General features: G+C 37.1%; 2 protein-coding genes and 1 non-coding gene across 3 annotated transcripts; 1 reads left to right on the forward strand and 2 right to left on the reverse strand.

Moving 5' to 3' along the window:
• Positions 1-2,537: 2,537 nt before the first annotated feature.
• LOC124106187 (small ribosomal subunit protein eS27-like) lies at positions 2,538-2,869 on the reverse strand. The gene has a single exon (XM_046463760.2). The coding sequence runs from the start codon at positions 2,851-2,853 to the stop codon at positions 2,602-2,604; it is 252 nt and encodes an 83-aa protein (XP_046319716.1). The 5' UTR covers positions 2,854-2,869; the 3' UTR covers positions 2,538-2,601.
• Positions 2,870-43,473: 40,604 nt separating this feature from the next.
• Dars1 (aspartyl-tRNA synthetase 1) lies at positions 43,474-101,974 on the forward strand. Its single transcript, XM_046463758.2, has 16 exons — positions 43,474-43,694; positions 45,583-45,640; positions 48,118-48,210; positions 61,135-61,237; positions 73,171-73,273; positions 76,761-76,841; positions 78,550-78,609; positions 85,263-85,374; positions 86,472-86,606; positions 89,082-89,229; positions 93,556-93,702; positions 95,422-95,464; positions 96,697-96,777; positions 97,334-97,445; positions 97,612-97,683; positions 101,610-101,974. The coding sequence occupies exons 1-16, from the start codon at positions 43,629-43,631 to the stop codon at positions 101,699-101,701; spliced, it is 1,506 nt and encodes a 501-aa protein (XP_046319714.1). The 5' UTR covers positions 43,474-43,628; the 3' UTR covers positions 101,702-101,974.
• Trnag-ccc (transfer RNA glycine (anticodon CCC)) lies at positions 74,439-74,511 on the reverse strand. Its single transcript has one exon. It is a non-coding gene; the product is annotated as a tRNA-Gly (tRNA).
• Positions 101,975-144,179: the final 42,205 nt, after the last annotated feature.

The following is a 144,179-nucleotide window of genomic DNA, read 5'->3' on the forward strand; positions in this document are numbered from 1 at the left end:
TCTTGTTTTCAGAAAAATCCAGACGTCACCTGCCATAGTCCAGAAAAAGAAACATGGAAGAAGACAAAAATGCTAATAAGAATGCAAAGACAGGCCACACTAGAAATTGAGGTCGGGAGAAAAAGGAGGCCACATTCTTTTCCATAACTACTTTATACTCATCCTCCAGAATACAGGCATTGCCTGCTTTCTTTAAAAGTGCCAAAGTATAATCCACATCCTTTCTAGTTACATATCAAAAAGCTCACAGCCCTATTCTAATCAAAAGGTAGGGATTCCCAAGGATAGTTGAGTCTGGAAGCAGGGTTATCTAAATGACCTGATAAGCCCTTATCTGTTATCATCCTGTGATATGGAGCACATTTTTATTATGAGTTGCTGGATTACAGGAAATAAAATGAGAGGGAAAAGGCTGTATATCTTTACCTAAAGCCATATACCCTTATTTGGGAAGGAATTTAAAAGTTATAATTAAACAGAGTGACATAAAGGAGCATCAATAAGTTTCCTCCTGTCCATCACAAAGCTAACAGTTCATCCTCAGAGACCCAGTTCTCCCTGCCCCTGACACTCCAGCTATACAGGAAGTTTGATTTTTTCACATTTCAAGATTCTGTTTCCCACCCCCATTCCCTTTATCATGCTATTCCCTCAGTGGACAATAGTCTGTCCCTCATCTTCATCCCCACTCTTGTCTTCCTCTTTATTAAGATAGGATCAGGTGTCATTTTTGGAACTTCCTTTTATTCTACCCCCACCCCATTTCTGTACTTCCATAGTAATCAATTCATAACATCATCATTATTATACAGAAGACCTTTTCACATCCATTCACTTTTCCAGTAGATCTCAAAAGTTTAGTGAGCAAAATTTTCACTTGAAGAATTTGTTAAAATACTTATTGATTTGCTCTGTGCAAACTTTGATTCAGTAATTGTGAAGTAGGCCCAAGAGACTACATTTGTAAATAAAACCTTCCCTAATAATTCTTTTTTTATGATTTTTTTCAGCTTGTTTGAGGCATAATTGACACATTAAAAATTATATATATATTTAAGATGTACAATGTGGTGTTTAGATACAAGTATACCTTATATACACAAAGGAGTTTTATCCAGCCATAAAGGGCAATGAAATTATGCCAATCATAGGAAAATAGATGGAGAGACCATGATGTTAAGTGAAATAAGCCAAATTCAGAAGGTCAAGGGTCATATGTATTATCTCATATGTGGAAGTAAGAAAGGCAAAGGAGAAAGATGGGGTCGGGGTATCTTATGAAAAGCAAAGGGAAATTGATAAAGGAAGGGAACTAGGAGTAGGAGGTGGGAGGGAGGGGGAAATGCTAGGAGTGATACTAAATTAAAAAAAAAAAAGATAAAAGCCTACCAAGCACAAAGATTCACACAGTCAAGTTAATTAATATGCCTCACATAGTTACTTGTGTGTGTGTGTTTGTGTGTGTGGTGAGAAAATTTAAAATCTATTCTGAGCAAATTTCTAGAATATAATACATCATTATTAACTATAGTTACAATGTTGGACATTAGGTCTACAGACTTATTCATCTTTTAAATGAAAGTTTGTACCTTTTGTCAACATTTCCCCATTTCCCTACTTCTCTCCCCTGGCAACAACTATTCTACTTTCTGTTTCTCTAAATTAAACTTTTTAAGATTCCACATATAAGTGATATCATGCAACATTTTCCTTCTATTCCGAGGCTAGCGTTCAACCACATTGGAGAGACTGGCTTCGTCTGTATGCTGAGCCCCCTGATACTCCAAACTAGAAGCCGTCTTTAATTCACCTTTATATCCTCATTCCTAGCCAGGATCTACACAGAGAAAATCCAAGTTCAATAAAAGTCATTGAAGGGATAAGTCCTGAAACATCTTAGTAAGAGAGCAGTAAAAGAAATTAGAAGGCAGGAGTGATGGAAAATCCTTGAAGTCAAATTTCCAGTTGCTCCACAATTTACCAAGAAATTCACAATTTGCTTTCTTCACTTTGGGCATCAGCTCCCTGTACTGAGCTTCCCTCTGCCCACCATTCCTGAGGTTATACCAATTAGCTACCTAGGGGCTTCTCTATCACCTTTATACTGCATACCACACTCTTCTAGTGTTGCAGTCAGGAAAAAAAGGTGTGTTTCATGTTAAATATTTCCCTGTACTTTCTCATTGTCCATTCTTTTGTTGTTACTGTTGTTGTTAGTTGTTTTAGCTTTGAGGTATAATATACAAAAAAAAGTATACACAGTGCACTTCTTGGTTAGTTTGGACATATGCATATAGCCAGGATACCATCACCACAATCATAGTACTAAATATATCCATCTCAAAAAATCTCATTTCCTTCCTTCTTTCCTTCCTTTCTTCCTGAATAATTAACATGAGGGCTATAGGTGTAGCTCAATGGTAATCTGTTTGCCTAGAATATGCAAGAACCTGGGGTTCAATGCCCAGTACGACCATCACAAAAAAAAAAAAAACCCTTAACATGAGATCCATCCTCAACATATTTTCCTCAATATATTTTTTTAATATCCAAAATGTGTTTATTGGGATGTTTTCCCACTCATCTTGATTCAGGCTGCTCCTAGTGCTGCTTCCTCCTGAAGGAACATCCTTCTGTAAGCCTTGCTTTTCCTCCCGTAGGCTGGCAGAGGACAGTGGAGCAGCCAACACACAAAACTACTGTTTGTGCATGGCTAAAAACTGTGGTGATTTTATAGCATTCGGGGCATTTCACATCCATGAAATAGGAGTTGGGGCTCTGCACCAGGCGCTTCTTGTGTTTTCGCTTCTCCTCTTCCGGAGAGGAATGAAGGAGATCTTTCGCGAGAGGCATGTTCTCGTGGGAAGGTCGTCACCGCTGGAAAGACTCAACATATTGTAAAGTGCACAATACAGTATTGCTGTTACTATGTTGTATAGCAGATCTCTAGAACTAAATCCTTATCCATTCTTAATAATTAGTAGTGCCCAGCCTGAAATATCCTACTACTTTTACACAAATATAAAGGAAGGTCTGTATTCATACAACTAGTACAATTGGGAAAGGAATACAGATCCTGGTTTTTAAAGCAAAGTCTCAATTATGCTTTCTTTGGTATAGATGTTAGCTGGATTACAAAATAAAGGAGTATGTGTACACACATGTGGGTGTGTGGTTAAATATGAGCTAGCCAAGAATTTTCTAGTTTCCTATTAGAGCAAAATGGGTTTGATTCTTTGTCCTGATCTCTCCCATCCTGGTTCAGTGGGAACTGAGAATATTCTTCCACCCAACCCACAGGTCAAAGAGTTCTGTGTTATTGGAAAGCTATTATTTTTCCAGGCTCTGTGATGTTAATGATTTAATTATCAATATAATGATGTAGCAAGTTTGTTTGATTTTGGGAGGTCTTAGTACCATATGTCAACAAATACTAAGAAAAAACATTCCTTCAGATCTCCAACAGACACACACACACACACACACACACACCAAACTTGACCTACTTCCCTCCCTACAACAAATCTCTTTCCAAACATTCCATCAGAAAAGATTACCACTTTAAAAACTTTTTAAAAATAAACTTTCTATTTTGGAATAAGCTTAGATTTTCCAAAGAGTATAGAGAGTTCTCATTATACCTTTCATCATTTTTTCCCAGTGTCTTAATCTTACATAATCTTGGCCCATTTGTCTAAATCAGGGGATGACAAACTGCAGCAGACTGCAGATCAATCCAGTTGTCTGTTTTTGTAAGGCCTGCAAGCAAAGTATAGTAGTCCCACATTATCCACAGTTTCAGTTACTTGTGGTCAATCACTGTCCAAAAATATTAAATGGAAAATTCCAGATATAATTTGTAAATTTCATATGCAGCTGTTTTGAGTAGCACAATGAAATCTCAGGCTGTCTCATCCCCATCTCAACCAGGATGTGGATCATTCCTTTTTTCCAGAGTATCTATGATGTATATGCTACCCTCCCATTCTTGAGTTTTTAGTTAACATATCAGACTCCCTGTATGGAAGTGCTTGTGTTCAAGTAACCTTTATTTTACTCAATAATGGCCTCAAATGCATAGGTAGTAATGTTGGAAATTTTACTACCGTACATTGTTATCATTCTTTTATTTTTTATTATTATTAATCTCTTATTGTGCCTGGTTTATAAATTAAACTTTATCATAAGTATGTATGTATAGAAAAAAATCATATTATACATAGGGTTCAGTTCTGTCCATTGTTTAAGTTTTCGATGGGTAAGACTAATATGTTCATATTTCAAATAGTGGGGAGGGGGAGGCTGTAATTCAAGACACATGAAAGTTATGTCAAATTCAAAATTCAGTTTCCATAAAGTTTTATTGCAATACAATTATGCCCATTCCTTTACATATTGTCTGGTTACTCAGACACGTCAGAGAACATCTGGCCTACAAAACCTAAAATCTTTACCATCAGGTTTGCTGAGTTCTGGTCTGAACTAAGAAACGAACATTATCACATTACTATTAACCAAACTCTGAGCTTCGAATCAGTAGTTTTTCCACTAATGTCTCACGATGCAATCCAGGAACCACGAACCACGTTGCATTTAACAATTGCTTTTGTATGGTGAGCAGGTGCATGATCATCCTACTTTGGAAAATATTCCTGCCTAACAAATGAATTTCAGCTGGCCACTTGAACAGGGCTTGTTTTTTTGTTGTTTGTTTGGAGTTGTTTACGTATTTTACACAATAGGCAGACAGTTGAAAACAACATCTGGGCTAGGAACGCTGTGAACTTGAAGATGGAGGAAGAGCTATATTTGTTCGAGCATTCCACGCGCTGGGCCAAGGCAAAAGGGACCAACTCAGCCCCTTGAGAAAAGGGGGCTCCCAATGACCCTCTTGGTTCATATGGTAGGAGGCCTTCCTCGGGCCCCACGCAGTCTCTGCCCCAGCGCCCCGGTCCTTTGTTTCCTCTAACCCCACCCGAGCCTGTGAACGCCGCGGCTCCGGCTTTCACTCTACGGCGGCTGCATTCAGCCCGCTCCGCGGGCGCGGGCGGGCGCGGGCGGGCGGCGTCCGGTTGCCGGGCAACGGTCTGAAAGGCAGCTCACGTTGCCGCCAGGGCCGAGACACATCCGCACCAGCCAGTCTGCGCCGAGAGCCTGTGGCCTGATTTCTCCCCCTCCATTGTTGTAGCTCATACAAAAGGCTACACCGCTAGTGTGGTCACCTCGGCTGCGATGAATCACTCGCCAGGGCATTTTTCGGGCCGGAGCCTTTGTGGGCCGAGATGCGCCCCCTCCAGGGCACAGCTCCGGGCCTGTCACTGGCAGGCTCGGCGCCTCGCCACCCTTAGCGAGGGGTCTCCCTCCCTGCCTCCGCCCTACCCACCACCTACCGCTTTTGTTCCTTTCAGCAGGCAGCCAGGCCCTCGCTTGCCTTTTGGCCGCTCTGAGATCACTCCGGCGGCGGCGGCCCTGGGCAGTCTTCCCTCCCCACCCGCGCCTTCGCGCTCAAAGTAAGCGTCGCCTATAAAATCCCAGGCCTCTTGGGTCATCTTATCTCTTTTTCAGCCATCTTCCCCCCGCCCCGCCCCCATCCCTCTCAAAGTTTCTAAGGCCGCGGTTGCCATGGGACTCAAAAAACAACTTGAGGGCTGAAGGGAAGATTTCTATGGTGGCTGACAACCCTCCTCCCCAAACTAGAGAATGAAGACCGAGGGATGTCCTTGGGATTCTCCAACGTTCCCCCTGTCCACCAGTCTTTCGAATTACATTTAACCCACCACCCTTTACTCCACGAACCAGTTTTCAACATCGTGTTTGGATTCTGGGAAGTTCAGTGGTGAATTGGGAAAAGAAATTTTGTCATGCCTAGGAGCAAGTGTAGGTAGAAGCTGGAAGGGTCTCCCTCCAAAGGAAAACTATCCCAAGAATTTTCAAGAGTGTAAAATAGACAAAGAGCACCGTTAAATTAGCTGTTTGTTATCACATCTTATTTGCTGAGGAAGAAGTGCATGAAGGTAACAGATAATTGGCTTTTTTTATATGTGAAATGCCTGCTGTTCAGGTTCCAAAGAGTGGGCACTACTCTCAGCGCCTTCAGCAGGCCAGGAGCAAAAGCACAGGCCCTTGCCCCACATCTCAGCACTGGTTCCTGCCAACGTGGGAATCCAAGTGTACCATGCATCTGACAACATCCTGCCATCTCTCATAATTCCCATTACTGTCCCCATAAGATGCTGTTAAACCCCAGGCACAAAGTAGTAAGTAAGACCATAAGAGGGATTCAAACTGCAGTTGTAACTTAATTTTTATATAGAATTCGTATTATAGGGGTGGCAGGGAGATACCCAAAAAGTCTGTATGCTTTTCATCTGTTTTACCTCTTTCAGCTGATCTATAGCAAATTGCAGTTACCATAAATCAGTAAATCAGATGAAGTGCAAATATTTGTCTACAGATGTGGCACAAACCCTGAACCCTCAGAGCAGATGCCTACCATTGGGAAACAACTAAACACTGCTCTCTTGATGACTACTGGGATCATATCCCCATGCTAGGGAATTGGAAGTGGGTTGAAAGGAATCCTCAGAAATAAATTATGGTTTCTTCTCAAGATTATTGTTATTCCACTAAAAAAATTTCTAAATATAAATTTCACACATGGAATGATCCTAAGTATAACTATTCATAGCTAGAGTTTATCATTAATAATAATACCTAAATTTTCACAACAACCTTATGAAATTTTTTAAATTATTACTATCTCCATTTTACCTATACAAAAACAAAGAATCATTGGATACTTCTTGCTCCAGCTTTTGTACATGTAGGAGAGACAAAAGGAGAAGGAGAAGGCATTTATTAACTGCCTATAGTGTTTCAGGTGTAATTCCAGGCAAGGTAGATCATGCATACAAATGACCATACTTTAGAACTATCAGCCATGTGTAGGACAAACAGAAGGAAGAAAAGCTGTGCTCAGGAGCACCGATTAGAAGTTTGAACACATCTAGATTAAAGATAAGAGGAAGGAAACTAGGATTATAGTAGTGACTAATTTTAGTTACCTAGGAAGCTCAGGGGAGCAAAAACAAGATAATTATGTTTTGCAGAAAAAGGAAAAAGAATGTCAGGGTTATGGAGGATTCCTGAGAGATGGGGCCCCAAGTTTCAACCACAGACCTGAGGTAGCAGTTAGGTAATAAGGCCTTCAAGACGCAGATGAAGAAAGAAAAGTGATGTAAGAGGCACTTGGGAAAGAATCTTGGCCACTGATATAGTGGGGGATGTGAAATAGAAGAGTCAAAAGTGGTGGAGTCTTCAAATATGCCGAAGTTTATTATACTAAAAAGCTCTCAAGTAGGTTAAAGGAGTTAACTCAGCATCCCAAAATGCCTAACCCACTCCTGAGTAGTTTCTGACAGAAAATCTGAACCAATAAATAAATATTAAATTACTTTACATTATGTAAAACAGTGCTAGGCTCACAAAAGAAGTTAATTGAGTATTCATTGAACGACTGACTGCTTAAATAAATTGAGGAACAAAGATGTGCAAATCCTAAGCTTTCCTTCAAATCAATATGTTTTCAGTTTCTGCCCTGGTGGCTATCTGAATAAAGTGTCCAAGACATGGAGATGCATTGGGAAGGAGCAGGAGACTGGGGCTCATGTCCTATTCTGCGTATAACTCGAAGGAAGTTGTTTATACAGGGTGCAATGGCATATACCTATAATCCCAGTGATTCAGGAGGCTGAGGCAGGAGGATCACAAGTTCAAAGCCAACCTCAGCAACTTAGCAAGGCCCTAAGCAAGTTAATGAGACCCTGTCTTAAAAATAAGAAAATGAAAAGGGCAGGGGATGTGGCTCAGTAGTAAAGTGCCCTTGGGTTCAATTCCTGGTACTGGTACAAAAAAAAAAAGGTTCCCTGTACTTGGACCTTCTTGTCCATTAAGTGTAAAGGGTAGACTGAATCTTAATCATCTAAACTACAAAAATCAACATCTTACAAAAATATCTCCATCCAAAATACTTGAAGAAAAATCAATGAAGCATTTTTCACTGAGCAGAACTTGGCAATTTTCTCCCACAGTAATAGAAATGCATCATACTAAATGGTGAAGGAGATATGATATTTCTAGGCTCTTTTCCTATAAGAATACTGGCAATGTGCACAAGTTTGGTGGGACTTTCCCATCAATTTTGATTCCCGTGATTTCACACTCATGGAAATTTCTTCAGAGAAGCAGTTTCTTTGGCAACCCCATGCTCATGATCATCTTAGTATCAATAGAAGTTATGCAGACATGTCAGCAGGAGAATAGACCTCTTCTGGGCAAAGGGAAAAAGGAGCTGTCTGCTTTTATTTCCAAAAGCTAAATACAGAAGACACAAAAGATTTTTACCACACTTGTCACATATGGTAGAATAAGTTGAAGATAAAACTCAAATCTATTCCATAAAACAAAAGGCTTTGTGTGTGTTTCAAAGGCATTTTATATTGCATGATATGAAATTAGCTCCAGCTCTTTGAGCATTACATATATATTCTAAAATGAAAGTATATAGAATTCTTCCTTATACTTTCCCTCCCAGGAAAATAGAATATCATTAAAATAAAATTTAAAAAAGACTGAAGGGAAACATTGTTTGTGGTGAGCTTATAAATAATAAAGTGTCGTAAATACCAAACAGTTCCAGCAAACTGTATCAGTGGTAGTGGTCAAACTCACTCTGCTTCTCCTTAGTATTGGTTGTATTTCTAAAATCTAAATTTAGCTTTGATTCAGTATTATCTTTACATTGTGAGGTGTGGGTCAGCAGCAACATCACCTGGATGTTGATTGTAAAAATATACAATCTCCAGGCCTATCCAGAATGTGCATTCTAATGAAATCATCAAGTAACTTGAACATTACTATTGGAGAAGGCATGCTCTACTCTACGGCATACATCTAACAGAGATGATGTTTTGAAGCAGCAGTTTTCCTTTCTGGGGAAAATAATTGTAGAAATTATTTGCTATAGTGGTCAAAAGGGGGGGCTAACCTTTCCCTAATGACAAAGAACAATAAAATATAACATGCTCTTATTAGTATGAGAAAATGCCATCAGAGGCCTATAATCAGGGATGTTTATATTGGGGGCAGATTTGGAACTCCTCCATCCACATTCTCCTGGGCCAGTCTTCATGTGACCAAGCATTCACTTTTGCAAGATGGCTGAGGTTAAGAGTACAATCTGGCCACAGAAAGAAGAAAAGCTCGCTGACCCATGCTGACCTCTGACACTGACCTCATTAGCTAACCAAATGAGGTAACCACCCAAGAATATCAGAGCGCATTATATTTTGATTACACCAAAGCATAAGAAGATGCAACAAAAGATCAGTTACATAAATGGTTCTATCTTGATCATCCTTACTTATTAAACATAATATGAAGAACGCACACACAAATTATCTTCCATCTTCCAGTATTTTTTCCCATTATACCAACATATATTGAAGACAACAAAAGGTTCTTTTCTTTTATAACTCACTAGTCTTTCTCTTCAAAGTACTTAAGACAAAGTAGAATTATAAATTTATTTGGGGTTTACTATTTTATGATAACCTCTACCACTAAGTTCCCTAAAGGCAAAGATCTCCCTCTGATTTGCTGTCTATACCTAGCATTTAGCCAGATGCCTGGCACCTAGTAAGAGTTCAAGAGACAGTTGTTGAGTAATGGACTACATGAATAAATGATTGAATATTGACTCATAGCTCTAAAACCAAACCTATCTAAATTATCTTGTAATATTCAATAAAATTGTCTCTTCTGTTATGCTAGGGATTAGATAGACAAATTCTCCCTGCCTTTTAGAATCTCACGTTTTAGTAGAAAAGACAAGATTTAAAATAATACTAATTGGTAACCTCGTAGTCACTACTCCAGGCTCATTAAACATGTTAACTCATTGAGGCCAAAAGCAGAGGCAGATATTCTGAGCATCTCCATTCTGCAGATGTGAAAACTGAGATACAGAGAGGTGAAGTTAACTTGCCCAAAGCCATATGTTTAGCGTCAGGTGAACCTATATGTGAACCGAGGTCATCTGCTTTCAGAAACCATATTTTTGATAAGGCAGTTTGGTAACTTTTTTTCTAATAAGCCTTCAGGGACCTGATGCCTTGAAGAAGGATGAGAGAAGTATACACAGGATCTAGGGGAGCAGGAAAGGAACAACTGGTAACAAACCCAGTCTGTGCTTTTCAAATGACAAAAGCAAGAGCTTGCTGCTGGTGAATTCCCTGGGAAGATCTTTGTGGGGGATACAGAGAACAACACAGTGTTCCCCAAAGGGTTGCAGTCAGCCACCTGGAGTCAATCTCACCTCCTCTCAGCTTGTTTTTTGTCAGCCTTGGTAACAACAGAGATCCCAGTCCAATAAAAACATATATTAACCTTTACTGTGAGCTTGGTGCAGGAACCAGGCTCCAGCTTCAACAGTTTAATGGATTCAGAGGAAGTTGGAACAGGATATCAATGACATCCAGTTTCAGAATTTAGTACACAACAGGATAATCACTTGCCCAGGCACAATACATATGATTGTTTTCCATCTTGGTCATCCATCTATCTTTATTCTCCCTTTTTAGCCCCTCCAGGGAGGGACCTATGTCCTCCTGTCTTGCTGTACATTAAGGTCTTTCAAGTGGAATTGCTTCCTTTAATTCCTGACAGGTTGAGTGTGGTCACTAGTTCCGCTTCAAGCTTGAGTGTGTGTTTCCAGCTGAGATACCATCACAACTCACATTTCCCTTTCAGGGCTCCACAGATTACTCTAGCATGTAGTTATATTTTTTAAAAAAATTACTCTCAGTTCCTCGAAGTAGTTTAACAGAACTTAGATGTTGGGGGAAATTATGCACTCTGGCACAATTTTTAATTAACTTAATCAGACCAATTAGTTTGAAAGGAGAAGATGCCATGTAATTCATGTCTTCTTGGAGGCAGCAGTCTTTAGTTAGCTCTTTGGTCACTGAATCAATAAAGCTGGAATCTTTTTCTAAGGAATAAGTTATAAGTAAAAGAAAAACCTTCCACTAAAAAAGTTATTTATGTGGGCTTTACACTTTGCCTTTTTCAACTTTCTGCCTCTTCTTTTTGGATAGCTGTACATTCCAATGTTTTCTTATTCCTTTTATACTTAGAAGGTATCTGTGTTTTTTTATTCAAAAGAAAATCACTTTTTTTTTACTGGACACATTTATTTATATTCATTATCATTTAATAAGACAAATTGAGAATTTTCTGCCCACAGATCTTTAATAAAGAAAATTCTAAAACCAGGGGGAAAAATCACCCAAAGAATATTTAAAATACCAAACAGAAGATTGGTGTAGATGAGTTTAAAGATCAACACATTAATATGCACTTATTTACTTGTTCACAATTTTTAAAAATCAAGATAATTAAAAGACAAATCATCCAGAGTAGTAAAATGGCATAGTAACAACTTTTGGATACATAATTAACTATACAATTAAAAACAATTATAATTATTATGCATCTAAGAAAATCACTTCTTATGAGAATTCTATTTATACCTTTGGTTACTCTTCCCTCTTTTTTTCACTGGCCCCGCTCAAATTCTTTGCTTTCCCTTCTCGCTATTTGCATGGTTGATCCTGTTTTTCTCCCTCTCATAAACCTGCATGGTGCAAAATGAATAGTACAAGGGTATTTTTCTATGTGCCATTACATGTATTTGCATTCTTTTCTCTCTGTGGATATGTTATCATAGAACTTGTACACGCTCAGAAAATAACACTAATGAATTACAACTCAATATTAATAATCTCCCAATCCACATCATTTTCTTGTTTGTTTGTTTTGTTTTGTTTGTACCAGGGAAGAAAACCAGTAGCACTTAACCACCAAGCCACACACCCTGCACTTTTTATATTTTATTTAGAGACAGGATCTTGCTAAGTTGCTTAGGGCCTCACTAAGTTTCTGAGGCTGGCTTTGAACTTGTGATTCTCCTGCCATTTGCACCTGGCTCCCCATTGTTTTCAACATATACTAATTTGTAACCATATCAAGTAGAAGTAATGGTAAAATGTGACAGCTAGGACGCAGCGCTCTCTCCTTCTTGTTCAGCAGCCTTCCCTGCTGTGGCCTGGGTGAAGGCATTCACCTAAGTTAAAGCACGATGAGCAGGAATCAGCTAGGAGTGCTGTGTTTCTCTCATTTGCTCTGCGTGGCCTGTCAACAGAACCTGAGAGCTTTAAACTCGACATGAATTACTAACCACTTATCTGTGATTTCCCAGCCATGTCTACTTTCTGTGTAACTGAAATATTTTTCTGTTCCTGATTTCAGACAAGCATTACTTTCAATGTGCCACTGCCTAAGGCACACAAAAAAAATGAATATGCAAACTTAATGAAATTTGGTAGATATACAAATGCAGTCATGAAATGTTTCATTATTAACCTCATGCAGTATAGCATGATTCAAATACTTTTAATACTTGGGTAACCGCTTCCTACATTTAACATTTAACTAATCTTTGCTAATGAGAATTATCCTAATGTAACTGAAATTTCCATTACCCTCCTAATTAACAGTGCTGTTATGGTGATTCAACTCTTTAGCCCACCAAAGACATAAACAAGAATATCTGGCAATTTTACTTTCATTGTGAAATATCAATTTCATTTACATCCAAAGAAAGTATGGATGAAATAAGTGCAATTGAGTGATTGGACTGAAATGGTGTGTAGCACTGCCTAATATATCAAGTTTTCTGGTAATAGTGTTTCTAAATCCATTACCTTATTAATATAAAGTGTAACTGATGATTCGCTTTGCATGCTGTGACAATAGAAATCAAATTAGGAGCTCATTTCTTCCAGAGGATTTCTGCACTGTCACCGTTCAAAACAAAGTCTCTTTCAACAAAATGCCCACATCCGAGGAGAAATGTTGAAATATGAAGTGATTTGTAATTCTTAATAATAACTTTTGTTAAGTCCCTTTCTACCCACTAGCATCTTTCAAATCCTTAATGATCCTTATAATTAAATTACAACTCAGAATGAGAACTTTCTGGAAACATATAATGCTAGAAATATAGATTTTTGTTTAAAATCAAAGCAGTGTAATTTAAAGACAAATAGCTAAACATGATTGAAATTGAGAGTGCCTGGGCCTGAAACAGAAGTTCTTCTGATAAAGAAGCAAGTTGATGTGTGAGAGGGCAGAGAATCACACCCCATGGGACAAGGTCAAGATTAATTCACTTTCTAACTAAGACAGATGAGAATCATTGCACAGGAGCCCATGGAGATGAGGTCATGCATCAAGCCCTGATGCCTATGGATCTCAAATGCTACAAATGGCTACTGAACACTCATCAATTCCATTTCATAGGAGCAGTCTTAATGAACAAGGAGCAGGGCTCATGTCATCATATGTTCAGACTTGAGGCAGTTTCTGCCCAAGGAATAAGTAGTGTTGCATTCCTGCTAGAGATGGAGACACAAGGGAAAAGGGAAAAAGTATCCTGGCATTCATATCATAGGAAAACAAGCTGCTGTTTTGTCACCTGAAATGATAACTGTACCGCTGATGGTTTTGAATGAGGTCCTGCTGTCCTCAGAGACAAAAGAATGTCTGAGTGCAAAGTTTGGCAATTTCCTCAATCTAGACTCACCACTTCATAATTGAAAAAAAAAAAAAAAAGGTTAAGGTATGAAGTGAGTGTGAGCACTTATATGCATTCACATGTGTGCAGTCAGCATACATGCTTAATATATTGTGAGATCTCTTATTGCTAGAATAGCAAATTAGCCATACTCTTCTAGGTGCTCAGAGGAGAGAGGAAAGAGCTCATCCTCCTGCTAGCCGAGCCCTCACATAGTCAGGGAGAACTGTTAGAGGGGCATGTTAGAGGGTGATGGACCTGGTCATGCCCATCCTTGCATAGCATTTTAGTAGAGCACATCTGTTAGAATTTCTAGACTAATCCTCAAAGTCTGCTTCCCAGAAACTTAATTTAGCACATCTACCAGAAAGAAATCAGAATCTCTTGATATTACATGTTATCTACAGATCAAAGTAGTTGGTCAGGTAACAACTCTAGATCCATCTAGCAGTTTCCAAAATAGCTTGCTCTGATCCATTATCTGCAATGTTGAGAATACCATTTTTGAATTGTAAATAAGTAGTTAAAATTCAGATTAGACAGAAACTCCTTTAGGTTTCTCTTCCTGCCCATTAAAGATTTTAACTGCATTTTTCTTACATCTTTTTAATCACACTTATTGAAATTATAACAGTTCATAGCACTATGGTGCTTTCAAATTATCAGGGACGAGGTTTTCCTGAATACCTTTGATGTATGTGAAGAATCCATATGGAGGAATAAGTACCAGTTCACAAATACCAACTCAATTTTGTTTGGTTTATGCTACCTTTGATTACCTGCATTTAAGTCATAGGAGATCATCTCTGATTCAAAGCCCAGACTAAATTATGTGGGGTTTTTTTATTATTATTTTTATAATGACAGTGCTATTTTCAAACAGTCTTACAGAATGACTTATATATTAAACTTCCTAAGAATTCCTGAAAGCCAGGACACTGATATTTCAGACCAGTCTATTACCCAATTGTTTGGCATCCAAACCTTTTAGTGCCTTTTCTGCATCTCCAGGCTAGTCATCCCTCTCTTCAACAGGGATATGTTAAATAGAGTGGGGATGGGGGGGCTGGAAACAACAGGTGGGAAGGACATAAGGAAATCCATACAGATATGCCTAAAAGAGCCTGGAAAGAAAATAATAATAATAAGCAGAATGTCCATGAAAATCTTGCCCTGTGTTTGGAATACCAACTGAACAGTGTCCTAAAGAGAAGGGCTTTTTAAATATCATTTTTTTGTATATACATAAAACTACCATGTGATACTTGTAGTAGGGAAAGGCCAAATAGAAAGACAAATTTCCATATATTCTACATACTCCAATGAAAGATTCCCACTGTAACTTGTTTGCCCTGTATTTTAAACACAGGAATTTAGGACAATATAACTCCTTCCTTTCAAAACAAGCAGTTTTCCCTTCTGGCCAACATAGCATAATACAATTGTAACCCTGGCGTGCCTGATGGGCCCCATTGAGCCCACAGCCTCCCTTCCTCAGCACTCTGGGAGCTTCCTCCACACGCAGTGTGTGCTCTGAGAGTTTGCTTTGACTCTGCCTGTTTATAGCACTGAGGAGGAAGAAACAAAGCAATTGTGAAGCTTGTTAAGTGGCCGTTCATATGATATTAGAGGTGACCTTGCCACTTCCAGTTCTATTTATTCCACTTCCTTCCAAACCGGGGCAAATCCTTCCTTTCAGAGCAAGAGCACCGCTCTGTGGATACAGTCTGTGGGAACAGGGAAAAGTTCAAGCCCTCAGAGGTTATTCATTACCCAAGTCTGGAAATACAGTTTTTCCCATTCACTCACATGTCGGGTGTATAAATCACTGCTGCTTGGAAGAAGGAGAGGAACTTCTATGAAAAGCAGTTTTATTTCAGTGAGGTTTAATTTTATCACCACCCTAGGGAATCTTTAAAAAAAAATGTAAAAATTCCCACATCCCCAAAACTCCATGTACATGAAGGGATTTATACCTAAAGCCACAATAGAATCCATACTATGTAGATTCTCCAAATTAATATAAGAATTTCTCTTGTGAACTTGGCCATAGCTTGTACCTACAAATATTCATCACCCAAATGTCTAACCCTGTCAGAAAGAGACCAAAGATCACAGTTTCATATCAATGGGCTTTCATGGTGTTTTCTGTTGTAGTTTGCTGCATTCTTCAGAAAGTAAAGGCATTTCCTGAAGGACCACGGAAGCCAGCAGGCGTATAGCTAAGTATAATAGTGGATGTTGGTATGGGTTGTATCTGCTGGAGACAGAAAATGGCTTATCAAGACTTAACCTTGATTATATTGAATAATGGCTCAGCAGTTCAGCTTGGTAATTTCCTCACTGTCAGTGTCAAGGCATTTGCACCATCACATACAGAAGTACTGTTTGAATCTGGCAAAGTGTAAATCCACATGCACCATTAAAACTCTTTCAAGGGCTTAGGTTGTAGTTCAGTGGTAGAGTTCTTGCCTAGCATGTGTAGGACACTGAGTTCAATTCTCAGAACTGCATATAAATAAATAAATTAAATAAAGGTCCATCAATAACTAAAAATGATTTTTTTAAAAAACTCTTTCAAATTCTTCTTTTCTCCACCGAAAACATTTTCTTTTTATCTTTCCCCTCAGACTAACTGAATAATCCTTACTTCTTCATCTTGTGGACAAATAAGCTGCCTTTTAGACCTGCTGATTATAACAGATGTTGTTGAGACAGTGAAAGGATTAAAAAGCAATCGGAAGTGCCAACTCCTTTACAGAGGTCTTCATCAAGTCCCTTCTGAGAAGTTTTGGTGTTCCATAGTACAGTGGGGTGATTATAGCCATGATAATTATTATATGGTTTATGAAGAACTCCAAGAAAGGAACTCAAAAGTCTCTTAAGATAAAAAAAAATGCTAATCACCCTTATTGGTTCATGCTATATACATATGTTGGAATATCACACTGTACCTTATAAGTATGTACAATTATTACATTATTTTAAAATTCCAACCTACCCTATTCCACTAAAACTGGGATTGGGGGAGTTGAAGTTGGGGTAGACTGTGGTTTGGCTTACCTTTCAATCCTGGTCTCCCCTTTCAGACCCCTCCCTCTCAGTCCTGGTTTTCCCTGGGTTCATCTCCATGAATGGCTCAGATGGGAAGTTTCAACTGAGTCCTCATGCCACACAAAAATTCAAGAGCAGCTTTAATACTTGTCAAGTTCATTCCATGTCTGCAGAGAACATCTGCATTTGGCTCCAAATTTCTGCATTCACTCGGTTATTCATTTAGTCAGTAACCACATAACCAGCATGCTTTATAACTATGAGGAGATATTAATCTGAACAAGATTGTTCCCTACCCTTATGTTGTTCAAAATCTAATTGGGAAAGTAAAATACATATTCACACGATTTTAATATAAGATAAATGGCAAGAAAAAACATAGAATATAAATTTTTCTGAAGGTACAGAGAAAGGAGTAAATTCTTCTGGGTAGGTGATAAAGGAGAACATCACGGTAATATCATACAAAGTGACTTATAAAACTGGCTCTTGAAGAGCTGAGACCCCAGAGATGAAGGAAAGGCATTTTGATTGTGGGAAATGCATGGTAAACGGCAGAGAAGCAAGAAAGTACATAGGGAGAGATCAGGACACAAATAATAAGTGATCCTATTCAGCAGGAGCACAGATTATCTGAAGAGAAGGAAATGAGTGAAGGGTAGGGTTGACCTGGAGTAGAACTGACAAATTTACCTAAAATACCCAGGAAGATTTTTTTTCCAGACCATTGGGAATGGTTTCTAGGTGTAGTGGACAACCAGTGTTCCCTTCCTATTAGAATACATATTAAACCTTTTCTTGGGCATTTATTTCTTTAATCATTCTTCCAAATAATAAGCACAGCTCTGAGGAACATTTTTGTTCAAGCATTTTTGCACATATCCATACTATTTCCCTGTAAAATATTCCTAGGAGACTTCATGTACTATAGGAGATAGACAGTCCTCCAGCCCTGGCGAACCAAGGAAACACTCCCCAGGCAGAGTCCTGTTCCTCCTAACCCCCTGACACTTGGTAGTCATTTTAAATCTTTATTGATTTGATAGTCCAAAAACAATGATTGAATTGTCATTCTTACTTACTTGATTGCTAATAAGTCTAAACATTTTTATCAAATATTGGTGGCCATCTAGTCAATATATAAAATTCTCTAAATTGGATTTTATCCGAAGTGAACTAAAAAGAATGCATCAGATTCATTTTCATTTTGTTTCCTGAAATTAAATTGTAAAACTATTGATCCTGAAACTGCATCTCCAGGAAAATAGGGAAGGGTGGCCTGATTTTCCTATTGATTGCCCCTACCCTCATCTTCAGCCTTCGTTTGACTGGGAACAGCTGGCCTTTGAAAATTGGCCATGCAGTAATGCATTGTACCATAACTCCAGCTCTGCACCTTATCTTGGGCTCTTTGAACCTTGACCTACTCTTCTTTCAGCTGTTTGAAGCCTCATTAAAATTTATTCCTCTCTAAAGGCATGTATAATATTTTGCTTCAAATAGATATTTATCTTCCCCTTCAAAGATCTAAGTTTCTTTGAGAGCAACTTTATCTTATCAAGTTATCTCCTGCAATGACTAACACAATTCCTCCAGTATTTTTTAATGGAAATAAATATAAAAGTCTAAAAAGTATTTATTTCCTTTTCTTATTTTCTTTATTTTCCTTTGTTGTCTTTGGGATTTTTTATTCTTGGAAAAACTTGCCAACATGAAAATAAAATCTCAAAAACAGATATAACCCAATTCCCAATCAAGTAACAATGAATTAAATACTGACATTAATACATAAGCAATTCTCAAAGAAGATATTTCTTCCTTTCTAGAAACGCTCCCTTTCATGGGCCAGGTGTTATTGAATCATTAAATTACTTTGAATTCTAGCGGAGGTAAATAAGAACATATTTTTAAGTAGATTAAATATGTCTATTTTTTTGTTTTGATTCACAAATAAATTTGGATTTTTTTAACATATACAGAAATGTGTATTTGAGACCTCAGATTAAAGCATTTTCTAAATCATGTTGTATTTCTTCACTGAAAAGGTTCACCTCCACTGAGCACAGGCTCTCTGAAACAAAACCTTAATAGCATACTTAGCAAAGGAATAGTCACCAGCTGACTAGCTATTGATTTAATGTTCCATCATTCCATGGTTCAATCATACCTACCATGGTGAATCAGTTGAAGCATCCTCAATGAACCAATAAATGAGCAATTTCCCCCACTGAAGGAACATGTTTCATATGTGGCAGAGGCATACATAACTTATCACAAACAATGTGAGGACCAAGTGCTGCATTGATTTACCTTGGATCATCTAGCCTTCTGTTTTCAGTAATGGTTTATTCCTCTAATTGGCACTTGCCACAGACCAGCCTTTTATTTAAACATGTGGGCATGTGATCTATCTCTGCCTGAAGTCAGGGACCATTTCTTATATATACACTTAATCATTTTTCTAGGACATACATTAGGTAGTCAATATGTATTTGTCAAATGAGAATCATAAGTTAACACAGAATAGGGCCAGTGTTTGCTATATGCCTATGGTTTGCAATCCTGGATGCCGATTAGCATCATCTGGGGATCTTTGTTAAAAAGGCTCAGGCCCCTGGGGCTGGGGTTGTGGCTCAGCGGTAGAGCACTCGCATTGTACACGTGAGGGCCTAGGCTCAATTCTCAGCACCTCATAAAAATAAATAAATAAATAAATAAATAAGTATTATGTCCAACTACAACTAAAAAGAAAAAAAGGCTCAGAATGTGGATGTCTTAGAAAAACTAAATTCAACTATATTAAACTCAAAACATAAAGCAGGTTATTCTTCATGAAACAACTCTCTAGACCCTAGAGCCCCTAGTTATTCTTAGTGCTAACCTTTTGGGCACCTGACAGTAAATTTCAGCATATGTAAAATATAAAAATAAAAACATTCTGCTAAGGCCAGGCCTCAAGATGACTGCAGTTGGCATTTGATGCACACAGATACTTGGCCCAGAAGAAGGACCAGCCACAAGTCATCAGCCCCTTCTCTAAATTTTGTGGTGGCCCTTAATGCTTGGGCAAGAGACCTGTTACTCAACTTCACTTTCCACACATTGTAAAATAAAGATGGCAGGAACTGCAAACCATGGGCCCAACTTTCTAACTAGTTTTGCAGACCTTCCTAAGCAGCTAGGGTCAGAAGTAGGTGTTCCTTTGCTCTGAGACTTGGAATTGTAAATGTAGAACTGGGGAACCCTCTCATCCCATCTTCCTAAATGACTTCTTCCTCAAGTGCTCAACACATGATCTGACTCAGCCTTGGAGAGTGAGGAGAAAGAGGGTAGTGGCAGTTGGTGATGGCAAGGGGAAGTGACAAAGGGAAAACTTAAGGGTTGGTGGCAACAGCAGATGTGGTGACTGGCAGCACATGATGTGGTGAGAGGGTGATGCTGTGACTGTTACACCTCTGCTACTGGTGCCTTCTTTTCCACACCTTTATCCAGGAGCCATTCAAGAGAAAGGTAGATAGAGTCATTGGCTTAAAAGTGATCAAACACTTAACGTAACGTGAGGTTGTTAATGTTAACCTATGAACTGATTCTCCAGGATCTATCCCCATTGCTCTCTGGGTCACCATCACCAGAGGCCATAGTAATGCTACAGCCTCCTGGATCCTTACCTTAAACCTACTGAACCTAAAGGTGGGGTCCAGAAAAAGGGTAGTCCTTAAGATCTTACTATCAGAAATCTACATAAGCATAGTTTTGTTGATTTGAAATTTCAAGTTGCTTCACATTCAACATTCACAGAAAACTACAGGGCATACAAAAGTGAGTTTTAAGTTAGAGTCCCTCTCAAAGAGGTATCAGCCATAAGTAATGGTCATAGTAGCAGTAGTAATGACAAGTAAACAAATACATGTTTAACTACAACAAATTAGATGGGTTTAGAAAAGCAGCAATGAAGGCTTGTGGGTGTTCACATGAGAATGATTAAAACTCTGAGTTTAGGAAAGTCACTTGGAGGGAGGTGGCATTTCAGAGTTTTCTTTTCTTTTCTTTTTTTAGTTGTTTGTAGACCTTTATTTTATTTATTTATATGAGGTGCTGAGAATCGAACCCAGTGCCTCACACATGCCAGGCAAGTGCACTACCACTAATCTACAGCCCCCAGCCGTGCATTTCAGATTTTTTAAAACCAGAATACATGTATAATATCTGCTTAGGTTTTGTAGATACCTGAGATCATTCTTGAAAGAATGGAGAGGATTTCAACAGGTAGAGTGGGAAGGGAAAAAGCAGGATTCCAGGAGGAATGTACAGCATAGCAGTAATGTGTATCAACTAGTATTTCTGCCATCTCTGGAATTTGCTTTTGGTAAAAATCCTCAAGAGCCTGAGGTAGGACCTCAGGAAACTGGTCCTACCAATTGGCATCAGTTAACACAGAATAGGCCCAGACATTTATTGGGTCCAGTCATTTCCTTTGTAATTTTTTTTTCTGGTTCCATAATATATGTAAAATTGAGGTACCAAATTAATAGAAAAATTATTTTTAAATTATGCTGCTACACGGGAAAGAAAACAGATATCAACAGCTCATTTTGAAAGGCTTCCAAAAAATAAGGTAGAACTAAATAGGGATGGGTAGATGAGTTTAGTAAAATGTTCACAGTAAAATCCAGGAAGTGAGAATATAGATGTTCCCTGTTGATATTCTTTCAAGTGCTGTGGGGTTGAATTTTTTCATAATAAAATGGGGAAGAGGGAATATTCTGCTCCCATAGATCTTGTGACCTTGAGCAAGTTTCTACTTAGCTTGCCTGGATGTCATTTTGCTCAGATATTAAGGGGATTGAACTAGTTAATCGCCAAGGTCCCCTCTGGTTCTCAGATTCTTTCATTCACTCTTCCTGTCTGACAGGGAGCACCAGGTTGACCACCACAGAGAACAGTCATCTAACTACCATGACTTAGCTCAGCTAATAAAGGTAGTTAATCTTCCTTATAGTTGGCAGGGATGACCTGACTTGGGCCCAGACAAAGTTACACTGCTGTCTGTAGCTCCCGAGCAGGTGCTGGCAAGTCAGACCTTGAAATTTGTTTTGAAACCGACCACCTGTTACTGTGATTGTGTGGCCGTTTTCCTGGCTTATGGGATTTTACTTCAGCTGTTGTTCTCAGGCGAGAGTTTATTTCCTCTAGGAATCACCCAGTTCACTTACCCTAAACTTAGCATGTGTGTGCAGGGATCTTCCGGAGACTGAGTCAACTATGCAAATGTGAATAGTCTGTCAAAGATCCTGAAGTTGCCTGCAAACTTGAGTAACAGATTTTAAGGGGAACAGTGACAATCCTCTTTCAAAATTTTTGTCACAGATAATCATTCTTTGAATTTTTGCTTCAGAGAGAAGGAACTAAAGGATCAGATTTAAAGTTGTTCCTGACTCCATTTTTAACCTGCCAACCCAGCCTGGGGATGAGTCAGCTCTCAGCATCATGCTGAGTCAGCACTTCCCTGGCATTCAGCGCTTCCCTTGAAATTCTTGTGCCCATGAAATTTTATTGCAAGATTAAAATTTATCAGACTCAATTTTTCCCTGGTAGTCTGAATAGAATGCTTTGATTTTGGAGATAGAATGGACCTTAGTGATACACTAGTCCAACCCTTCATTTTAGAATTGAAGCAAGTGACACTTATTGACATTATTATAAAGATACTTTTTAAAGGTTTGTAAGCAAGGTCATAAACCTTGTTAAAAGCTGAGCTAGAAATCTCCTGATGTTGCAGAGTATGCTTTTATAAAAGGGAAAATAGTAAAAGAAGCTTCATGAATATCAGGTTATTTTCTTTAAAAAAAAAATTGTGGCGTTCTAGTTTACTATTACTGCCTAATAAAAATGAAGTGGCCTCCAACAACCACTTATTATTACCTGTCATGGTAATAATGGAGAATAATACTAGGCTTCTTTAGGTGGCTCTCATTTGTGCAGTTGCAGTCAGATGACTTCTTAACCCACATGTCTGGTGCCTGAACTAGAGCAGCTGGGACAGCTGGAGGCTGGCCAGATGTCTCTCCACGTGGATAGCTCCAGTTTCCTCACAACATGGTAACTGCAGGAAGATGAATTTCTTACATGGCAGCTGGGTTTCCTCCAGAGCAAATATTCCAGGTGGACACTGCAAGGCTTCTTATGACCCAACCTTGGAAGTGCAGCAGCAGCATTCCTTCTGCTACACACATACAGGACCAGCCTAGATACAAAGAACTATGTAAAATAGGCATGAATATCAGGAGGCAGGGGACATTGGGGATCATCTTTGGAAATTACCTACTACTTCATAATACCAATACTCTTTAGAGATAAAATGTTTAGCAATTTGAAAACAAAGTGTGGGCAATCATTCTAAGACCTATGATTTGTGCTTAGGGTCAGCATGATATCAGCAAAGAACATAGAGTTTGGAGTTTAAAAAAAAAAAAAAAGGCTTGAATTTAACTCCACTACCATGTACTACCTGTGAGACCTCAAGCAAGTAATTTAATTATTTGGAACCTGAGGTAGGCAATGGGTAGGTAATTGGATTAATATCTACTAACATCTACTTCAAGGTGTTATGTATTTAAATTATATAAGTAATGGGCATCATGCTCTTTGCTCATATTAGATACTCAATACGTTTTAGCTCCTCTTACCCTCAGCCATCTCTAGACTCTGGACCTCTCAATAGGTATTCTCTACATGCATGTGAATGTCTCTGATGGGCCAGGAGGTCATGATTCAAGCATTAATAAAATAGTTCCCTTCCTTCAAGGAGCTCATGCTCTAACGAGAACAAAATATGCAACCTAATGAGCATACTATTATTATAAAGGCAGACACATGCTAGTTTGGGAGCAAATAAAAGGGAAGAGTCTACTCTATACAGGAGGCCTTGGGGAAGGCTTCACAGGGAAGAGAATACCTGAGCAGAATCATAAAAAAAAAGTAGGGGCGGGGGCTGGGGTATAACTTGGTGGTAGAGCATTTGCTTAGCACACGCAAGGCCCTGGGTTCAATTCCCAGCATGGCAAAAACAAACAAATAGGAATTTGCCATATATATGAAGTGGGGAGAGGAATATCAACAGAGCAGAAGTAGCATATGCAAAGGCAAAGGAGCATACAGCGTCATTAAGAAGTGAAAGCATCTTAATCATGATGTATGACTGACAGTGAAGGTATGGTGATATCTTTCTCACAAAGAGTCCAGAATGGGGGAAATTGTTTTAAAAGGGGAAAAGAACGTCACTGAATATTTTAGGGAAAAAAAATGAAGGAAAATAATGCTTCTAAATGGGTACCATCATTGTTCCCCTTCATTATTTGAGGTGTAACAATCTTGTAAAATTTTGTATGACCCGGAGTTTTACAGGAGAGTTTATGAAATAGTTAACTGAAACACATAAAATACAGAGAAGTAGCGATGTAGGAAAATCATCAAGAAGTTGATTTAAACTCTTCACCAACCTTGGAAATGGACATTATTGTGTTCCGGTGCCTGGGGAATCTTTGTGGGTAAGAGAAACCTGTGTTAATGCCAACCAAGCTCCATTCAACATCCTACCCTCCCCACTGGCACAAAAGGACCCATCACCCAAATAAAAAGATCAACATGCAGGTGTCAGAGAAGCAGGGAGTGTTGGTGGTTTTCAATGTCGTGAGAGCCAAAACATTTAGAAACTAAAGCTCTACTAGGCAACAACAGTACTCCTTGAAGCTCTCTTCTTCTTTTGATCTGAATTTTCCACTTCTAGGAGAAAAGAGTCCTACAGGCCTTGTGAAAGTAATGGGAACTTTCACAAACCTACCATTGACAATGTAGTGTGTCTCAGAAATTTAAATGGAATTTTTTTTTTTTTTTTTTTTTTTTTTTTAGAAAGTGAAAGCAGTTGACAGTGTTGAAGCGTAGGGTGAGAAGCAAGGAAGACGGAAATGAAGTCATGGGGGCACTTTGGAATCCATCATGGCTAAGCAAAAGATGATGAGGGCTTGGGGTAGAGCCAAGAAAAGATGAAGAGTAGGGGAGGAGTAGAATGAGATGTAAGGAGTGAAATGAAAGGTCTGGTTGGCTTTGCAGAGAGAGGATGGAAAGAACCCAGAGACAATACTTAGATTTCTGGCTAAGATGATGTAGAGGATAGTATAGTCATTAGCTAATAGAGTATATCCAGGAGGAAGAATGAATGGAGTGGTGAAAGAAGGTAATTAATTGGGTTTTGGAAACACCAAGATTAAGATACCCACAGGATATCTAAAAGAAAATTGTTCTAAGTTGAATTTATGGGTCTGGAATTTGGGAGAGTCAGTTGAGTAGAGAGGGAGGACTTGGGAGTTACCTGCCAATTTGGAGTAGTCTTTTCAAAAATTAATATTTTCCAGTGACCGAGGTAAATTATTGACGTCTGTGGTTGTAATGATTGCTCAAACAGTCATAGGTTATGGATCTTAAACTCTTTTTATTTTTCTAAATTTTTCTTTTTAGTTAGAAAAGGGCAAGCAAGAACAATGATTGGGAAAGCACTGTAGGAACAAAGCAAATGGGTCAAATACTTATAATTTTCAGCAGAAAAAAAAATACATAAAAATTCCTGTATCACACACTGAGACACAAAACCTGTCAAACCTTAGTTGATGCCTGCTATGGTTTGGATCTTGAATATCCCCCAAAGACTCATGGGCTGAAGTCTTGGTCTCCAGCTTGATGCTACTGGGAAATGGTAGAAACCTTAAGATGTAGAGATTAATGGGGGGGTCTTCAGGTCTTTGGGGACTATGCCCTTAAGAGGATTGTGGGACCTTGCCAGTCATGAGGTCAGCAGTTTCCTCATCCTTTCTTTCATTTGCCAGTCATGAGGTTAGCCATTTTTTCCATCTCGTGCTCCTGACATTAATTACGGCCTCATCCCAGATCCAAAGCAACAGGAACTACCAATCATGAACTGAAACCTCCAAAACTATAAGCCCAAATAAAGCTTTGCTCTTTTTAAGTTGATTATCTCCAGTATTTGTTATAGTGACAGAAAGCTGACTACACACATTGGTCATTTAATTAATTCCAAATAATCACAACTAAACTTTATAAAAACCAGCCCATTGTCATGGAATTTGATTCTACCTAGCTTACAAAGGTAGGAAATTGGTTTAGGGTCTAATAAAGCTAACAAAATTACTGAAAGTTTGATTTAAGCATTTTCTTTAAAGATCAATATCATTTGTAGTACACCTCTCAAGGCCTTCTACAAGCACATTAGCAATAATGGATGATGAGTCCTAATCCCCATTGCATAATTTTTTGTCACAATTGGTTCAATTGGTTTTCAAACTTTTGGAAACTTTACCGTTTCCTACAGAGCTGATCATTTATATATATATATATATATATATATATATATATATATATATATATATATATATATATATATATATAAAATTTACATTTGGAGCCCCAGCCCCAGTGGATCTGGATCTGGGAGAAATCTCAGGGATTTGCAAGTTTAAAAAGCATCTCAGGTGACTCTGATAAAACTGTATGACCTTAGACAGACCAAATTATCCCTTAGGATTCAATTGCTTCATCTATAAAATTTCTCAGCACTTTTTTTGAAGTCCAGAACTACAGTGATAAATGAATAAGGGCTTTGGACTCAATAGATTCTCCATCCACATAAAATGGCAAAGCCTCAGCATTACCCAGAAGACTCATTAAAACACAGGCTGCTAACACCTATTACCAGGTTTTCATTCGAGAGGTTGTTGTGTGGCCTGAAAGTTTTCTTTCTATCCTGTTCCCAGGGGATACTAAGGCTACTGATCTGGGGACTGGGCTTTGAGAACCATCAATCTGGAGATTCAAAAACATTGGTCTTATTTAGGTCAATTAGTTGAAAGCTGTTGGGTTGGTCCGGAGGGTGCCAGATGTTGCCTTAGAATTGTCTGAGCCCAGGTTTTCATGGTTCCTGATCCCAAAACTTGGTTCATTCATCCAATAAATATATGCTGAGTATCTTCAATGTGGCAGGCATTGTTCTAGGTACTGAAAATATTACCTGAATAAAACAGACCCCAAAATGAATTAATAAAATGATTTCAGATAATAATAACTGCCATTAAAAAATTTAAAAACCAAGTAATTGGATAAAGAGGCTGAACTGATGGTGATTCTTCACAGACAATGGTCATAGAAGCCTCCTCTAAGGTTGTAGCCTTTAAGCTGAAACCACAATGAAGTGAAGGAATCAGCCATGCTGAGAGGGAGCAAGAGCATTCCAGGTAGGAGAAACAGTGAGGGCAAAGGCTTGGAGGCTGGAACAAGCAAGGTGAATGGGGCTGGAACTAGTGATTGAGAGGTAGAGTGATGTGGGATGAGGATAAAGAGGTGTGCAGGGCCAGAGAAATGCAGGGTTTTGCAGGCCTTGTGGATTATTATGAGTCAGGTCTGTACATAATGCCTGTATAGATCAGCCCTTCCCAAACTCTGGTGTGCATGCATATCACCAAGGATCCTGTTAAAAACTGATTCTGACTAAGTAGTCATACGGTAAATCCTGGGATTTTGTTTCTCACAAGCAGGAAACTGGGATTTAGGCCACACTTCAAACAGCAAGAGCCATAGAAGAAAATGTTAGGAAGAAATAGGTCCAATCCTCCTTCCATTAGAGAGAAATGTGGATACAATTTAAAAGAAATATGGGAAGATGGGGACTGAGGAAAAATCATAATGTTGGGGAATTACACCCTAAAAATTATTATTCAGGAAGATCTAGGATGTTCCCTTTTAGCTTACAGATCAAAGGATCAAAAAGACTGTCACCAAAATGAGAAAACTAAATAATAATTCTCTTGGTATTTTTTTTTTTTTTTTTTTTTTTTTTTTTTTTGGTTTTTTTTTTTTTTCTTTTTTTTTTTTTTTTTTTAATTTTTTATTGTGGGTTGTTCAAAACATTACAAATTTCTTGACATATCATATTCCACACTTTGATTCTAGTGGGTTATGAACTCCCACCTTCACCCCATACTCTTGGTAGTTTATTTAGAAGCAACTGGTATAGATTTCCAAAGAGAATTTGCTCACAGTTTAGTGCTGTCACCCCCCACCAACCTTGCTTGAGAATGTAATGTCTGTTTCTACAACCTCTCTAACCTTCTGTAGCTCCCTATGGCTATTGCCTGCCTTTGCCCCTTTAAATGTTCTCTCCAGCCCTGATTACCAATGCTGGCCCTTCTTGTGTCTTTAAATAATGGCCCAGAATTTAGATGGGGTGAAAGGGGAAACAGAGGGAGGAAGAAGAAAGCATTTCAGAGTCCTCCTCTACAGCACTGCCTGAAGTGCAACCATGAAAATACAGCGGGATCTGCTTCCCCTCCTCCATGCTTTTCTGCAGGTGGGAATGGGAACAGAGTAGTTTCATGTTAGAAACCCACATGTGTTTTCTTTTAAGGAATGATCTTCCTAGAATGCATCCCAGCACAGTCAAAAACAAAACAAAAATATTTAAAATCGGATGCCTCTTTGCGTAAACCTCTATACCACATGATGGATCCCTTGTTTGTTATCATAAGCACGTGTTTCCCCAAAATTTCCTGTTTTTTAGATGATTTGTGAATTGAAAATTTTGTCAGTGGAAGGAAAGTCACATTATTGAAGCTGTAAACAATAGAATGACTACGGCTTTAATCCTTTGAATAAGGCTTTGTTTTCCATTGACTGAAAACTTCCTCAAGGAAGGAAAGCTAGGAACATTCAGGAAGGATTTGTATTTTATTTTACAACAGCTTTGTGAGGGAGAAAATCATTTGGAAGCCATAGACTCCCTTTCCTGGTTGATGGGCATCAGAACACGCAGCCAGTGGCTGCAGACAGTGGCTCCCCACCCACCTAAGACTTCCCTACCCCACTGCCAACTTTGTTTTCTTATTGTTAGACTGACATCCACAGTCATTCATCCGGTACTGGAGTTTCACATATTCCCAGGACATGACTAGAAACAGGTGCACCTACGAGTTAAGCTATTATTCTCATAGATCAAAAATATTTCCCGGGCTGGGATTGTGGCTTAGTGGCAGAGCGCTTGCCTAGCATGTGTGAGGTACTGGGCTCAATTCTCAGCACCACGTATCAATATATAAAATAAAGGTCCATTGACAACTAAAAACCAAATTTTTTTAAATTTCCCGAATATATTGCATGAGGCTTATATTGTGTACTCCTTAATGCATGAATCATGTGGATGGATGAGATATAATAATTGCAATTGCAAAATAACCATCATCCATTAAGCTCTTAAATTACTTTAATTACACTTTCTTCTCTTACCCTTACTGAATTTTTATTTGCTTTGCACATCAACAATAATTTTTCTTAAAAATCAAGTAAATCTGGGCTGGGGTTGTGGCTCAATGGTGGAGTGCTTGCCTAGCACACGTGAGGCACTGGGTGGAAACCTTAGCACCACATAGAAAAATGAAATGAGGATATTGTGTCCACCTACAACTAAAAATTAAATATTAAAAAAAAATCAAGTAAATCAATGAACTGAATTATCCTTACAATTTGGGGAAAGGGTCTATGAATAAGAGAAGCTAGCTTTAAATCCTAAAATGCTGATGTGGTCACTCTTGTTTTGGTGCAGATTCTGTGCTTCAGACATTAATCATAGAGCTCAGTGCACAGGCTGTCAGGCCCCATTGCAGGAGTCAAAATGGCTTCTTGGACACCTGCCACTTCCAAGACTCTGAGTGATATCATCTTCATTTATTAGTCCCCACTGAATGAAGAATATCATATGCACTTCATTATTGCCATCAGCCCTTAGAGTTTTCCTTCAGGTATGTATCTGGGGACATAATTTAGATATTCATTATCCTGAGAATTATGTTTCAGGTAGCCAATCCTAATTATGAGTCTATCCCATAAGTGACTTCCCAGAGACAGAAGGTGCAGCTGAGGTTAGGCTTTGGTCTTTGTTAGCCATGATTACAGCAGGAACTGCCTCTTTATCCCTGTTGTTTGTCTTTCCAGAATTACCTGTGCCAGCAGTAACAGCCTTCCTTACCACTTTGTTAGGGACACACTTGGGAGAAAGAGACTGGTTCTTGGCTGAGAAAGACAGGATCCATTTCCAGTGCTTTACAAAGCAGTGTCTGCTTTGTCTTAAAGTCAGGGAAGTTCTCCAAATTACTTTCAGTAGAAAAAGATTTAAAAGGTTGTTCCTATATTGGGTTTTGTTTGTTCATTTGGTTGGGTTTATTTATTTATTTATTTATTTATTTATTTTTGTCTTTTGTCCAAGCACAAACCCTTTTGAGAATCTGTTGATAATTATGAATCATCTCCCCTCAAAAATGAACATTAATGTAGACACAATATCATTATGCAATTTCAAGGGGTTCATGGACCCTTGGAAACTGTAAACCTCAAATTAAGAACATTTGATTTAGACTTAGGTAGTTTCAAAACTTATAGAAGTTCATTTTGTGCCATATATCCCCTAAGCATTTAAAGAATGAAACTAAAATAATAAAGTAAAAAGAAAAGAGTTTAAAAGAAAATACTTTTCTAGAATAGATTATAGTGGTTGTCTTTTTCCTGAGAAAACATGGTATAGTTGAGCAGGAAACACCAGCTTTACTCTTTGCAATTTGCATTCTAAAGCCACACTGTATATTAATGGTCCTATACATAAACTATATGTACTGTATATGTAAATAATAGCTACCCTGATGGTTGCTTGGTATATATGAAGTCAAGGACTTGGACTATAGGATTGACTTACTCTCTGCAATAAGCACAAAGGTAAATATCGCTAAGGACATTGAGGCTCAGAGAAGAAAGCACCTTTCCCAAAGCCACACAGCAGCAGAGATGGGGCCCTGACCCAGGGCTGCCTATCTCCAAAGGCCTTGCTTTTTAATATATTATGAGAACATAGGCCTACTGAGTTTTATAATTAATTCATTTCTACCCTGTGGAATCCTTGAGGTAGTTTTCAGGCAGATAGGAAGCAGGCTGAGTGGAAGCGAAATCACACCCCCTTGCAGTGCCAACTCCAGAACGTCTACCCAGGAAAGACCCTGAGGGCCAGAGTACAATTGGAAAGTGGCCAGTGGTGAAGCTCATCTTAAGGCTGCAATTGCATAACAAGTACTGAGGCTTTCTGCCACAAAGTCTGACTGGCACAACTTTGGTGGCCCTGTTATAAAAAGAAGCTGTCCTGTCCTTCAATGGGATGGTGGTGAGGGACTTGGAGCTGAGTTCCCTCATGGCACTGGCCTCAGTGAAGCCACTAAAAGAGCTGGCACTCACACCACAGGGGCTGCTCCACCAGCCCCAACTCTGGTTGCTGGCCCTGTCACTCTGCTGCCCTCTGTGGTGGTCAAACAGGGATGAGACGCTGGAAAAACTGGACATAGGCTCTAGCCTACCCTGAACTACGAACATAGTAATAGCCAAACATTTAAGCTTTTCTAAATATAGCTGGTAACATGTGACACAGCCCAAAATCTAGAATAAATAAATGAGGTAATCAAAGCCTTAAAGATTTACTTTCTTAAATAAAGTGACATAAAGAAGTAGTACTCCACTCACCTAAGTCACTTAGAATTAACATGGCAAGCTTGAGGCATCCATTTATGGGAAGCAGGATGTTACAGTGGCTGAGCACATGGCTCTGGGGTCTGATGTTTGAGTTCTGATGGTGATTCCACTACTTACTGTTTGATTTCAAATATGTTAATTCTGACTTTTTGTACCTTCATTTTCCCATCTGTACTATTAGTACCTAGCTGAAAAAGTTGTTCTAAAAATTAAATATATTAATAAATATAATGTACTTGCATAGCGTCTGGCACATTGTAAACATTCAGAAAGTGTTAAATAGTATTGTGATTAATGTTTGGCCATTTTCATGATCCCTAAAGGGTGAGCCACTTTGTGCATAGAGCCAAAGGTGATTATGAAGACCAGAAAAGTAGGACTGAGGGTGGTGAGGTGAGCAGGGAAACTTGGTGCAAGGCCTCAACAATAAGATGAGTAGAGCTCCAGTGTTCCAGTCAGACATGGCTGCATTGTGAACCATTTCAAAATGCCATGGCTTCAAATAAGAAGTTATTATTTCTCATGATTGTACGGATTGATCAAGCACTTCTAATACATAGAGTGTTGGCTAGGACTCATTCTGGAACATCAAAAATGGCCTCATTTACCCTCCAGTCAGCTACTATTGTTGGCCAGGGACCTTGGTTTTCCTCCATGAAGTCTTTTTAAGTTTCTTCACATCATGGCAGCAGGTTCCAAGTGAGAACATTCCAGAAAATTAAGGTAGAAGCTGAAGATTTCTTAAGGCTCAACCTTGGTGATTATAACTGGGTCAAAATAGGCCATAGGACAATCTACAGTCAAAAGCAATGGAAACAGATTAATTCTTGATGAGGTCATGACGCAGTCACATTGTAAAAGAACATATGGGATGGGAGATAGTGTTGCAGCCTTCTTTGGAAACATGATCTGCCATAGCTAAGCAGTTAGTGAGGTGAGGAACTAGATTTTCTTTCTTTCTTTTTTTTTTTTTTAAGTTGTCAATGGACCTTTATTTTTATTTATTTGTATGTGGTGCTGAGACTCAAACCCCATGCCTCACACATGCCAGGCAAGCGCTGTACCACTGAGCCACAACCCCAGCCCTAGATTTTCTTAATAATATTTGGGTTGAGTGACCCAGGAAGGCAAGTCTGAGTTTAAATCACAGAGTTACCACTAGAATAAAGAAGTCAATGGAACCTAAACATTTTTAAATCAGCATAGCATACCCATGATTTGAATAGGGTTATTCTTCAGAATATAGAAAATAGTCCCTTACAGTCTAAATCATGTTCAGAATCACTAATAAAAAGAGATACAAGACATTTGTTTAGAGAGAATAATTAGAGTGAAGTGCATTTCTGAAAGTAACTTTTTGTTAAAGCAAAGGTAGATGTTAAATCTACATATTCCCTGAACAGTGACAATGGAAAGCTTATAGAGAAAAAAATGAAGGGTACTATGTTAAAGTCACAAAGAAGAAAACAATGAAAGGGAACCTGAATTATAATAGGAAGAATCCGACAAGAGGCTGAGTCTTGTAATTGCTGTTACTGAGATTTTTATTCCTCCCCCCCTTCATATGTGTACAATTCTTTAAAAATTGTGACATGCTTCACATTTATTTTGTATTTTATATTTCAATTTATTGGTTGGGGGTTCTATGGCCTTTATTGAATTTCTGGATATGGCTGCTGTTATATATGGAATTACAAAATAAGATTGGCAATAACCTGGCCAAATGAACTATTATATACCTTGAACTCTCTAGTTCCCCACTTGTAGAAGTCTGGTCTTTGAGATAAGTTAGAGATGGATAACACCAGAAAGGAAAAAGCAGAAAGATTCTGGTAGGTTTTTGAATGTTAGGGAGAAGAGAAAACAACAAGAAATAGTAGCAGGATTTGGGGCCTAATGATAAATGAATAGTTATGTTTCCAAGAGTGATTGAGAAGGTAAGTGAAAGGGTAAAAGAATCTTATGTTGCAGGGGAGGATTACAAAAACAATGAGTGTGTGACTAAAAGAATATTTTAAGAGGAAGTTGCAGCCATTCAGCCTTTTCAGACACCCTGACAGTCCTGGCTTGCTTCTATTTGGGAAAGGGGCCCCCCTCATTCTCATTTTATGAGACTATAACTTTTTATTATTCATTTTACTGTTTGTCATTTATTGAGTTGTTTCTACCCAGTGTGTTTACAACTCACATAAAATACGAAAGACAATCAAATATACAGAAACAAGGCTGGGAAATGCAACTTGCCCAGTGAAAATGTCATTAGTATCTAGTGGCAGCTGCATACTGTAAAACAATTCGAGTCACCGAAGGTAGATAAAAAACAAGGGAAATGAGTATCTAGATGCCTTGATGGAAAACTTTTTAAAATAGAAGGTGGACTTAAATGGGCTATCAGAGAAGAGGATAAGTTGTCCAAGTGAGAAACTAGACAATCCATCAAGAACAAAATGCACAGGGGGAAAAAGGTGAAGTTCTCATGGGAACAGGATATAAAATTGATGACAATAGGCCTTCGAAGAGGATGAAGAGCAACATAACAATGTGTGCTATGTATTATTTGCATAAACTCCAAAGAATTTGGCACCTTCTACATTTGCCTTATCAGAATCATAAATCAGGAAGTAAAGGGGGAAAAAGATTTCAAGCAGCCAAAATGGAGATTAAAATATTCAACTTTACTCAAGGGAATCCTCAAGTCCTCATTTATAAATAATTCCAATAAGCTTGGCTAACTGTTTTTAAAAACACAAATATTTAGAGATTCAGATTCAACATTTACATGTAGTTGACTATAATAACAAATCACACTTTGGGGACATTAATTATGTACCAAACTCCATTCTAAATTGTATCTAGATGGATTGATTTGTACCATACTAATCTAAGAGATAGAGACTAGGGTTATCCATTCTACAAATGAGGGAACTGAAACACAGATAGGTTCTTAAAAAATACCCAAAATCAACACAGCTAGTGGTGAGTAGGTATATGATCCAGGTTCCAACAGCCTTAACAATTAGACCAGCTCCTTGCAAACTTTAAAGTGCATGAGAGGGCTGGGGATGTGGCTCAAGTGGTAGCACGCTTGCCTGGCGTGCGTGCGGCCCGGGTTCGATCCTCAGCACCACATACAAACAAAAATGTTGTGTCCACCAAAAACTAAAAAATAAATGTTGAAAAAATTCTCTCTCTCTCTCTCTCTCTCTCTCTCTCTCTCTCTTTAAAAAAAAAAAAAGTGCATGAGAATCACCTAAAGGGCTTTTAAAACATGGCATGCTGGGTTGGAGGTGTTGCTCAGTTGATAGAGTACTTGCCTAATGTTACGAGGCACTGAGTTCAACCCTCAGTATTGTGGTGGATGGGGGACACAGATTGCTGGGCTTTACCCTCACAGTTTCTGGCTCCATAGGTCTCAGATGGACATAAAGACTTTCCATTCCTAACAAGTTCTCAAGTTTATTTGTTTACTAGAATACCATTACAAACTACCTTGGTTTGGGTGGCTTAAACAACAGAAATTTACTTTTCACAGTTCTGGAAGACAGAAGTCCAAGATCAGGTTGTTGATAGGGTTGGATTCTTTAGAGGTCACTCTCATTGTTTTGTAGATGGCTGCCTTCTTCCTGGGTCTTCATATGGTTTTCTCTCTGTGTCTATATCCTAATCTACTTTTTTTTATAAAGATACCAGCCATATCAAATTAAGGTCCCCAGCAGTTACCTCATTTTAACTTCATTACCTCTTTTAAGCCATTATTTCCAAATACAGTCACATTCTGAGGTACCAGAGGGTAGGTCTTCAACATATGAATGGGATGAGGTAGAGAAGGGGAGGACACAAATCAGCTCACAATACTAGATCATCCTTATATTGATACTGTTGGTCCAGGGACCACAATTTGAGAATCACTGAACTAAGCAATACTATGTGCATGAACTATCTTGGGAGTTTTTATGTATATTTTCAAATTTAAATTAGTACATATAAAACAATATTTTTAAATGGAACTTATGGTTTGTTTTACAACCACTCAGCCCTGCCATTATAGCACAAAGTTAGCCACAGACAATAGATAAACAAATGAAGACATGGCTATGTCTCAATAAAAATTTTCATTTATAAACACTGAAATTTGAATTTCATAGAATTTTCACCAGTTACGAAACTGTTCTTTTTTTAAAAAAAAATTTTCCCAAACATCTGTTTAGAAAAATGTGAAAGCATTCTTAGCTGATGGGTTGTACAAAAGCAGACAAGCCAGATTTGGTCAATGGCTATAGTTAGCCAGTTCTTTGTAAAGACTTGGATTTTGTTTGACATAATGGAAAGCCATTGGACAGATTTGAGCAAGGAGATTTTAATTCTCACATGAGAAAATTATCCTCATTTTCTTGAAAAAAAAAAAGGATTAGAGATGTCAAATGACTTACCTTAAGTCACCTAGCTAAAGTGGTAGATATTGTTGGCTGTCTATTTAGTATCCATTTCCCCTTCCTAACAGAATCTGTTTTTATTTACATGTCCACCCATTTTCTAATGCATCCATGCACTTCAGTGGAGGTAACACCTCTATCCCATCACAAAAATCCTGGGGTAGGCCTGATTGACCCTATTGGTCCCTTTTTGCCTACTAGTGACTGGTTCAAGCACAGTCATATGATCCAGTTCTGGCCATTGAGATGTAAAGGAAAGCTTGCCACAGGGATTTTGAGGAAAAGCTTCTTTGTCTAAAAGAAAGGCACAAGAAGGTAGGTCTGTCTCTCTCCTTGCCTGATGTTGTCATGACTGGACGTGATACCTGTATTAGTAGCAGGTATCTTGCTACCAACCTGAGGATAAAGCCTACAGAGCTGAGAGAAGAAAAGAACTGCTCCCCAATTCTTGATGACATTGCCAAATGGCTAAACCTGGACTCTCTTGTTTTCCATACTTCTTACCATGTGTTCCTTTACTGTTTGGAACTGAGTCAAGGTCCTTCTCCCTCACAGCCAAAGGCACTCCACCTGATCCCATTGGTAAATAGGAGTGCTAATATTTGAATTATATGCAGGCATGAAAGAAGAAATAGCTAAATTCAGCATGACAGCAATGCTGGAGCCAGAATGAATTGTCAATACCAAGACTCAAAAGGCTTAGCAATTTACAACAGGACAAATGTTCTATAATTCCACCTACATGAGCTGTCTAGAGTGGTTAGAATCATGAAAACAGAAAGTAAAATGGTGGTTGTCAGGGGCTGGCGGGGATGGCGCAGAGAAATGAGAAGTTGTTCCATGGTGTCTCCGTCTGTTTTATTTTATTATTATTTTTTTAATAATAAAATAACGGAAGCTGAATACTTTATAAAGAAAGGGCATGGTGGCACAAGCCTGTAATCCCAGCAGCTCTGGAAGCTGAGGTAGGAGAATTGAGAGTTCAAAGCCAGCCTCAGCAACTTAACGAGGTCCTAAAGCAACTCAGCAAGATCCTGTCTCTAAATAAAATATAAAAAAGGACTAGAGATATGGCTCAATGGTTAAGTGCCCCTAGTTCAATCCCTGTACCAAAAAAACAAACAAACATCAACAATGAAAAAAAAAAAGCAAGTTTATTTGGATCATAATTCTGGTGACTGGAAAATCCAAACAACTTGGTGTTTGGTGTCTGGGTGCATCACAACAAAGCAAAGAAGAGGAAAGGAAATGAACTGCAGGCAGAAGGTACAATAAGTAGGAAATAAGGAAGAAAGAGAATTAGGAGGGACTCACTCTTTAATAAAAACCTTCTCTCTCAGGAACTAACCCTGTGAGAACTATTTGAATCCTTCCAAGGTGGTGCCCTCCTGATCTAATTACCTTCCATTAGGCTCCACCTCTTAAAGATTCCACCACCTCAACATCAGATTTCTAATACATGAACCTTTGGGGACAAGCCAAACCCAAACCACAGCTCCTGAGTATAGAGTTTCAGTACTATAAGATGAAAAAGTTCTAGAAATCTGTTACTCAACAATGTGAATATAGTTAATACCACTGAACTATATACTTTAAAAAGATTAAGAAATATTATATTATATGAGTGTTTTGTCACAATTTTTAAAAGGTTTGCAAACTAGAGTCATTTAGTATAGAGACAAGGAAGCCTGAACATTTCAGATGCTGTAAACATGTTACACTATATGAACATGGGCCTCCTTATTCCTCCCACTTTAAAGCCTGTAAAGTCTTCAAATCTTTAAAAATCACTTTCTCAATGAGGTCCAGCCTGACTACCACATTTAAAATGAATACCCCATTACTCTTGCCTTGCTCTACTTTTCCTCCATTTTTTATTATCACTTTCTAACCCATTATATAATTTACTTGTTATGTTTATTATTATCGGCTTCCACCCTCCAAAACATAAGATCTCAAGAACCAGAATCTTTATCTTCTTTGTTCTTGGACATATTCCAAATACCTAGACTAATGGTTGGCACATATTTAGCACTCAGTAAATATTCATTGAAAGAATTAATGAGAATGAAGGGAACAGAGGGGGATGAGAATAGGAAAGACAGCAGAATTTCTTGGACATAACTTCCCTATGTTCATATATGAATACACCACCAGTAAAACTCCACATCATGTACAACCATAAGAATATGATCCTAATTAGAATAAGTTATACTCCATGTATGCATAATGTCAAAATATACTCTACTGTCATGTATAAAAAAAGAACAAATAAAAACAAAGAATGAGCGAGCATTGGTGTTTATTTTGATAACCACAAATTATCTGCTAGAAACCTGTATACACTGACATTATAAAATAAAACAAAAAATAAGACTTCTATGCTAAGACAGCAGATCTAACTTTGCTTCCACACCCAATCCCACAAAAATTATGATCAAGAGGATGGGAGAACAGGAAAGGAGACGACAGTACCCAAATGTGGGATGCTAGAAAGCAGACAGATCAGTGGTAACCTACTTAGCAGTTATGAAAAGCTAAATCCTGAGATAGCAGGCAGGAAGACTATGAAACAACCTAATTTATACAAAAGAAACCTCAAAGACTCAGAACAAGCAGCACCAAGTACCTCTGAAAATGAGTGGGAGTTAAAATAAGGAATTTGAAGGGAAATCTACATGAGAAGAGGAATCCCTGATCCCTTCCTACCCTACTCTTTTGGCAAGAGTTCTCTCCCACCCTGACATAATATATTCTCTGGAGAGGGTTAAAGCATGCATCCTTCGACTTCAGGAACTGGGCACTGTACCAAAACTAGAGGGATTCAGATATCAAATACATGTTACATGCTGAGTATTCCCAGAATACTGACAATCATATCTTTATTCTTCAGGCAGATCAGAAGGGTTTTATCCTGAACAATTTGACCAGCCAAAGGGAAAGATCTAAAGATACTGACACCTGAGTTTCCTGTCAAATGTCGGCTAGAACATCATATAGCAAAACTCAAAATTGACAAACCCCATGTAAGTACACACAGAGCTTCTAATCAGCTTTTTTTTTTTTGGTATCAAGAATTGAACCAGGGAAACTTAACCACTGAGCCACATCCCCAGTCCTTTTATTTTATATTTTGAGGTAGGGTCTCACTAAGTTGCTGAGGGTGGCCTCAAGTTTGTGATCCTCCTGCCTTAGCCTCCCAAGTCACTGGAATTATAGGCCTACACCACCACAGCCAGTTCTAATCAGTTTTTTAGTCCCCACTTTTAACATAAGCAGACAATCAAGGCTTTATCAACTAGCTGAGGCAGGTCTCTAGCACTGAACCAAAAAGAACCAAACCAAAAAAAAAACCTTATAAAAAATGCACCATGTAGAGAGAACAAATTTTAAAATTACCCCCCAAATTGCCTTATTTTTATACTCAGCAAGATGAGAAAATACTGCACGCATGTTAAAAAACTGGGGTTCTAACTGGGCATGCTGGCTCATGCCTTTACTCCCAATGACTCGGGAGGCTGAGGCAGGAGAATCCCAAGTTTAAGGCCAGCCTCAGCAATATAGTGAGGCCCTAGGAACTTGGTGAGATCCTATCTCAAAATAAAAAACCGAGGGCTGGGGTTGTGACTCAGTGGTAGAGCGCTTGCCTAACATGTGCGACGCCCTGGGTTCAATCCTCAGCACCACATAAAAAATAAATAAATAAAATAAAGGTTAAAAAAAAAAAAAAAAGCAGAAAATGGCTAGGGATGTAGCTTAGTGGTAAGTCCCCTTGGATTCAACTCCAGGTACCCCCCCAAAAAGATTGGGGTTCTAGTCTGGAGTTCCATTCATTGAACAAAAAAGTGCTTTAAGAAATTATAAACATAATGGCAGAAATGATAAAATATCAACTGAAAGATTAGAAAATAAAGTTTAAGAAATCTTCCAAAAGCACATCAAAAGCCAATACGTGGGGCTGGGGATATGGCTCAAGCGGTAGCGCACTCGCCTGACATGTGTGCGGCCCGGGTTCGATCCTCAGCAAACAGACAAAGATGTTGTGTCCGCCAAATACTAAAAAATAAGTGTTAAAATTCTCTCTCTCGCTCCCTCTCTCTCCTCTCTCTCTCACTCTTTAAAAAAAAAAAAAAAGCCAATACGATGGAAAATGGAGAGAAATAATAGGAAAACTAAAAGACCAGTTCAGAAAGGCCACTCCTTGAATAATAAGAATTCAAGAAAAGAAGAAGAGAGTATAATTAAGAACATTTTTCAAGAAAATGTCCCAGAACTAAATGAGTTTCCAGATCGAAAGGCCCATTGAGGTCCAGCACACTGATGACTTTAGACCCATAGGATGGCACACATTATGAGATTTCAGAGCATTAGGAACAAAGAGAAAGACCAATGATAGCTTACTTAGCATATATACTGACATATGGTTCTTTTTTCCAGGGGGGGAAAAAAATCACACATGAAGAATCAAGAATCACAATGGTGCTTCAGATCTCTCAAAAGCGACATGAAATTCAAGGGGTTGTTTTCCTGGTCTCTAAAATGACTATTTTGCAATGGACATACTGGCAGTTGGAAGAACCCCACGTTGTTCCTATCAAGACAAAAACAAGCAAGGCCAAGGTCAGAGCCTCACTGACTTATTTAACAAGCCATTTGTAGATTAAGACAGTTTATTGCTTACATAAAGAGTGGAAAAGAAGAATGAGCCAAAGGTGATCCTTGTCTCACACATCAAAAATGACAACACTGGAACAAAATGGACCAGATGACTGCAACATGGATTGTAGGACACCCTGTTGCTGATGAGCCACTTTTAGACTACTACTAAGCATGTTTATACCCTGTTTCTCCACAGGGGGAGGGAGACAAGAAGTCCCATACATCAGGAGGAGATGAGAAACCATCCCATGACAGCCTCCCAGGGAGATAGGAAAGTGAATGGGAGATGGTCTCCTATCCCCTCAAGTCCCAGGAGAATCACAGGGTGATCTGAAGACTCACATTTGCTGTAGTTCAAGTCCTTGCCCACTTGGCTTATCTGGATACCTGCAAGGTACCAGGGGAAACAAGGAAGAGCTATTTCTCTACAGTTCCTTGGCCTTTGGGATAGGGCTATTATACTGCAGAAGGATAAAAGGAAACCCCTGAAATCATTTCCCCATTTCCCAACTATGAGAGTAAATCACATTGACAGGTTCTCTGGGGGATGGCAAAAATTAGTGCAACCCTTAAAGGCCCAATGGTTAATATTCTTTATCCTATTCCTATTTTTAAGAATGGTTCCTTCAAAGACCAGACATTGAGCATACTGTCAATGTCCAAATCATAGCCTCAGTTGCAGTTGTAGTTATCTGTACTAGAGCAGATTCACAAGACCTCAGGCACATAGAATGTGGCCATTGATCTGGTAAATATTTCTTTTGTATTACTCTAAGGAAAGAGGACCAGAAGCCTCATTCCAGGCTATGACCTAAATACAAAATACAAATACTTATCAAGGCAAAGGGGCCAAAGTAAGGACGACCTCAAGGACATGAAGAAACCTCATAGACAGATTGAAAAATAAGATCCCTGCCATAGTAAAGGGACAACTGATGGAACTTGTATTGAGATTTTTGACAATCAGTTCATACATTAATAGAAAAAAATCTTTAAAAATACCAAAACACAGCAATTTCACAGACTCCTATTTGGAATTCTAAAGGTATAATGGAATGTGTTCTTTTTTGTTTTTAAGACATTTTTTTAAAAAATACATTTGTTTATTTATTTATTTTATTGTGGTGCTGAGGATGGAACCCAGTGCCTCACACATGTGAAGCACGCATTCTACCACTGAGCTACAGCCCCAGCCCCTAGAATGTGTACTTCTGTTTTGTTTTTGTTTTTGTTTTACCCAGAGGGGCTTAACTGCTAAGTCACATCCCCAACCTTTTCTATTTTTTTTATTTTGAGAAGGATCTCATTAAGTTGCTGAGGGCCTCACTAATTTGCTGAAGCTGGCTTTGAATTTGCCATCCTCCTGCCTCCGCCTCCTGAGTTGCAGGGATTGCAGGCATGTGCCACAATACCCAGCTTGTGTTTTTAATGGAATGTATTATTGATCACAAATATTCAATGTCACTCCCTAAAGAATCAATGAATTCTCCTGTCCGGTTGAATCAGGAATAGCCAATGAAAACAGGAGCAGAAGGTGAAATATGTTACCTCTAGGCAAAAACTTTAAGAGCTAGGTTGTCAAAATAGAGGATCTATCAGTCTAGGTCCCTGTATAGTATTAAAAGAGGAATCATAAGCTGGCCTGTTAGCCCATACCTGTAATCCCAGTGGCTGGGGAGGCTAAGGCAAGAGGATCTCGAGTTCAATGCCAGCCTCAGCAAAAGCAAGGTACTAAGCAACTCATTGAGACCCCGTCTCTAAATAAAATACAAAATAGGGCTGGGGATGCCCATAGGTGGTTCAGTGCCCCTGAGTTCAATCACCAGTAACCAAAAAAAGAAAAAGAAAAAAGAACAAGAATCATGACTATAATCATGTGATTACTAGTGCCTGATATGATTAGCATAAAGTATATACCTACAAATAATCATTTATCAAATAAGTAGGAACAAAATTTTACCCCACATGCAATTAGTTAAGCACAGACCATCTCTCTCAAGACCTGAATGAGGGAACCTCCAGAGGCCTTTCATTTGCCCCTAAACCCCTTCACCAGTATTAACTGTCATTTTGTGCTAGGGTAAAACTACAGACAGCTGAAACTTAATGGAATGTAAAAAATATCTACAGGGGAAATAGTATTTAACCAACTCTTCAAATTACTTTCAATAAAGACTTATTAACAAGTTGTGTTTTTGTTTAGAAAAAGCCATCCATTAAGCCAGGTACTGGGACAGTGGTGCATGCCCATAATCCCAGCAGCTCAAGAGGCTGAGGCAGGAGGATCGAGAGTTCAAGCCAGCCTCAGCAATTTAGGCGAGGTCCTAAACAACTCAGATCCTGTCTCTAAATAAAATACCAAAAGGGGCTGGGGATGTGGCTCACTGGTTAAGTGCCCCTGAGTTCAATCCCTGGTACTAAAAAAAAAAAAAAAAAAACATCCATCGGAAATCAACATTACATACTGTATTCAACAATGCAGCTGGTCAAGGCAATCAGTGCAATTGTGTGGGTTTTCTTGTCATTGTGTGCCCCCTTCACTTTTCACTTACTTTTCACCTGCCTTAGCAACTTAATTGCCTATAATACAGAACCCCTGTGTCCCAATACGGAGTACAACCATTGTGCCAAAAGGCCTCCTCTTCCCCAGGCAGCCAACCTCGCTGGGGATAGTGAAGGCGGAGATGTACAGAAGAGGAAAAAGCTGAGGGCTGAACTTTCGTGCGTGTTTTGGTGACTAGTTTGTGATTAAAGTCCAGAGGAATGAAAGGGTTGTGAAGAAAACAGAGGAAAAGCCACAGTTGAGACGAGCTTAAGGAGAATAAGGACAGCAAGTACCCTAGGACCCCGCCCCTCAGAGCCAAAGCCGCGAGACTGTACCAAATTCCCGGGGATTCCTTCCAACCCGGGGACAACCCCGTAGAGGCGGAGCGAGGGGGGAAGAGTACGCGACGGCGCTCTGCTGCTGGCCTTTCGGCGCTTCGGAATCTCGAGAGAGCTGGAAGTCTCGCGATCTTTCCGAAGCCGAACTTCCACGCGGAGTTCGAGCGCGTGTACCAAGGCGGGAGGGCGGAGACTGTGCGGGAGGGAGAAACCCCTTGGCTTCCCCTTACAGACGCCTGCGAGGAAGAGTGGTGTCCACTCCCCGATTCAGTGTCTCGATGCCCAGCGCCAGCGCCAGTCGCAAGAGTCAGGAGAAGCCGCGGGAGATCATGGACGCGGCGGAAGTGGGTTTCCTCCTTCTCTGGGTTTGGGAGGGCAGAATCTGGGCCGGACCGCGCTGAGGGAGGGAGTAGGGTAAGCGGGGCCCTGCTGTCGGGCTCCTTACATTAGCACTTTGTCTGGATGCTGAGGGCCTAGCGTCCAGGCCTCTGGAACCTCCATGGGGCCGCCAGGGCCTGAGCATCGTGGCCAGACCGCATTTCTCACAGGATCGCCTGGGAGCCCTGGCCTACAAGGAGGGCGCTCCTGGGGTAGGGTGGATGTGAAGCACCCTCTGCCATGGAAGGAGGAGCGGCGGTGTCACATTGAGCTTGTCTGGGTTAGGCACGTCCTACACGTCATGCACGCCTCACTCCACCCCCGCCTCGGGAATATTTGATGACCTCTAGTAATCGATACGTTCTCAGCCCTCGTATTCCTAATGTTTTGCCAAATAATAACAGTACTAAGTAAAACCATTTGCTGTTATGTTAAATGACCATTTTTCCATGTGACAGCATTAAAGAACACACGTTATTTTATTTTCTGTCAGTGACCCAATGAGGTAGGTAATGAAGTTTGTGGAAGATGCATTTGAGATAAACACCCGGCAGTCATTCAGGCTTTTCAGTATCAAAGTTTTAAACCATCCCAAACCTCCAGTTCTGTGTGCTATAGTAATATTGAGCTTTAAGCAATGCCTGTCTCTTAGTTTCTCTGTTGAGGAATTTTGAGGTTTTGGTAAGGAACATAATAAGGCATATCAGAATAATAAATTGAAGAACGGTTGTTGAAATATGAATAGAACTAATTAGAAGGGGTGACACCTTTATCTTCACTCTCATGTATTTTATGCTGCCTTTAGGCTTCATTGTGTGACAGCATCCTTCCACTGTGGTCCTAGTGATATTTGTCCTTGATGTGTATTTTTTAATATTAGAAAAAAGCAGTTGTTCAATATCTTAACATATCTGTTTTGGTATAGACAGAGAATTCAGGATTCTCCAAATCTAAGAGGATTCCAACAGATAGCTGTTGAGTTACAAAAACGAATTGTTTCTTACAGATCTTAAGTTACCTTGCAAAAATCTAAGAAAATTATTTTTGTGTATTCTTGATCTGATTTATTATATAAACAAGTAGTGCCCCATTGCAAATAGCATGGATCTAGATGTAAGGTAAATATTTTGGAAGAGTTACAGCTAGAAGGATCTTTGAGATCATTTTAGAGGTAAAGTAAGATTAAGAGGACACTTACCTATTTAATGTTTAGTTTGTTAATCACCTGGATCCTTGGTCTGCTATTTTCTGTTCCTAACTCTACAACTACAAGAAATTTGATAAATTGTCACTGTCTAACCTTGTAACCTGTTGTCCTGAATCTGAAACCAGGAAGCTGGTGAATTTTTTAATGATATTTTATTAAAAGGAAAGTTGTAGTTAGCTATGTCTTACATCTCAGATTTCTAAAAACTGTAGACATCTGTTACTTGGAAAGCTTACCAAAGCATTGGTTGTCTTTGAACATCTCTTCCTGTAATAGGAAGTTAATAAAACTGGTACTTCATCTTACTCCCTTCACAGAGGAAGTTTATATTCTACTTTAAAGTAGTTTGATCTTTTTGAAGAAGGTAGTTAAGTTGTGTTGTACATGTGTGTAAATTTTATCTGAAGGCTATTATGTGTGTTATTTCCATCCAGAATTGGTGGTCTCCGAAATAAACTAACCAGCTAGATGCTTTTTCTTTTTTCTGTAGATACATATATAAATAAATAACAGATTTCTATATCTAAAAACTGCTGTATCTGAGTTAATGAAATGATTGTGAAAGTTAAGACAAGTTCATTTTTTAATCTGGTTATTTGTGTTTATGTGTTTAAATGAAAAGTCATGATGCAAAACTTTTTTTGTAGGATTATGCTAAAGAAAGATATGGAATATCTTCAATGATACAATCACAGGAAAAACCAGGTTAGTAGCTATGTGAAGTTTTAAGTAGGGTCAGCATAACACTGAAGAAATAATTTTGAAAAGCTTTAATGGCATTCATAAACCAAATAGATGTCATTACTGTATGTAAACATTGTTAGTTTAGTGTTTCAAATCTAGATAAGAAAGAAAATATGTCCAATGAGTATTACAATTAGCTTTTATCCAACATGTTGGAATTCTAGAAATTGTGGATGGTGTATTTTATTTTTTTAAATATTTATTTTTTAGTTTTAGGTGGATACAATATCTTTTATTTTTATGAGGTGCTGAGGATCAAACCCAATGCCTCAGGTGCAAGCAAGCACGCTACCTCTTGAGCCACAACCCAGCCCTGAATGGTGTATTTTAAATGATTTTATTTGATTTTATCAAATTCCTCAGTAATCCAATAAGATTTAACTCTGGACTAGGGGATAGGAGAAGAGTGGTTAATAACTGCTTTTATCACCTGCAGTCTTTGTATGTTTTCATGAAGCTACCTCTATTACTTTCTTCCTAACTTCTCTGTTTTTGTCTACTTAATTTATTAAATTCCTATTCTGCTTGATTCTTTCCAAGAATTTATTTTCTTAATCCTTAAAGACTCTAAGGAACTAAAGTTGAAAGATAAGGAACTTATCTCATGCAGCCATTATCTACCAGACCCAAGATTGAAACTGAGACCATCTGACCCTAGAGTTCATGATTCTTTCCATACCTAGATCCTTTGACAGTGTTGTAGTTTGAGCTTTAACACTTGTATAAAAATCGTAATACTTAGCTCAAAATAATTTCCTATCTGCTTCAGTTTCTCCAAACTTCTTCTCTACTGCCAGTGTCTGTTAAAACATAGAATAGACGGTAATTTTTGAACTGAAACCCTAATACTGTGGATCACTGCCACAGTTAGCCAGTTTTACTGGTGGAGTATAACTTGTGTCTCGAGTATGTTGCAGTATATTAAAAGTTGAAAACCCTCACGCTAATTAATGGGATGCCATAAGAAATAGGGCTATTACCCTTTTTTCTTTTCCAAAATACTATTAAAATTATCATGTATAAGTCCACTTTTTAAAATGTATGCTTTCCGTTTTGTTTAGTTTTGAGTTTTGTTGGCTAATTAGTCATGTGCTTTTTCAGTCTTGGCATTTTCACATCTGCCTTTTCAAATCTTATGCTGCTTTGTCTCTTGATTTTCTTTTACATGTTTTTTTGTCTGAGTTTACACAGCAGACTTGGAAGTTGGCATATTCATAAAGACAGTGTTTTGCAGAAATCCTCTTATGATACCCAATAGCTTTGAAATTCCTCTTCCATTCTCTTTGCTTTTAGTCATGAGAACAATGTAAATCATGTTATATTTACAGCTGCATCTTTGCTTTAAGAGACAAATTATATCTAGATAAAACATAAGTAAAATACATTTGTGATTGGATTTTATTATAATGTCCTATAAGGTATTGTCTTTGCTATTGTAGTGTCATCTATTACTGTGTTCTTACTTAATATCTCAGGTTTTTTCCCCTAATCAATTGATTATATATTTAAAACAACGATTTCTGAATGTTGGTTTGTATTGCTACCTCTATGTAATAGTTATTTTGTCACCATTTTTCTATTAGGGGGACTCTAGATGACTGTAGTTTTTTGTTTTTTGTTTAATATCAGGGAGGCATAATAGTTGGGGCTTACTAGTAGCCAAGAGGTTCACATAACTGTAGGAAACAGTGTGAAATGACCATCAAGCATGATTGTATTTCGGGGTTCAAGCATCTTCTCTCTCCATCTCTTGGCTGTCCTTCTTGTAAAATATTGGCTTCATTCTCTCCTCCTGCAAACTCATGCTAGTGAGAAAGCTACTGACTACAGCCCTGGGCCTACACCATCTCAGCTTAGAGAAGAGGGTTACAAGAGCTTTATTCCCAGCATGTGTATTTAAGTTCCAGAGAAATACTATGATTAGTTTGAATGACATATCCTTCCCTGTATCAGTCATTGTTGTAGGCCTGGTGGAGAATCCTCCCTGATGGCTAGCTGACTAACGTACTATGTATGGTGGGCAGGCAAACTGCCATATTCACTTAGGCATAGGCAGATGAGGACAGGCTGTATTTGACCTTTGAAGTCATAAAGTATTCAGCAGATTTGCATTTTGAAATTATCTCTTTGACTGCAATGTAGAATGAATTAGAAGGGGACCAGTATAGAGGCTGCTGCTGTAGTTTAAGCAAGAAATAATAACTTGATTTAGGATGGTGGCAGTAACAATGGTAGAAAATTGGATGGATTTTGGAGATTATTTAGAAAACACAATCATAAAACTTGAAGCAAATTTCATATTGAAGGTGATAAAAAAGAAAATGTTACCAAAGATAGAGAATTGTTTAATATGATACAAAATTTTTAGATTACCTGTCAGACAAATAACTAAGATCTCTAAATTCTGAATCTAAAAATTGCTTTACCATTTGTTGCAGATCGAATTTTGGTTTTGGTTAGAGACTTGACAGTACAAAGAGCTGATGAAGTTGTTTGGGTACGTGCAAGAGTTCATACAAGTAGAGCTAAAGGTAAGATTGATATAATGAAAAGGACATTGAATTTTTTGTCTTTCAAATTCCTCACAGACCAAAATGAATTTATCAAAACAAAACTGAACAAAACAACATAATTAATCAGTTTTAAGTTCCTGTGAGCCATCCTTAAAATTAATTTGACCCTGAAGACTTCAATGAAATCTTAGGACTTTAAATTTCTTCTCTAGCATCTTTCAGAAGTTTAATAATTTAAGTGAAAAGTGTATTTGAGAAGCTTCTCATTTGTTAGTACCCTTATATTTGTAATTATTTTGATGAGGAAAGAAGTAGAAGAGAGACAAGGCTAAGACAGCTATCCTATATAGCAGCCACTGGCTACATGTAAATGTTTAAATTTAAATTCAGTAGCTTAGTCACACTAGCTATATTTTTTAAGTTATATTCCCTTTTGGACAGAAAGCACAATAGAGTATTTTTATCATTTTAAAAAATTTATTTATTTTGGTGCCAGAGATTAAACCCAGGGTTGTTTAACCACTGAGCCATATCCCCAGCCCTTTTTATATATCTTTTTAAATTTAGAGACAGGGTCTAAAGTTGCTTAGGGCCTCACCAAGTTACTGAGGCTGAATTTGAATTCATGATCCTCCTGCCTCCACTTACTGAGCCACTGGGATTACAGGTATGGGCCACCATGCCCAGCTGTTACAGCATTTCTTGAGGGTTTTTTTTTTAGGTAATTTTATTATAGAACTTACATACATGGTCATTATTTTAAAATTCCAACTTTTTTTTTTCTTTTTCTTTTCTTTCTTTTTTTTTTTTTTTTTTGGTACCAGGGATTGAACCCCGAGGTACTTAACCATTGAGCCACATTCCCAGCCCTTTTTAAAAAATAAATAAATTATTTATTTATTTATTTATTTATTTTTTAGTTGTACACAATACCTTTATTTTGTTTGTTTATTTTTTAATGTGGTGATGAGGATCAAACCCAGGGCCTTGCCACGTGCTAGGTGAGTGCTCTACTGCTGAGCCACAACCCTAGCCCCTCTTTTTATTTTGAGACAAGGTCTTACTGAATTGCTGAGGCTGGCTTTGAACTTGCAATCCTCCTGCCTCAGCTTCCTGAGTCATAGGGATTACAGCATATACTACCATGCCTGGTGAATTCTAACCTTTTATATATATATCTCACTCTCTAGGATCACTACTGTAGATTGTTTATTCTTTCACTGTATGGCTCCAAAACATATGAATACTTGTGAATTTTAAATAGGTACTAGGAGAGTTTTAAGTTTTTTTAATAAGGTTGGTTTGCTTTTCTGAAAGTTTGGGCCATTTATTCTATAAGCAGATAATCACACTGTAATTTTTCATTTACATGTCTTTATCCCATTAGATTGAGATCCTTTTTCCTGTCCATATTGGGCACTTTGTTTCCTAAACATAGTTATTTAGCAGTTGAAAAGAATACAGGACACATAATAAGCCTAAATCATGAATACTTTCTATCTTACCAATATCTGTAATATGTCTCTTCTCCACGAGTGAAATTTTCCAGAGATTATAACAGGGATTTTTGAATAAGACAGATCTGTGATTGAATCCTGGATTGGTACTTATAATCTGTTACCCTAAGCAATTGCCTAATTCTTCTTCAATGTCTTCTCTTAAAATCAGTATGTAATGGGGCTGGGATTGTGGCTCATCGGTAGAGCCCTCGCCTAGCATGGGCGGGACTCGGGTTCAATCCTCAGCACCACATACAAATAAAGGTATTGTGTTGTGTCCATCTACATCTAAAAAAATAAATGTTTTTTAAAAAATCAGTATGTAATAACACCTAGCTTATAGATATTATAGGACAATTTTTGTAAATCTTTTGCATTAAGAATAGCCTTACAGGGGCTGGGGATGTGGCTCAAGTGGTAGCGTGCTCACCTGCCATGCATGCCGGGTTCGATCCTCAGCACCACATACAAACAAAAGATGTTGTGTCTGCCGATAACTAAAAAATAAACATTAAAATTCTCTCTCTCTTTCTCTCTCTAAAAAAAAAAAAATAGCCTTACAATAAATTTGTGAGGACAATGAGTATGATAGTTACTTATTTGTCTTTCATTGTAAGTTTTTAGGTGTCTTATTTCCTCTTGTAAACTGCTGGAAGGCACTATTGCTTATTTTATTTCTTTGGTGCACAACACCTAATAAAACAGTAGTAAATTGGGCTGGGGTTGTAGATCAGTGGTAGAGCGCTTGCCTTGCACGTGTGAGGCACTGATTTCAATCCTCAGCACCACATAAAAAATAAAATATATAAAACAAAAAATAAAGGTATTAAAAAACAGTAGTAAATAATAATTGAATAAATAAGTTCTAAGCTAGGTGTCCTATGCACACATAATACAATGTTGTCTTCTAGGTCTTGTGCTTACTGTCTAGTAATTTACTCTAGTTGAAAAGATCATGGTAGTGGCAGTGGTAGCGCATTCATCTGGTGTGTGTGAGGCACTGGATTCCATCCTCAGCACCACATAAAAATAAATAAATAGGGGTATTATGTCCATCTACAACTAAAAAAATATTTAGAAAAAAAGAAGAAAAGATCAAGCATGTATTTTAAGAAACTAAAAGACAATTACAAAGCATCACATAAGTGAAAAAATAGATCATCTGCTAGTTTTTTTCCATTTATAACAAACTATTTTGGTTTCCTAATTGATAGTCTCTGCCTGAAAATCTAAAACAAATTGCAAGAACTTTGTAGTTGTGCTGCAAGATAATACAGGGAATGTAGTCTTGCCTGTGAATGGCAGTGTAGGAACAGACCAAAGGATTTAAAACTCCCTTGAAAAAGAATTTTCTTGTAGGAATTACTTGTGCAGTTTTTATATGTGTATTGTCTATCTATATTATAATATATATCAGTAAATAAATCATGGGTAGTGGGAATTCTCCTTTTAATCGAAAACCACTGTATTTTAAAATTCAAACTAGAAGCTCAAGAGTAAAACAAGGTGTAATTCTTATTACTCTAAAGAGAATAAAGACACTATAAAGTTCAAAATGATATTTAGAAATCTTTTTAAAGTAAACCTGACATGTTTGTTTCTTTTACAAAAATGGATTTATACTCTATATCAGTTTTCATGTAGTTCTATATCATTCATATTAATTTTAATTTGTAAAATAAAAATACTTGTTATTTTGGATCAAAAAGTAGTAATTGTTATGAAATACTCCAACTATATGGAATTAAATCAGGACTGTAGTAGAAAATCACTGTAAACCTTTCAAAAAAAATTATTTTTTTTTTTTTTTTTGAGAGAGAGAGAATTTTTTTAATATTTATTTTTTTAGTTTTTCGGCGGACACAACATCTTTGTATGTGGTGCTGAGGATCGAACCCGGGCCGCACGCATGCCAGGCAAGCGCGCTACCACTTGAGCCACATCCCCAGCCCTCAAATTTGTTTTCATGAGGTGGTGTGTATATGTGTTTGAGCCAAGAGTTTTATAATATTCAGTTTTATAACCTGCACTTTGTTTTTCATTTTATCTTGGACATCTTTCCATGTCTGTGTGTATTTGGTTTTTCTCTGTGGTTTTCTTTGTGGTAGCGCTACCACTACCACGATCTTTTCAATTAAAGTAAATTATTAGACAGTAAGTATAAAACCTAGAAGACAATATTGTATTATATGTGCATAAACTAAACCACTAAAAAAGTGGTTTCACAGATTGTGTTTATTTATTTATTATCCCATTTGTGTAAGGTTTAGTTTTACTCATTGTTGTTTTAATTTGTATTTCACTTCCTGGTTAAATTAGATTTCCTTTCTTGATGTTAGGTGTTTTAATTTTCTTTTGTTTGTTATTTGTTCTTGCCTTGTTTGTATTTTTATTATATAAGAACAAATATTTTTCTGTAAGTCTGATTTGGTTTTTGTTTTTTATTTTAGGTGAGAAAAGCCTTGATAATGCCTACTTTAGAATTTTATATAAATGAATCATTTATTATACACTCTTTGGTACAAATTATATGTATTGGTAGATTATTCTTTTTTTTTTTTTTTTTTTTGCCCAGTACCATGGATTGAGCCCAGGGGCACTTAAACACTGAGCTGCATCCCCATCCCTCATATTTTATTTTGAGATAGGGTCTGGCCAAATTGCTTAGGACCCCCCTAAGTTGCTGAGGCTGGCTTTGAACTGGGATTCTCCTGCCTCAGCCTCCCAAGCTACTGGGATTGTAGGCACGCACCACCATGCCCGGCATGATGCGCACTTTAATTATAGAGTGTTATCCATCATATACCTATACTATAGTTTATTTATCCAAACATGTATTAATGGACATTCTAGTTAAACATCTCCAAGTTTGGGCTGTTTTGAGTAAAGTTACTATTATGTAAAATAATCATGTAAAAATATTTATTGAGCTGGGACTGTAGCTCAGTGGCAGAGCACTTGCCTAGCATAAGTGAGGCACTGGATTCAATCTTTAGCACCACATAGAAAATAAACAAATAAAGTAAAGGCATTTTGTCCATCTACAACTACAAAAGAAAATTTTTTTAATATTTATCTACATATAAACTTTGATTTCTGTCGGGTGGAATTGTACTCATAGGATGGATAGATATTTGTTTAACTGTTTAAAAAGGTGTCACTTTTTGAAAGCAGTTGCATCATATTGTGATTTTGAAATGCCATCTTCCTCTAAAGGAAACTCAAACTACTTGGAGAAATAGCAGATTTTAGGTTTGAGGCAGGAATTGTACAAGGTAGGCCTGGAATATTTGTCATAATAGGTAGCACAGAAGCTAGAAAAGGTTATTTAGGTTATGTGAAAAGGAGTGGAGACCAACTTTAAGAGGCTACCATGTGCTAAAACTAGTATAATTTGAGTATCAATAAGGCTAATTTGGAATTGATACACGTTAGATATTAAACCATAAGTTTATAATAATATTAAGGCACACAAAAATGTTTGGCACCAGTGGAACAATTTCATTGTTTTCAAAATTAACTAACCAGATAGTAGAATTAAGGAAGTTAAGGAAGTATCTGCTCAGAGAAATACTCCAGCTGATTAATAAAAAAAAAAAAAGGAGTGTTAAAACATCATCATTTGACCCTATGATCTAAGCATTGGGTCATTAAGATTGCTAACATCACAAAAGAATACAATCAGGCATATTTCATGTCTATTCATGGAAGAACATACCTCCAAGTAAATAATCTTGCCCCCTAAAAATATGCCCAAATCTCATTAAGCCTTTAAGTCTAGTTACCAACTTACACGAAAAACATAGAGAATATATATATAAATGACAGTGAGATAAAATCAGTGAAACTCAGACTTACCGGAACCAACTGGGCAAAACCAACCTGAATTATTCAATAAATTGAAAGGGAGAACCTATGGATTAAAACACATCTGAGCCAATTATTCATTTAGATCTTGCTTTATACAGTAATAAACAAAATAGGGAAAGACAGTATTGGAAATTTGAACATTGAATATTCAATGTTAAAGAACTTTTTTTGGAGGGCGGATACCAAGGATTGGACTCGAGTGCTGTGACATGCGACTAAATCAGGGTCACTCCAGGTGAATTTGGGTTGGCACAAAATAATTACACAGAAATTGCCTTTTTATTTTGGGGTCCAGTGATGGCTCTTGACTTTAGGGGTTTGTTGGAGAGAGAGAGCTTGCATTTGGATTCTGTATTTTTATAGAGGGGGACACAGAGGGACATTTGGTGGAATGTTCCAAATAAGACAAAGAGTAAGTTTCAGGGGGTTGAGTCTAGCTTCTTGATGTCTTGTGGTCAGTAGATTGATTTACATCTTGGCAAGTCACACCCATCTCAGATGCTGTGTGGGAATACAGGCAGAGCAAGAGGAAAGTACACAGGTGTATTGCATGGCCCAAAGAGCACTCAAAATCAGGCTAGTCCTCCCATATGCACAAATGCTCATGGTTCACACACACAGCCCATGGCTGGCCCATGACACTCAGAGGATACTGAGCCACATCCCCAGCCCTATTTTGTATTTTATTTAGAGACAGGGTCTCACTGAGTTGCTTAGCACCTAGCTTTTGCTGAGGCTGGCTTTGAACTCGAGCCCCTGGGATTACTGGCTTTTGCCACCTCGCCCAGCAAGAACAAATTTTTTATTTGAGATAGTACTGTGGTATCATTTTTTTCCCCTAAAGATCTTATCTTTGGGGCTGGGGATATGGCTCAGCAGTAGAGTGCTCGCCTCGCATGTGCAAGGCCCTGGGCTCGATCCTGAGCACCACATAAAAATAAATAAATAAAATAAAGTTGTTATGTCCAACTACAACTACAAAAAATGAATGTTCTAAAAAAAAGATCTAATCTTTTAGAGATGAATACTAAAATATGTACAGATGGAACAATATAACTTAGGCTCTTTCAGAATAGTATAGGAATTGAAAAATGAGTGGGTTGGAATAAAGTTGAAACAAGAATGGCCATAGGGTGATAATTAGTGAAGTACATGGGATTGTAGTTAGAGAGTGGTATCATTTACAAATATTGATTATTTTGTCCTTTTCTTTCAAGTGTTTATATCTCATTTCTTGTTTCCTTTTGTAGTAATCAATAGATTCTTTAGTACTGCAGGGATTTACATAGTGAAAAATTTTTCAAATAGAAATTTAACATCCTGGTGATTTTATTTCAAGACTTCAGGAATTCTACATAGAAAGTTGTTAGAGCTGAATGTGGTAGCACATGCCTGTAATTCCAGCTACTAAAGAGGCTAAGGCAGGAGAACTGCAAATTTCAAGGCCAGCCTGAGCAATTTAAGGAGACCCTGTTTTGAAATGCAATAAAAATTGCTGGAGATGTAGCTCAGTGGTAAGGTGCTTACTTGCCTAGCATGCTTTAAGCCCTGTGGCAAATAAAGAAAAGAAAATGTCATTAGAAAACAATGTCAAATTTAAAATACTTCTAAATTTTCTATTTATTGGGAGCAGATGTTTACTTTATCTGTCAGACCTTTGTCCAGAATTTTTTCTTTTCAAAATATGTGTTGACTGATGTATATATACTCAACCTTCCAAGTCTGTGAGTTCTGCACCTGTAGATTCAACCATAGACCAAAACTACTCAGAAAAAAAAAAATTGCGTCTGTATTGAACATGTACATTTTTTTCTTGTCATCATTCCCTTAACAATACAGGTTTAATAACTGTATGGCATGTACATTGTATTAGGTGTTATATTCTAGAGATGATTTAAAGTATATGGGAGGATATACAAAAGGTTATATGCAAATACTGTATATGCCATTTTATGTAAGGGACTTGTGCCTCTGTAGATACTCACTTTCACAAGGGTCCTGAAACCAGTCTTTCACAGATAGGGAAGAATGACTATGTAGAGGGATGTTTTACTACTCACTCAGTTTTTGTGTTTGAAATTTTCCACAAAGTTATTCTATCTTTTTGTTTCAATTCTTATACTATAAAGTGTCCTTTTCAAAATCTATTTAAATAGATTAATGCCATGTTTTTCATGTTCTTGTGCTTTTTAAAAGTTGGTGGTTTGGGGGTGTGGGTGTGTATAATATATATATTTATGATGGCTTTAATAGGAAAAATTTAGAAACACTAAAAACCCAGCAGTATAAAAAATTAAATGAATATTGATGTCTCCATATAGTTGTTTGCACGTTCGTTAGGTAAAATCAAAATTTTTCAAGAATATTAAGAACCTGTGCATAATTAAAAGAATTGAAAATTGTATATCGTATGAATAACACAATTTTGTGGTATATACATACCATGGATTAAGAGATAACTAACACTGAATAGAAAAATGCAGAATTATTTTTATTTTTTTTAAATACTTTTCTGTAATTGTGATTATTTTTCTTTTTATAATGGTCCCCAATTATACTGCTGAAGTATTTTGTGTGTGTGTGTTTTTGAGCATAAGAAGGCTATGCTATACCTTCCAAAGAAAATACCTGTTAGAAAACTTTCTTCAGCCACGAGTTAAAGTGTTCTTGGCCCTGAGTTAAATGTTAGTGAACCAACAATATTGCTTGGAAGTCCTTCCATGAGCCAGACATGGTGACAGATGCCTATAATCCCAGGGACTTGGGAGGCTGAGGCAGTAGGATTCAAAGTTAAAGACCAGCCTCAGCAAATTAGCAAGTCCTAAGCAACTTACTGAGATTCTGTCTCAAAATAAAAAATAAAAAGGGCTGAGAATATGGCTAAGAAGTTAAGCACCCTGGGTTTAATCCCCAGTACCAGGAAAAAAAAAAAAAAAGGAAATCCTTCCATGGTTCTAGTTGTAGATCTCCATGGTTAGCATTTCTCCAAGAAAGTTATCGAAAAGTGAAATTTCAAGGTTAAAGGATATGCATATGCTTGATTTTTCCCCCCCTAATTTTGTGAAGAGTTCACTGGTATTTTGTTAAATTGCACTGAATCTGTAGATCACTTTTGGGAGTATGAGTATTTTAACGATATTCTTCCAGGCCATGAATATGGAAGGTCTTTCCACCTTTTAGTGTTTTTCAGTTTCTTCCCTATTTTGTAATTTTCGTTGAAAAGATCTTTCACTTGCTTAGTGTATTTCCAGGGTTTTATTTGGTTGGTGGGTGGGGTGGTTTTTGTTTTGTTTTGTTTTTGGGTTTTTTGGGGTTTTTTTGTTGTTTTTTTTTGTAGCTGTGCTTTCATGATTTTTGTATGTAGATTTTATATCCTGCTAGTTTACTGAATTTGTTTTTCAGTTCCACTAGTCTTTTGGTGAAGTCTTTAGGTTTTTCTTTGTATAGAATTAAGGGGTAATTTGACTTCCTCCTTTCCTATTTATATGCTTTTTGTTTCTTACATTGCCTAATTGCTGTGGTTAAAAATCCTTTTAAATGGACCATTAAACACTAAAGCTCTAGTATTTGCAAGTGCTTTAACATAAAAAGCTTGATGACCCTACCATTTGAATCACATGTAAATGTTTCAGTAATGAAGACTACATATATATGAAGTGAGTAATAACAGAATTTCCATTCTAGTATATTAATAAAAATGTTACAAAATGTGTTACAATTAGAATTTGGATCTGAGGTGTCTCCCAGAAGAATTGGGTGGTAACTATAGGTAGATTGAGGGTGAGCCCTGGATAGGTAGGTGTATCTTCTCTAAGACCCCATACTCCCTGCCCTTTTCTCTGTGCTTCCTGGCTGCCCTGAGTGGAGCAGTGCTCTTTGACCTGGACCTGGACCTGGACCTGGACCTGGACCTGGACCTGGCCCTTCTGTTTTGATATCCTGCCTCATCTTGGGCCCAGAGAATGGACTTGGCATCTATGGACTTAAACCTCGAGCCCCAAATAAACTTTTCCTCCTTTAGATTCTTGTCAAGGATGTTAGTCACAACAAAAAATGCTAACTAAATAGTAAGACTTTCCATGTTCAGTTACCTTAACATAAATTTATAAATTTGTTATATTGAGTCAAGAGAGCATTTTTAAGGCTTTTTATTTTTATTTATTTATTTATAGTTGTAGATGCCTTTATTTTATTGGTCAGTGTTTATGTGGTAAGGATTGAATCCAGTGGTGAGGATCAAACCCAGTGCCTCACGCATGCCAGGCAAGTGCTTTGACACTAAGCTACAGCCCCATTTTTAAGTCTTTTATGCTCATTGCCCAATTGTTCTCTAGAAGTGTTTTTCAAGTTTACCTTGCAGTCAGCAAGTTATGATAGAATGTTTTTACTTAATTCTGCCAAGCATTCAATATTATATTTTTAAAGAATCTTTGCTCATTTAAAAGGTAATTAATACAAAATAATTGTTTGCTTCAATTTACATTACTTTTATCACCAGTAACATTTTGTTCCTTTACACATTTACTTGCTATGGTTTTCTTCTTTTTCCTTCATATTGTCTATTCTGAACTATTGCCCATTTATTTATTGGGATCTTAATGTTCTTTTGTCATCTTTAAGATCTTCTTATGTAGCTTATATGTCATTTATCAAATGTGTTTTCCAAGGGTTATTTTTCTTTTTAACTGTTTTCTGGCTGGGGCCTGGGCCTCATATATCTAATAGAAACTATTCTCTGCTCTTTCTTATACTGCATTGACCTGGTTTTATGATTTCTTTTCCCTAGCAGGCATGCTGAATTTGGGGACATTCGTTTGTTTCTGCATTAAGCTTCCTAGGACTTCCCAGGTTCTACTTGTGTTGAATCCTGAATGTGGCCAAGATTTCCTGTCAACCCTTACTTTTCTTCTATACCTACTTCTCTGATTGAATAAACTACCAAAAAAAATTAGAATTTTGTTTTCTGATTAGGAAAGTTTATGTTTATTGTGGAAAGGCCTCAAAATACAGAAAAAGACACACACACACACACAAAATAAGTTCCTATAACTTCACCGTTAAGTAGATGCATTTTGGTGTTTTTTCCCCTAAATAATCAATCTTAATGTATTTTCTACACAGACAAAATTGGAATTATACTCTACATATGGTTTTGTTGTTGTTTCTGTTGTTTGTTGGGGCACTTGACCGCTGAGCCACACCCCTAGCCCTATTTTGTATTAGAGACAGGGTCTCACTAAGTTACTTAGTGCCTCACTAAATTGCTAAGGCTGGCTTTGAACTCGCGATCCTCCTTCCCCCGCCTCCTAAAGCCGCTGGGATTACAGGTGTGCACCCTTGCGCCCTACATATGGTTTTTATCACTTTTCATATGGTAGTCAACTATAAGTGTTTACCAGATATTTATTTACTTTTGTGTTCTCAGCATCCAGCATATTTGTGCATTATCCAACTACAAAATAGTGATACTCAATCCTTAAATAACCAGTTGTAGTGATGCTATTAATAATATAACAAGAATTAATTGTTAACATTAATAGGACTCTGCCTCAGCTTTAAACATACTATATAATCCTCCAAATGTAAAAAGAGACCCTTTGAGTATAGACTACTATTTTCTCCATTTTGGAAATGAGGACATTAAATGGTTTGTTTTTGTTTGTTTGTTTATTTATTTATTGTGGTTCTGGGGATTGAACCCAGGGCCTTATGCATGCGAGGCAAGCACTATACCAACTGAGCTATATCCCCAGGCCCAAGTGACTCAATTTTTCCCACAGGCCCTTCATAGGATGTAATAGGATATCCCAAGCCTTTTGATTTCAAAAACTTTATTCTCTACCAGACCATTAAAATAAATATTACCCCCTAGTGCTAACCCAGAGACATTTTACTGTGCTTATGCCTTGTAAGTCCTATAGAGCTTTCCCCTCCATTCTCCAAAAGGAGGTCTTTTGTGCAGCATTAGAGTTTCTCACTGTATGGCTTTGTAGTGCGGCTAGGCCTGTGGTGGTTCAGTCTGAACCTCTAGAGCAGCTAAAATATTCTGATTAAATTCTGGCTTTGCTTAATAATGTTGTATTACCCGTTACCTTCCATTTTCACTAACATTCTATGCTAAGTGGAATAGTATCTGACTTTGGATTCTATTCTATTGGTTTTTAGTAAGTGTCACTCTAACCCACCCATAAGAGTCCCTGTGATAGTTTTTACTGTATAGTATCTTAAAATTCCTTTGAATTTATTTAAACAACTTTCTTCAAGATTTTGCTTTGTTAATTTTAGTTGCCCAGGAGGCTAAGGCAGGAGGATCATAAATTCAATCCCCAGTAGTGCAAGAGTGGGCGAGGGGGTGGTGTGAAGATCTTACTTTGTGACTGGATCATACTCCAGAGGAAAAGGGAAAATTAATGTCTTTTTAGAGATAAAAACCTGTCAGTCATATATGACTCCAGAGTCAGTAGATTGTATCCATGTCGGCACTTTGTTTGCAACTTGTCATTTTTATTCATGATTGCTATCTGATTTGCATTTCAAAATACTGTGTAGTGAAAATAATAACTGTAAGTCTGCCTGCATTTTTGCTTTTTCTTTTTGCAAGGATAATTCTTAATGTGAAAGATAATTCTAAATTTAAAAATCAAAATCTTTTGATGTTTTGCAAGACAGTCTAATGAGAAAAGTGGTTTTGAAGAGATTTAACTCATTTTTATAAGAAAGTAGTTTTCTAGTATTTGATCAGAGCCTTAAAAAGGATGTCACAAGGATACATAATGACTGAAACCTATTGTGAATAATATTTTTTTAGGTTAAAGATAAGGAATGACAGCTCTTTATGAAAGGAGGGGAAATCAAGAGTTACAGGATAAAAAATAAAACTGGTTATAGAGCTGGGCATGATAGTGCATGTCTCATCTCAGCTACTCAGGAGACTGAGGCAGGAGGATCACAAGTTTGAGGCCAGCCTGGGCAACCTAGCAAGACCCTGTCTCAAAAAAAAAAAAAAAAATTGGAAAGATAATAAAGGAAATCAGAATATGAAAAGTTAACCTATCAATCTAAATGTTCTTTAAAATGCAGTTTGATTGGAAGAACTCTTTTAGACAGACCATCCTCATGGAATGTTTGTATTCTTGTTATTACACACTTTATTAGCATTTTGGTGGTTGTGTCACTGAAGCTTCCATGGTAGTTTGTGCAGTGCCTTTGCTTATAGAATATATTAGCTATTGAATGAATGTTGAAAGTGATCTGAAGTTACTTGAAATTTGTGTAATATGACAAAATAATCTTGTAGATTTATGGATTTTTTTTAATTAGTGATTTGCCTATGTTCTTATAGAAAACATGTTAAAATCATTTTTTGTTACTCATTGGTGAGAACTTTGGTTTCTCTAAAGCTCATTGATTATTTTGACTGTGACCGGAAAACAGGGTGGATACTTATGTGTGTACATGCCTGATGAGTGTATTAAATTTTGGCCCAGTTTTAAAGTAGAGAAGCATTTTCCTTCTTTGTAAAACCTGAAGTAGTATGTCCTTAATGCACTTGTGTTTTTTCTGTCTTATTCAGGGAAGCAATGCTTCTTAGTTCTACGTCAGCAGCAGTTTAATGTCCAGGCTCTTGTGGCTGTGGGAGACCATGCAAGCAAGCAGATGGTTAAATTTGCTGCCAAGTAAGTAAGCAATTATATCCTGTTGTCAGAATAAACAATGGTGGGAACCAAGACTCCCAAGGGTTTGGACCATTTTCATACATTAACATCAATGCTTCGTTTGTTTAAAAATGTAGTTATTTAAATTGTCAGTTCAGTGTTGCTGAATACATTAAACTTACAAAAGAGAAAATATGGAGCACAGGCTTGAAATTCATTTGAAACTGCTGAAGCAGCACTCTTTACAGACAAGTCACATTTACTTTCAAGTAGAGTAACAAAAAGCCTGGCAGCCTCAACATAGCAGAGCAACTTTATTTTGTTGTGTTTGTTGAGCTTCCTTTCCTCCTCCCTCCCTCCCTCAGTTTCAGATGTGCCTACTGAGCAACAAGTTTTCTAACTGAATAATAAAAGTATATAAAATAAAAGAATGTTGTTTGCAAATGATTCCCTCCTGAAGGAAGTAAGCTAATGTCATAATGTGTTACAGCTTTTAACTTTGACACTCAAAGGATTTAGGGCAGAAAAAGGTCTACAGGTCTGGTCTTCTTGCTCAGAGTTCCTGCAGAAGCACATTGTTTTTGTGCAAGAGGCAGGATATAGAAAGAGAAAAGAATGGTGGTTGTGCATGCTGTGGCTCTGAGGTAATGAGAGTAGTTTTATTTGTTATTGGTGACATGGTTAGTTTTGTTTGTGTGTTTTTCTCAATTTCATTGGTATTTTATTCCCATGATAATGATCAAAGATGACAGAGGAAAATGGATGGTTTTTACTTTTAAATAGAGTACTTAATAGGTGTAAAAATGTTTTTTAAAAGAAAGAAATTAGGTTTAGAATAAATGCTATATTTTTCCTATTGATTTTTTTTTAAGATGGATGTTCTTTAGATGGATGCTTTCAAAGGTGTGTTAATAATATAGATGAATTACAAATTCTAGAATTAGAAAGAAATTTAAAAATGATCTAACTTAGTATTCTAATTTTTGTTTGAGCCTTCCCTGACTCCCTACCGTAGTGTTTTACACATAGTGGATGATGAACAACTGGTTGTGGTTTAAAGATTTATTTATCAGATTCAGCTTTATTGTTTCATAGTAATAGTTACACTCAGGTTTTAAAATTTCAGTGCCATGAATTACATCAACTCACTGATGAATTTAGTAGTTTTAGTGTTACTGGTATGGCAGCTCTATCTGTCCCTTTCCTAGACCTGCTGCCCAGAGACTGCCTCTTCGTGTCTTCTGGTCTTCTGCCTGTATTTTCTTGTGATTAGGCTGGCTTGTTTTGATTTCTTTGTGTGTGTGTGTGTGTCCCTTTATTTTATTTATTTATTTATTATGTGGTGCTGAGGATCAAAGCCAGAGCCTCACAAGTGCTAGGCGAGTGCTCTGCCATAATCCCATCCCATTATTTTCATTTCTTAGATAGTAAGTGTGCTTGTGAAATACATTTGTCATTATGACTTAAGATCAGTGTATTTCCTATGAAATAGGACGTAAATGAGTTTGGTCCCTAGAAATAAACTTTTATCTATAAAAAGAGCCTTATATAAAAAGAAAAAAAAAAGATGGCCATGGAATTCACAGACATATATGCCAAATTATATTTAATATACTAGAAATTTTTAGGGAAAAGTTAACTTGGAACAGATAATTTATAAACTTCAAACAAATAGTGTATGTTGGGGTGTGTATGCATGATAGGTACTACAGATTGAACCCAGGGCCCATGCCTGCTAGACAAGTACTGTATCACTGAACTATATCCCTAGTTCTTCTTTTTAGTTTTGAGACAGAGTCTTACTAATTTGCACAGGCTGGCTTCAAATTTGTGATCCTCCTGCATCAGCTTCCCAAGTAGCAAGGATTACAGGAATGTGCTACCAGTCCCAGCCAAGCAAATAATTTTTGGTTTTTGTGTTTTATATATATACAAGTTTTGAAATATGTGAAACTGACATTTTACATAGAAGGTATTTTTTTAATTGAATTGAATTATAACCTCAATGTTACATTCATAGCATTCTAATTAAAAGTCTTGCCTCATTTACCATTAATGTTCACTAAGAGACATTCTACCAACAAGTGGTGAGTCTATGTGATATCTTTAGAAGTAGACACATTAAGAGCTGGGGTTATAGCGCAGTGGTAGGGCACTTGCATGGCACTTGGTTTGATCCTCGGCACCACATAAAAATAAATAAATAAAGGCATTGTGTCCATCTGCAACTGAAAATATATATATATTTTTAAAAAGTAGACAACATTAAAGTAGACCACAGAAAAGTTATTCTAATTAGTAACAACAGTTGTTCATATCAAACATCAACTACAACTTACTAGCTAAAGAATTAGTTGTAGATGGTCTCCCAAACAGAATCTAGTTAACTGATGTCTTCACATGTAAGTTAAAAGAAAGGCAGGCTTTCATCCATATGTGATGGTATAAGAATGATCTTACTTTTAAACAAAGGAAGAATTTAGATAATTTCTAAAGAGAAAATCAAAATCTAATTGTAACTTAGGCTTAACAGTTAAGTTGTAACTTGGGGTTGTTTTTTTGTTTTTTTTTTTTTTTTTTTTAACAAAAAGCTATTTTTAGTCCCCTAAAAATTGTACCTTATACAGTTGTATATAACTTTGGCAGTAATATGCTAAGGTATTAAGCTAGAGTAATTAAGAATAGTTCTGTTAATGGCTTTTATTAACTTGGGAAAAGGGGAAAGTCTCATGACTAAAACTGTGATAAATGATGAGTTTTTAGTATTTGGGGTTGGTTTATTGGTAAGATAATTTTCCAGCTCCAGATGCATCAGTCACCTTGTCTTTTTTATATTTGGACTACTAAGGTAGCTCAGAAATCCTTATCCTTGGTGGCAGAAGACATATATCTTTTCTTACAGAAAGCCAGTAATCTGATCTTTGTATTCAAAGTACTAATTTTTAAAGAAAAAGTTTGTACTTTGAAAATTGTTACCTCCTCTGTTCATACATAATAATAAATCAAGTGACGCTGTAAATTCTTAAGAACTTTTTTAAAATATTTTTTTTAGTTGTAGATGGATACAATATCTTTATTTTATTTATTCATTTTTATGTGGTGCTGAAGATCAGACCTAGTGCCTCACACCTGTGAGGCAAGTGTTCTACCACTGAATTACAACCCCAGCCCGGAAGAACTTTTAGAATTTAAGATGTATCTTTTTTGCCTGCTGTCTGCTGGTTCCTTCTCTACAATGGCTGGTTCCCTCTCTACAATGTTGTTTTCCAGTACATTCTTCAGATTGGGCAGAATCTCCATGCCTACAACCTCCATCTCATGATTTTCTTTTGGGGAAGGGAGTATGGGGGGGATTTAACTCAGGGACACTCGACCACTGAGCCACATCCCCAGCCCTATTTTTGTATTTTATTTAGAGAGAGACAGGGTCTCACTGAGTTGCTTAGTGCCCTGCCATAGCTGAGGCTGGCTTTGAACTCCTGGTCCCTGTTCAGCCTCCCGAATCACTGGGATTATAGGCCTGTGCCACTGCGCCTGGCCCCTTGTGATGGTTATTGATTTCTTAGGGATCCACACAGGATGGTGGAAATTTTTTATATATACTTTTTATATTTTAGTATACACTTCAATAGTAGTCTTAAAATTATGGAAGGGTATTTTTCCATGTTAAATGCAGCCAAGAACTTCAGTGTGAACTTAGTTCCTCCAGTAGAATTTAATTTCACATTCACAGTTCAAGGATCTGAAGCCAAATGATATCTGTGTTCAGTATAGGTGAAGATTTCAAAGCAATTTGAATACAGACTTTGAACACCGCTGGGTTACCAGGTGGTACTTGATAGTAAAAAGACATTCTGAACTCAAAAAAACCTGTACCATTTAAGCAGTTGGTATTCAATCCTATTTTTTGTCTGATAGGGGCAGCAGATCATTAATAGTATAGTAGCAAGGAAAAATATTCTGTTTTCGGTTTCAGTAGTTTATCAGATTAGACATTTGATAATCCATTTAAAATGATACAAATTTCAGTAGTGCTGCATTATGAATTTTCACATGAACACATAGTTTTATAAAATTATCCACTGATACTTTAAGTTGTCATCGTTAGATTGTTCTTTGAAGAATTTTAGTTAATTATGAGGCAAAATTTTTCTGAACCAACCTCAAAGTTTCATGTAATTATGAACAGGCATTCTTCACATTACTAACGTTGAAATCAAATATAGAAACACATTATTAAATAGAGAACTGACACTAAGGCTAAGCTTTATATAGTAAACCAATGTCAGCAATTTAGTTTTAGTAAAACTTTAAAGTTTAAATTGTTTTTATTTTCTTTAAAAATTAATTTTAAAAGTAAGAGCTATAATAATAATAATAAGCATTTACACTAGTTTTGTATTTGTAGAGTTTGGGAGTTTTTGTTTGTTTGTTTGTTTTGGGTTTTGGCACTCTATTGAACTCAGGTTCTCACTAGGCAAGTGCTATACCATCAGCTACATCCCCCACCCTTTTTTTTTTTTTTTCGTTTTCATTTTAGTTTGAAACCATCTCACTAAGTTGCCCAAATTGGCTTTATCAGACTTGTAATTCTTTCTATAGCCTCCCAAGTAGCTGGGGTTACAAGCCTGGGTCCCCAGCTACTTGTAAGTATTTAAGTAAAATGATAAATAATTAATTTAAGTCATCACTGAAGGTCCCTGATATCTTTTGTTCTACTAAAGAGAGCCCATATAGTATGTTTAGAGTCAGTTCTTGGTCTGTGCCATATTGAATAGGGAATATACTTCTCACCTATCTTATTTTAAACTTACTGTTCTTGAGATTTTGGTAAAGAAAAATGAGTTCATAAAATAATTCATCATAGAACCACTAGGATGATTGAAACCTTTCATTTTTGCCAAGCACCAATGAGAGCTGGCTTAATAGAGGACCAGAGAACCCAGAGACTTGGCTTACCCACTAAATGGTAACAAAAATTCAGGCTCCTTCTGAACTCTGCTCAACCAAGCCTCCACTTCTATAATGTTTTTAATATATGTGAAACGCTATTAATATTTAAGAAACTAAATAAATCTACAATTAAAATTTAGTAATTACTGCTGTTGATATATCATGCCAAGCTTTCTGGTATCTAGCATGAATTTTTATACTTATTTGGGTTTTCTTCCTTATTAGTACCTGTACCAAGCCATAGTACAATGATCACCAGCATCTTCTCCATCTAATAAAAAAATACTGAGAAATAAGAGGTTTGCTCATAATAGCAATAATAGCTGACTATTCTTATGTACTAAATATAGACCTGTGAAGTGCCATACTTGCATTTTCTCACCCATTCCTCATAGCAACTCTGTAAGGTGTAGAGAGTGTTTTGTTTGGGTTTTTGGTTTGGTTGGGTTTTTGGTTTTTATTCTTTTCTATTTATTTAAAAAGTATAATTGAAGCTAGGAGCAGTGAGATATGCTTGTAACCCAGTGGCTCAGGAGACTGAGTCAGGAAGATTGCAAGTTGAGGCCAGCCTCAAAAACTTAGGGAGGCCCTAAGCAACTTAGTGAGACCCTGTCTCTAAGAAATTGTAAGAAAGGGCTAGGGATATGGTTCAATGGTTAAGTGCTCAGTACCCCCAAAATAAATAAAAATATGTAACAGATTTTAAATTAGTATAAAATGTTTTATGTTTGAATTATAAGTTGATGCTAAAAATAATTTCAAAAGAGAGATTTAAGTTTTCTAAACATTAAGTTATGAAACTTATACTGAGTTTGTCTCTATTCCTATAAAGCAGTAGTTGCTTTCCTAAGGAATCACCCCATTGTTTAAAAGCATGCTATAAAAATAATGGGGAACAAAATTGGAACTGAGTTCCATGTTGCAGTGGCAGTTATTGCAGTAATTTAAAATTTTTGGTGTTTATAAGCGTAAAATCTAGATATCACTAGGCATATCTACTAATTGATTGCATCTAGTTTTATTTAGCGCCCCCCTTTCCTTATCAGCACTGCCATCAGATATAGACCATCTTACACATTATAAGGCACAAAGTCACTCAGCAAAGCACCTGTGTGGTATATTGAAGACAAGTTTCAATTTTTAAGTTAAAATAATTGATGTGGAAAATACAACCACAGACTAAAAATTTAAAATAGGGAGTTATCATTTGCCAAGGTTCTGGAAGATGATGAAAGAGTTTTTCTGGGTAAATTGCAAGCTCTTTGTTAAACAATTGTACAAACTGAAATCCTCCATATAGTTCCATCTTCAGCAAGGGATACGAGATCTTGAAACATTTGGGTATGGGTGTTCTTTCAGATTACTTTTTTGTAGAATAGTGCTAATACACTGTTGATTCTCTGTTATATGGCATATACATTCCAATTTGTACTGTGCCAATTTGTACAATAAAAATCACAGGATTTATGGAGAAATGACTTAATGGTATGATACTGAGAAACTTAATCAGTGGCACTTTCTTTAAAGGCAAGAACTCAACATTTTAAACATAGGTTGAATAGTTTTATACATGGTGGATACTTGAAAAATACATAAATACTATAATAAATATAATATTTTGCCTTTAAAAAAAAAGATCTGCAGTTTGCTGGTGGAAGTAGAAAAGAAATGCAGCCTGTGAGCTATTGTGAAATAATAGAAGACTGCCTGAAAGTGGAGGGAAAGTAGTAACACCAGATGTGGGTGATTGTGGCTTATAACATAGGCCACAGGTAGATGTTTTGAGATAGATGTGTGTATTTTGAATATTCCTGTGTGACTGAGGGCACCCAAGCACTATTGTCTTCCCTGGCCTATTGTTTCTTACTAATGAAATCTGACTTAGGCAAATACAGAATTCTCTGCTTATGTTGTTCCTAATTTATCAACTGTGTTCACACTTTCAGAACAAGTTTATACCAAAATTGATTTGTCTCTTGAAAGAGATAATGGTGTTTGCCCAGAGGTTGGGTTAAAAACATGGGTGTTATCTGTTTGGTTACTGCTTGTGTGGGGATGAGGAAAATAACAAAGTAAACAATAACTTCAAAGTTTCTAGTTTGAAGAAACTAAGTAAATATGACAATATTAATTTGAAGTAAATTGCCAAGATGGGCTGTACTAAACATGACCCGCTCTCTGGAACTGGAATGAGCTCACCTTGCCTTAGAGCACTGGCCAAATAAAGGAAAGATAAGAACAGGACTGAGACTCTGCTTGGATGGGCAGTCCACAGGATTTCCAAAGCTTTAACTGTGTTGAGTAAATTGAAGACAAGTTTCAACTTTTAAGTTAAAGCCAAGACTGAAACAGGTAGTTTTACTGAAAACCATCATTTTTTTTCTTACTGATAATATTCTGTTCCTCCCATCCTGAGTCTTCCCTCCGTTCTAAGTATTTCCTCCATTGTCTTCACCATCACTCCATTTTAACACATCACTCCTACGGCCACAGCGTGGGTTTTGTCCCTCAGGACTTCACCATTTTTAACTCCAGTGACCACCATTCCTAATGACAGTTTCTACCAATCTCCCTTTCCCAAGCCTACTAATTTTCTAATGGACTTCATCAAGACTTCTAGTCTTTTTATCTGTCTTCTCATTTTCTCCCAGTATATTCAACCTCCTACTGACCTCATGCCAACCCCATGTTTCATTCCTAGAACTATTCTCACTGCATGATTATCCACCACTTTTATCCACCTATTTTGTTGTCTTGTCCTGTAAATACTGTTCAAACTATAGACTACTCTGACTCCATAATCACACTGAGGTTTGAGTATTGTGTAGGATGTGTGGCATAATGATTGATTTCCACTGATACAGCTGTGCCCAGTAATATATATTCTACTTTATAATAAAAATTGAAGATTATAAGCTGCCTGTGTTTGAACTCTTCAGGATCCTTCCTCTTTATCCCTTAGTTTCTAAGTATACTTACAAATGAAAAATTTGGAAAACTGAGTTTTATTGCTTACTATTTCAGCAGCCTTCTTTTATGATTTAAAAGAAATTCTGGTGGATTCTGTTTTTTTAAGTGAAGTGAAAAATCCTTTTTTACAAGTGTTTTTGGCTTATATTAGAAATTTGAGGACCAATGAAGCATGAAGTGATTAAAAAAAAATTTTAACACATTCTACTTGGAAAATCAGCTGCTTAGTGAGCTAGCTAACCATTCTGCCAGAATCTAGTTTGGAAAATAGTATGCACAAAAAATGTCTATGAGGAAAAAGCCATTTCAGTTTCCCACTTATTTATCATTCTGTTTGGGGTCATTTTTTCCCTCTACTGCTAAGATTGAACCTAGGGATGCTTTACCACTGAGCTACATCCCATCCTTTTTTTTTTTTTTTTTTTCTTTTTTAATTTTGAGACAGTGTCTCACTAAGTTTCTGAGGCTGACTTTGAACTTGCAATCCTCCTGCCTGCCTCAGCCTCTCTCGAATCAGTCTTTATATATAAAATGCCTGAGATTATCTTTACTACTAGGGAGTGCCTAAGGACTGTTTATTCTCCAGATGTCTCCATTTTTAATGTTACCACCCAAGGACACTAGACATCAAGACATGTGAACTCATATACAACAAAGTGGGAGAAATAATGGTGTTTATATGTTAATTGCTTAGGCCCTACATTGAACTCTATTCCCTCTGGCCACATACCAGGTGGGAAAAAGCTGGGAGTCTACTATTAAAAATATCAAATCAGATAGTTCCAGATGGGGTTTCTTCATCATTTAAAAGGCAAAATATGAGGTCACCTTTAATATCTTAAGTAGATAACGATCTTAGGATTTACTTTTGACATTAAATTTGAGGTGTTTATCTTTTACCTTGTTAGACTACGTATACTGCTAGCAGTTTTGAGGTTTTTCCTTAAAAAGAAACATTGGGGGCTGGGGTTGTGGCTCAGTGGTAGAGCGCTTGCCTAGCATGTTTGAGGCTCTGGGTTTGATTCTCAGCACCACATACAAATAAATAAAAATAAATGTCCGTTGACACCAAAAAAAAGAAAGGTGGCTGGAACTGTGGCTCAGTGGTAACACACTTGCCTTGCACGTGTGAGGCACTGGGTTCAATTCTCAGCACTACGTATAAATAAGTAAAATAAAGATCTATCAACAATTAAGGGAAAAATATTTTTAAAAAGAAAAGAAAGAAAGAAACATTGGAATTTAATACAGAGTAAACTGTTTTCCCCAAATTATCTCTCCTTGGAATGCTAATCTGAAAAGTTGACTCACTAATTGGATTTAAGTACCATAGGACTCTTTATCACATTATTTTAATCAATTCTTTGAAAAGATCAATTTTGTTGTAGCTAAATGAATATAAAAATGAAACAACTGAGGGGCTTGGGGTTGTGGCTCAGTGGTAGAGCACGCGCCTAGCACATGCAAAGACGCTGAGTTTGATCCTCAGCACCACATAAAAATAAATAAAGGTATTGTGTCCAGCTACAACTAAAAAATATATATTTTTTTAAAAAAATAAAGCAACTGAATGAGTTACATAAAGTTGTTGGCACACCTTGTTCCTTAGAATTTTAAGAACAAATACTTTATTGTATATCTGAAATGGTTCAAAGGCTTTAAATGAAATTTGTCTGGAAACAGGAAGATACAATACCTATCCAAATCTGTATTTCTGAACTTTCCTCTTATGTTGACTTTAATAATCTGATTTAGTAGCTAATGCTGGAGTTGAGGCAAGGAATGATCCCCTTTTTTTTTCTTTCTATTTATTTTCATTCGTTGTATCTCTAGCCAGACCTAGGCAGAATGTCTTTGACCACATTTCAGCTTCTTTCTGGAAGGAAACTAGTATGAAATTCAGTCCATAAGAGTAGATAAATTTAGCTTGAGTCAGCTTAAAGAAGACTGTCTGGTAATGGAAGGTCCAAGAGACCGTCAAGGGTCTTTTGCAAAGCCAAAAGGGGTAAAGTAAGAGAATCAAGATGTTTGGAACATAATAAAAAGATAGCCAGGTGGGGCAGGGCAGGTGACTTGGTAAAGCAGAACTACACTAACCAATGAGGAGAAAACTTTCCTCATATAGACATGTGAAACAGCAACAAAATTCTCATAAGGCCTGAATCATATACTCAGACATTAAGTTTACTTGTGTAAACAGATGAGGCAGCTAGTAGGTGGCAGTCACATTAAGACAGATTCAGTGACACCAGATTGCTAGTATTGGAAAAGGTTTTAAACAGTAAACTGAAACCTCTTTGTTCTTTCAGGTCTTAGAAGAGCCTTATCTTAGTTCACCAACTACTTTTGCCTTAATAAATTGAGCTGCTTCAAAACTCGAAATTTTAGTTAGCTATTATATCATAACTCTAGAACAGGAGAAAATGTAAGAAATTTATTTACTCTTGTTTATTTATTTTTTATTTTTTAGTACCAGGGATTAAACCCAGAAGCACTGAGCCACATCCTCAGCCCCTTTTTCTTATTTTTTATTTTGTGACAGGGTCTCACTAAGTTGCTGAGGCTGGCTTTGAACTTGTGATTCTCCTGCCTTATCCTCCTGAGCTGCTGGAATTATAGGTGTGTGCCATCACACCCAGCTAATTTTTTTTTTTTTTTTTTGAGATAGTTAATAACAGGCATAGAATCCTAGGCAGTATAGCAAAATAAAATGAAAATTTTTCTTTCTTACTATTCTGAATCTGTTATCCTCATTTTGATCCCTTCCCTAAGCAAATGTTCATGAACTGGATTGGGGTGGTGGTGTGTGTAAAATAAGCACTGTTGGGTTTCTGAAATGTTTGATAGCACCACAACTACTAAAGACCCAGTTCTTCATCAGAATGAATAGAACTTTTCCATGAACATTAGATCTTATCGTTTTCAACAACTGTATTGTGGCACATTCTACTGGTATAAGAATATACACAGGGGCTGAAGTTATGGCTCAGCGGTAGAGTGCTCACCTGGCATGTGTGAGGCACTAGGTGTGATCCTCACCACATAAAAATAAATAAGGGCTGGGGTTGTGGCTCAGTAATGAGTGTTTGCCTAGCATGCTTGAGGCACTGAGTTCGATCCTCAGTACCACATAAATGTAAAATAAACATATTGTGTCCACTTAAAACTAAAAAATAAATATTTTAAATAAATTAATTAATTAAATAAAGGTATTATGTCCACCTACAACTAAAAAAAATTTTTTTTAAAAATATACACAATAGTAAAACTAGTACATTTTGTATGAGAATCACTATTTCTTCCTTGGTTATGTACTAGAGATTTTTAAAATACATCAAGTGTTTTAATAACTTCATAAAGGTTTTATTTCAGAATTTAAGTGTCTCATTCAAGATCAAAGTTTCTTAAAGAATAAACTACCTAGGAGTACATTTATTTTATGGTCATCATATATTAAGGTTTATTCATAAAGGCATTCTTTTAGTAGGAATACACAATCCAGTAGGCTGTCTGTCATAAATCCAGTGGCAAAGTTTACTCAGAAACTATAGGCAATGAAGATTTAATTTCAAAACAGCACCCTAATGTCCTCTTGAAATCTTTTCAGTTGACCTTCTTCTATTATTTAATACCATTACATACCAGTAATTGCATTTATTGAAGCCAGTGTTTCTCATTATAGGAAATGCTGATCATACTGAATCTCAAGTATGGGGAGCAAAATGTTCTTTAATAAATAATTGAAAACCTTTTGCTACTTTTCACAATTTACTTGGCCCTGTTGCCTTTTATGCCCAGAGTATCTTATAAATGATAACTAAACTATGGCATCTAAAAAATAATCTCTTAAAGAATGTCACAAAGTGTGCAACATAATAGCTTATTTTAAGTAGGTTAAATAGACTGGTTTTATCTCAAGTGGCTACTGTTTTAAAGAGAGCTTAACATGTTCAGCTTTATTCCTTAAACACCAAATGAATCCTGACACCTCTAATGAGTTGATTAAAGTTGGGAATTTTATCTCTTGACAGCATCAACAAGGAAAGCATCGTAGATGTAGAAGGCGTTGTGAGAAAAGTGAATCAGAAAGTTGGAAGCTGTACACAGCAAGATGTTGAGTTACATGTTCAGAAGGTAACCCTTTTCAAAATATGAAATTGTGAGGGCTGGGGAGCACTTTCTAGCATGTCTGAGACCCTCGGTTTGATCCCCAGCACCTAAACAAACACACATACACACACACACACACACACACCAAAATATGTAAAAATATTTCTGTATATAAATGGTATCTAGAAAAAAATTACAGCTTTTCATGTCACATTTTTAAAGCTATTTTTTTTAATTTATTTTTTAGAAGTAGCTGGACACAATACCTTTATTTTGTTTATTTATTTTTATGTGGTGCTGTGGATCAAACCCAGGACCTCGCACTTGCTAGATGAGAGCTCTATCACTGAGCCACTATCCCAGCCCCAACATCTACATTTTTTTAATAGTTTTTTTTAGTTATAGATGAACACAATGTCTTTATCTATTTTTATGTGGTGCTGAGGATCAAACCCAGTGCTTCACACGGCCAAGGCAGGCGCTCTACCACTGAGCTACAGCCTCAACAGTTTGTGTTATATAACAAATTATCTCAGGTTTGTTTGTTTTGTTTTTTAATTACCTCAGGATTTAATGATTTAGAACAACAAACATTTGCTTATGATTCTGTGAGCAAATTAGGATAGGCCTGTCTGGAATAGGTCACCTGCTCCACATGGCATTGACTAGTTCACAGATGTATCTGGAGCATCGCTTCTTATGGCCTCTCCTAATCTAGGATCACCTAGATAAGTTGATATGGTACTAGGGTAGTTCCCAGAGGCAAGTAAGGAGAGTCCTGTGCACAAGCATTTTTTTCAAAATTTCAGCTTGTGTCATGTTTATTAAATATCCCTTGTTCAAAGTCATTAGGCAAAACTCAACCCTAAGCGGTAGTGAAATAGATTCCAATTTTTGGAGGAGGAGCAGCAAGAACATACATACAGGAACAAGAGGAATTATTGCAGCCATTTTTGTACTTAGTCACATAAGGAAAAATATAAAACACATCTTAAAAATTTATTTACAATTATGAATCGGTCTTACTATGAATTTTCTTCTGATGATGCTTTTAAAGTTTGATTGATTATGCCAATCTTTAATAGTTTTGTTTCATTGAATTAATATTTTCACAACATAGAAAAGTCAAAAGAGATGACCCCACATTGGTCTCACGTTACAAATAGTAACTTTTTTTTTTTTTTTTTGCGGGGGATGCTAGGGATTGAACCCAGGGCCTTGTGCATGGGAAGCAAGCACTCTACCAACTGAGCTATATCCCCAGCCCATTACCTTTTTCTTTGTTTTTTTTTGTTTTTAAACATAACTTTATCCTTCATCTATTTTCTTCTCAGGCATAGAAACTGAGAATGCTCATTTTCATTGACTTGGTAACCAGCTACTTAGGAGGATCACAATTTTGAGGCCAGCCTGGGCAACCTAGCAAGATCCTGACTCAGAATTTTTTAAAAGAGGATTGGGAGTGGGGATGTAGCTCCATGGTGGGGCACTTGCCTAACATATGCAAAGCCCTGAGTTCAGCCCCCATTTCTACAAAAAAAAAAGTAAATTCACACACATTTAGTACTATTGAAATGACCTTTCAATTTTGAACCTATAGCTCTGCGATTGAGGCCTAGATTATGTCTACAATATGCATTATTAAATATCTCTTTAAGAAGGTATCTTCAGGGTTGGGGTTGTGGCTCAGCGGTAGAGTGCTTGCCTAACACATGTAAGGCCCTAGATTCAATTATCAACACCACATAAAAATAAATAAATAAACGTATTGTGTATTGTGTCCAACTACAACTAAAAAATTAATTTTTTTTTAAAGAAGGTGTCTTCAAAACAAGATGGTTTCTTTCACCCTCACTTTATCTCTGTATGTGTATATGCACATGTGCATGAGTATATATTAAAAAAATGAGGCAGACTGATTCAGAAAGACTAATAACACATACGTACTCACTAATTTGAGAGTAAGATTGTATTTAACAGAAATTGATTATCATGGAATTCTCTTGAGACATAGAAAATCTTGTATTTTTACTGACCTAACTTGATAGAATTCTTTCTATGTGTCTTATTTTGATTCATTCCCATCAGGCAATCTGTAACCTAGTAAAGAAGTCCATTGATGCTGACTTCTAAGAAAGATAGCTCCTGTCTTCTAACTAAATCTTTTTCAATTCTTTACTGAAGAAAACTTTTAGTGACTAGAGCAAACAAATGTATTTTTAAGAAATTCTTACTGAACTAGGCATATAGGTCATTGATAGAGCTCATGCCATACACAGGGCCCTGGGTTCAATCTGTAGCACCGGGAATAAAAGAAGATATTCTTAAAATGTAGCAGGCAACTTAAATAAGGGTTAATAATAAATATAAAGCCTAAAGAACTTACAGACAAGTTTTGCCTTAATAAAAATAGTTATAAAGTATTTCACAAAGCATAGTTTTACAGACTAAATAGAATTTTATCATAAGCAATGACTTTTCCTAATCGTGTATATATTTATTCAAACAGCATTCACTGATAATATATACTTTGTACCAAGTATTATGTGAAGGTCTGTAGCTCAAAATACTCAAAAACCTAATAAAGATGATGATGGATTTCTACTAATTATAAAAGTAAAAGAAGGAGCTCTTTAGGTCTACTTTGTATTGGAAATAAAATTTGTTATCAAAGGAAACCCTACAACTTGGGTATAGGAAATAGTGACAAATAACTCTGCTTTACTATGAGGAAGACTGAAGTGTCCTTTTGACACTTTTTTTTCTTGAAGTGTCTGAGCTAAATGCTAAATGTGATCTGCCAACTGGAAGAATATAATTCGCTTTCCTGAATTAACTAAATAAAGGCATTTCCCTTTGTGCTTTAGCAAGTTTTCCAGCCACGGTTGGGAATATAATATAGTAATTTTTTTAAGAGTATTCGGAAAATCTTAACCCAGTCTTTATGATCTAATTGTTTCTTATCACTGAAATGTGAAATTAGTGAGTGGATATTGAAGAATTTTAACAGTGTAAAGGAACATTCTGTATGGCAGCTTCCAACCAGAAAGCATCAGGAAATTACATGTTAATATTTGATGAGAGGAGGCAATTAAGGGATCCTTGGAAAAAAAGAAAAGGAGAGGTGTAAGCAGAGCTAGACTGAATCAGATCCTAGTAATATCAATGGTCAAATGCTTTTAACAGTAGTAGCAATTCTTATATTAATGGATTGATTCTTACATAAACCTCATTTTAATTAAAGCTCTGAGATTAAATGATTTCCCTAACAACAGCTTTTGTATGACAAATCTAGGCCAACCCATTGAAGTAGGCAAAAATACCTCCATTTTAGAGATGCAAAATATATATATATATCTTCTTTGAGTTTAGCAAGCATTTTCCGTTAAGGATGTATGCAAACATTGCTTCATGTTTAAATCAAATGCAGATTTTTTTTTTTTTTTCTATTTAAGCAAAAGATACCAGGTTTTGTGTACCTTTGCTATTTTTGGCCATTTCTCACTTTCAGATTTATGTGATCAGTTTGGCTGAACCCCGCCTGCCCCTGCAGCTGGATGATGCCATTCGGCCTGAGGTGGAAGGAGAAGAGGTATTTTATATTTATGAAATACACTTCCTGTTTATATTTAGTTTGTAAAACATTGAAAACCTGATGTCCTAGTTTTGTACTGAGTACCTGTAAATTGATTTGGGCTCACTTTTTATTTAAATTTACAGGGTCTGGGAATGTGCTTGCTTACTATGCACAAGGGCCTGGGTCTAATCCTTAGCACCATAAGAATATATATGTATATAAATAAATTTTACAGTTCTAACATTTTTATCTCAAAATCCCTTTTACACTTTTTTGTTTGTTTTCTTTGAGGTGCCAGGGATTGAACCCAAGCCTTACACATGCTAGGGCTAGTCCTTTGGGCTGGGTATATAGCTCAGTGGTAAAGTACTAGCCTAGCATGCACAAGATGTACAAGGCCCTGGCCTCCTGGCCTAATTCCCAGTACCACCAAAGAAAAAAAAAATTGAAAATTCCCACCCACTCCCAACTTTTATTTTATGGGTTTACCTATCAATATTTACAGTATTAGAAATTAAGACAAATTTGAAAGAATTAATTTGTTTAAAACAATACAAATGTATTTTAAACTTGTATATGTTTCATATGAATAATAAAATTAGCAGTAAAAAGCATTTTATATTTTCCAAAACAAAAAATAATTTAGTGTCAAGTGACATTGTAAAAAATAATAATAAAAATAATTTTTTAAAAAGTGATATTGTGTTATATATGCATAAATCTTTAATGTCTGTCTTTTTTTTCCATTTTAAAATGTTGTCTTTTTATTATTGAGTTTTTTTTATTTAGTACAGACACAAGTGTTTTATTAAATACATGTTTCACAAATCTTTTTTCCCATTCAGTGGGTTGTCTTCTCACTTTTCCCACCCTTTGGTACCAGGAATTTAACCCAGGGGCACTTAACCACTGAGCAATATCCCAGCCCTTTTTATATTTTTTATTTTAAGGCAAGGTCTCACTAAGTTGCCTAGGGGCTTGATCCGTTGCTGAGGCTGGTTTTAAACTTGTGTTCCTCCTGCCTCATCCTCCTGAGCCACTGGGATTACAAACAGGCCACTGTGCTTGGCTTCACTTTCTTGATGGTATTATACGCTGCACAAAAGTTTTTCTTTCTTTTTTTTTTTTTTTTTTTTAATGTCTGTCTTAATATACAACTAGATTCTCATTGCTTCTGAATTTACTCTGCTTTACCTTCATATAATCTTTGGAAAGCTCTTTGGTACACTCATTATGAGTGAGAGTGAAAAAGTATTATTATGCAAAAAAAAATGGGTTTGACTTCATGAACTCCCTGAAAGAATCTCAAAAACCTTTAGTGGTTCCCAGACCACACTTTTGAGGACTACTATTTTAACTTTTATCTGTTCCATCAATGTAGGCCTAACAGCTTAAATCCAGGAATCAATAAAGTTGCAGGTGGTTAATTCTTCTAATGTTCCAATAATGAGACAGAATTGTGGGGTGGAAAAAGGAAAGAAAGCCTCAGCATCTGTTCATGCACATTTCTTTCTCTTTAACACTAACTTCTCTGATCCTGCCTCTTATTTCTACTGTGACTTTAGATCCCTGATTTTTGTACATAATATTATTAACACACAGCCATTCTTACTTAAAAGTGAGCAGCTTCTGAAAGGTTTTTGTGTTCTTCAAAATTTACAGTCTGTTTTTTGGTGTTACAGGTTTTTTTGTTTTCTGTTTTTGATTTTGTTTTGTTTTTTAGGAAGGAAGAGCTACTGTTAACCAAGATACAAGATTAGACAACAGAGTCATTGATCTCCGGGTATGCCTCGTTTATTTATTAAGGTGATATGATTATGTCAAAATTGAGATGAGCAGGGATACCATAACTATTTTAAGTTTATAAAGCTAATTGGCATTTGCCTATGTATAATTATTCAGGAAACAGTTACCTTTCAGATTGACCCTTCTTCTAACAGGAACTGCTGGCAACAAGAACAGTCAAGTACTGGTTCACAAGATGTTGACTCACTTTGTTTTAAAATGATAGTGATCATAAATCCAATAAATAGAGTCAGTTCCAGGTGATAACTGTTTTGACAAGTTTAGTCAACAAGAAAATATAACTACTAATATTACTACAAAATTGTGAAAGAGGTTATATGCACATTTTTAGAACAAAAAAAGTGCAGATGAGTAATTAATGCTTCAATCTTGTGAATTTGATCTGGACACAATTAATAATACAGAAGTATTTGGCCCTAGTGGTTTATACAGCAGTTTCATGGGTCTTTTGTTTCCCTTTTGCTTTAGTTGCAAGTGAAAGATTTCAGTGCTTTCATCATTATAGTAAAACCAGTGTCATCTTTTTTTCTTAATGTTTGACCACATCTTCCTCCTTAAATATTCTACCTAATGTCAGATTCTTTGTCACCTTAAGAGTTATTTCCAACTCTTCTGCAATCATGCCAATTTAATTTGCACTTATAATACATTCAGTGTTGTTCCTAATTATTTGCTTTTTGTTTGCTTTTACCTTTTCCATTTTGATTTATGTAGAAAAATCCAGCAGTAATCAAAAGTCCTCTCTTCTTTTTATTTATTTATTTTTTTAGGGGCACTCCACCATTGAGCTACATCCTCAGTTTCTTCTTTGCTTTTTTGTTTTGTTGTTGTTATTTTGAGACAGGGTTTAAGTCCCTGAGGCTGGCCTCCAGCTTGTAATCCTCCTGCCCCAGCCTCCAAAGTCAGTAGAACATGCACAACCCCCACCCAACCCACCCTTTGCTAGACCTCTTGAAACTGCCTAGAAATCTCAGGTTTTTGCATATTTGTCCCTGTTATTTGTTCACACAGTTGTGATTACTTTGTGCCTCTGGAATTTGGCCCAAAGATTTTATTATTTTTGTTTTGTTTTGTTTTAATTCATTGCCACCATTGAAGCAAAGGAATTTTGTCAGGTGTAGTGGCACCCATTGAAGCAAAGGAATTTTGTCAGGTGCAGTGGCACATGCACCTGTAGTCAGTTCAGTCACTTGTGAGGACAAAAACAGGAGACTCACTTGAGCACAGAAGTTTGGAATTAGTCTGGGTAGCATAGTGAGGTCCATCTCAAAAAGAATAGAAAGTCAGGCATGGTGGTGCAAACCTATAATCCCAACAATTTTGGAGACTGAGCAAAAAGATCACAAGTTTGAAGCCAGCCTTGACAATTTAGCAAGGGCCAATATCTCATCTCAAAATAAAAAATAAAAAGGACTGGGGATGTAATTCAGTGATAAAATGTCCCTGGGCTCTATCCCCAGTACCAAAAAGAAAAGAAAGAATAGAGGAGAGATAGTAGTTTTGTATTAAAATTTAAGTGGCTTTTCTTAAAAAGTTGGAGGAGAAACTGGCAATACTGGGTCCACATGAGCTTGCATACTATGGGGCATGCTTTGTCCTGTACCACTAAGGATCATTCTGTTATTTAATTCATGTTATTTGGTCCTCAGAAGCATTCATATTTATTTTTTTAATATTTTTTAAATTCTAGATAGACACAATACCTTTATTTTATTTTGTTTATTTTTATGTGGTGTTAAGGGTCAAACCCATTTCTTCACACATGCTAGGCAAGTGCTCTACCATTGAGCCATACCCCTAGCCCCAGCATTCTCATTTTTAACCTCTACTTTGACATTTAGGGAGGCATGTGCATTAATAACTTCAAATCTTTAAGCACCTTAGTTTACAAAAGCAGCTGTTTTATTCTTAACTTAGCAAAGGCAGGGGTCAGAAGGCTGGGGTTGTAGCTCAGTGATAAAGTATTTGCCTAGCATGTGCGAGTCACTGGATTCAATCCTCAATACCATAAATAAATAAATAATAAATAAATAAGTGTGTCTATCTACAACTTAAAAAAAAAAAAGGGTTGGAGAAGCTGCAAGTCAAAGGCAAAATTAACAATCTCCAATAATATAAAACATTCCAGGATATATCTTCATGTTCATTCTACTGTAGCCTAATGTTTCTGTCAGATAATGAATTGTTTTCTCTAGAAACTTTCTAGGCAGGCAGTCTGAATAAAAAATATTTAGTCTCCTGGCCCCATACATATAAATAAAATACAAAATAGGGCTGGGAATGTGGCTCAGTGGCTGAGTGCCCCTAAGTTCCATCCCAAGAACCCCAAAAACGGGGAGGGGGTTTATTAGGTTGACTTACTTGACCAGAAGCTAGATAGTCCAACAATGGCTGGAAAACTGGGAGAACCAGTACCTGCACAGTCCAAGAGGCTGAAGCCCCAGAGCAAAAGGTATCAATGGTGCTACCCTAGTCAGACCTAAGGCTTCTGAAAATTCCTTGGTGGATCACTGGCAGAGTCCACTTTGGAAGAGTGAAAATCCAATATCCTCAGAGATTGTAGCAGCAATCAAGAACCCATTCAATAAGAATAGAGCTTTCATGTGCTGTTGCTTCCTTGTTCTTCCAACTTTTATTCCATCCACACATAGGGAGGGTCTCCACTTGAGTTGGCTATTCTCACATGCCAATCATTCCTTGGCAAACCCAGAAGTCTCTTAATCATCGGCATCTCTTAATCCGATCAAGTTGACAGTTCAAATTGACCATTACAAATTAACCATACCTAGCCAATTGAAATAAGGTTTAATTATACTTTCAAATTACACAGTATACTTTACATTAACTTATGTGCCATAATATTTTAGTTGCATTTTATTTGAAATAGGTTTACACGAATGCTTTATTAAATATATATTTCTTTTGTTTTACTCTAATCTTACTGAAGATCATTGTTAATTTTAACCCTAAACCATAAATTTTTTATATAGATGGAAAAGGCAATTATAGTAATCAACATGTAATAAGGTAACAGTTTTTCTTTTTTTAATTATTTTTCTTTTTTAAATTTTTTCTTCATGCTGTTTAATTATATTCTACCCAGAACAACCTGATTTGGCTGAAAGGGGAGAAATTTCCTTTACCATTTCTTAGATTTTAAATTCTTTGAGTTGTCCTCTTATGATAATGATTTTTGAAGGAGGAACAAATATTGAAAGATGAACCAGTAGTGGATACAAAATGATTTGTATCTACTTTGATTTTATCCACTGAGCACGATTTCTCTAGCAGATTAACTGTACAATCCAGGCTTTTGGACAGTGTTTGCCTCTGGACAAATTGCCTTAGAGTGATATTCAAATCTCCTAATACTAAATTTTATTTTTTAGTTTGGGGGCAGGGAGTTTTGTTCGGTTTGGGATTTGTCTTTTCTTTTGGTACTAGGGACTAAACCCAGGGGCACTATACCATGAAGCTACATCCACAGCCCTTTTTATTTTTCATTTTGAGACAGGGAATTGCTAAGTTGCCCAGTCTCGTCTCAAACTTGTGATCCTCCTGCCTCAGTCTCCTGAGTACCTGGGATTGCAGATGTGTACCAACATACCCAGCTTCTTGGTAGTAATTCCTGTTAATATGATAAGTAATTTAAAAAGTTCAGGATTTATTTTGGAATATTTTATTTTTCTTGGTTTTTTTCCCCACCCTCATTCTCAAATTCAACTATTAAAAATAGTAAATATTTTCCAGTATGTAAGGGCTAGTAGAAATTAGAACATAGTAGACAAATTAAAATCAGACATAGTGGCACATGCCTATAATCCAGCAACTCTAGAGACAAAGACAGGAGGATAACAAATTCAAGGACAGCCTGGTCAATTTAGCAAGACCCTGTCTCAAAAAATAAAAAGGGCTAGGGACATGGCTCAGTGGTAGAGCTTTCCTGAATTTAGTCCCCAGTACCAAAAAAATAAAGAAAGAAACAAATTGGGACATTGGAATTATTATCTAAATAACTGTTCACTGTCTATTCTAAGTACCATCTTTCTGATGGTTAGCAAGTGTCTTGAAAAATCTAATGAGGAAAAACACTATATATATATATATATGAATGAGACATAATTCCAGTTTCCTGGATCTGTGTTCTGCACTAACATTCTTGTTTATGTAATCAGGACGTCAAGAATGGTAGCCCAGTGTCGTTTTTAAAAAAACATAATTAGTGCTTTGTACGGTGGAACACACCTATAATCCTAAATTTGAAACCAGCCTCAGCAATTTAGTAAGGGCCGTAAGCAACTTAATGAGGCCCTATCTCACAATAAAAAATAAAAAGGGGTGGGGATGTGGCTCAGTGGTAAGGAACTCCTAGGTTCAGTCCCCAGTATCAAAAAAAAAAAAAAAAAAAAGAATTTTAAATAAAAACATAATTAGTGAAATTTCTATTAATACCATATAAGCTGTGGTGATCATATATAGGTTGTTAGATTTTTTTATGGTAATACATTATCTAATCTATTTTATTAAGAGTAATGACAAATGTCTTCTGGATGATATTTCTCACCCTCCTTACAAGCAGGTCAGACACACAGTTGCAAATGAGTTATAAACGTAAAATGTCTGAAAAACAACAAATTCTTCATCAAAATTTTAAAACTCTTTACTGAAAGAATACATTCAGTTGGGTGCAGTGACACATGCCTGTAATCCCAGCCGCGCTGGAAACTGAGGCAGGAGGATCATGAGTGAGTTCAAAGCCAGCCTCAGCAAATTAACAAGGTCCTAAGCAACTCAGTGAGACCCTGTCTTGACATAAAAATATTTTTAAAAGGGCTGCGGATGTGGCTCAGTGGTTAAGTGTCCCTGGTTTCAATCCCCAGTACCAAAAAAAATACATTCAACTACTTTACCACTAAGAACAGGATTAAGTTTAAATCCCAAATCACAGAAAATGCCCAGATAAGTTCAGATACATAAAGTTAAATAACACTGAAAATATACTATCAAATGTACTTCAAAGAGGCTGAAATAATTTAATACTTCAACTAGCATTGTAGTACCCAGTTTCCCTAGTCTTCAGCACTATATATTCATTCTTTTTTTTTTTTAAGTTGTAGTTAGACACAATACCTTTATTTCACTTATTTATTTTTATGTGGTGCTGAGGATCGAACCCAGGATCTCGCACGTGCGAAGCAAGCGCTCTACCGCTGAGCCACAACCCCAGCCCCTACATTCATTCTTTTTTGAGATATTCTACTCCTGGGAATTTGAAAAGCAAATCAATAATCAGAAACATATGTGAAATTAAATAATTAAGGATACCTACTTCAAAGTAGCCTATAATTTTGAAATGTTAAATAAGATTTAAATCTTCACACAGGACATGAAGACTGTAGGTTACTATATTTTTGAAAGCAAGAGTTTGTAATTTGTTGTGATTGAATGAACCCTATTTCCCTAAACCACATAGTGTAAAAGAAAAGCCACAAGTCTTTCTCTAGTTTAAGTGTAGACATCTTGCAAATGAATAAGTAAATAGTCCAAAAAATTATGAGTCTTTTATATGTTTTCAGTTGTTTTGTGGGAAATTATTGATTTGTACCTTTGACTTTGAATTATAGAATACTGTTACTTAAATATGTCCTGGTTTACATGAATTTTTTCACTCCACCTACAGAAAGTCGAGGTTATTAAGTAGAATTTTTTGTGGTGAAGGAAATGTAGATTGGCCATCTCATCATTAACAGCGTTTTCAAAGGGTGCTACTATCTACATTCAGAATGAATGCTGTATGCACTGATTCAAGAGTAAAGCCCTTTGACATGGGGTAAATAATTGAAATTCCTGAATACCATTTCAGCTTTCCACAGCTATCAATGTTTTAAGGTCAGGTGTTTTTTGCTAAATGTCTATCTAGTCACAGAATAACTTCTTGATGCCTTTTTCCCCCTCCTTCTAATGTATTAGGCAAGACTTTCAGATAAGAAACCACTTCTTTTGACCAAATGATCAAAAGTTAGTATAGAACAGAGACAATTACTTCTAGAGCTTTCTGGCAACTATTAGATTTGGTTGAGGCTGAAAGTAAATTGGGGGACCAAAGAAACTGAGAAAGAAAGTAGGGGAAGGGAGAAAAAATACAAAAGGTGACTGGTAGACAGTGCTTTAGATGCCATTTGAGAAGTCAGTGTCATAGGATATCTACCCCTTTTATTTTTTCTTAATTTAATTGAAACAAACACATGATTGTCTGCAATTCAAGTATTATTGATAATAATTAAAAGTATATGGTTGCTTTATTCATTTATTATTCAGTGCTAAAATCTTCCCTTAGAGGATTTGTATGCTGCACAAACATCAGTAAGCTCACTTCATGGTTGCCTTTAGGAAAAAAAAATAGAATTTATAAGTAAGGTATTTCATTAGTTAAGAAATATTTTTCTTTTATGGAATTCTTACAAATTAAAACATCTGCTCATAGCATTTCTATGATCATATATAGTCATTACATTCCAGCATCCTTATCACCTTCTGTGTTGTTTCGTTTGTGTGCTTTTAGGTTTCTAGCAGTGCTGAGCACACATGGTGAATGAAATTGATTTTATTACATTTTTTATTGTCTTATAGACATCAACTAGTCAGGCAATCTTCCGTCTGCAGTCTGGCATCTGCCATCTTTTCCGAGAAACTTTAATTAACAAAGGTTTTGTGGAAATCCAGACTCCTAAAATTATTTCAGGTAAGCTTCAAAATATTTATATTAATTTTTACTTTAATACTGGAGAATCACAACTGTCCCTTAAGATTTATTATCAAGAAGCTTTTTTTTCCCAAAGCTCATGTGCTATTAGGAGACATTTATCACCACTATCAGTAATTTTACATCCCCTCATTCCATTTTTGTGATGATGGTTTTAAAATGAGACAGTAACACAAAAAGCACAATTCCTGTTTCTAAAATTAAACCAGGAGCTATGCATTGTTTAAGTATCTTTTGAAATTGGTATAATAATTTTGTTTTGTACAAACTGTATTGTAAAATCTCTGAATATCCATTAATGGGAAAATTACATTAATTCTTATTCTTTTTGTTTAATATTATTTTTCGGTTTAGGTGGACACAATATCTTTATTTTACATTTATGTGGTGCTGAGGATTGAACCCAGGGCCTTGTATGTTCTAGGCGAGCAATCTACCACAGAGCCACAACCCCAGCCCTAATTCTTATTCTTACATGAAAACCTTGTCTTAATTATTTTGCCCTTTTGAGAATTGCTAAAAAAGAGTATTATGGGTGGTATTTAGTTAAAATTTTAAAATGAAGTTTTGATTTTTTTATTGTTTTTTGGGCTTGCAGGGGGCACTTTACCATTGAGCTACATGCCCAATCATTTTATTTTTCCATTTGAGACAGGGTCTCACTTAGTTGCTGAAGTTAGCTTTGTACTTATAATCCTCCTGCTTCAGCCACCCAATTTGCTGGAATTACCAGTGTATGTCAGTGCCTGGCCTTGCATTCTTGATAATTAGAAAATGGTTATCTTTTTCCTTTCTGTGTTTTGTTTTTACAGTTACAAAGAAGCTTTAATAGATTTGAAATTGGTACAGAAAAGAGGCATTTGTAGCCAAAGAAGTCAATGTGGTTTACATATAAACTATGTAGAATCACATATATATAAGAATACTATATAGACTGTGATTTATCTGCAGCTCTTGATTTTCCAGTCTTTCTTTTTTGAATACATTGTTCAAATTTAAAGGATAAATTGTTTTTACTAAAGGATTACATTGATAAACTTATAACTTATTATAATAAATAAATGTTTACATTTCAGCTGCCAGTGAAGGAGGAGCCAATGTATTTACTGTATCATATTTTAAAAATAATGCATACCTAGCTCAGTCTCCACAGCTGTATAAGCAAATGTGCATTTGTGCTGATTTTGAGAAGGTGTTCTGTATTGGACCAGGTAAGATTTTTGTCAGTTATGATTTTTTTTCCAAGTTCATTAATGATATAATAATTATAGTGTTAGAAACACATTTTGTGTGTGTGTTTGATGTACAGGCGCTTTTAAAAATTTAAATTCTTTTATCTGCTCACTATTAGACTTTGAGGTAGAAATCAGAATGTGTTTGAGTAGACATTTTAGGGGGGAAAGTAGACTATTTAGAATACATATATACTCACTAGTTCATTAAACATTTGAACATCATTCATGTCAATAGGATCATAAGCATTATATATTCTTACTAAAGAATGCTGAAGAAATTTTTATTATCAAGAATATTTCATTTTAAAGATGCATGCTTTGAAAATATTCAGTCTGAAATATACCTAAGTATATTAATTATTTTACCTACATGCAACTAAAGCAAACCATAATTCATGTTTGAACTATTCTTTCAAGCCCCCCCAGTACTAAAACCCAGATAGGTGCAATCTGTCAGATATTATAGTTTGTTGTCTTTAATAACCTCTTCTTTTGTAAGTTTCCAGTGTTGTTCTTTTTATGCCAGATGGGTATGGTGGTACACGTCTATAATCGCAACAGTTTAGCAAGACGTTAAGCAACTTAGCAAGACCCTGTCTCAATATTTTTAAAAATAAATAGAAGGGCTGGGCATACAGCTCAGTGGTAAAGTACCCCTGGGTTTGTCCCCAGTGCCCCTAAAAAACAAAAATTATTTTATTCCAGAGCCATTCTGTTTATTATTGTTTATATGCTTAATTTTGGTGTTATGCTGAAGTCTGTTAGAAATTAATGAGAAATGTCTATATCTAATATCATTTTTAAAATACGTTTGCTATAAGTACAGGCGTGTAATCATGGCATATTTTTATGAAGCTAATTATAAGAAAAACATCAGCTTTCCTTCATTCTTTTAAAACTTAACAAGTTATATATAGTTTTTGATAGCTTAATAAAAATTAGGTGCTTGATAATAGAGAAACTGGCAAGATCATTAAGTGTCTTTAATTTTCTGAATTTATTAACCAGTTATTTGTTTTAACACATGCTGCATATATAGTCTTACGTTAGGTACTGTGTACATAAAAGAAGAATCAACCAGCATTTCTCAAATGTTAATGCATATGAATCACCTGGAGATGTTGTTAAAATGCAGATTCTAGTCAGTTAGATCTGGCATAAGGCCTGATATTCTGCAGTTCTTAAAAGCACATAGGTACTAGATGCTTGATGCTGCTGATTTGCAGTCATGCTCTGAATGACAAGAGAATAAACATTGTATCTGCTCCCAAGACTTAATAAGATGTTCATACAGAGCTGGGGATGTGGCTCAGTGGTAGAGCGCTTGCCTAGCACGCATGAGGCACTGGGTTCGATCCTTAGCACCACATACAAATAAAATAAAGGTAGTATGTTCACCCACAACTAAAAAGATATTTAAAAAAAAAAAAAGGATGTGCAGTCACGGGGAATAATCAAATGATTTTTAAAATGAATAATCAGACTATGCTGAACAGTCAGCAGATTGGTGTTAATTGTGTACCAAGGAAAAACTAAGGGAAGAAGTTGGAATTTGCTAGTCACCATAAAAGAAAATTCACACTGAAATGGGCTTTAAGGACAAAGTGGGATATATAAACAACAGAAATGACATTTTAGAGGAAACAGGATAAGTAAAGAGCATGGAGAAAACAAAAGAATAGTTAATATTAAGAAGAAATGGGGGCTGGGGATGTGGCTCAGTGGTAGAGCACTTGCCTCGCACGTGTGAAGCACTGGGTTCGATCCTCATCACCACATGAAAATAAGTAAATAAAATAAAGGTACTTTTAAAAAGAAGAAGAAATGGAATATACAAGGTAAGATTAAGTTGTGAAAGAATAAAGGTTTTAGACTTTTGTCATTTTATGTCTTATTACAGTAGTCCTTTGGGAACCATTGCAAAGTTCTGAGCAAGGATGTGTTTATAGGAATATTAATCTGGCAGTGATGTGAAAGAAGAGCTAAGCTAGACTTAGAAAGCCTGGGAAGGAAGAAAATGCAGTGAGGCTAGTGAGCACTGAACTGAAGTAATGACTAGAATATGTATAATGTTACCTCATTTGTACATGTTTCATTTTGCCTGAGTCATGTTTTAATAAAATTGAGAAGCACTTACTGTATTGGTCATAATTGAATCTGTTTGTTATTATTGAGAAGGCACCTTAGGATCTTACATTCCCTTGGGGTTCTCAATGAGCCTGATTTATTAATTCACATTTGGTATAGCTTTTACTATTGGACCGTAGGAGTTTGTAATGAACTTGGTATCCAAGAGAATGCTGAAACAGATGGTTTATCAAATTCCATTCCAGCCCTGTAGTGATATGAAAATAGTATAGCTTGAGCACTACTGAATGGAGTTTTATATTTAAATCCAATTTATCTAAAACTTAAAATACTATTTGCTGTTCAATACTTTTCTTAATTCAGTTTTCAGAGCTGAAGACTCCAATACCCACAGACATCTGACTGAATTTGTTGGTCTGGACATTGAAATGGCTTTTAGTTATCATTATCATGAAGTTTTAGAAGAAATTGCTGACACCTTGGTACAAATATTTAAAGGACTTCAAGAAAGGTAAAAAATATTTTATATCCATAACTGGCCTTAATTTCAAATCAACGTGGGTTCTTCTTTAAAAAATAATATCAATTCTTGGGCTAGGGATGTGGCTTAGTGGTAGAACACTTGCCTGGCATATATGAGACCCTGGGTTCAATCCTCAGCACTATGGAAATGATAACCATGATAATAATAATTCTTGAAAATATGTAGACTAAATTTCCCTTAATCTAATAAATATAGTTATATGCTACATGAAGATGGTTTAGTCAGCAAAGGACCACATATATCACAGTGGTCCCATAAGATTATATCACCTAATGACATCATAATCATCTTTGTATAAATACACTTTGAGATGTTCACAGTGACAGAAGCACAGGAAGTGGCCCTGTCCTTAAGGGATACGTGACAGAAATTAGAAGAATGCACACTCAGTACCTATGGATCCAAGTCAGTTGGGACCTCAACTAGTTAACATCTTTTTAGTGGTGAAGTTTACCAGATTGTGAACAATTTGGCTGAATTTTTGTTTTTGTTTTTGTTTGATTTTTACTGACATCCTGAATGTCTGAAGAAATTAGAGTGTCTATTACTTTTAGAGCAGTTTATTATTTGAGAAGTTGAATGGAATAGCTTGACACTGAGCGTGGTGGTGCATGCCCATACTCCCAGTGACTAAGGGGGCTGAGCAGGAGAATCGCAAGTTCGTGGAATAAAAAATAAAAAGGACTGAGAGTACAATTCAGTGTTAAAGCATTTCTGGGTTCACTCCCCACTACCACCCAAAAAAATTTGTATTGAGCTACATCTAGGTAGCCCAAGTTCAAATCCCACCTTTGCTACTTTTCTGTGTAGGCCTTGTACATCTCTGTGCCTCAGTTTCCTCGGCTATTAGATCAAAATAATGTTACATCAGACCTTAAGGCGCAGTTGCACACGCCTGTCTTAATGTAAATTAAGCCTATATCAGGAATGGTTAATTCTTAAGTCACTTTAAATTTTGTGCTCAGTAAAGACTAGAAACTAGGGCTGAGGTTGTGGCTCAATGGTACAGTGCTTGCCTAGCATGTGTGAGGCACAGGGTTCAATTCTCAGCACTGCATATAAATAAATAAAATAAAGGTCCATCAACACCTAAAAACTAAAAAAGAAAAAAATAAATGAAATTTTTTTTAAAAAAATTAGAAACTAGTAGACTGAAGGAAGTTTTTACCTGATTAGGTCTGGGTGAATTGGCATTTGTAGAAAAATAGATGTGTTCTAGATGTTCTCAAAATTTAATTGTATAAAATGTCCACTTTAGGTATACATGCCAAACTGACAAATAAGATCATTGAAAGACCATTGAAATTTGTTTACTTGTGATGATGTTTAACATGGAGAAAACAGGAAAAGAAAATCAGAAACAAGTTGATCAAGAGAATCTCTTTTGGGGATTAGGAATATGATGATGTTTAAAATGGAGAAAACAGGAAAAGAAAATCAGAACAAGTTGGTCAAGAGAATTTCTTTTGGGGATTTGGGAATATCTATCACTTGCCAGACCCTGCCCCAAAGAGAAAAGAAACCAAGAAAGTCTCTTTTTCCTTTCTTCATCCTGGTGACTATACTTCAATTGTTAGGTAGGTAATAACAGACTTAATCTAGCATTTTAAAGCTGATGAAGGACCATATTTGAGATTTTTTTTTTTTAAGAACACTGATTTAACAGTTCGTTATATTTTATATGCTTCATTGATACTTTTTATTAAAGAGTTCAAAAATATGAATTTTACTTAAACATTGCAGGGATAATGAATAAATTCAAGAATGCAGAAATTAATCATTGATCTTATATTAAAATACTGTAGCATATGCACTAGTATTTTCTAGGCAGTCTCTGCATTGCTTTGTGAAGTTAGTATGTTTAACTTTTGTCCTCTGAAATATTTTGATACTGTTTATTTAAGCAACTTCAATTCAGATAGCCATGGAACAACTAATAATATTGTCTTATAAAATAATAGCCTTTGAAACCCTGATGCAGGAATGCAGTTTTTCTCATTTTCTTTTCACATATATAGTTCAAGAAAGTTTCTGAAATCTATTTTAGATAGTTATAGCATCTCCATTTAATATTAGTGAAATTTTTACTTTGATTCTAAATAACAGAGCAAGCATGAATCAGGCCCTTTGGATTAATCCAATCTCCACTTATTACACACTGAGACGCCATTATTACTGAACTTATTCAGTACTCTTAAGGTGGCAATTTGAAAATAAGTCTTCTTTATGTATTCTATGACTCATGTAGAAATTTTAAGATTCTGTGTCACTTGTAAATTGGGTTATTGGGCTTATATCTTGTTCCTTTCAGATTAGTTTTTACCTAATAGAGGAGTAATATACAAATGAATTTTTAAGCATTGATAGTCATATTTTTGTACTACCATTGTTAGACATGAGTGAGGATTACTATTCAAAGCAAGCTACTCGTGGTGGCTCATGCCTGTAATCCCAGCAGCTCTGGAGGCTGAGGCAGAGGAGGATCCTGAGTTCAAAGCAAGTCTCAGCAACAGCAAGGCACTAAGCAACTAATTGAGACCCTATCTCTAAATAAAATACAAAATAGGGCTGAGGACGTGGCTTGGTGGTTATGTGCCCCTACGTTAATCCTGGTACCAAAAACAAATTATTAGGGTCTTCCTAATCCTTCTTCTGTTAAGATTTGAATAAATCTGTCATCAAATTTTTTTGTTCCTATGAGAGTCTCTAAGACAATAAAAAGAAAGTGTTTTAAACCGAGCGCAGTCGGGCATGCCTATAATCCCAACAGCTCGGGAAGCTGAGACAGGAGGATTGAGAGTTCAAAGCCAGCCTCGGCAAAAATGAAGCACTAAACAACTCAGTGAGACCCTGACTCTAAATAAAATACAAAATAGGGCTGGGGATGTGGCTTAGTGGGTGAGTGCCCCTGAGTTCAATCCCTGGTACCCGCCAAGAAAGGAAGTGTTTTTTAAGGTACAAATGCTATATAAAGAATACTAGAATAAATAGGCTAAGCAAAGTAAGCCAATCCCAAAAAACCAAGGCCAAATATTCTCTCTGATAAGTGGATGCTGATCCATAATGGAAGGGGGCATAGGGAGAATGGAGAAACTTTGGGCAAAGGGGAGGGGAGGGTGCAAGTCTATTAATTAAGAAAGTTTTCAAAATAAATACTAAAGTATGGCTATTAGCCTAATGAACAACCCTGTACTCATCACCTGATTTCAACTGTTGTCAACCCATGACCAATTTTATTTTACCTATTTCCTTTACCCCATATTTTATTTTGAAGCAAAACAAATTCCCACTTATCATTTCATCCATAAATACTTTAGCAAAAGTTTGTTTGTTTGTTTGTTTGTATTTTGGTATTGAAGGTTAAACCCTGGGGCACATTACCACTGAGCGATATCCCCAACTGTTTTAATTGTTCAATTTGAGACAGGTCTTGCTAAATTGCTGAGACCAATCTCCAACTGCAGTCTTCCTGCCTCAGCCTCCTGAGTTGCTGGGATTACAGGCAAGCACCATCACACCTGGCTTGCTTTTTTAATCTTTTTTTGAACCAGGAATTGAACTCAGGGTATTCTACCACTGAACATCACATCCCCATCCCTGTTTTGTATTTTATTTAGAGACAGAGTCTCACTGAGTTAGTTGGTTAGCACCTCACTGTTGCTGAGGTTGGCTTTGAACTCATGATCATCCCGATCCTCCTGTCTCAGCCTCCTGAGCTGCTAGGATTACAGGTGTGCGCTACTGTGCCTGGCACTTTTTAAATCTTAATGAAATATCATCTTGCACATCAGAAATTCAGTTTAGTTAACATTTGTCTTGGGCCTATGGTATATAGGGTAGGCATATACTATGGGAATTATCAAAATAGAAAAGAAATTAGCACTGTCCTAAATGAATTTGCAATATTATAATGGGAATTGTGGCAGGGTATAGGTAGGACAAGTATTCATTAATTTGGTCTTCCTTGAAGATAAAGGTCTTGTTAAAGGGTTTAAAAGTCAGTTTTTTAAATGCTTCATAAAATAGATTTTTTATGTTCTAACAATACTTAATATTATTGAGTCACAAAAAAAATTTGAATCCTTTAATGCTTCTCTGCTTACAAAAATATGAGACCAAGAAATGTTACTAAGTATTTTAAGTATTAATTTTATTCTTTAATAATTTGATAATGATTTTCCTGGTGTGTATACTGATTCAGATAATGATTTTTTTTTTATATTGCCACAGTGACCTCTTGTGGGGGAAACATTTATCTCACAAACTTTATTAACTAAATCATTGTACATATAGGTTTCAGACTGAAATTCAAACTGTGAATAAACAGTTCCCTTGTGAACCCTTCAAATTTTTGGAACCAACTTTAAGACTAGAGTATTGTGAAGCTTTGGCTATGCTTAGAGAAGCTGGAGTTGAAATGGGAGATGAAGAAGATCTGAGGTTTGTTTTTATGAATTTTTAAAAATAATAATTAGTTTTAATATATAAGAGAATGAACATATTAACAAATTATTTTTCTCACCTGATAAATTTTATTAACTTTGGTATTATAGTATGATACTATTTTATGAATGTATGATCTGAAATAAAATATTATGTTTAAACTATAATATAGAAAGTGTAAGCTTCTAAAATTTTGTTCATAAACATCATTTCCTCCCACTCATATTTATATCCCTTTCAAGAGATAGGGAGTTTTGCTTTTGATCTTATCACCTAATATGTTAGTTTTCTTTCCCAATCTACCCTCATACAAAATCAGGGCATAAAAATGTTAACATCTCCCAAAGTTATAGAAATTATTTCTTTTATCTGGGCTTGGTGGTGCACATCCGTAATCCCAGCTGCTCAAGAGAATGAGACAGGAGAATTGCAATTTGAAGCCAGCCTGGGCAATTTAGTAATCCCCTGTCTCAAAGTCAAAAATAAAATAGGCAGAGATGTAGCTCATCTCTGTGGTAGAGAACTCCTGGATCAATATCTAGTACTGGAATGGGGGAGGGAGATACTGTTTTTTATTTGATTGCATGATATTATGTAATCTAAATCCAGATCATACAACTTGTAATTTAGAAACAAATTATGTAGTTTAGTAAAAATTAAAAATTACTACCAGCTTATCACAACCAATATCATATGTGGGAGGGAAAGGATACTATTGGCATTTTTTATTTTTTATTTTTTTTTTTTAAGTAAATTGTACTTAAAACCCATTATTTATTTTTGTTCCTTTACAAGAAATATGTATTTAATTATAGACAATGTATTTGTATATTATGTGTGTATCTATAATTATTATATGTATTTTGTGTGTGTGTGTTTTTTTGGGCATCCCCTATACTGCTCGATGACATTTAAAGGCAAGCCATATAAGTTTTATAATTATTGTAAATTGGCAATATTAAGGATTTTGGAAATTGCCCTTATATTAGACTATTAAAGAAACTGCTTCCTGACTTTAGAAATTTAATGTATCTGTATGAACCAGGAATTGAACTCAGATACTATTACATTTTAAATACTTTTAAATATTGAGTTTTATTTTACAGACCTTTGATAAAGAATACCAAAAAGTGGAGACACGGGTCCTCAACATGTCTGAGATCCTGGGTTCAATTTCCCACCACCAGGGGGGAAAAAGGCAGAGGGGACCAATTAAGGGCAAGATTAGTTTACGTTGGTCTAGTGACGTTTTATTATATGTAATTGTAGAAAATTATTCCATGGTGCTTCTTAATTAATTAATTTCTAAATTCTCTTTGGTCCTAATTATTGGAGCAGCACCTATAAATGCTAAGTTTCATTCATAAATGGTTTTCTGTAGTACTTGCCTTTTGAAAAGCAGCATGATAAACAATTGTTTTGGCCATATTTTTTGTCCTTTAAGGACTTACAGGAAGGAGTGCCATATTAATTTTAAATTGAACCAAAGGATGCTGAACCACTGAGCCACATCCCCAGCCTATTTTATTTTTAATTTTGAGAGAGGCTTTTGTTGAGTTGCTTAGGGCCTCTCTGGCGTTGAACTTGATCTCCTCCTACCTCTGCCTCTGGAGCCACTGCGTTTAAAGACGTGTGCACTCCTATGCCTGGCTAGTTTAAAATCTTTTTAAGTTGCTGATTAATCTTCAAACACCTGACTTCATCTTTCATTTTCAGTACACCAAATGAAAAACTATTGGGTCGTTTGGTAAAAGAAAAGGTAAGACCTCTTATGCATGCTGCACTTTTTTTCTATGTCTGAAATATCTTTGTACAAGAGGATAGTTGCAGAAGGTTCTAAAACTCTTCTACAGTGGTAACCTTCCAGAATAAATAAAAGGGGAATGGTGCTTTTTTAAAAAATTCTTCTAAGTCATTGTTAGATTAGTTAGAAAGGACTTCAAAATTATTTGCATTTGTTTTTTTAAATTCTTCCTGAATATCCCTACTCTCTTACGAGACTTGAAGATAAATAAGCTTTCTTCTGCTACTTTACTATCTCATCTTCTAAAACTAAAAGCACCAAATGGAATAAAAGTTAAAACTTACTATGGTCTTTCTAAAAGAATTAAGACAATGATTTAATGAAATGAAACAGTCCTTGAGCTCCTCTTGATAATAGCACTTAACATGGTTAATCTGACTAAAGAACTCAGATATTTCTGAAACCGTACAATATTGAATTTATACCTTTAAAATGCTTTTTCAGCAGGGCAAATTCTTCTAGCTTATTAACTCTGTTGACATTTTCTCTATTCTTCAGTTTTAGCAAAAATGTTTAAAGTCAAAAATAGTTGATTTTTAATGGGTTCCTTTAAAATTAAATCTAAGTCATATAGTTAATATTCTAACAAAAATGTCATAATTTTATGTTAATAATTATTTATTCCTTTCTATTGTAGTTTTCATGTGAAGAAAACTACTAAATTTTACTTAAATATCTTTTAAAAATTGAGAAGGTAACCAAAGTTTATAAAAAAAGATTAATACTGTAAGAGATGTCAGTTTTTTCCCAAAATAATCCATAGATTTAACTTGCTTTCTGTAAAAACCTAACAATTGATATAATGTGTCTGAAATGTTGAGATGAGCTACAATAACAAAAGGAAAGTACTGAAAATCAAAGATGTTTATCCAAATATACTTTATGATTGGGGAACAATTAGAGATTACATGTTCAAAAAAGCAATAAATTGGACTTTGATTCAAATTTTGAACCATGGCTCAAATTTTGGCTGGTAAATAGCTTCCAAAGATTAGGTACTGCAATTATTTATAACACATGACAAAATGCTGTAGGATGTAAATGTTACTTCAAAAAAGCAGGATATTTATAATTATAATGTAAATATAGTAATTTTGAAGAGCAAAAATATACATGTTTAAAAATATTAATTTAACAAAAAAGTTTATTTTAAAAACGTATTTTAATTGCCTTTATTCTTTTTATAGTATGATACAGATTTTTATATTCTTGATAAATATCCATTGGCTGTAAGACCTTTTTATACCATGCCTGACCCAAGAAATCCTGTAAGTAATTTAGTTTTAAATGGCCTGTTTGGGAGAAGAAAATAACTTTATTATCACCATGTCAAATTGCTGGTCACAGTGGCCCACGCCTGTTCTTCCAGCAGCTCAGGAGGCTGAGGCATGAGGATTGTGAGTTAAAAGCCAGCCTCAACAACTTATCAAGGCCCTAAGCAACTCAGTGAGACCCTGTCTCTAAATAAAATACAAAAAATGGTTGGGGATGTGGCTCGGTAGTTGAGTGCCCCTGAGTTCAAACCCCAGTACCCACCCTACCCCACCCCCAAAAAAATATCTGTACCATTTCTTAATTTTAGATGTGGAACTCTGATTTGTTGCTGGGGGATGTGGAAGGAGAGGGCTAAGTCTGATACAAGTAAGAAAGAAAGCCTTCAGCACCTCTACGTTAAAAGAAGCTCATTATATTTTATTTATTAAAGAAAGTTGCATCATTAATTGTAGAAAAGGATGGACTTTTCATGCAGTGTAGTTTTTTTCTACATACTTATAATGGAAAAGGGGTGATAATATTTTTAAGAGTGGTTTGCTTTTCCTACAGAAACAGTCCAACTCTTATGATATGTTCATGAGAGGAGAAGAAATATTGTCAGGAGCTCAAAGAATACATGATCCTCAGCTGCTAACAGAGAGAGCCTTACATCATGGAATTGGTAAATAATTTAAAATGTATTTAGCGGAATATTTATTCTGAAACAAATCCTTGTAAACATTTTAAAGACTTTTCAAAGTCTTTTTTTTTTAAAGTCTTCCTTGAACAGCATTTTTAATTTTTCAAGATAAATAAGATGATAAATTTTGTTTTATTTATTTTTATAGATTTGGAGAAAATCAAGGCTTACATTGATTCCTTCCGTTTTGGAGCCCCTCCTCATGCTGGTGGAGGCATTGGTAATACTGTTATTGCTTACAAATAAGTCTGTAAATACTAAGTGTAATATAAATTTGAACCATAAGAATATTTTAGAGTGAGTTATGACTGAGTAAAAATTTGATTTCCAAAGTAGGAAATGAACAGCTAACTTTTTTATTTCTAAAACATTATAGGGATGGGGTTAGAGTAAAAAGGTACAACTCACATAATAAGTACACATATTTGCAGATTATTTGCTAAGAGATGACTGTCCTGAAGATATATAAAATTATTAAAACTCAACATTTTTTAAAAAACTCAATCAGAAAATTTTGGGGTGCTGCAGGATTCTCAAAGTCTCAGAATTTGGAGAATTTTGGACTTTCAGAATAGGGATGCTCTTATATGTGTGTGTGAGAGAGAGAGAGGTATTTTTTTTTTTTTAGCTTTAATCATTTCCCAATGTTTTCATATCTCAAAATATTACATTGTATTCTAAAAATACATAAAATTTTTGGTCATTTATAACCCAGTAAAGCTAGAAAAAAATTTAAAAATAAAAATAATTAAATAGCATTAATAAAGATCATAAGAATTTTTTTTAAAAAGAGATAAAATCCTGGAGCAGTGGCACTCACCTTTAATCCCAGTGACTTGGGAAACAGGCAGGAAAATCAAGAGTTCTGAAGCTAAGCTACACAACTTGGTGAGACCCTCTCTCAAAATAAAAGGACTAATGATATAGTTCAGTGGTAGAGCACACTTGGATTCAATCCCCAGTACCACCAAAAAAAAAATTGTTATAGAGATGATGGTGGTTATACAACGTGATAAATGTATTTAACCCATTAAATCTCAGATTTTCAGTTCTGTGAATATTTGAATGAAACTGACACAGATAAATTCAGACATGTTCAAAATCATAAGCTAGAGATTATATATATTATTAATAAATATTATAATTATACTATAATTGTATATTATTGTTATGTGATTATATTGTGTAATTAGGTTACATATTATACACTAAATATTTAAGTTTTTATGTTGTTTCACATCTAGATGATGGAACAAGAGCGTTAATACCACTGAACTGTATACTTAAAAATTATTAATATAGTAAATTTCAAAGTGAAGGCCAGGCGCAGTGGCACAAGCCTATGATCCCAGCAGCTTGGGAGGCTGAGGCAGGAGGATCGCAAGTTCAAAGCCAGCCTCAGCAAAAGTGAGATGCTAAGCAAATCAGTGAGACCCTGTCTCTGAATAAAATACAAAGTAGGGGTGGGGATGTGTTTCAGTAGTCAAGTGCCTCTGAGTTCAATCTCCACTACCCCCACCCCCCAAAAAATTTTTTTTGGAAGGTAAAAAGACACAAAATAGTGTACATTTACCTCCCTACAGGAAACCATTGTTTCTAGTTTTTAGCTGACCTTTGCAAAGATATTCTTTGCATATGCAAACAAACACATACACTTTTTTAAATATTTGTGTAAATATTTTTACACAAATCATAACATACTGCATACACCATTAAGTAATTTGCATCTTTTACATAATAATATTTTGTAGCTGTTCCTTATCAATTAAGAGATTTTCATTCTTTTAAAATCTCTATATAGAATGTATTGAAAGGTTATACCATAATCTTGTTAACCAGCTTTGTATTGACAAACTTGTAGGTTTGTTACCAGACTTTTCTTATTATAAACAATGCTACATTGAATATATAGTTTAAATTTTAATGGGAAAATTATGGCTATTTTCTCTCATTCAGTAATGTGCATTTTGAATGAATTTTTTCAGACTTCTACAATGATAAGCAATGTAAATTTTAACCTAAATTATGTAAAAGGATGCTTGATGGGGCTGGGGTTGTAGCTCAGTGGTAGAGCGCTTGCCTAGTATGTGTGAGGCACTGAGTTCAAATCTCAGCACCCCATATAAATAAACAAAATAAAGATCCATTGACAACTAAAAGTATTTTTTAAAAAGAAGATGCTTGATGATTATCAAAATATCACCTGTTTTTTAGCCAGGCATGTGGCACACATTCCTATAATCCCAGAGTCTCAGGCGGCTGAGACAGGAGGATTACAAGTTCAAGAGCACCCTCAGCAACTTCAGTGTGATCCTAATGATGTTAGAGAGACCCTGTCTCAGCTTAAAACGTAGGTCTGGGGATATAGCTCAATGGTAGAACACCCCTAAGTTCTATCTCCAGTACCTTCCTCCTGCCAAAAAAAAAAAAAAACTTAACATTTGAGAAGGAAAAGGAATATGTTGTTTTGTGTTTGAGGTTAATCTGTATCACTATAATTGAAGGCTCAAATTTTTGTCTACAGGTGTTTTTTGGTAAAGAATGTGACTAGAAACAATAGTTCTCTCATCTATGTTTATAATTTTTGGGGTGTACCTGGTCCTGGGAATTGAACCCAGGGGTGCCCTATCACTGAACTAATCCCCATACCTTTTTTGTTGTTGTTGTTCTTTTTTTTTTTTTTTTTGTAGTTGTAAACAGAATGCCTTTATTTGTTGATTGAACCCAGTTCCTTGCACATGCTAGGCAATGCTCTGCCACTGAGCTACAGCCCCAACCCCCTTTGTTATTTTTTATTTTGAGACAGAGTCTTCCTGCTGACCTGGAACTTGGGATCCTCCTGCCTCAGCTTCCCAGGTTGCTGGGATTACATACATGTACATCACATCCAGCTATATTTATGATATTTATTTTAAATCTTTGAAAAGTCATTGCCACATAAAAATAATTTTTGACTTTTGCTTTGTGTGTGTGCTATGGTAATCTTCTATAGTTATAAATAGATGAATCAAAATGCACTCAAGAAGTTGTTTTTGTTTTTTTAAAGAGAGAGAGAATTTTAATATTTATTTTTAGTTTTCGGCAGACACAACATCTTCATTTGTATGTGGTGCTGAGGATCAAGCCCAGGCCACACGCATGCCAGGCGAGCACGCTACCACTTGAGCCACATCCCCAGCCCTCAAGAAGTTTTATGTGCTGGTTTTTCTCTGCTTCAGAGTTTGTACTTGGTCTTAACTTGTGTCAGTAATATTTAAGCCAATGTCTGTTAACTACAAGTGGCACATGCCCATAATTACAACTGGACAACTTAAGCAAGACCCTGTCTCAAATTAAAAATGGCTCAGGATATAAAGCATATCTGCATTCAATTCCCAGTATCAAATTTTAAAAATTAAGTCATAGACCAAAAATCAATATCTTTTCTACACTCGGATACTTAGTATGATTGTGTACTCTGTTCCCTTCTATGCTAAGGACCACCATGTTAAATGACTATAAAATCACAATAAATGTTTTAGTACTTCTGTTGATATGCTTCTTTGAACAGGTTTATGACTCTTATACTCATTGCCTGAACTGCAGAATCAGAATCTGATATCATTGAAACATATTGGCTTATTAAGTGGTTTGCTTTAGTGTTTATATTATTAAATCGTAGATTCTGTTCATCTTATGTATGAACTTGTTAAAACTCCATGCCACTTAAGGATATCTCATTTAGTCTTTCACCCATATAGCAGCATCTTTATTTCTTTTTTTTCTTTCCCATGTTTTTTATTGGTACATTGTATTCAACATAATAGTGGAATTTACTATATAGTCACACATAGAGATTATATAACAATAATTTGGTCCATATTGTTCCCCAGTTATTTCCCCTTTCCTCTTCCCTCCCCCTGGTCTCTTTCCTCTCCTCTATTGGTCTCCTTTTCATTTCCATGAGACTATCACCCCAGCAACATTTCTGTTTCTGAATCAATACCCAAAACATTCAGTTTTGGATAAACTCAAATTAACATATTGTTTTCTTTCCTTATAAGGAAAAGCACTTAGTTGAACAATGATATTATATTTATAGTTAAGTAAATAAGACCCTGAGAGGTCTTTCAGGAAAGAAATTAACCATAATTTTGTTTTCCTCAGGATTGGAACGCGTGACTATGCTGTTTTTGGGATTGCATAATGTGCGTCAGACCTCGATGTTCCCTCGTGACCCTAAACGACTCACTCCTTAAAGCCACCATGCTCCTTACTCTTTTCAGGAAGTTACTATTAATCAGGTTGTACCTTAGGTACTTAAAATATGCAATAGGATAATTGTCTTATCTAAAGTGCCACAGTTGTTTTTTAATTAATTCAGTATAGGTTAATTTAGAACAGAAGATTTTTATAACTTCAGACATACTTCAGTAGGAAATGCTTGAACATTTTAAAAAGAAGTTCATATAGTTTATTAAAAATCATATTCCATTACTACAATAAATGTTAACAAGAGTTTTGAACAGTTATGATTGTGAACATTTTTTTCTGTTCTATATTACGGTGGCCCCAGTATTAACATCTTAAATTTTCAATATTTGAACTTACTTTTTTAACTTTTGACATTAAGAACAATTGGAAAAATACCCAAGATTTTAACAAGTATATAACTGGCATCTCATGAAAAATTAGTATCAATTCTTAAAAGTTATATCCAGAAATCATGTAAAGTGGGTAAAAATACTAACTAGAAAATAATCAAAATAATGCTATATTAAATTGTTAAATGCTGGGCTGGGGATGTGGCTCAAGCGGTAGCGCGCTCGCCTGGCATGCGTGCGGCCCGGGTTCGATCCTCAGCACCACATACAAACAAAGATGTTGTGTCTGCTGAAAAACTAAAAATAAATAAATAAATAAATATTTTAAAAAAAAAAAAAAAAAAAAAAAAAAAATAAATTGTTAAATGCTAAGCCTGAATTTCAATAAAATTTAAAGCTAATTAAAGTTTGTATTTGTGTAACTTTGTGGCATTCTGATTTTATAACTTGTTCCTGGCATTTTTACTTCGGTGAAAGAAAAAAAATACTCCATAAGTTTAAGTGAATGCTTAGAAACCAATGAGAACTGATTTTTTTGTTTGCAGTGTATAAAATGCACTTCCATCTTGCCCACCAAAAAGAAATCTCTGTGTAAATATTACAATTAGGAACAGTTTTCTTCTAGGTTATTATATGTATCAGTGCTAATGTTAATTTTACCATAAACAAAAGTAAAACAATGTAATACAAGTATTTCTTATAAAGAAAAAAATAATATGCAAGTAAAAAAGAAGGCCAAAAAGATGGGAAGTTGCCACTAGCCCATAAACAACTGCCCATTATTTTCAGAAATTAAAAGGAACATTGATTTTCACCATCTAGATCAAGAACTCTTTGAAAAATAGAAACTCAATTTTTTTTTTTTTTTGAGAGAGAATTTTAATATTTAGTTAGTTAGTTTTCGGTGGACACAACATCTTTGTTTGTATGTGATGCTGAGGATCGAACCTGGGCCGCACGCATGCCAGGCAAGCGTGCTACTGCTTGAACCACATCCCCAGCCCGAAACTCAATTTTTATATCTTTTTTTCATATCACCTTGCAGTGTTTCATAAATTAATTGGCACCAAAAATAAAATGTACTGCTACCCACTGGTTTTTATATTTTTCAGACCCTAAAATAATACAATAATAATAGCCCTAACGCCAGTGTTTTCAATTTCATATAATTACAGCTTCTTTCAAAATAAATTATTTGTGAAGTCTTAAAATAATAACTTTTTATTTATTTTTATTATGAAATATTTCAGACTTGCCAGCCAGGTTATACCATGATAAAATACCCTATTCTCAACATCCAGCCTTGTTGAATATTAACACTGTCTTATTTGCCTCAAATATTTTCAGTTTTTTAAAAAAGGAAAAGAAATTATGTATACAGTTAAGGCTTCTTATGTTTCCTCCTACCATATAGGTAACTACTGAAAGAATTCAATGGCTTCACCAAGTTTTTAGATTTTTAACTAAATGTGTTTCTGTAAGCATCTAGTATTGTTTTGCAGGTTTGTTTTATATGTTGATTCTGGGATTTTTATTCGAATTATCAAGAGGAAAGGTTATTGTAAGTATGGTGAAATCAGGTAATTATTCTTTTTAGTCTCCCAGAATGTGGTATATACCTCTTCATTTTTTGGTTTTCTTTCCTTTTCTTAATTGTAGTCCCAGTTGTGTCCAAATTGAAGAGTCTTTATTTAGCAGGCTAGCTGACAACTGCTCCCCACAGGATTCATAACTGTCTCTGCAAGGAACAGCCCAAGCTTGAGCATTTTAGGATATTTAAAGACAAAAACCACATCAGGGTTGACATAGCTGCAAGCCAGCAGGTAGGGAAGCTGAATTGATTGTAGCGGGACAATGCAATGGGTACATTGGTATTTCCCACGGAACTTTCCAGGATGTCATAGCAGCAAGCAAGCAGAAGGGAAGTGGGTCAAAATGACCCTAGTTCAGCACAAGTTAGAGAATGGTTACTAACGTCTAGACAGTCAATCTCTGACAAGGTACATTGCCCAAGAAAAATGGAAATCAAAGAGAACAATTTAACATTGTATAAAAGAATTGCTATTTTGTGTTGCCAAGTATGCTATGCTAGGTAACTATTAATGGGTACAGAGGCAGGGCTTTCCCATGGGAAAAGCATTTCTTACATGATATGGAGTCTCAGGGTAAAATGGAGTCTGTTGGTCATTGCCCATATAGCCTGGCCCATAACAGTAGTAAAACATTTTGGTATTTTATATCCCTCAAAATGGTTTTTTTTTTTTTTTTTCCTGTTTATTTGCTTATTGTTTGTTATTTACTCCCTTAGGGATTTCATTGGCATTTTCAAAATTATGAAAGAATTCCGTGTTGCTGGGCATAGTGGCACACACCTTTAATACCAGCCTGAAGAAAAAAAAAAATTAGTTCTGTTAATGCTAAAGTCAAGCATCCAACTGAAGCATATTTAAGTAATTACTCAAATGAGGGACATAGCATGAATTATGAACTTGTTGAAAATTTCAGTTATTGAAAGGATAAAGAAATTGAGTGTTGATCCAATCTGGCTGCTTCCAACTGAGAATAGGAGAAATGGGGGCAACCCTCCTTACAGAGTTCTATAGTAGAGCATGGAGACCTTGGTGGAGAGAGGTGTCGGGGAAGGGACCTTGGAGGTCATCTAAAGCCAAGTTCCCCTTTGTGGTCTCAGTGAGTCAGAAGGTGAGCAGGGGAATAACATCTGTCCATGTGTTTGGGAAGCAGCTGGAGCTGGGCATATTGTTCCTATATGAAATTAATAATAGGCAGAGGAAAGGTTATTGTAAGTATGGTGAAATCAGGTATTTATAAGACAGGTGACAATTAATTGATTTGCTATTACTAAGAAAATAATTCCAGCAAGTAATACAGTTGGGACCCTATTGTCCTTAGTTAGGGACATAAACCCTACTCAGATTTATGATTCCAGAAGTGTAGGTTATTCGGAGCATAGCAAGCATGATTAACTGTGGAATCCTAGTTTCTGGAGTTTTAATCTCCATTCTGCTTGACAGATTATGCAAAATAAGAACAGAAACAAAATTTAACAGTATAGTTATAGGTAATAATTCAGTTACATGTATAGAAAAGTATTTAAAAGGGTTCAAAGAAAAAATTACTTAAGTTAAACTGCCCCAAACTTCATTCAGCCATCTTTGTTTCCACTGTTTCTGGTCCGAGGTCACTAATTGTGAAATTAAAGATGATATGCAGAAAACACAGAAGAAACAGATTTGGGTGGGGATTAACTCAATGAATGTCCCTTGAAGCCAAAGATCCCAAATGAGGTCTAATGCTTGAGGAGGACAGAAATGAAGGAGGAGTGAATATAATAAATTTAATTAGTCTCTGAGGGCTATTAAAAAAAGTCAAAAGGAGGCCTCAGAAAGTATTATTAGGAACTTCAGATGTAAGGCTCAGCAGCTTCCTCGGGAATGGCAGGAAATTTGATGGGGCCTGTTAGAACTTAGGGGACAGGTCTGGGCCAGAATGTACTAGCAGGAATGAGTTTTAAATTGCTTAGGTGGACCCAAGAGGAGTGGCCTTCTAATTTGGCTGCTGTGGGAGTGCTTAAAATGACCTTGAAGTGGGGGGTGGGAGCTGTCCACTTTTCTTATAAGGGAGCTACAGGTTGGGAAGGGGAGAGGTGAACTAAATCTGCAGTAAAAGGAGGGGGGGGCCTGAAGATTAGGGCTAGGGAAGATGTGTGTGGGCATACTTCCAGAGGGTAGTCCTGAGGTGAGCTATGAAGGGTTTCTGGACATCAGGAGGAATACTAGGTGACTGTATTGAATGGTGGGTGGGAGGAGGGGTCATCCATAGAGAAGTTCAAAGGGGCTGATCATAAGGGACTTCTTGGGCAATGCTCAGATCCAGAAAGCCAAAGGGAGGAGCTTAATCCAATCCAAGTGAGTGTCTATAGATAATTTGGTTAAGGTTGCCTTCAGGGTCCTACTTATCCTTTCAACTTTTCCTGAGGGCTGTGGATGATAGGGAATGGGGGAGTTATGAGGCAATTGAGTTGGTATGAGGAGTTTGGCCTGTAATAAACAATGGGCTTTAAACCTTTGAGGGTTAAAGGATATTGGGGGAGGATTACATAATGAGTAGAGTCTTTCAGTTGGATATGAACTTGAGAATGGTGACTGGCTATTTTGGGTTGAGAAGAATTCCAGACTGTTAGTCTGGTTAGTCACAGCAAGTAAGAGGCATTTTAGGAGGCTTAGGGGGACGCTGGGACAAGTCTGGGCCAGAATGTACTAAAAAGATGGTAGTGGACTTTAAAGAAGGATTGATAATGGAGGCTTTTAATTTGTGAAGGAGATCTCCACCCAATAGGGGGACAGGGCAACTTGGTAAAACTCTAAAGGAATGGGATAATTAAAGGGATCAAAATATACAAAAAGGAGGGGGGTCTGCAGTGGATATGTCAGGGTCCCTGAGACTCCCATAATTGGGATTTTTTTGAGTTTATTTTTTAGTTATATATGGACACAATACCTTTATTTTATTTTTTATGTGTGCTGAGGATCAAACCCAGTGCCTCACATGCTACACGAGCACCCTACCTCTGAGCCACACCCCAGCCCCCATAATTGGGATATTTGATTTAAAAGTAAATCCATGCCATTTAATCAGGAGCAAAAGACTTGCCCCACTATCAACCACAAATGAGACTGCATGGCCATTCACCATCCATGTGACCCTGGGCTCCTCAGATGTGCCATCTGAGATGGCAGGGACAATAGAGCCTGGCCCCTCCATTCCAACAACTCAGTGAATGGGACTTGGGGATCAGGTGGCTGTACTGGGGGGAGGGGTGTCCTTTTCTGGGGATATTCTACCTTCCAGTGTTCCCATCGTCTACAGTTGGGACAGGGTTTGGAGGGGGGATTTGGGTTAGGGCAGTCTCTTGCCCAGTGTCCATTTTGCCCACAACGAAAGCAGGGTCCAGGAGGTGTATATTGGTGGGGCTATGAGCCATGGAGCTGTTGGGGGGTATAGCGGAGCCATGAGCCCATAGGGGCTTTCCTGGGGCTCTGAATGGCAGAGTCCAGGAGCTGATATTTAACTTTAAGGTGTTTCTCTTGGGCTGGGGTTGTGGCTCAGTCGTAGAGCGCTCGCTTAGCATACAGGAGGCACTGGGTTCCATCCTCAGCACCACATAAATGTAAAATAAAGATATTGTGTCCATCTAAAACTAAAAATTAAATATATATTTTTTTTAAAAAAGTTTCTCTTTCTCCCTTTTGGCCTCATCTTCCCGGTTGTTAAAAACTTTGAAAGCTGTATCTAAAAGTATCTGCTGAGGAGACTCAGGACCCTTTTTTTTTTTTTTTTTTTTTTTTTAATATTTTTAGTTGTAGATGAACACGATAACTTTATTTTTTTATTTTTTTTATTTATTTATTTTTTTTAGTTGTAGTTGGACACAATACCTTTATTTTATTTATTTTTTTTCTATGTGGTGCTGAGGATTGAACCTGGGGCCTTGCACGTGCTAGGCCAGCACTGTACAGTGGAGTCACAATCCCAGCCCCAACTCAAGCTCATTTTCTGTTTCTTGCAAATGTCAGGGGTTGGATCAGCAAGCTTCCCTTCCCCCTCCCCTTTCATGGCTGCTGTGGGTGAGAACTTTCCACCTGGCCTAGGAGACCCAAAATGGCCAATTAGAAACTGACATGGCAACAGACCCCCAACTGTGGTCTGGCTGAAGCAATCCCTGTCAACTCACATCAGTTCTGACCAACCCATGATAGACAAGATGCCCTTAAACTCCACTCTGCCAACCTGCTGTGAGTAGCTGCAATTTAGATGGCCTAGGCCCTCCTATCTCCAGCTTCCCTTATTAGCATTGTTCTGGCCTTTCGCCCTGAGTTCCCTGGCCCTCTCACTTTTGCAGACCCATGAACCTCTCCGGTGAGTACCCCCGCCCCCAATAAAACTTCCTTTTTTGGTGCCTCATTCTTGTTCCATGGTTCCTGATCTCCCACGCCCTTTCTGCTTTATATCAGGTGCAGGCCCGCTGATAAAGTTAAAATGGAGAAAGAGACTGTCATTAGTACTGTTCACATTCAAACTCTTATATTTGATGACGGCCTAAGTAAGTCTTGCCAAAAGTAGAGTGGGATTTTCATCAGGTCCCTGGGTAATTTCCTTTATCTTTTCCCAATTCACTTGGGTGTGAGAATTTTTTTGTCATTCCTTTGAAGAGACAAGTGACCATGTGTTGAAGTCTGATGACCCTGAGGTCTTGAGGCTAATAAGTCCAATCAGGTTCAACTGTTGGGATAGCAACATCTGCTACTAGATGGATATCTGATATCGGGGTTTTAGCTATGTAGGAGGCCCACATGTTCTCTAGCAGCCTGCCAAATGCAAGCATGTTCATCATTGGCCAGGGTGGACGTTAATATATAGTATATGTCTGCCCAAGGAAGGTGGTAAGACTGAGTTAGAGGGGTGAACTCCTTCCCATACTTAGCAGGGTTTTCAGAAAAACATCCTAATCTGTCAGATCAGTGGTGGGGACTTAGAACAAAGCAGCCTGCAAGGGAAAGAAACATCAATCAGGCACTGCTGGAATCCCCTGTGAATCCACAGGATCTCCTGACTAATGCCTGTCAATCAGCAGGACCCCCTGGCCAATCCTGGAGTTCAGCCAGCTCCCCTGACCAACTCCAGGGGGACAAGGGACTCTAAAAACACCTTTTCCTGTCCCAAGCCTTTCCCTTTCTGCCTTAAGCCCCATAAAAGTCCAGTCCAGTCAAGATCCCATGCGGTTTCTCCTCAGACCCTTCTCCTGTCCACTCTGATCAATTTCTGCCTGGGAGTGATATCTCAAATAAAGCCTCATTCAGCAGCCTTTTTAAATCTGCTTCCTTTGGTCGCTGCCCACCTTGACTGATCTTACACTATCCTTTATTTGGAACATATCTGTCCTGGAAAAGGGAACATGGACCTGAACTGTACCTTCAGCTCCTACTACCTCCCAGAGAGGGAATGTGTGTTTTACTGGGAGATTTCTGGACTGTGTATGGGTGAGGGGATGGCAGGAGAGAGGGGGAACTTGTGGGGCAGGGAGGTGTCTGAGGGGGTGGATGGGGGGTGGGCAATGGGACTTTGGGGAAAGGAGTCAGCTGTGGGAGTAATGGGGCTGGGCCAAAGGGAGCTTGATGGGGGGCAGTGGAATTTTGGGGAGGGGAGCCTGATGTGGGGGCTGTGGGACCCTGGGATCCGTAAGGAGGGGGTTCATTTGTTATTTATGAGGCTGTAAATGAGGAAGGTTGTGTGTCTGTAAGAATTAATTGTAAAGTGGGACAAGGTTTGTATAATGAGGGGTTTGAGCAAAGAACAATAAAGTCTTCAAGATAGGGGACCTCACACCATTTGCCATTTTGTAATAAATAACTTTTTTGGGAATTTTTTTTTTTGAGAGAGAGAGAATTTTTTTTTTTAATATTTATTTTTTAGTTCTCGGCTGACACAACATCTTTGTTTGTATGTGGTGATGAGGATTGAACCCGGACTGCACGCATGCCAGGCAAGCGCGCTACCGCTTGAGCCACATCCCCAGCCCTTTTGGGAATTTCTTGATTAAAGATTCCATATTCGGGCCATTGGTGCAGAATATCTAATTTATATTGTGGCCAAATTTGAATGCTGAGCTTAATGAACTGTTTGAGTTTCAGGTCAGTTTGGGAGTCTTAAAATTACTAATGAGACAACCCAAAGGGGAGTTCTGGGGAACTGACTGACTGTCCGGGAAGTGTGACCCGGGTATCAAATTGAAACCAAAGCTCCTCTGAATTCTTTCCAACATCAAACTGGATGGTCTTACCAGAAAATGGAGGAACATCTTCACTCCAATTTCAATGGGGGGGCACCCCTGGAGTCCCAGCAGGCTAAAAGGCGGAGTCTCGGGGCAGGGTACCTATCTGCTAGAGACTGGATGGATGCACAGACAGTCTTATCTCTGTAGAATTTAAGGCCAGTAATGATTGCAGGAACAAAATGGCAAAGGGGTCTCTGATCTGGAGGTCTGCAGGGTATTGGGAAGGAGGAGGGAGTGGGGAGAAGGTGGTAAGGGTTGGGGAGGGGGGGTCAGAAAGAGGATGCCTCAAGCATCAATAAAGGATGCAATACAAATCCTTGCACTGTCTATGTAGCATAGGCTGTGAAAACCTAGCTCAGGGTTGGGGTCGGTTAAGGGTCCCCTATCAGCAGTCCTTCAAACAGTGGACTCGATGTGGAGGGTCTCTTTCTGTAGGGTGGGGTATGCACAGTCAGTTTGGGGATTCAGCCATAGCTGCATTGTTTCTCTGCTTTTCTTTGGGGGCTATTTTGTAGGAAAAATTATTTTCCATAACTCTTCAACTATGAAATGGTGAAGCTGGGTTTTGATCTCAGGAAGTCTGGCTTCAGTATTCTTTCTTATTTTGGTACCTGGGATTGAACTCAGGGGCACTTGACCACTAAGCCAAATCCCCAGCTGCTGGGAGCCATTAGCCAAGTAGGTGTGACAATTTCCTTGCCAGCGTACCCCATGTTGCTTAGTGATCCAATTGCAGTGGTATCAACCTAAGACAGGAGGCTGACGCCTAAAGGTCAGTTTTCCGATGACGGGTAAGAACCATATGTTGAATTGGACAACCTACCAGGCATGGTCCTTAAGCCACATTGCTTGTTGTTTAATTAATCAGAAGCGGGGAGATGCTGGGAGCCATTAGCCAAGTAGGTATGACAATTTCCTTGCCAGCGTACCCCATGTTGCTTAGTGGAAGGACTCGTGGAAATAGAACATTTTGCAGTGACATTGCATGTAGGTAACCTTGCTCAAGGACCAGGGCGGATCCGGGTTTAGGGTGTTCCCGGTTTAAGGTTATTCCTGCTGGGAATAGGGCGTATCCTGCTGCCTGAGTTCCCCTTGAGTTCTCACGGGATTCAGACAGTATTTTTTGGGAGACAGAAGCCCAGTGGGGGTGGATTTCCCCAGAACGTGATTGTAGATGGCTGGTGTAAGTTCGGGAATAAAGAGTTGCTGTTTGAATCTACAAGCTGTGTGGTGGCTCCTGATTTTGTGCCCAGCCAGACTGCGGCACCCAGCCTTTTTTGTTGATGTTGCTGTTGTATTTTATTTATTTATTTTTTTAATTTTTTATTGTTGGTTGTTCAAAACATTACATAGTTCTTGATATATCATATTTCACACTTTGATTCAAGTGGGTTATGAACTCCCATTTTTACCCCATATACAGATTGCAGAATCACATCAGTTACACATCCATTGATTTGCATATTGCCATACTAGTGTCTGTTGTGTTCTGCTGCCTTTCCTATCCTCTACTATCCCCCCTCCCCTCCCCTCCCCTCCCCTCTTCTCTCTCTGCCCCCTCTACTGACATTCATTTGTCCCCCTTGTATTATTTTTCCCTTTCCCCTCACTTCCTCTTGTATGTACTTTTGTATAACCCTGAGGGTCTCCTTCCATTTCCATGCAGTTTCCCTTTTCTCTCCCTTTCCCTCCCACCTCTCATCCCTGTTTAATGTTAATCTTCTTCTCATGCTCTTCGTCCCTACTCTGTTCTTAGTTACTCTCCTTATATCAAAGAAGACATTTGGCATTTGTTTTTTAGGGTTTGGCTAGCTTCACTTAGCATAATCTGCTCTAATGCCATCCATTTCCCTGCAAATTCTATGATTTTGTCATTTTTTAATGCAGAGTAATACTCCATTGTGTATAAATGCCACATTTTTTTTATCCATTCGTCCATTGAAGGGCATCTAGGTTGGTTCCACAGCCTTGCTATTGTGAATTGTGCTGCTATGAACATCGATGTAGCAGTGTCCCTGTAGCATGCTCTTTTTAGGTCTTTAGGGAATAGACCAAGAAGGGGAATAGCTGGGTCAAATGGTGGCTCCATTCCCAGCTTTCCAAGAAATCTCCATACTGCTTTCCAAATTGGCTGCACCAATTTGCAGTCCCACCAGCAATGTACAAGTGTACCCTTTTCCCCACATCCTCGCCAGCACTTGTTGTTGTTTGACTTCATAATGGCTGCCAATCTTACTGGAGTGAGATGGTATCTTAGGGTGGTTTTGATTTGCATTTCTCTGACTGCTAGAGATGGTGAGCATTTTTCATGTACTTGTTGATTGATTGTATGTCCTCCTCTGAGAAGTGTCTGTTCAGGTCCTTGGCCCATTTGTTGATTGGGTTGTTTGTTCTCTTATTGTCTAATTTTTTGAGTTCTTTGTATACTCTGGATATTAGGGCTCTATCTGAAGTGTGAGGAGTAAAGATTTGTTCCCAGGATGTAGGCTCCCTATTTACCTCTCTTATTGTTTCTTTTGCTGAGAAAAAAACTTTTTAGTTTGAGTAAGTCCCATTTGTTGATTCTAGTTATTAACTTTTGTGCTATGGGTGTCCTATTGAGGAATTTGGAGCCCGACCCCACCGTATGTAGATCGTAGCCAACTTTTTCTTCTATCAGACGGCGTGTCTCTGATTTGATATCAAGCTCCTTGATCCATTTTGAATTAACTTTTGTGCATGGCGAGAGAAAGGGATTCAGTTTCATTTTGTTGCATATGGATTTCCAGTTTTCCCAGCACCATTTGTTGAAGATGCTATCCTTCCTCCATTGCATGCTTTTAGCCCCTTTATCAAATATAAGATAGTTGTAGTTTTGTGGATTGGTTTCTGTGTCCTCTATTCTGTACCATTGGTCCACCCACCTGTTTTGGTACCAGTACCATGCTGTTTTTGTTACTATTGCTCTGTAGTATAGTTTGAAGTCTGGTATCGCTATACCGCCTGATTCACACTTCCTGCTTAGCATTGTTTTTGCTATTCTGGGTCTTTTATTTTTCCATATGAATTTCATGATTGCTTTCTCTATTTCTACAAGAAATGCCGTTGGGATTTTGATTGGCATTGCATTAAACCTATAGAGAACTTTTAGTAATATCGCCATTTTGATGATGTTAGTTCTGCCTATCCATGAACAGGGTATATTTTTCCATCTTCTAAGATCTTCTTCTATTCCTCTCTTTAGGGTTCTGTAGTTTTCATTGTATAAGTCTTTCACCTCTTTTGTTAGGTTGATTCCCAAGTATTTTAATTTTTTTTGAAGATATTGTGAATGGAGTGGTTGTCCTCATTTCCATTTCAGAGGATTTGTCACTGATATACAGGAATGCCTTTGATTTATGCGTGTTGATTTTTTGCTGTTGTATTTTATTTAGAGACATGGTCTCACTGAGTTGCCTAGTGCCTCGCCATTGCTGAGGCTGGCTTTGAACTCAAGATCCTTGTGCCTCAGCCTCCTGAGTTGCTGGAATCACTGGTGTGCGCCATCATGCCAACTGGCTTCAGTATTCTTAACCCCATAAGTATTATCACTCCATAAATGATAACTAGTACAGTGCTTCTTTGGCTGGGGCGGTTTGGAGTGTTGCAGGGGGATAGTCAGCTTTTTTGCCACTGTGACCAAAACACCTGACAAGAACAATTTTAAAGGAGGAAAAGGAGCTTATGGTTTCAGAGGTGTCTGTGTCTATAGACAGCCCATTCCATTCCTTGGGGCTTGAAGTGAGGCTGAACATCATAGCAGAAGAGTGGAGGAAAGCAGCTGGTAACATGGCACCAGGACACAGAGAGAAAGAGAGCTCTGCTCAAGAAGGACAAAATATAAAGCTGGGCGAGATGGCCCATGCCTATAATCCCAGCAGTTTGGGAGGCTGAGACCGAAGGATCTGGAGTTCAAAGCCAGCCTCAGCAAGAGAGAAGCAAGGCACTATGCAACTCAGTGAGATCCTATCTCTAAATAAAATACAAAAAAGGGTTGGGTATGTGGCTCAGTGGTCAAGTGCCCCTGAGTTCAGGCCCCAGCACCCCACCCCCCAAAAAGGACAAAATATATATTCCAAACGCATGCCCCCAGGGACTGACCTCTACCAGCCACACCCTACCAGCCTATGGTTAATCCCTGTCTTGGAATTAATGCACTGATTAGGTTAAACCTTTTGTTGCCCAGTCATTTCATTTCTAAACTTTCTTGCCTTGTCTCACACATGAGCTTTGGAGGACACCTAATATCTAAACCATAAGAGGGTTTTGTTGGTTTGGGTTTTTGGTGGTACTGGGAATTGTATATAGGATTTCATGCATGCTAGACAAGCATTCTGTCACTGAGCTACAACCCCAGACCTGTAGATTATTAATAATAGATGTATTTCACTTGGTTAATGAAATTCCATATGTTAAGGATTTCTGTTATGAATATTGAATTTGTCAAGTTCTTTTTCTGTATTTACTGTAATTTCTCTTTTAGTTTTGAGTATGGCAGATCACAATAATAGAAATTCCTAATATAGTTTTTCTGGAGTAAATACTAAATTATCACTATGTATTACTTTGGCAATACTGGGAATTGAAACCAGGAGCACTTTACCACCAAGCTATGTCCTCAGCCTGTTTTGGGTTTTTTGTTTGTTTGTTTGTTTGTTTGTTTTTAATTTGTATTGTTTTATTTTAAGATGGGGAATCACCAACTTGTGTGGGCTGGCCTGAAACTTGTAATCCTCTTGCCTCAGCCTCCAGACTAACTGAGATTACAAATGTGTGCCACCACTACATTCAATTTACTATTTTATTTTTTTAAAATTTTAGGGCTGGGGATGTACATTTCCCTAGCATGCAAGAGAACCTGGGTTTGATCTTGAGGACTGGGGGAAAATTTTAGCATCATTCTGGCATATACAGTAATATTCACTCATTTTTTTCCTTCCCATATTTTTTAATTGGTGGATTATACTGTACATACTGATGGGATTTGTTTTCACATGTTCATACGTGCACACAATAACAATATAATTTGGTTAATATCATTCCCCAGCACTTGCCCCCCCTCCCTCCCCACCTCCTACCCCTGTTGATCCCTTCTCTCTACTGATCTCCCTTTGATTTTCATGAGATCTGCCCCAGTCTTTCTGATAGAAAACATAAGAACACTTAACCTTCTCAGTTTGACTTATTTTGCTTAACATAATGGTCTCTAGTTCCATCCTTTTTCCTGCAAACAACATAATTTATTTTTCTTTATGGCTGACTAAAATAAAATTGTATGTATGTACCATATTTTCTTTATCTATCTTTCATTAATGTACACCTAGGCTGGTTCCACAGTTTCACTGTTGTGAATTGTGCAGTAATTAATTGCACCCACATTTGTGGCATAAATATTTATTATTGTTGTATAAATATTTATTATTGTTGTATATCTTTTTATTTTTATTTTTTATTTTTTGTAGTGCTGGGGATTGAACTCAGGGCCTTGTGCATGCGAGGCAAGCACTCTATCAACTGAGCTATATTCCCAGTCCTATTATTTTATCTTCTTGTCAGACCATTCCCTTTACCAGCATGAAGTGACTGTCTTTGTCTCTTCTGATTAATTTTGGTTTGAAGTCTGCTTTGTCAGATATGACAGTAGCTACTCATGCTTGTTTTGGAGTTCCATTCACATAGTATATCAATTTCCATCCTTTTACTTTTATCTTGTAACTGTCTTTGTCTATAGGGTATATTGTAAGCAATATAGTTGGGTCTTGTTTTTTAATCCATTCTGCTAGTCTATGTCTTTTAATTGGAGAGTTGAGACCATTTACATTCATTGTTTTTACAGAAAGATGTTTTTAATTCCTGCCATTTTGGTTTATCTCTAATATTTAATTTGGTCCTGTTTCTCATTTGCTTAACTACTTTTCAAATGATATTTGTTTATTTGTGGCCTTTGGAGTTTGCTCTTTTTTCTTCTGTTTGGAGTTCATTAAGTCAGTTCTGCAGTGCTAATTTAGTTGTCATGAATTCTTTTAATATCTGCTTATTTTGGAAGGCTTTTATTTCTCCTCTGACTTTGAATGAAAGCTTTCCTGAATATAGAGTTTTGGTTGACAGTTTTTTATTTCTTTTTTCTTTTTTCTTCTCTAGGGCTTGATGCACATCATTCCAAATGTTTCAGGCTTTTAGAGTTTGTACTGAGAGATTGGAAGTGATTCTGTTAGGCTTGCCTCTAAGTGTGACCTGAAGCTTTTCTATTAAGGCTTTTTAAATTGTATCTTTGTTCTGTATATTAGGTATTTTAATTATAATGTGTCGTGGAGAGGTTCTTTTTTGATGTTATCTATTTGAGGTTATATATATATATATATATATATATATATATATATATATATATATATATCGCTATTCATCTCATTCTCAAGATTTGGAAATTTTTCTGTTACTATTTCCCAGAAGAGGTTATCAATTCCCTTAGCCTGTATCTTACAGTCCTCCTCAATTCCAAAGATTCTTAAATTTGGTCTCTTAATGTCCCAAAGTTCTAGTTTATTCTGATTATGGTTACTTATTTTATTTAATACTGTCTGAATGTTCAAGGCCAGGCACTTTATCTTTCAACTCTGAAATTCTGTCTGCAACATGGTCTACTCTTATTATACTTTCAAATGAACATGTTGGGCTTTAAGCATGTTTGGAGGTATTTTTCTTTGCTCTTATGTGTGGTCTTTTTTAGGGCAGAGTCTTCACTTCCAAAGTGTCCTAGAGTGATCTAGATTGAGATCCCTCCCTCTTAGGAGTGGAATCCACAGCCTTTATGTTCATTCTCTGTTTTTGCTATAGCAGTAGGTAGGCAGATGTCCAACCATAGGTGGGACCAGGAGGCCCACACCTGTCTGTTTCTACTTGGGGCCTGGTCATTAGTTTGGGTTTTTGATGCTTCTATTCTTTACATTAAATTATAGCTCAAGATCACGTGTCATTCATTTGTGTGTAGGGTAAGATTCACTGTCTTTTGGTAGAGTTTAGTTCAACAGCAGATCCCCTACCATGTGAACTTGTTGTGTTCCTGTAGGTTCCCATCGATTCACAGGATAGGACAAAACAAACAATAGCAACAACTGATACAAATAATATATAGCATTAAAATAAATACCCAGTTCCAACTGTGACATCTACAACATTAATTACCACAAAACCCATGGCTGGGGCTCAGCTCAGTCATAGCGCACTTACCTGGTATGGGTGAGCACTGGGTTCGATTCTCAGCACCACATATAAATAAATAAATAAAGGTTTATCAACAATTAAGAAAAAAAAATTTTTTTAAATTACCACAAAACCCAAGAATGGTAGGGTCAACAATAAAAAATAATAACCATGAACTAGATCTGGCTTTAAAGCAAACAACATGTGTCATCTATGTTATCCACCGCAGTAATAATTTTATCAGCATTAATAATAGGGCAGGAGTTACATAAACCAATTCTAAAAGATGGTAAAAAATACAGTTAATTAAGAGAAAAGAAAATACTCTAGGAAGGTAGAAAGAGTTTACAGTTTCAAAAGGGAATAGAGAGAATGCAGAAGAGATGTAACAGGTGATAAGTATAAGGAGGAAAAGAAAAATAAAAAAAAAGTGAAGGGAAAGAAAGAACAATAATTTTGCTGGTAGGAGGAGAATAAAAGAGAGAGACAAACAAATGAAAATGAAAACACTAATAAAACCAAAACACATAAACCAAAAAAATCTGAACCCTCAAAAGACAAGGCAATGAAAAATAACTGCATTTTTAAAATGGTATAAATGAGAAAAAAAGAAACAAATATGAATATGTATACGTCCCTGATCCAGTCACCACATCAAGAATTCACACACACACACACACACACACACACAGAGAAAAAAAGAAAAAGTTGCTCTGTAGGCCGAGGCAAGAAGATGGTGAGATCAAAGCCAGCCTCAGTAAAAGCAAAGCACTAAGAAACTTAGTGAGACCCCATCCCACTAAGTTTTTTTGTAGTTTATTTAAACTACAAAAAAGGACTGGGGATGGGCTGGGGATATAGCTCAGTTGGTAGAGTGCTTGCCTCATATGAGCAAGGCCCTTGGTTCAATCCCCAGCACCACGAAAAAAAAGAGTGGGGATGTGACTTAGAGGTCAAGTGCCCCTGAGTTCAATCCCCAGTAGCCCCCTACCCCCCAAAAAAGAAAAAAAATATATGGAATTGTCTTCACTGAGGTGGTAGAAATAGTTGACAAGAATGTATGGTCACTGTCTTATGCCCAGCTGTCTCTCCATTTCTTCTTGACTTATGTACTGAAAGCAAGGACTGTGGGTTGTTAAACCTTTTTTGTGTTGTTCTCTGAGCTGCCATTTGGAATGGCCTAAGTCTGAAACTGGTTGAAATAATTCTCAGCTTCCCTTCTCACCAATATGAAGTAGGACAGAATGGAATACACTGTCAGTTGGAGTTCTGTTTGATCTGACCAGGTAGGTGCACTCCCTGGTGGGGTTGCTGCAGAGTTCTATGAGTAGAGATCCTGCCAGTGGGGCTTAGGTCTAATCAGGCCTTGGGGGCTTTGTTGGGTAGTGTCTGCTCTGGAGAGATTAGATCAACACTCCCCTAGGGCCTGGCAGTTTCCCATCTCTGTCAGGGGTTGGATCTCAGGAGCCTCCCAAGAATTCCACTTGTGGGACAAGGGGGCCAATTCTTTACACACTCTGCTACCCAAGAACTCAAGCCTTCCCAATCTTTGCCTCTGTGAGTATTCACACCCTCCTGTTCAGATTCCCAACCTGCTCTAGCTGATCAAGTGAGCCACCAGTCTCAAAGAAGTGAGTTGGGCTCCACTTCTCTTTTCTGATTTTAATCCCCCTAGGTACAGTCTTCTCTGTGCCTGTTTCATTCCCATTCTTTCACACAGAATGCACTTGCCAGGACAGTGTGGCAATGTTTACTATGATCTCCCAGCTCCTACAGCAGTAGCTGCAGTTCTTTCACTTCAAGATGATACCCTCCTCAGCTTTCCATGGCCAGTTGGCAAACAGCATATTTCAAGTGTACAGTGCAGCCTCTGGATCAGCTAAGTTCAGGCCTTTTTTTTTTTTTTTTTGGTTTCAGGTTTTTCTGTACCAAATCTGTTTTTCCCTCTGTTCTCCCTCTGTGATGATCCAGTGCCACTGTAGCTGCTGCTTCCATAACTGGCTTGACTCTAATATACTTTCTTCTTTGCTTAATTTACCCAAATTTCTGAGTCTGTAAAACACTCTGACTGTCCAATATGAAATTTGTTGTTACATGTGTTAAGAGTGGGGGTTTTTAATTGATGAGCAGTATTCCATGGACTGGATATGTCATTATTTGTTCACCAGTTGACGCATATCTAGGTAAGCTTCTAGTTTTTTAATCTATAATGAATACTGCTGCTATGACTACTCACTTATAAGTCTTTGTATAGACATTTTCTTTTTTTTTTAATATTTTCACTTCTTTGGGATAGATATCCAGGTTCTTATGGTTTAAATCTTAAATGTCTCCCCGAAGCTCATGTGTTGGTCTTGGTCTCCAATGCAGCAGTGTTCTTAGTGGGGCTTTTGGGAGGTGATTGGATCATGGGGATCCTAACCTCATGAATAGATTAATCCATCTTAATCTATATGGTTTTGCTTTTGGGTTTTGTTTTGTTTTTGTTTGTTTGTTTGGGGGGGGGGGTTGCTACCAGGCATTGAAGCCACGGGTACTTAACCACTGAGCCACATCCCCAGCCCATTTTTGTATTTTATTTATAGATAGGGTCTCCCTAAGTTACTGAGGGCCTCACTAAATTAGTGAGCTTGGATTTGAACTCATGATTCTCCTGTCTCAGCCTCCTGGGCTGCTGGGATTATAGGCATGTACCTTCAGTGCCACCTATGTATTCATTATTTAATGGATTTTAGAGGAAAATGAGTTTCGTTATAAAGCTCTCTCTCTCTTTGCTTCCCACCTGCCATGAGGTAAGCAGCTGTGTTCTACCACATGAACCCTACCATAGTGTTCTGTCTTGCCACAGGCCTAAAATATGAAAGTAGCCAACTGTGGACTGAAATCCCTGAAGCCATAAGCCAAAATAAATTACTCCTCCTTTAAATTGATTTTCTCAGGTATTTTGTCACAGAGACAAAGTTGACTAACACAGTAGGAATGAAATTTGTGAGTCATAAGATTCCTGTTCTTGGGGCTGGAGTTGTAGCTCAGTGGTAAACACTTGCCTTTTACACATGAGGCACTGCATTAGATTCCCAGCGCCACATATAAATAAGCAAAATAAAATAAAGGACTATCAACAACTAAAAAAAAATTTTTTTAATTCTAAAAAAAAAAAGATTCCTGTTCTTAGTCCATTTGTGCTATAAGCAGAGTAATTAATAAAGAACAAAAATTTGACTCAGTAGTAGAGTGACCTTCTAGCATGTGATTCTATCCAGTACTGAAACAAAAGAAAGTTATTTCTCACAGGTGCCTGATGAAGGATCATGTGTCTCCTTCCAAGATAGCACTTTGTTGCTGTGTTCTCCAGAGGGGATAAATACTGCCTTCACATGGCAGAAGAGACAGAAGGGCAAAACAAAGGGTGGGAGGGTGACCTAAGCCAGCTTCCTTCAGCCTTTTCATAAGGTGCTAATGGACTCATGAGGGCACCTTTGTGAAAATCAGTTGACCATATAAGTATGTGTCTATTTCTAGACTCCTTCCTTGTATGTTGGTCCATATATCTATGCTGACAATGGTACCACAACATTTTGATTTCTACAGTTTTAAGTGAAATCTTAAGCCAGCTATGGTGGTGCACAACTGTAGTCTCAGCTATTCAGGAGGTTGACTCAGGAGGTTGACGCATGAGGTTCAGAGGTTCATGGCCAGCCTGGACAATTTAGCAAGACCCTATCTCAAAATAAAAAGGATTGGGGATGTATCTCAGTGGTACGGCACCCCTGGGTTCAATCCCCAATACCACACACACAAAAAAATCTTAAAATCAGGGAGTGTAAGACCTCGAACCATTCGAACCATGCTCTTCTTTTTCAAAATTTTGACTCTTCTGAGCCCTTCATCTTTTCATCATCATGTCATTTTCTTCAAAACATCCTGTTAAAATTTTGACTGCATTGCATTGAACCTATAAATCAATTGGGGGAATATCATCAGCTTAACTGTATTGAGTCTTCTCATCAGTGGATATGAAACATCATTGCATTTGTTTAGATCTTCTTTAATTTTCCTTCATTTATACAGTTTCATGTATAAATGCATCACATCTCTGGATAATCTATCCGTATGCTTTTGGAAAAAATGTATATTCTGCCTTTGTTGATCAAAAAGTGTTCTGTATATAGTGTTAATGTTATCATTTAGAACTTATGTACCTTTGTTGATTTGAGGCAGGGGGGTGCTATTAGTTGCTGAAATAAAGCTGTTAAAATCAATTCCATAGCCAGGTGCAGTGGCACACACCTATAATTCCAGTTACTTGGGAGGCTGAAACAGGAAGATAGCAAGTTTGAGACCAGCCTTGGCCACTTAGCAAGACCCTATCTCAACAATAAAATGGCTGGAGATGTATCTAATTGTTGAGGCCTCTGGGTTCAATCCCCATACCAAAAAAAGAAAGAAAGAAAAAGAGTTGGCACAGGGGGAAGAGAAGAAAAAAATAATTTCATAATTTTAGAGTCTATTTCTCCCTTGAATTTTTTTCTAAGAGAGAGAGAGAGAATTTTTTTTAATATTTATTTTTTAGTTTTCGGTGGACACAACATCTTTGTTTGTATGTGGTGCTGAGGATCGAACCTGGGGCGCACGCATGCCAGACGAGCGTGCTACCGCTTGAGCCACATCCCCAGCCCTTGAATTCTGTTTTTGATTCATGTATTTTAAAGCTCAGTATTCCCAGCATGTGTATTATTATGATTGTTGTCTCTTCCTGATGAATTTATCCTTTAGTCATAATGCAATACCCATTTTTTAAACTGGTAATTCTCTCTTAAAATCTGTTATTTAATAATACAGCAGTTTCCATCTCCTTGTGCTAATTGTTTATGTAGTATATCTTTTCCCATCTATATACCTTCAACCTATCTGTATCTTTATATTTAAAATGGACTTATTTTAGGTAGCAGAGAGCTGAGTCTTGTTTATTCTGATAATCTCTACATTTTTTTTGTAGAGTTTATTCTGAAATATTCAATGTAATATTTATAAGGCTAGATTTGTATCAACCATTTGTTTCTTATTTGCCTCCTGCTTTTTTCTTTCTGTTTTACTGTCCTGTGTTTTCAAAAAAAATGGTTATTTAAATATTTTTTAGAATTTTATTTCAGCTAAACTTTTTGTGCTTTTTATCTCATGATTGTTCTAGAGATTTAAATATACACCCTCAACTTTTAAAGTCTACTTATAATTACTAGTATTTAAGGTGGTTTTGTTGTTGTTGTTGTTTTGTGGTGCGGGGGATCGAACCCAGGGTCTTGTGCATCTAAGGCAAGCATATTACCAACTGAGTTATATCCCCAGCGCCCCCACTGAAAAAACAAAAGAATTTTGCATCTAGATATTTAGCCATAATGTACTCTCATATACTGTCCCTTCTAGTTGGACTAGCTATAACACAACAGCCTGTTTGTTTATTTAACAGTTTATATGAATCAAAAGTTTTGTACTTGTTGGATAACATGTATAATATTCTCTTATAGTTTAAAAAAATCAGCCTCATCTTTGTGTGTGTGTGTGTGTGTGTGTGTGTATGTGTGGTGGTGATGGTGGTGGTGGGGACTGAACCCAGGGGCATGTGCATACGAGGGAAACACTCTACCAACAGAGATATATCCCCAGCCCATCAGCCTTGCCTTTACATTTATGCATTTTTTTCGCCTATCTTTTTTTTTTTTAACCCACGGGTGCTTTTTACTACTGAGCTACATTTTGTTGTTGTTGTTGTTGTTCTACTTATATACACATGACAGCAGAATACATTTCAATTAATTTTATACAAACAGAGCACAACATTTCAATTCTCTGATTATACATGATATAGAGTCTCACCATTTGTGCAATCATGTATGTACCTAGGGTAATGATGTCCATCTCATTCCACCATCTTTCCTGCCCCATTCCCCCACCCTTCCCCACCCTCCTCTTTACCCAATTCAAAATTCCTTCATTCTTCTCATTCCTGCCTTCAATATGGATCAGCATCTACTAATCAGAGAAAACAATCAGCTTTAGTTTGGGGGGATTGGCTTACTTCACTTAGCATGATATTTTCCAGTTTCATCCATTTACCTGCAAATGCCATAATTTTGTTCTCTTTTAATACTGAGTAATATTCCATTGTTTCTTTATCTATTGATGGGCATCTACGTTGTTCCACAGTTTAGCTATTGTGAATTGAGCTGTTGTATAAGCACTGATGTGGCTGTTCACTATAGTATGCTGATTTTAAGTCCTTTGGGTATAAACCTAGGAATGGAATAGCTGGGTCAAATGGTTGTTCCATTCCAAGTTTTCTGAGGAATCTCCATACTGCTTTCCAAAGTGGTGGCTCCAATTTGCAGTCCCACCAGCAAAATATGAGTGTGTCTTTTTCCCCAAATCCTCACCAACACTTGTTATTTCTTGTATTCTTTTTAACTGCCATTCTGCCAGTCCTTTAATTTTTTGAGACAGGATCTCACTAAGTTGCTGAAGCTGTTTTCAAACTTGCAATCCTCCTGATAAACTTTTATAATTATTGGTCTTACTAAATAAATAAATTATATATATATATATATATATATATATATATATATATATATATATATAATTTATTTATTATTTCTAATCAGTTATACATGTCAGTAGAAAGTTCTTCAATTCATTGTACTCAAACGTAGCAGAATTTTTCATTTCTCTGGTTAAGCATGAAGTAGAGTCACACCATTTGTGCAATCATACATGTACCCAGGGTAATGATGCCTGTCTCATTCCATTGACTTTCCTATCCATTTGCCCTCTCTCCCCTCCCTTTTGCCCTCTCTGAAGTTCCTCCATTTATCCCATGCTCCCCTATATGGATTAGCATCCATTTATCAAAGAGAACATTCGACCTTTGGTTTTTTGAGATTGGCTTATTTCTCTTAGCATGATATTCTCCAACTCTATCCATTTACCTACAAATGCCATAATTTTATTTTCTTTTTAAAACTGAGTAATATTCCATTGTAAAATATATATATATAAAAATTTGTAGTTGGACACAATACCTTCATTTTATTTATTTTATGTGGTGCTGAGAATCGAACCCAATGCCTTGCATGTACTAGGCATGCGCTCTACCTCTGAGCCATAATCCCAGCAGAACAAATCTTTTCAACTAGTTTATTTAGTTTTGATCCCACTGAACCTCTCTGTTGTATTTTTGTTTTTTAGTTCGGTAGTTTCTGCTCCTGTATCATTTTCTGCCACAGTTTCAATGTGTCCCCCAGATTTCATGTATTGGAAACTTACTCCCCAAAGCCGTGTGTTAATGGTATTTGGAGTTGGGGCTTTTGGAAGAAAATTAGAATCAGATGAGCTCATGAGAGTGAGGTCCCCATGATGGCATCGTGGCACTGGGTTTGATTCTCAGCACTGCATATAAATGAGTAAAACAAAGGTACATCAACAACTAAAAAAAATTTAAAAATAAATAAAAAGACTAGATTTTTGCTCTTTCTTGCCACATGGTGTCTTGCACCACCTGAGGACTTAGCAAAGTCCCTACCAGCTGGTAGACCCTCAACCTTGAGTGAACCCCAAGAATCATGAACTGAATAAGCCTTTATTCCTTATAAATTACCCACTCTGTGGCATTCTATTATAACCACAGAAAACAAAGATATTTTCTTTTCTTCTTTAAGGTTTTTTCCTAGTTTGGTAGGTTTGGATGGGGTGGGTTTTTTGTTGTTGTTGTTGTTTGTTTGTTTCATTTTTTTCTTTCTTTCTTTAGTTGTTTTTTTTTTAATAGTGAATACTTAATTTAATATACTGACTTATTTTTTTCAATTTTTGTGCCTACCTCTGTTTCTTCTATCTGCATATTCCATCTGGGTTCTCCTTTCTTAATACCTCTTTAATATTTCTTTTAAGTTAGGGTCTATTGATTGTTAACTCTAGAATGTGCTGCACTCAATAGTTTGGCTCAATATAAAATTCTTTCTTAGGCCAGGAGTGGTAGTGCATGCCTATAATTTCAGAAACTCAGAAGGCTGAGGCAGGAGGACCCCAAGTTCAAGGCCAGCCTCAACAAGTGATCAAGACCCTCAGCAACTTCATGAGACCCTCTCAAAAAACATTTTAAAAGGGGTTGGGGTTGTGGCTGAGTGGCAGAGTGCTTGCTTAGCATGTGTGAGGCATTGGGTTTGATTCTCAGCACTGCATATAAATGAGTAAAACAAAGGTCCATCAACAACTAAAAATATTTTTTTTAAAATTAAAAATAAAAAAATAAAAAGACTAGGGATGTAGCTCAGATAAACCACCCCTGGATTCAATCCCTAGTACAAAAAAAAAAAAATCTCAATTAGAAGTTGTTTACTCTTAGCACTTCGAAGCATGATACTATGATACTATTGAATTTGAACATTTTTTTTTGTTACCTGTGAATAGTTTGCTGTCAGTCAAATTATCTTTCCTTTGTAGATACTCTGTGCTTATTCCTTGGAAGCTTTTAAATTCCTTTTATATCCTTGTTCCACCAGTTTTCTGTGATTTGTTGAACAGTTATTTATCTTGCTCGATTTTCATTTCATTTCCTATGTAGGACCCACATCTGTTTTCAAATATGAAAATTTATCAGCAATTATTTCTTCAAATATTGTTTCTCTACCTCCTCTATCTTTTTCTGAGAAGGGGTCTCAATGAGTTGCCCTGGCTGCCCTTGAACTCCTGGACTCAAGCAGTTCTTCCTCAGCTTTCCAAGTAGTTGAGACTATAAGCTATGCCACTGCACCCAGTTGTTTTCCCTGGCGCTAGTAATTGAATCCAGGGCCTCATGGGTACTAAGCATGCACTCTACTACTAAGCTATACCCCCTGTCCTCAGTGCTAGCTTCTAATTTATTTAACTATTCTTCAAATATGCCTGATCTAAAATTCACCCTATTTGTTGTATTATTTATTTCAATAACTATATTCTTCTTTTCTGAAATTTCTAATTAGTTTTCTTCTTTCTTTTTGTGGTACTGGGGATTGAATCTAGGGGTACTCTACTGCTGCCGCAGTCTGGCTGGGCACAAATGCCGCAGTCTGGCTGGGCACACAATCACAAGCCACCACATAGCTTGTAGATTCAAACAGCAACTCTTTATTCCCGAACTCACACCAGCCGTCTACAATCACGTTCTGGGGAAATCCACGTTCTCTGCCCAAATCCACATCCACTGGGCTTCTATCTCCCAAAAATATACTGTCTGAATCCCGTGAGAACTCAAGGGGAACTCAGGCAGCAGGATACGCCCTATTCCCAGCAGGAATAATCTTAAACCTTAAACCTGGAACCTAAACCGGGAACGCCCTAATCCGCCTTGGTCCTTGATCAAGGTCACTACATTCAATGTCACTGCAACATGGGGTATGCTGGCAAGGAAATTGTCATACCTACTTGGCTAATGGCTCCCAGCATATCCCCCCTTCTGATTAATTAAACAACAAGCAATGTGGCTTAAGGACCGTGCCTGGTAGGTTGTCCAATTCAACATATGGTTCGTACCCGTCATCGGAAAACTGACCTTTAGGCGTCAGCCTCCTGTCTTAGGTTGATACCACTGCAATTGGATCATACCTGTCACTGACTACTGGTCCAGCATAAGCCATTGGCCCCCAAATTTTAGACCATCACTAGCAGAAGGGAGGAGGATACAGAAATGCCACGACACCAAGCCAATTGACGGCTCCTTGGGAAAAATTGCATCACTGGTGACACCATCAGCAAAGATATGCCAGCACTACCACAATTAACATGGGGTGCGCTGGCAAGGAAATAAAAATTGCATCACTAGTGACACCATCAGCAAAGATATGCCAGCATTACCACAATTCGCTGCACCAAACGATAGTTACATAGTTCAGGCAAGTTTTGCAAGCAGTTCAAAGCGGAGGAATCTATCAATATGTCCATTTCCTCCCAAAATCCGTTTCCTCCCAAAGTAAGTTAACTCCTTGATTGAGCATTACTTGTTGAGTTATATTCATTGATGCATCAGTTTATACAATTTACTGTGATAGCTATCATAGAAGCTGTAGTCTGGTTGTATCTTTGTCTTCACCGGCACTGGGATGAAGATAGGAATTCTGGCAATGATGCTAAAGAGACATTATCCTGAAAAGAATTATTAAATATAATGAAAAGGAAAGGTGAAAGTAAACAAACAGATCTGTTAACCTACTTTAAAAACAATCCTTAACAGCTGTTTACCTAATTTAAATTAAACCATTTAAATCACGTGAATAAAAAAAATAATAATAATAATTCGGATCCATTTTTTCATGAGCGCTCTTCATAAGAAATATGGACATACGCACATACAGACATACAACACAAAACACAAATGTGCACACAAACATACAACACATAAGAAAATAGTAAAGGCCTTGTAGCTTTACCTAGGTGAAATCTCCATTGCAATGTTTAAAAACTCCACAGTCAAAAAATAAAACTGATCAGAAAAACATTAACCTAGGTTTGTATGAGCTCAAAAAATTAAAATAGAACTTCATGTTATGGGAAAAAGCAATAATAAAATAGATATTGAAAAAAAGCACCCTGGTTAATCACTGTCGTAGATGTAAGAATAGCCAAGCTGGAGCTCTGGATATCACCTGTTATGGATTTGAGTCAAATCATCTTCTTTTCCATCTGTAGAAATTGTTTTAGTTAATCTCTCTGGAATCCAAATCGGCTGATGTTCTCCCTGTGGAAAAACGCAAACAGACCCCAGACTCCAGACAATCACTGGGTCAGGACCTTTCCATTGTCCTGTTAGAATATCTTTCCAAAGTACTTTAGGCTTATGTACATTTTTTGGATACATGTGTCTTTCCGCAGCACTAAGTCCTGATGAATCCAAATTTAAAAAGTTTAGAGTAAAAAGCGTTATTTTAAGTTTATCTTTGGGGGATATATACCCCCTTCCAATTCCCTCTTTTTGCTTTAATAAGTACGTTTTAATAGTTTGATGAGCTCTTTCAACTATGCCTTGTCCCTGTGGATTGTATGGGATTCCTGTTATATGAGTAATACCAAATGATGAGCAAAATTGTTTAAAAGAGGTAGAGGTATAGCCAGGACCATTATGGGTTTTTAACTGTTTAGGAACGCCCACAATGGCAAAATTTTGTAAGCAATGAGCTATAACATCTTTAGTTTTTTTCTCCGGCATGAAGGGAGCCCATCAAAAATCCGGAAGAAGTATCGACTGTAACGTGTAAATATTTTAAATTTCCAAATTCTGGCAAGTGTGTGACATCCATCTGCCAAATATGGTTAGGTATCAGTCCTCTAGGATTGACTCCAAGATTAACTTGTGGTAAAAATGTCACACAATTTTGACATTGTTTTATTATATGTCTGGCTTGTTCCTTAGTTATTTTAAAACGCTTTTGTAAAGTATTAGCATTAACATGAAACCTTTTATGAAAATTTGTAGCTTCTTCAAATGTAGAGAAAATATGTATGTCGTGTAGTTTTATCTGCTAAATCATTGCCTAAACTCAGGGCTCCAGGCAATCCTGTATATGCCCTAATATGTCCTATAAAGAATGGATCTTTTCTGTCCCAGATTAGACTTTGTATAGTGGAAAACAAAGAGAAAACAGTAGAAGAAGGGGAAATCCTACCAGCATCTTCAAGAGATACTATAGCATTAACTACATACTATCAGAAAATAAATTAAATACAGAATCTTTAAACATCAAAAAGGCTTGTAAAACTGCATTAAGCTCTACCTTTTGAGCTGATTGTTTGGGTACTAAAAATGTAAAAGTTTGATCTGGGGTAACTACTGCTGCTGTACCATTATTAGACCCATCAGTGAATATATTTGGAGCATTCATGATAGGTGTTTTTCTTGTCATTTTAGGAAAAACTACAGGATGTTTAGACCAAAAAGACAACAAAGGATTAGATGGTAAATGATTATCAAATGTAACATTAGATTTACACATGATTATTGTCCAAGTATTTAACTCATTAGCTAACTCATCAATTTGATCCATAGTATATGGAGTAATAATTTTATTGGGAGAAATTCCAAACACTCCCTTCGCTGCTTTTATTCCTTTGAGTATTAATTGTCCTACAGCCTCAGGATACCTAGTAAGAATAGTGTTAGGAGAATAAGATAAATGTATCCACAATAATGGACCTTCTTGCCAAAATACTCCTGTAGGAATATTTTTTGTTGGTAGTACAATAAATAATAAGGGCAAACTTATATCAATTCTATCCAAATGTATATTTTCCATATATGTTTCAATAATTTTTAATGCCTTTCTTGCTTTAGGAGTTAACATGCGGGGTGAATTTGGATCTGATGGACCTTTTAGAATATCAAATAAAGGTCCCAACTCTCCTGTTGGTATACCTAGATAAGGCCTTATCCAATTTATGTCTCCCAGTAACTTTTGAAAGTCGTTAAGTGATTTGAGTTGATGTACTCGTATTTGAATTTTTGGTGGACGGACCATGGTTGAGGATAATAGAACTCCTAAATAATTAATTGGAAAATTTAATTGTACTTTATCTATTGCTATCTCTAGATTATAATTTTTTAATAAGTTTGTAAGTGTGGCATAACATTCCAGCAATATGTTTTTATCTTTATGTGCCAATAATACATCATCCATATAGTGAAATATTTGTAGTTCAGGATTTTGATTTCTAAGTGGCTGGATTGCTTTGTTAACATATATTTGACACATAGTTGGACTGTTAGCCATCCCTTGAGGGAGTACTTTCCATTCATATCTCTGATCAGGACCTTCATGATTTAATGCAGGGATAGTAAATGCAAAATGTGGACTATCCTCGGGATGAATTGGAATTGAAAAAAAAACAATCTTTAATATCTATAGCTAAAACATGCCAGGATTTTGGCAAAGCAGACAATTGAGGAATCCCTGATTGAGCAGGTCCCATAATAACCATCTCATTATTAATGGCTCTTAAATCTTGCAATAATCTCCATTTACCAGATTTCTTTTTGATGACAAAAATGGGAGTATTATGGGGAGATATGGAAGGTTGTATATGTCCTTCCGCTAATTGTTGTTTGACCAGATCATGGGCTACTTGTATCTTTTCTTTAGTCAGGGGCCACTGAGGAACCCACACTGGTCTTTCTGATTTCCAAGTAATTTTGATTGTCTCAGTGGCCCTTTCTGAAAATCCAACCCATGTCTGTCTGTTCCTTGATCTATTTGTATTGGTGCTGCTATACCTTGCCCTTGTTTTCCTAATCTTTTTTCTTTCCTAAAGCCTTGTCTAGCCCTAGTAGTGGGCGCATTAGGATTGATGTTATTTGTTAACGTCAAACCTAATTGATCTAGGACATCTCGTCCCCATAAATTTATAGGAAGATGATCCAATACATATGGCTGTATAGTTCCTTCACATCCTTCAGGATCCTTCCAATCTAATATCATAGAACTTCTATGGGGATTAGTCGCCACTCCTAGGCCTCGAAGCGTTTGAGTGGCTTGTTGTAGTGGCCAATGTTTTGGCCATTCTTGACAAGATATGATGCTAAGGTCAGCTCCTGTGTCCAGTATCCCATTAAACTCATGACCTTGAATATTTAGTTTTAGCATTGGGCGAGAATCTAAATTTAAAGACAACGTAGCCCAATCTACACCTGTGGAGCCTAATCCCCTGGAACCTCTTTCTACACTATGACTAGGAAATTTATTATGTAGGCTGGGTATTATTAACAACTGTGCTATTCTATCTCCAGGTGGAATTACTGATATACCTCTTGGAGAACTAGCTATAATTTTTATTTCACCTACATAATCGGGATCAATTACCCCAGGACTTATCATAAGTCCTTTTAATGTAGATGAACTACGTCCCAATAATAAGCCTACTGTTCCTTGGGGAAGAGGTCCTTTTACTCCTGTGGGAATGATTTGAACTCCCATCTCTGGAGTTAATACTGCTCTGGCAGAGGCACAGATGTCCAACCCTGCGCTCCCTCGGGTTTGTCTGATGAGCGATTTAATGGACAATGTGTCCTGGGCACTACCCTGATGGTGTTGCTGGGTTCCTCCACTGCCCCGTAGATTTGTGGTTGTGGGCCCCGGAGCATTGGGCCCCCCTGTCCGTTTTTTGGCAATGGAGCCTGATGCCTTTCTCCACGATATCATGGATAAATACATGGTCTTTGTCCGTTTTTTGATAAGGGAGTACCCTCTATGGTGGTTTGAGAACGGCATTCATTTGCCCAATGTCTCCCTCTATGGCATCGTGGGCAAATACCCGGTATTCTACTCCTTTGATACCTACTTTTGTTAAACCCTCCTCCTATGGGGCAATTCCTTTTAAAATGTCCTGTTTGTTCACAATCATAGCATGTTTTTGGCCTGGCATCTAAATCCTGTTGTACTGCAGCTGCCAAGACTTGCCCTTGTTCATTAATATCTCTACATAATTTAATATATGTGTTTAAATCTTCATGTCTCCATGGTCTAATAACCTCTCTGCAGCAACGATTTTCTTGGTCATAAGCCAGTTGTTTTATTAATGGCATTGCTTGTTCTGTATCCCCAAAAATTTTGGCAGCCGTTTGAATTAGCCTATCTACAAAGTCAGCGTAAGGTTCATTAGCTCTCTGTATTACCTTAGATAGCTGACCTTGTAAATCTCCATGTCCTTGTAAAGTCTTCCATGCCCTAATTGCGTCTGCAGCAATTTGTGCATATATAGCAGGATCATATTCAATTTGTTGCCGTTGACCCTCATAAGGTCCTTTTCCTAACAACATATCTAGATTTCTTTGAGGGTAACCGGCTGCTGCATTTCGCCTAGCTGTCTCCGCGCAAAATTCCTCATTGGCAACCTTCCATAACAAATATTGTCCTCCATTTAGTACAGATTTACACATGCTAGCCCAATCTGCTGGCGTCATGTCCAAGTTAGTAATGGACTCGACCATGCTTACCGTGAAGGGAGCTTGGGGACCATAGGTTGTTACAGCCTCCTTTAACTGCTTCACTGTTTTAAAATCTAAAGCACGGTGAATTCGCTGTCCTCCTACCTGTTTAAGTACAGGGCATGCTAATCTTTGAGGTCCTGTCTCAGGATCCCATTTATCAACTACAGGGTTTGAGGGCCACTCAGCTGTCTCCATCGGTGGGGCTGTTGGTTGAATTACGCCCTCTTGTGATAAAACGGAGTTAGTAACAGCCTCCTGTTGTGGCCTTTTTCCTAACAACCCCTTTTCCTTTAAATTTTCTTCCTCTGTCTGACTAGCTCGAGAGACCTTCTCTTTTGCTTGATCTAAAATGTCTTTCTCCATGGTCTGAACCTCTAACAATTTACTTAACATCTTTTCAGTTTGTGTTTTACTAATTTCTAAACTACTATAAAGATAACGCAACCCAATAAGATAACACAAAACAAAACCGAAACTGAATGAAACAAAAACAGAATAAAAAATCGTTGTATCAATTTTCTCTTCCTCGGGGCTGACAAACTTCAAACCTTTAGTCAACCATTTTTTCCAGTTTGCCTGAGAAATTTCTAGGGATAGGCAGCTTGAAACAAAAACAAGATAAATCAAAACAAGAACGCACTGGTTTTTTTTTGAAATGATCACCCATTCTTTTGCTCTTCCTCAGGGACGAGCAATTTCACTTACCTCCAAGCTTCAGACGTTCCCCGTAAGAGCCACCAAATGCCGCAGTCTGGCTGGGCACAAATGCTGCAGTCTGGCTGGGCACACAATCACGAGCCACCACACAGCTTGTAGATTCAAACAGCAACTCTTTATTCCCGAACTCACACCAGCCGTCTACAATCACGTTCTGGGGAAATCCACGTTCTCTGCCCAAATCCACATCCACTGGGCTTCTATCTCCCAAAAATATACTGTCTGAATCCCGTGAGAACTCAAGGGGAACTCAGGCAGCAGGATACGCCCTATTCCCAGCAGGAATAATCTTAAACCTTAAACCTGGAACCTAAACTGGGAACACCCTAATCCGCCCTGGTCCTTGAGCAAGGTCACCTACATTCAATGTCACTGCAAAATGTCAGCAACATGGGGTACGCTGGCAAGGAAATTGTCATACCTACTTGGCTAATGGCTCCCAGCACTCTACCACTGAGGTACACCCCTAGCCCTTTTTATTTTTATTTTGAGAGAATCTTGCTAAGTTGCTTAGGGTCTATCTAAGTCACTGAGACTGGCCTCAAACTTGGAATCCTCCTGTCTCAGCCTCCCAAGTCGCTGTGATTATAGGTGTACACCATCACACCCAACCTAATTAAGGTTTTTCAGTAACTTAACAGCAGGCCTCATGGGAAATTTTCTCTTTGGCCATTGTATGAAGCATGAAGATTTATATTATGAGACCCTAGGAAAGCCCCTTCAAACCTTCATTTCCCAGGTTTGCTTCTGTTATTACTTATAAGAATGACTTTTATGCTTCTGAAGCTTCTAAGGATCTTCTAAATACCCATCTGTCCACTTGATTGTTGGCCACAGGCTAACTGGAACTTTAGACCATCTCTTGTGTTGTATAACTTATGCATTTTGGATTTTTTCTTTTTTTCTTTTACTTATTTCTATGTAGGAGAACTTAACTAACTCAAACTAGAACTTGTTTTGACTTTTAACCATTTTTCCTTTAATTGATATTTTTAAGATAATGTTTTTTTCCATTACTACATATATTTGTACATTACTATATAAATTACTGGGTATATATAATACCTTGTAATTTTTATAGATTACTATATAAATGATCTAGTATATTTTTCAGCAAGCATAAACTTCTGAAATCTCTGGAAGTATTCAGATCATTAGAATAGTCTTACAGGTGGGTCAGCCCATTTGTTGTTGTTTTTTAAGGATGCAATTATATAGACTTTTAGGTGACACTGCCTTTGGCACTAACTTTGGAGAAAGTACAAAATTCTCCTAATTTCTAATTTAGCTTAGTCTGCTGATGTTGAGGACTTCTGTAGATTTTGAGTTATATTTGTTATCTAAAAAAGTCAAATACTCTCAGATTTAAACAAAAAAAAAATTTTTTTTTTTATTTTGCCACTTTCTGGCAAATGTCAACACCTGCACCAAAGAATATGCTTACTAGTCAGAGTAGCACTGTTTTGCACAGTGACACTTCCCCTGATCAGTACAATAGAACCCAGATCACAGCTCTGATGTTGTGACTTTGAATGGCCAGCATTTATCATCTCTTGCCTTTGCTCACCATAAAACAAACATTGTCCTTTTATCACATGAGACCCTAGGAAAGCCCCTTCAAACCTCCATTTCCCAGATTTGCTTCTGTTATTACTTATAAGAATGACTTTTATGCTTTTGAAGCTTCTAAGGATCTTCTAAATACCCGTCTGTCCACTTGATTGTTGGCCACAGGCTATTCAGTTCATAAAAGTAGACGGTCTTACTGTGAAGACCACATGGTTCTGCACCTAATTAGTCTTTAAAATTACTGTTGCTTTGTTGCTTTATCTGGGTTTTAAACAATTTAGTACAGCAATGTGGAAGCAGAAAACTTCAGGTTCAAATCTTGAAATGACAATGGATATGTAATTCTGAGTACAGAATTAACCTTTGTACAACGGAGTTAACTGTGAGTATCTTGCAGGGTTGTGAGGGTTAAATGAGATACGTGAAAGCTCTCACCTAGTTCCTGGCATTAAAAAAATGTATTCACTAAACAGATATTGTTGTTAATAGTGAGAGCAAGGACCACATCTTAAACTTTTATTTTTTTTCCTTGTGATGGAGTCTCACTATGTTGTTCAGGCTATTCTAAAACTCTGGGCTCAAATAATCTACCTGCCTCTGCTTTCTGAGTAGTTTGGACTACAGGAATGCCCCACCATACCTAGCTTACATCTTAAACTTTTTTAATATTTATTTTTTAGTTATAGGTGGATACAATATATATTTTATTTTTATGTGTGATGTGCCTCACACATGCTAGGCAAGCACTCTATCTCTGAGCCACAACCCCAGCCCATCATCTTAAACTTTTTGTTGTTCCATATTTATAGAATAATAATGTATAATAATAATAATGTATAATAATAATAATGAATAATAATATGGCATGTACCTGATATTACTTATGAGTTGATTTATTAGTTTAAGAGGTCACAGATGAAGCTATTAATAATAAACCCCAAATAAAATATATCTATAAGAGGAGACTTTTTTGGAGCGTGGGGTACCAGGGATTGAACTCAGAGGCACTCAACCCTGAGCCACATTCCCAGCTGAATATCATATTTTATTTAGAGACAGGGTTTCACTGAGTTGCTTAGTGCCTTGGTTTTGCTAAGGCTGGCTTTAAACTCACAATCCTCCTGCCTCAGCCTCCTGAGCCACTAGTATACAAGCATGTACCACCATGCCCAGCTAAGAACCTTATCTTTATAATCACATTTAACCATGTATTGTATGCCTTTAAACCTGGCAGTATGTATGTATATTTAGTTGGAGGATCAAAATGTGATCCATAAACCTCTTCATAAATAAGTTGTCTGACTAAGAGGAGTAGCCACTAGTTTACAAAGTCTTACCACTTTTTCTCAACACTCTTGAAGTTGTTGTTTGTACCTTGGCTGACACAAAATAAACTGCAAGACTCTTAATGGCTGCCCAGAGAATTGGGCTGATAGCTGCTACTATTTCTTGTAGATCAAGATGTCCAAGATATCTTCATGTCCCTTGAGCAAGGAAATGCTTCATTCCTATCAGTAATCTTTAGTAAATTATTTTTCTAAATAACTTTTTTTTTCAGTGCTGAGACTGAACCTTATGCATGCCAGGCAAACATTCTATCACTGTAAAATGGGGGCTACCTACCTAGCCCCCAAATAACTTTTTAAACCTTATCTCTTTTTTTAAAAAATAATGTTGTATTTTTATACCTTTATTTTATTTATTTATATGTAATGCTGAGGATCAAATCCAGTGCATTATACATGCTAGGCAAGCACTCTACCACTGAGCTACAGCCCTATCCCCTAAACCTTATCTCTTAAAGATGTTCAAATTGCCTAGTAATCAAATTGAAACAAATGAATATCAAATTGACAATGATCATAAAATATGCTTATCGTTCACCACAGAATGGGGAATTGGAAACTTTCAGGTACCATTTGTGGAGCATAAACTGGTATAGTCTTTCTGACAGGAAGTTTAGCAGAATCTTTAAAAATGTGAATATGAATCCCCTTTGATCTGGTAATCCCTCACTCTTAGAATTTATCCGAAGAATACAGGTGTACAAAAAAGATGTGTATAAGGATATTTACTTCAGCTTTGTTATACCAGTGGGGAAAAAAGCAAACAACCTAAAAATATCCATTAATAGAGGAATAAATAATGCTGCATTCATATTATAGAATGTTAATCAGCCACTGAAAAGCACAGTACAGGCCAGGTGCAGTAGCACACAACTGCAATCCCAGTGACTCAGAAGGCTGAGGCAGGACGATCACAAATTTGAGGCCAGCCTCCACGTTTAGCAAGGCCCTGTCTAAAATTAAAAAGAGCTGGAAATTTGGCTCAGTAGCAGAATAATAGTGGATTCCATCCCAGAAACAAAAAAAAAAGAAAAGAAAAGCGTATACTACATACTGGGTACAGCCAGGCATACCTGTAAACCCAGCTATATAAGAGGTTGAGGTAGAAGGATCACAAGTTCAAAGCCATCCTCAGCAACTTAGTGAGGTTCTGTCTCAAAATTAAAGAGGGATGTAGCTCAGTGATACAGAACCCTTCTGTTCAGAACTCCAATACCCAAATTACAAAACAAAAAAAGCATAGGGAAATTTGAAAAGGAACAATTAGAGGAAGAAAAGTTTATTTGGGAGCTCACAGTTTCAGAGGTTTGGTCCATAGATGGCCAACTCCATTCCTCAGGGCTTACGGTGAGGCTGAACATCATGGCAGAAGAGTGTGTTGGAGGAAAGTGGCTCTGGACATGGCACCAGGAAGCAGAGAGAGACTCCCCTCACCATTGGACAACATATATACCCCAAAGTCACTTCCCTATGACCCACCTCCTCTAGCCCCACCCTGCCTGCCTATATTTACTACCATGTAATCCCTGTCATCAGATTAATGCGCTGATAAGGCTATGACTCTCATAATCCCACTTCTAAACTCTCTTTCATTGTTTTACATGAGCTTTTGGGGATACCTCATATCTAAACCGAAACAAGTGGTATAAACCCATAATCCCAGGATTATCCTCAGCCTATTTAGGAGACTGAGGCAGGAGGTCTGCAAATTTGAGGCCAGCCTGGACAACTTAGTGAGACCATCTCAAAATAAGTTGAAAAAGCTGGGTGTGGACCATGGGACTGGGGTTGTGGCTCAATGTTTGTGGTTTAACATGCTCAAGGCCCTGGTTTTGATCCTCAGCACTATAAAAAAGAAGGAAGAAGAAGATTATACAATAGTGCTTCATGTGGAAGGATGTACATCAACAATGTTAAATAACATTTCTGTGTAGTACAATTTTAATTGGTTCTTATTTTCTTTTTGCTTTTCTGTATTTCTACTTTTCTTCAATGAATGTGTATTACTTGCAACTGTAATATAGAGAAAGTCCCAACAGAAGGACAGACTGAAGGACAAGATGACTTGTAGTAGCACCCCCTTTCTCCACAGAAAAGTCTTACCTGGGCTTCTCTGGAAATCTTCATCGTCGCTGATTTTAGGACTGTTAGGAAAAGAGTCTCTACAAAAGAGTTCAGTGTAGATAAACTTCCAATTTTCATGTTGTCCTATTTTACTTGGCCACTGGCTGGGAAGAAATCAGCACTCCAGGTGCTGGACACCCCCTTACTAGTTTTTCACAAACATGTATCCAGTATAGTAGTTTGTAGAAATGTGTAAACAGGCCTCTGGCCTTGAGCTGGGCTTCACAGAGATGTCTACATTTTTAAGATAAGAGAAGTTACCAACTGGGCTCCATGGTAACAGCTGGCAGGGGAGGAAAGAAAGGGGAGAAGAAGCTCTCCCCTTCTCAGGTGTTGTCCTTGAGGGGTTAACTTGCCCAAAACAGTGAAAGAAAAAAGTTGCTTTATGTGAATTTCTGCAGACTGTGAACTTCTGAGCCCCTCCCCTTACATGCTGGGTATAAAACTCTGAAATTACCTGAACTCGGGGTTCAGGAGATTGATTACAGCAAAAGCTGTGCCCTCTGAACCTGGCTGCAGCCAAATAAAACTGTTTCCTGCTATCTGCAGTGCCTTCCCTCGTTTGTCCCTACAACAGACTAACTGAAGGACAGATGCACATATAAAGAAGTATCACAGAATGAACCCAGAGCAGCACAGAACACTACAACCCTTTGTCCTCTTCCTTAAAACAGGACCACACACACACACACACACACACACACACGCATGCATGCACGCACGCGCGGGCAATGCCCTTGAACATTTTAGTCTAATTCACACTGGGTATCAGACTAGCCATCCTTATTGCTCACCACCTACTGTGCAATTAATTGCTTTCTGAGAAGCTGCCATCATGCATACAATTCTCTGAAACATCTGAGAGCAGTAGAGATTCTTTTTGGCTTTTTATTTTGTGTTTTCTTTTATTTAATTGCTTCAGAATAACTTGCATTCAGATCAGAAAAATGTTTCACTTGGTTCCACCTGAACTACTTGTGAATGCATCTTTTTCTGAGCTGCCTATCAACTCACCAATCGGCTATGTCTAGAGTGAGTCTCTTGGGGCTGAAAAGACGTGATGTTCGAAACCCATGGTACCTGTGAAGCTTGTCACAACTGCACATCATGAACAGTACAAATGTCTTTTGTGTCCTGAAAAATAGGATGAGGTTTTCTTTTTCCATTTCAAACCAAGAAGATAGGTTTTATTTCTCTGTGAAACACTAGGTGATTATTGAGCTCTGCACTATACAAGAAATAATTTACTTGCTAAGGCTCAAAAACAAGTGATAATAAATTATATAAAAATCTTTTTTTTTCTTTTTTTAAGACAGAATATCACTATATAACTCAGGCTGGCCTCAAACTTTGAACCTCCTGCCTCTTCTCCCAAGTAGCTGGGATTACAGGTGCACACCATTACTCCTGGTTTATATCAAAGTCTTTAGTATATCCAGCTCCCTAGAAAATAAGCTTCATGAGATGCAGGGATTTTTTTTGGGGGGGGGGGCAGTACAGGGCATTGAACTCAGGGGCACTTGCCCATTGAGCCACATCCCCAGCCCTATTTTCTATTTTATTTAGCGACAGGGACACAGTGAGTTGCTTAGGACCTCGATAAATTGCTGAGGCTGGCTTTGAACTTGGGATCCTCCTACCTCAGCCTCCCAAACTGCTGGGATTACAGGCGTGTGCCACTGCACCTGGCTGAGATGTAGGGACTTTTATGTTTTATTCATTGTAGTGTCACTAGTGCCTGCCACAGTACCTGATAAGAGCAGGTGCTCAGTAAATATTTGTTGTTGTTTGAATAAATGAAACAATGGAGTAATTTGGGGGGTATCTGAGATCTTCTAATGCTTAAATAATCCTTCCCCACTAAGAGAGTGAAGGCTGTAATTCCGAAGTCAGAACTTAATCCATTTGACTTATACTTCTTTATTTCACTTAAATTGAAAATGCCAGCCAGGCACAGTGGCATGCACCTATGATCTCACCTGCCTGGAAGGCTGAGCTAGGAGGATTACAAGTTGGAAACCATCTTGAGTAATGTAGCCAAACCCTGTCTCAAAATAAAAAATAAATAGGGCTTGGGATGCCAGGCACTGTGGTGCACACCTGTGATCCCAGTGACTAGGGAGGCTGAGGCAGGAGGATCACAAGTTTGAGATCAGCCTTGGCAACTTAGAGAGGCCCCAAGCAACTTAGCGAGACCCTGTCTCAAAAAAATAAAAGGGGTTGTGGTGCAGCTCAATCACTATGCTCCCCTGGGTTCAATCCCCAGTACCAAAAAAAAAAAAGTGAGGGGTTGGCGGGTGGAGAGGTAGCTCAGTGGTAGAGCACCCCTGGGTCCAATCCTCAGTAAAGAAAAGAAACGAAAAGATCTGTAATGCCAGCAACTTGGGAGGCCGAGGCAGGGTTATCATAAATTCAAGTCCAGCTTCAGCAATTTGTGAGGCCCTAAGCAATCTGGTGAGAACCTGTCTCAAAAAGGGCTGAGGATGTGGCTCAGTGGTAAAGTACCATTAGGTTCAATCTCCCAGCACCAAAGGAAGGAAGGAAAGAAAGAATGAAGGCAGGAAAAAACAAACGGAAACTTATTTGTACTAACTTTAGTGATGTAATGTTTTCAGCATTTAGGGAAAGGTAAGAACCACAGGCTGAGAGGTCAGAAAGCCTCATGGAGGACAGAGATTAAGGACAGGTCTAATAATAGTAGATAAATAATCCCGTGTTAGTAAGGGAGTGTCAGCTGGGTCAACATTACATGAGTCCCCATAGCAAATCTTAAGGGTACATTGACATTTGCTCTTTGGCCCTCCTTAAAAACTCTGAATTCAGGGCTGGGCATATAGCTTAGTGCTAGAGCACTTGCCTAGCATGTGCAAAGCCCTGGGTTTGATCCCCAGCACTGCAACAAAAAACAAAACAATTTTTAAGATGACTCTGAAGTTAAGATGTGATTGGTTTTGGCCATGGTTTTTCCCAAAGCACATAACATCTTCAGTTTCTCCTCCCAGGTAGCAGTTAAAACACCATTCAGAATGTCCATCTTCCACCACTCTCTAATTGCCAGTGCTAAAAGAGCCACGTCGCAGAATACATCCACTTCAGCAGATGGTAGTGTGCAGTTTGACCATGCAGAGAGCTTTACTGGTGCAGAGTACATGGTCCAGGGGACTACAACAGTCTCTTTGGTTGAGCACTCACTTGTAAGAGCACCAAAGCTCTCTACTTCCTCAACCTCCTTTACTCTCCTACGATTTGACTTGTGCTCCCTCCACACCACTGAAACTCTTTCCACCATGTTCAGTGTTTATCCTCCTTAACTGTTCTGGAGCATTCCCCATTGTTGATGGGTTCTAGAATCTCCTCTTTTGACTTTCCAATTCTCCTATTTATCTGGCTGTTCTTTTGTAGTCTTGCCCCATGTCATTGTCCTCCTCAGCCTCTCCTTAAGTGTTATTATTTGCCAAGGTTTTATGATTGGGCTTGTTTTCTTCATCAAATGCTTCTCTTTGGATGATTTCATTTACTCCTAAAGCTTCCCCACCACCTCTTCTGAGGATTCTTCAATCTGTATCTGCTGCCCAAATCTCTTCCAAAGTTGAGGGAAGGAGGGGGAAAGCCCAGTGGATTTCAACACACCTTTGTTATATACTTATTTATTTTAAATCTCCAGCTCTGCAAAATTAATGAAAATAGAGTTCATTCTTTTTTTATTTTCTTTTCTTCCTTCCCTCCTTCCCTCCCTCCCTTCCTTTCTTCCTTTCTTTCTGTTTTGGGGATTGAACTCAGGGGCACTCAACCATTGAGCCACATCCCAGCCCTTTTTTGTATTTTATTTAGAGACAGGGTCTCACTGAGTTGCTTAGTGAGGCTGGCTTTGAACTTGTCATCCTCCTATCTTAGCCTCCCAAGCTGCTGGAATTACAGGTATACACCATTGTGCCCGATAGAGTGCTTTCATTTTATAATGTACTATAAATATGTTTTAGTCAAAACCTTGGAGCTGAAGATTAGGCCATTAGATGTAGGGGGAAAGTCTACTCCTTAACCTCCTTATCATTGTAGTGTTTTCATTGTAAATCAATTAGCCAAATCATACATACAGTATTTTGTTAGAAAAAGTCTGGCTTTTTAATAAAAAAAAATTAATATGTATTTCAAGAAATACATATTAAAATCATTGAGAAACAAAGTATAGAACATATGCTATAAAACTGACAATTAAAAGAGTCACACTTAAATTAATATAGGTATAATTAACATCCATTTTATAATAGTTAAAAAACAAGAATAAATTTATACATCTAGGGCTGGGGTTGTGGCTCAGGAGTAGAGCACTCGCCTAGCACATGTGAGACCCAGGGTTTGATCCTCAGCATCACATAAAAATAAATAAAATAAAATAAAGGTATTGTGTCCAACTACAACTAAAAATAATAAATATTAAAACATTATACATTTAGCAGTTTCTTACATGTAGTAGTTTATAAGGTGTATTTAACAAGATAATGAGGCAGGAGACATCTGCCTATTGAAATGGGGACCTTGGAGAATGGGATCCCACCACCCCAGATTAAAACTCTAGGCAAAAGTTACTTTCTTGTTTGTTTTTGTCTGCTTGACTGGAAGGTCTCACTCACACTTGGGTACCCATATATTCTGTTACTGCCCTAGGAAGGCAAAGCCACAATGGTAATGATATTTCCTTGACTACCTTAATATTAGTCAACCCCAGAGAGTTGTTTTGAACCCAAGCAATTATTTTGTTTTAAGGAACAAGTATAGGACAAACTCAGGTTAACAAAGACATTAAACCAACCTATTATGGAAATAAATTGAAATTGTACACTTTCAATTGAGTCAGAAAAAAGAGCCATCAAGAGAGACTTTCCAATGAAAGGTTAGTTCCTCATCAAAATAGTATAAAAACCCCTAGACAGAGAACCACCAACTATACCCTTTGGACGTTACCTTCCCCATGCTGTGGGAGCTTTTCTTGCTTGCTTCAAATAAATCTGCTACTGAATTCTCATCCTCCATTGTCTGCATACTTTATTCTGGTGTGTGAAATAAGAATCCTCCAACACTCACATGATCCTGTTAAAATCAGTTATTATGAATGGAAGACTATTATGAAAGTTATAACCAAATTTCTCCAGAAAAACAGAACTAACAGGATGAATAGATGGAGAAAGGGTGAGAAATTTATTATGAGGAACTGGTTCATGCAATTATGGAGGCTGAGAAATCCCACAATCTGCCATCTACAAACTGGAGACCCAGGAAAGCTATTGGTGTCATTTCTTAGTCCAAAGGGCTGAGAATATGAGGGGGAACCTATCATGCCCATGTGAGGGCAGAAGATGAGATGTTCTAGCACAAAAAGGAGGGCAGAAGAAAGAGAATGAATTTCACCTTCCTCTGTCTTTTGTTCTAGTCAGGCCCTCTGCAGAGTGGATGATGCTAACCACATTGGAGAGGGCAATCTACTTTATTGAGCCCACTGATTCAAATGCTAAACTCCTCTGGAAATACTCTCATAGAAACAACCAGAAATAATGTTTAATCTGGGTGCCCAGGACCCACTCAAGTTGACACATAAAATTAACCATCATAGTGTGTGTGTGTGTGTGTGTGTGTGTGTGTAATCCTGGTGTCCAGCTTCTAAGATAAAGAATTGTATAGAAATAAGTTTAAAAAATGCCATCACTTGCACTATCCTCACCACTTATTGTTTAGTCATCTTGATCGAATTTTTCTTAGATAAGTAACTGAGGAGAAAAACCTATACTGCTTAAAAACTGGTCAGCATCTAGCATATTTTATTTTTTGGTATCTAAATAAATTAATAAAATAAAGGTCCATCAACAACTAAAAATACATATGAAAATAACTTTAAAAAAGAGTTAGTCCCATTATTCCTTTTCTTTTGACATATTTCCCCTTAGCTTCTTTGCTTCTGTTTATTTTCTACAAATTATTTACCTCCCTTTGCTTTCTCATATACTTTGAAGGTAGTTTAAAGAGGACCCTAAAGTAATTTAAAGAACCCTAAAGTAATTTAAAGTCTCTGGGATTACAGGTCTGGACACCCTGCTCAGCTATATCTTAATATTGCGCTATGTTGAAAAGAACTACTTGAGGGCTGGGGATATGGCTCAAGTGGTAGCGCGCTCGCCTGGCATGCGTGCGGCCCAGGTTCGATCCTCAGCACCACATACAAACAAAGATGTTGTGTCCGCCGAAAACTAAAAAATAAGTATTAAAATTCTCTCTCTCTCTCTCTCTCCCCCCCTCTCTCTCTTAAAAAAATTATAT

Source organism: Marmota monax, unplaced genomic scaffold (genome assembly GCF_021218885.2).
Source record: "Marmota monax isolate L192 unplaced genomic scaffold, Marmota_monax_Labrador192_F-V1.1 WCK01_AAM20220418_F8-fsc00034, whole genome shotgun sequence".
NCBI lineage: Eukaryota > Metazoa > Chordata > Mammalia > Rodentia > Sciuridae > Marmota > Marmota monax.

What these genes read in the sequence shown, in the direction of transcription:
- LOC124106187 (XM_046463760.2), bottom strand. Translation starts at nt 2,853, where the DNA reads ATGCCTCTCGCGAAAGATCTCCTTCATTCCTCTCCGGAAGAGGAGAAG.
- Dars1 (XM_046463758.2), top strand. Translation starts at nt 43,629, where the DNA reads ATGCCCAGCGCCAGCGCCAGTCGCAAGAGTCAGGAGAAGCCGCGGGAG. An exon ending in ATGGTTAAATTTGCTGCCAA is followed by an intron (nt 61,238 to 73,170) that starts GTAAGTAAGCAA and finishes ATCTCTTGACAG; the next exon opens with CATCAACAAGGAAAGCATCG. An exon ending in GGAGATGAAGAAGATCTGAG is followed by an intron (nt 93,703 to 95,421) that starts GTTTGTTTTTAT and finishes TTTCATTTTCAG; the next exon opens with TACACCAAATGAAAAACTAT.